The sequence below is a fragment of the Lissotriton helveticus genome, chromosome 1_1 (genome assembly GCF_964261635.1).
Source record: "Lissotriton helveticus chromosome 1_1, aLisHel1.1, whole genome shotgun sequence".
Lineage (NCBI taxonomy): Eukaryota > Metazoa > Chordata > Amphibia > Caudata > Salamandridae > Lissotriton > Lissotriton helveticus.
This window is the reverse complement of record NC_136057.1, coordinates 1,444,157,263-1,444,301,441: the sequence shown is the minus strand read 5'-3', so window position 1 is coordinate 1,444,301,441 and position 144,179 is coordinate 1,444,157,263. Positions and strand designations below refer to the sequence as shown.

Here is a 144,179-nt window from a genome sequence, read left to right as displayed (position 1 = left end):
TAAGCCCTTCTACCTACAACTACTAAGTTCAGTAGAACTTAAATATGCTAAGCTTTGTTTATATGTACCTATGGTACTTAATGTGATCTTTCAATTTGATAAAAAGATTGCAATGGTAAAACAACAGCAAGCTCAAACCCGCACAGCTGCTCACCAATGTGAGGAGTTGGCCTGGTATATGATGTCCACAGTTCTGTGGGCATCTTGTATCAGTCCAAACAATCCCTTATGGTGATGGTTGTAAGTCAACCTTAAAAAGACAAGCTATCCTAGGGGTAGCATGGACTAAGCAGCCTTAAAGGCTTAACTCAAGAGGGCATGTGAAGCCAGCTGTTTTACCATATGCAATCCTGTAATATCAAATGAAAGGACACCACACAAGTTATATATTATAAAAATATATGTATTTATTCTCAGAATAATCCCCACTACTCTTTATGAGCAATGAAGCACAAGCGTTTAAACAAAAGCACAATATAACATATGAAAGTTGCGCAGTTATGGATAGGGCCGGTGCCACGCAAACTATATATCAAAAAAGTGGTATAACAATCACTAATCGATCAGTGGTAAGGCCTGGGGCCTTGGGAATCGCTGGGACTACACTGGACTAACAGCAGTTAGGACGGGAGTAGCCCGCGGGATTCGGGTGCAGTGCAGAAAGCACACGCATGCACCAATGCAAAATCAATGGTGCGTAAAAGTTATCGAGTTACAGTTTTAAGAGTCTTCCGACGGGACTAGAAGGACAAAACTTTAGACTTAGACACTAGAGGTGTAAGCCACTACAGGAGCACCGGCGTTCAAGAGTTACCTCACCCACAGGAAGCGGGTGCACAGGTGCGAAGATGTGTCGGGTTTCGTCACGAAGATCTATGGTGCCTGGAGATGAAGATGCTGCAGGCGTCCAGAAGAGAAGTGTCCGGTGCGATCCAAGGGTGGATCGAAGATGTAGAGTATCTGAAAGCAGAGGGGACAGAGTCTGGGTCACTAGCCAGTGACCAGGAAGGAACCAGGAAGGAACCAGGCGATGTCGGGCGCAATCAGGTTGATGTCGTGAAGCTTGTCTCCGCTGCCACGTTGACTCTGGGGCACCGAGGATGTCCTGGAGTGAATCACGAGCTGTCCCACAAAGGCTCTCGCTGTCGGCGGTGTCGGCTTCAAGATCGGAGTCAACAGGCCTTGGCAAAGCCAACCCACGCAGGATTCAAAGATCGCCTCTTGACCGCACCAGGAAGGTCAGATCGGGTGCTCCTTTTCAGGGGAGCGAGGGCCAGTCGGGAGCAACTAGACTAGCAGAGCAAATTCAAAGGTTCGTCGGTACTGGGGCCGCTAGCCAACGGGCAAGCGACCGGACCAACGCGTCGAGCAGGGAAATGCAAAAGGGCTCCACGCAGCACTCGAGGAGTGTGGAGGGGTGAGCTTCGGTGCAAAAGCTGCTCGGGGCTGGAGCTTCTCAAACGCCAATGCACAGCTTTGAGGGAGCCTCGGGAGCTGCACGGTCAGCGCTTCGTTGTTCCTCCAAGATGGCCGCTCCCACGCTTCAGGTCGCCTCCACGGGTCTCAGCTTTGCAGGGACTGTGGATCGGGCTGTTAGAAGGCAGGCACGCTGGGTCTTGTCGATCTCTGTCGCTCGAGTTCCGGCGGGAACTGCAACAAAGCAAACGTCGAGGTACTGGATGGTGCCTGTTTGCACAGGGTGGTCACTCCTTGACCACAAGGGAGATTCTTCAGTCTTCTACGTCGAGTAGTATGTCGAAGGGTCCAGAGTTTCGTTTCATAAGTTTCAGTCAGGATAATCTGATGTGCATTGGCACTGCTCCCACCTATATTCCAAATCTGGGGGCTGGATTACCTGCTAGGTCCCTCCTATGGGTGGGACCTGGGAAGGGGGTGGTTACACCCCTTTCCCTTTGTCCAGTTTGGCGCCAGGACTGGGGCAGGATGGCCCCAGAACCGGTTTGACTGGAATCTGCCCAGGGACACCTTGTGCGCCCCAGGCAGTGTCTAGTTTCTTTCAACCCTCCCAGCTACAATCCACTATCTCCTGTCTGGGGTGGTGTGACACCTCCCTGTGACAGGAAACCCTTTGTCCAGGCGTCCTCTGCCAAGTTTCGGTCAGCAGCAGGAGGCCAGACATGTGTCTGTGGCAACAGCATCCATTTTGTGATGCTGGGGCTCTGGTTAGGATTAACCGCGTTTTCAGTAAAGTAACATGTCTTCTCCCTCTAGAAGGGTGGAATGCTACCCCCGTCGCCAGAACTGGCGAGGGGGTAGTATTTAAAGTGTATGACACCAAACACGACATGTTTTGATAAAGCCAAACCAAAGTTAGCATTAACCGCGAGGATTATAATGCACTTAAGAGTATATGGTATGGCAGTATCACTGGAACAGCTGCACGGAAATGGTTCCGACCTCTGCAGACAGGCTCAGCTCATGCTAGAGCACCATCTCACATAAAACCAAGCACTCTGCCTCCAGGATTGTTAAGGCCTGCCATAGGAGTGACTTATAGGTATATATGTGTCCAGATACAGGTTTAGATATAGGTATACTATATCCAAGCAAGGGGTGTTTACACCACCTTGCCCCAGCTGAGTGATCAGCCAGTTGTGTCAATTTAAGTACCAGCCAGGGGTGGCAAAAGATATGCTGCAGCCCCTGGTAGGCCTTGGATGCACCTATGCCCTGAGCACCTATAGTGCATGGTACAGGGGCTGACAAGGTGTCCAGTACCAAATTGGTGATGTACCTAGGGTACATGGAGTCCATTTTAAGGGAGAGCAGATAGCCTGGGACCCTGATTAGCAGGATCCCAGGCCAACTAAGTCGAAAACCAGCTAAACACTAGGCAAAAAATCTGGGGTAACCATAGTCAGATATCCATCCTCCTACACTACCTTATCTCTCGGTTGAAAATGTTGACTCAGAGTATATGAATTGATTAATGTCACCAATCCATCCAAATCTAAATCAACGCAAGGACGAAAAATCAGGTCCCATTGTATGTGTCTCTTATTAGAGTTTCACACGCAGTCTTGATCATTAGTCCATGCAACACCCACCAATAAATAATCCGCTTCCACTTCTGTGGTATATGTCACCTCTCCTGTCTGCATTGTCAATGCGGTATATCCAAATGTATATTCTTTTCCTTTAAACTGATGGGAACATCCTCCCTGTAATCATAAAAGTATAAAAAATATTTATATAAATTGGCCTCAATTATGTGCACCACTCCATATACACGTTGGGGCCATCTTCTCAAAATTTCTTCTTACCACTCAATGCAAAGTTGCTTTTTGATGAGTATTCCGAGCGAGTAAACTTCGACACTGGCGTTCAACCCAAGCACCATCTTGATATGATATTTCAATATGAGTGAAAGCAATAATGGACTAAATCTGAGCAAACATCACAGTCGAAGCACCACAATATACTTCAATCCATGGCGCCACCTTAACCTGGACAGCACGGAGGTTTACAACATATTTTTTAAAATGACCTACGCCACATTTACAAAAATATTGTCGTACTCTCATTTCACCCAGAATCAGATCCACGATGTGTACAAATAATAATGACATCCAATCAAGCAACCCGAATTCAGGTGAATAATACATTTAAAGCCTCATCCAAAGAATAAAAATAAAGCATATTAATAACACATCAAAATCGAATGCCTACTGTGTAGCCACAGTCCCAGTCGTGTGCCAACTAACGCCCAACTATCTAAGTCCATCAAAGGATCCCATTAACAATTATGTACACACCAGAAATTGGATGAGTAATACATGTGGGGTCTCATCAAGAGATAACAGAACGGAAAGGTCACGCCCGCTATGTGATCACTCGTTTACATGTATACCTGGCACTGGATAACCTTAGATATGAGGATAGGAACCCTTTAAGAAACAAAAGACTATAGAATAACATTATGATTCATGTGAAAAAAAGAAGCCCCAACGTCAGCGCTGGGTTCCATTGTAATGGTCCCAAAATCCATAAACAATATAGCCTGTAGGTGAATGTGTGTTATGTAGTAAGGTATTACCACCCCCCAAAATGAATCAATAATTATTAAAAAAAAAACAATTTTCATATGCTGGGAAATAAGACTAAAGGTATGAGTATTTGATAATGGGGAGAACTAGATTAATACTACCAATTACATAATGGAGAAATAAACTGTGCCTGTCACACTGTAAGCAAATCAGGTTGACCATTAGTCACCCAAAAAGTACTGAAACTCGTGATCTATATTGAAACCTTCCTCTACCGCTCTCAAGCGCATAATCCACATTGCCCCCCTTCTTCTCAGATTCAACTCTCTGTTTCCCACTCGAAGGTCCCGAAACACTTGATCAATCCCATAAAAGTCCTTGTGCAGTGCAACCCATGGCATGAACTGCTATGGCATATCTCTAATCACCCTGTTTAAGTGTCCTCATGTTTTCCTCCACTCTCTCTTTAAATGCTCTTATAGTGCTCTCTACATAAATGCGATCACACTTGCACATAATAACATAAATCACAAACTTGGTATTACAATTTATATTCAAACGTATCTCATGAGCACTTTTACCGCACTGCCCTTACAGGAGTCCTCAAAATACCTCCACGGATTGTTTTTTGCACAGAAAAATTCCGCTGATACGAGTCTTTATTGACTCATAGACATAAAAGTTAAAAAAAAATTAAATTCAATAGTTGCAGAGGAACCACTCAAGATAAGAATCTCCAGGATTCATTTTAGTCTCCCTGAAGAGTCTTTATGGAGAGATGCAGCATATGACTTACTAGAAAAACAGCATTTTATATTTATCAGTGCTTTTTCAGTCTGGGACAGCAATAGATTGTTGCACCTCCACCCCCTGGTCCCCTGGGGGATCAAGTATTTCTCATGTGAAGGTGTTTGCTAAAAATGTATTATACACTAATTATGCATGAAATGACTTACCAAATATTGTAAAATGCTATACATATTAGATCAAAGTATTTATTGAACGAACTAAGCAAGAGAAAACATACAAAATAATAACATTTCTTTTTTTTACAAAATATGTTAATTTTGTAGTGTCTCCCAGGTCAGAACATATTGCACTATATAGGCACATAAGAAGAAATACAGGTCAAGTGGGATATTGTTTTTTGTTTGTAAGCATCCTGTGACCAGTTTCGGGGTATCACCCCTCATCAGCCAGGCTAGCTTTAATCCAGTGGCACAAGGAGCATGGGACCCACGCCTGGGCATACCCTTCCCACATAGGGTGACAAAAGTAAAAAGAACAGATGATAGGGAATGCTGAACAAATCACACATTCATCCCCAGTCACAGATCTGGGTTGAATCCACCATTTTTTGCTCACCACGGCACCCCTGTTTGGGCCCAGATATATGCAAATCAGTCTTGGCCCTGCTCCCCACGGACCAATCCAGCCCGAACTGCCAGCCAGGTCCTCCTTGTACCGGAAACAAGCATTCTGGTACCGGTTTCTGGGTATCACCCCTCATGAATAGATGATGGACGGAATGTTGAACAAATCACACATTCACCCCGAGTCACAGATCTGGGTTTAATCCATCCTTGTTTTGCTCACCACGCCATTCCAGTTTGGACCCAGCCATATGCAAATCAGTCTTGACTCTGCTCTCCATAGGAACTGTCCAGCCCGAACTGCCAGGCCAGGTCCTCCCTTAATTGGAAACAAGCATCCTGGTACCAGTTTCAGGTTATTGCCCCTCAACAGCTAGGCTAGCTTGAATCCAGTGGCACAGTGAGCACGGGACCCACATCTGTACATACCCTTAGGTCAACAAAAGCAAAAATAACAGATGTTGGATGGAATGCTGAACAAATCACACATTCACCCCCAGTCACAGATCTGGGTTTAATCCATTCTTTTTTTGCTCACTACGCCATTCCAGTTTAGACCCAGCCATATGCAAATCAGTATTGACTCTGCTTCCAATGGGAACAGCACAGCCTGAACTGCCAGGCCAGGTCCTCCCTGGACTGCAAACAAGCACCCTGGGACCAGTTTCGGGGTATCACCCCTCATCAGCCACGCTAGCTTGAATCCAGTGGCACAGTCAGCATGGGACACACACCTGGGCTACCCTTCCAACTAAGGTTAACAAAATCAAAAAGAACAGCTGATGGATGGAATGTTGAACAAATCATGCATTCACCCCAGTCACAGATCTGGGTTTAATCCATCGTTTTTTTGCTCACAACGCCACCCCAGTTTGGACCCATGTCATATGCAAATTAGTCTTGACCCTGCTCCCAATGGTAACCGTCCAGCCTGAACTGCCAGGCCAGGTCCTCCCTGGACCGGAAACAAGCATCCTGGGACCAGTTTCGGGATATCACCCTTCATCAGCCAGGCTAGCTTGAATCGAGTTGCACAATGAGCACGGGACCCATGTCTGGGCATACCCATCCCACTTAGGTCAACAAAACCAAAAAGAACGGATGATGGACGGAATGCTGAACAAATCATGCATTCACCCCAGTCACAGATCTGGGTTTAACCCATCGTTTTTTTTGCTCACCACACCACCCCAGTCATATACAAATCAGCCTTGACCCTACTTTCCATGGGAATAGTCCAGCCTGAACTGCCAGGCCAGGTCCTCCCTGGACTGGAAACAAGCATCCTGGGACCGGTTTCGGGGTATCACCCCTCATCAGCCAGGCTAGCTTGAATCCAGTGGCACAGTGAGAACAGGACCCATGTTAAGCTATCATTTGTTTGCTCACCACACCACCCCAGTTTGGACCCATCCATATGCAAATCAGTCTTGACCCTGCTCCACATGGGAACAGTCCAGCCCTAACTGCCAGGCCAGGTCCTCCATGAACTGGAAACAAGCATACTGGGACCAGTTTCAGGGTATCACCCCTCATCAGCCACTCTAGCTTGAATCCAAGGGCACAGTGAGAGTCAACCAGTAAGGATTGGCAGCGGTAAGTGGATCAGAAAGTTACTTCAACGGCCGGTGGTCCCAGGGAACTCGGTAGTTACCTGTAACTTCATAGAAGGCAGGACTATAGTTTCTGCAGTGCACTAGACCATCTGGAATTGGGAAATCCCTCGGAGGGCCTAATGGCCAGCGATTCTTCAGATCCGGACCGTTGCTTTACCTGCAGTTTGCATAGCACTAGAGCCACTCGTCCAAGGGAGTATTAGGGTGCTTCAGGTTTCCACAGGGATCCTTTTGTCTGGGAGAACTGAGAGATAGCCTAGGACGAGTCTCGATCAGGCAGTTCCAGGAGCGTTGAGACAGTGAAGGGTATCCCTCTTTTGCTTTGTGCAAGTCCTGTTGTCGCAGACAGAGGTCTCTTCTTCTGTCAACTTTGAAGCAGGTTGTTCAGCACTGAGGTTCAGTTGTCAGGGGTGTCCCTTAAAAGCTATATTTAGGCCCCTAGAGCTCCTGGAAAGTGTTTGGCGTCCTATTCGTACCTGCGCTGCTTCTGGCACTCACAGCTACTTGCCTTGTCGCCTGCTGCCTTTGATCCCAGGAGGGTCCGGGAGTCTTGCGGCCATCACCACTGCCATATGCCGCCGCTGCCGGGTAGGGACCACTGTACCCGGCAGCACTCGCGACGGCATGCCGCCACCGCCTTGGGAAAGCGACAGGAGGCGCTTATAAGGAGTGCAGGGCCCCGGTGGAGCGGCTGCCCTGCTTTACAGCTACTTGCTTTGCCGCCTACCGCCTTAGATCCCAGCAGGGTCCGGGAGTCTTAACCTGTTACCACCGCTATTTGCCGCCGCTGCCGGTTCAGGACCACAGTACCCGGCAGCAGTCGCGGCGCACACGCCGCCAGCACCTTGGGAAAGCGCAAGAAGGCACTTATAAGGAGTGCAGGGCACCCGGGGTCCCCGGTGGAGCGGGTGCCCTGCTTTACAGCTACTTGCCTTGCTGCCTGCCGCCTTTGATCCCAGGAGGGTCCGGGAGTCTTGCGCCCGTCACCACCGCCATTTGCCGCCGCTGCCGGGTTAAGACCACAGTACCCGGCAGCACTCGTGGCGCGCACACCGCCAGCGCCTTTGGAAAGCGCCAGGAGGCGCTTATAAGGAGTGCAGGCCCCGCGCGTCGCGGGACCCGCGCCGTGCGAAGCCCGGGCCAAGGGCGGGCCCGTCCTTGCCCGTCACTGACCGGAGGTGGCTGGGCTGGGCCACCCCTCTTGGCTCTTGCTCTTGGGACTAAGGTAAAATTGTTCTTATGATGCCTACAACTAATGCTCCTGCTCATACCCAAAGAAAGCGTGCATGTACTGTTAAAGGGCCTCGCACTAACCCAGACACTTCCTCAGAAACCTTGCCTACAGCAATTGACTTAATGTTACAAAAGGCGATTGGGGTAGTTACTACGGAAATTGATCTTACGGAAAGACGTTTATCTATTACTCCTGACTTCTCCCCCTTGGTAACATCGATTTCAGCTAATGCTCTAAACCCCTCTGAATCATCTGTAATTGAATGTCCCCCTTTGTATGACTCTGTGTTAACGTCCTCATCTAAGGCAGAACCTGCTAGAGAGGCTACTGTCAAAACACTTAAAACATCTAAGAGAAATAGGAAGAGAAAACAGGGCAAAGTAAGGGGGTCTAAGGGGAAAAAGGCAGGGGAGGGCAATGCAGAAGGTACTACAAATGGTCCTAGATCAGAGAATTGCTTGGGCAGTAACGACGTGTCTCTGGCATCCCAACTATATCCATCTTGGGCCCAAGCATTATTATCAGATCTTCTTACTCAATGTAGGATCATTGTGAAGGAAGTGATTGCCCCACTTTATGCCCATGTCCAAAACTTAGTGGCTAGTGTGGGTAAAATTCAGGCTACCAAGCAACAGAGCGCTAATACCAATTCACTACCCAGACATCAAGTAAGGGCTGAGATCCACCAGAATCCTACTGAGACTCAACAAATCCAATTCTGCCCAGTAATTACTCCGGCCCGGCTCCAGCAAACTCTAAAGAGGTAGCTTCTATTACTGAAAGGGTAGATAAGACTATCCCTCAACTGGCTGGGCAAGAGATCCATCCCAAACCAACGAGGGAGGACCCAAAACATAATCAGCGTATAGGGGCAAACCCAACTTACAATGGGGAAATGGGTACTATAACCATGGAGGGTAATAGAGATGGGGCCCCCCCACATAGGGAAACACAAAAACTGTCCTTTCCAACTATCAATCTACCTCCAGCGGTAGCACCTTATGCAGTTATTTTGGCTGGAATTCCCGAACTTAAATACAGCCAAAATGAGTCTCAACTAGATCTTAGAAATAAGATAATGTTCTGGTTGGCTAGACACAAACAATTCCCCTATAATAGGGCTGGTGGGATCTTGATGGTGCGTAGGGTGGCTTGGGTACGTCCCACAAAAAAAACAATCCCGGGGGACTGAATGATTATTAATTTTAAGTATCCTGAAGCCGTTCACAGATTGATAATCTATCTCTCCCGCCCTTTGGGCCAACAAACTGCCATCAGAGCCCTCTCTTTGGACTCTTTTTACCCCTCCTCCCGAAGTGTTGGTGAAGTTTATTCCCCCCCGGACTGTGGTAGCTGGTGTGTGGATTCCTATATGATGCCCACAAACGTCCCGTCCTTATTCAATATTCCGGTGGCAAATAAGTTTGCCCCTTTAGAGGACGTAGACTGACTGAGAGGCCCGGAAGTTTTTAACAATTATAAATCTGGAATGCGGGCGTCTGAGTCTTTGTTTGATCCAACCCAGGCCCAGAGACAGGCTATAGCTCATATGGGGGAGGGTATGGAGCTACAAAAACAGGATACCTCCCTCTGCAAGAGGCCACACGAATCTGGTGGTTCCCACATGTTTACCTATGTTCCCTTAGCCTCTGTCCCTTTGGATTCTCCGGGAGGGGAAATTTCGCAGATGGATAAAATTAAAATACTGTCCTGGAATGTGTCAGGCCTAACTAACAAAACTGCTTGCCCTGATTGGGGGTCTTTTATAGATCAACATGATATATGCCTACTTCAGGAGACGTGGGCAAGGGAGGAGACAGTAAGACTGGGGTTTGCTTCATTTAACCATCTGGCATTGATGGGGGAAAGGGGTAGACCCTATAGGGGGTTATCTATATTGGTAGCATCACACTTGGGCTGCATGGTGACACAACTACCCACTCCAACTATAGATCTTCTATGTGTCACACTTAAGTTTCCATCCAATCTCAGGGTGACTTTTATTAATGTGTATTCTTGTCCTGTTAGTATAGGGAAAGAATCTGTAACACTGGCCCTGCTTGATACTTGTATTCCCACCGTTTCTGGTAATAGCCAACTGATTATTGCTGGTGATTTTAATTGTCAATACGAGCCCTTACCTGCCATTGGAAACTCTATTAATACAGAAGAAGACGAGCAATGGTCTATACCCGAGCTCCAAATTACTCCAATTAAGGCCTGGTCCCAACTGGCTGTCCAACTAAATTCGATAACTATGGCCCATTCTATGAGAGCCTGTAACGGCTGTACCCAGTCCGATTGTGAAGGAAAGGCCACGTTTAATCGCATTGGCCAAACATCCCGGTTAGATTACAAGGTCATGGCCCATGATCACCGATTTTTAGATTTTATCCCGACATGATAGCAACTATAACGCTCTAGTTCTAAATTTGAGACTATCTGACACTGGTATCTCCGATGGGAGTAAACCAAGCCGGAATTGTGAATTGAATCTCTCAAATAATAGGAGAAGGCTTAAATGACCTGCGGCGAAACAATCTTTTGATAAAATGAGTGCCTTATATTCAGTTGTCTGTAAGACCTTTATGGAGATTAGTGGCTGTATTGAGCTTGGACAAGAAGAGGTGGCAAATAAAATTGCTAAATTACATCTGGGGTTGGTGGCAGCATTGGCTGATTTACTCAACCCGGTAGGGATTAGGCATAGGACAAACCAGAAGACTCAATCATGGTTTAACGATAATTGTAAAATGGCGAAGTCTATATTGATTTAGTCAATTAAAGCCCCTTCCAGGAGTTCAGTCAAATTGAGGAAGCAGGGATACAAGCAGGCTATTGCAGAGGTCAAGCAGCAATGGGAAAACAATAGATGGGATAGTATAAAAAATGCCCTGGGTAATAGGAATATGCAGGAGTTTTGGGCAATCGTGAGAACGGGCAGCAGTCATGGATAAGGTGGGCAACCTCCAAGGTAGCCAACTGGGTGTATGCCACATCACCCTAAATTCAAGATTTGTGTCAAGGGAGAGAAGGTATGTTGTTTGAAACCAAACATGACATATTGAGGTGATACCATAACGAAGCTGCCAACCTCAGGTTTGCTAGAGGTGCCAGCCCTTGTATTCTATGGACCATCTATCACTTATAGTATCCTTTAATGGGAAAGGGCACTATAGGGTCATGTAACCTTGCACTTACATGTCCACACCTTTGATATAATGCACCCTGACTGCTGGGCTTTAGGAGGCCTTCCTTAGGGGTGGCTGGCACATATCAAGGATAGTGCAGTGACTTTGCCACACCTGGTGAGAGTAAAGTCGAGTTTGATCAGGTTGCACTGCTCCTGCAGGCTGCAACGGCAGGCCTGCTGTCAGTAGTTTACTTGAGTCACTCAGTGTGGCACGAACAGTACTGCAGGCCCTGTGGACCCATTTACCACCTATGTCCTGGGAAAACCTGGTACCACATACTAGGGACTTATAAGGGGGTGAAGTCCTTGTCAATTGGGTATGCTAATTTACACTAAACAATTTAAAGGAAAGAGCACTAGCACTGGGGTCTGGGCAGCACACTCAAGTGCACTATCAGAGTCATAACCATCAGCATTAGAGCAGGACGTGTGTGGATTGACCATGCAAAAAGGGTACTTTCATACACTTGGAACTTCGTTTGAGAGCTTAGGGCCAGATGTACTTAGCACTTTAATGGATCCCAGCACACCACTTTGGCATTCACAATGGTTAAAATGTTTTTTTCCTATGTACTAATCCCATTTACGAGTCAAATTTCTTTTTCTACTACCACAACTCATTGAAAATGTACCAAAACCTCAAAGGAGGTGGTAATACATTCACAAAACCCTTTTACCTGTGTACATGTAAAAATAAAAATAAATAAGAAGTTTGGTGAAGAGGACCACTGCCACATCTTAAATAAACGTAAAAGAAAACTAAAAACACAGTCTCATTTCCTTTAAAGACAATGGGCTGTATTAAAGAAAAAAAAGTTTGCTTCATTTCAAAAAGCAATCACAGACATAGTGATCTGCTGTCCCCTACAGGCCACCATGTCTGTGATGGCCTCCAATTGTGGTGGGTCATAATTTGTTACATCCCTTATTCATTTTCACGAGGTAGGTTGGATTGCAACCTGTAGGAAAGTAGGCTCTGCTTCTTATGGTTACCCCCACTTTTTGCTTGATGTTACACTGTTTTTGACTATTCTGACTGGGATCCTGCTAATCAGGACCCCAGTCTATCTGCTTTATCCCTGAAAAATGTTATGTAATGTACTTAGGTACACTCCAGATTGGATACTGGGGTACCCTGGCCAGTCCCTAGTATATGGTACACATGTACCCAGGGCACAGTTACCCCAAAAGCCTGCCATGGGCTGAAGCATGTAGTATGCCACTCACAAGAGGCCATGCAAAATGGAACACCAGGCCTGCAATTTCAGCCTGTGTAACATGGTGCATGCACCACTTACTTTAGATATAGGTTTACTATATTTATAGGTCACTACACTTAAAACCTATGTCACCTCTATAGCATGCCTTGACAATCCTGAAGGCAGGATGCTGGGTTTTATGTGGGAGGGTACCCCTGCATGAGCAGAGCACCCCTGCAGCCTTTGGAGACCATTCTCCCTGGTTGACGGTGACGCAGCTAGACATATAGGTAGAGGTGCATTATATGCTCGCGTAAAATACTATCTCGAAAACGGCTGCAACAAACCATGTCGTGTTTGGTATCAAACACCTTGAAATCATACCTTCCCACCGGTAACCAGTGTGGGAGGTATGATTCCACCCTTCAGAAGAAAGCTTTGTCGGGCCCCTGTATTTCCCAGTATCAGCCTTGTAAATGTAAATGTAAATGTCGTAGTACTTGTATAGCGCCCGAATCACCCCAGATGGGGTCTCTCCGGCGCTTGTATGCATACCGCTGTGGAACCCTTCCTGGCTTTTCCCTGTGAAGTGCCCACTCCTGGGCACCCCCAAGGTGAAGCCAGGCATCCTAGCGCTGTTGGGGCCGTTGTGGAGATTAAGCGAGCTATTGCCCAGAGTTGCAGAGTGGGACCCATGATTAGAATAGGCACCGAGGCGAGAATTATCCGGTCCGAGGAGATTGAGCCCAAGACCCGCCGAGACGGGAATTGAACCCTGGTCCCAGGCCAGACCTCTGCATCAGGGTCTGCCGCTCTAACCATTGAGCCACACTTCTCCACTTCTCGACCCGGACAGCACAAAATGGTTGCTGCCGACCAGAGACACATTTCTGCCCTCCTGCTGCTGAACCAAGCTCGAGCAGAGGAAGGCAGCACAATAGGCATCCTGTCACAAGGAGGTATGACCACCTCCCAGACAGGATTTAGTGTATTGGAGCTGGGTGGGTGCACTTCCTAAGTACCTGAAAATCTGCACAAGGGGCACATTTGGTGTCCCTGTGCATAGTCCAGTTCAAACCAGTCCTGGGAGCCGTTGGCTCTTGCTCTGGTGCAAAACTGGATAAAGGGCATGGGAGTAACCTCCCCCCTGTCCTGACCCTCCCCTTGGAGGATCCCCTGAATCTGTCCAACCCTCTCCCATGGGTACAAAAGGGCTTACTTGGCTGGAGGACCCTAGATTCGATGTGGACAAGATTCTGATCAAGAAACCACTGACCTTATGTCGTGTTGCGGCGTTTGCCGTTCCATTGGGGGCCGCTAAACACAGACAGGAGATCGAGAGATTCACTTCCAGTTGAAAGTCGGGTCCCGGTCCAGTCTTCTGCTGCCCTGCTGACCTGGCATCGCTGGAGCACTTCCGCCAAAGCACTTCTGGGGGAAAACGCATAAACGCTGCATTTCCCGCCGGCTCAACGCTTTGGATTCCTTCCGAATCCCGCAACCTGGATTGCAGAGCCGGGGACGTATTCCTGACGTCTTCATCGCGCAGGAGCGCTTGTTCGACTTCTCTTGACTTTGCCGCACCGGAGCACTACTGAGACTACATCAGTAACCCTTGCCGTGCTGAGCGCTGATCTGGGGTTTTTGTGTTCCGCTCAGAAACGCTTGTTAATTTCACTTCTGTTTTCACCGCGCTGGAGCGCTAGCTGTTTATTCCTTTTCCTTGGTGGTGCAGGAGCGCTATTCTGGGTTTTGCTTTTTGTTGTCTTCACCCCAACGCGCAGGAGCGCAGCTTTGGGGCTAAATACCACAGTGCTGGAGCGCTATCTTTGTTTTCACGTTTTGCCACACAGGAACGCCACGTGTTACCAGAGCCTGACACTTGGTTGTGCATCACCACGCAGGAGCGCTTGACTATGGTAACCTCTTCTTCTTGGAGCAGCGCTGTATTCCTGTATTACTGGGTCCAGAGGTCTGCATGAGCACTGGTGAGTTCGGTGGCGAAGAGTCCTTTGCTGTATGTGTTTAGAGGTCTGCATTGGAGGTGGGAGGTGTAGCCTTTCCCTGATTGAGTCTTGTTTTACCTCCCCAGTTGGCACCAAGACCCTACCCAAGCTCCACACACGCCAAGCCTCTTCGTTCCTTTCTGGCTCCCTTCCCTGCCTCCATCTCATCCCTGCTGGGTACTACAGTCCGCACGGGTCAGGTGGGTACAGGGGCGGTGGCTCTTGTCGTCTCTGCAGAATCGCTTCGCAAGCAGAGGTAAGTCTTGTGGGGCACCTGACAACTTCGACCGTCTGGACACTCTGGACCTCGCTGGACTTCGACTGGGCCTGACCTCATCTCCCTCTCTGTCCAAAGCTTTGTCTGTGCCTGTGCACCATACAGGCTCTGTGCAGGACCTGTGGAGTATCAAAGACAACGGAAGTATCTCCCTAGGGGCGAATGGTAATGGTCACCCCGGAGAATCATTAAACTAGGTGTGGGCCAGAGTAAATCCCCATAAGGGTTGTTTGGACTGGTGCAAGGTGCCCACTTTAATTAGTGGACAGCATATACCATGCCAAATTCTCACACAACCCAATATGAATATGTCTGTTAAAAACTGACCTATTAGTTCATAGGTCAGTTCTTAAAAATCTTTACTAGATGCAAAACTACTTATTGCACATCTGACCCTAAATTGTTATACTGTGTTCAAAATGTTAAATAAACATATACAAATCATGTAAGCACCAACCTAGCAATAAATTAGAATTCCTTCTACAAACAAGTTGAATGCGATTATGAAAGATTATTTTCGAAATACATGATTCAGATTTCAAAATTATTTTGTTTAGGCCATTAGTCTGCCAAACATAATAAACATGCTAACAACAAAATTAATTATATTTTATAAATGCATAGTCACATGAAAATAATACATTATAGTGAAAACTTTGTATTTTTCACACGCTTTAAGAACTGTCCTATTGCACATGCCACATCTAAAATGCACATATATCTATTAAAGAATGTTTAGCTACAGCCCATGTTCTGATTATGTACTTAGTTATGACTGGATGTAAAAAAACGACATCTTATATACCATAAAAACATGTAATTAAGCAAAATGTGTGTATTAGAACATTTGCAACCTAAACAACTATGTCCATTATTTTGAAGTTGCATCATTGGTGTTTCTGGTATTGCATATAGTCTTCCCCTACTTACCGGATCATCACAGGAAAACGCTTGTGCAGGCTCTTGTCATCAGCAGGGTGGATTACTGTAATGGTTTGCTCCTTGGAGCTAACGAGGAACAACTTCATAAATTACAGGTGATCCAAAATACAGCAGCGAGGATTGTCCTGAATGTTCCACCGAGGACTCCCTCCTGCCCCCTGCTGATTAGACTCCACTGGCTTCCAGTGAGGAAACGAGTCCAGTTTAAAACCTTATGTACCATCCACAAGTGTATGATAGGGGAAGGCCCAAAATACCTGGCTGAAATCTTCCAGCCTTACATCCCCGAGTGTTCCTTACGCTCTAGTAACCGGCAACTGTTGCAGATACCTAGAGTAAAGAAGACCAGACAGGGTGGCCGTGCGCTGGCCCATGCCGGACCAGTACTCTGGAACTCTCTGCCCCTCGAACTAAGATCACTTAACAGTCACCTGATTTTTCGGAAAACCCTAAAAACCTACCTGTATCCCAGTAACTAATGTATGTCTTGCCTGTATATCACCACTGCAGCACACCTTTCTCAGAACACCCTCCTTGCAGCAACAGCGCGGAGATACCCCTTCGGGGGTCTATTCTGGCGCTTTATAAGAGTATAAAATAAAATAAATAAATATAAGGCATTTAAACCTATCCAACATTTTAAAATCTCATGTCTAAGATCTTGATTTGGTAGATGTACAATGTAATTGAATAATCTTTCCACATCCAAGGATGATCGCAACAGAGTTATTGACTTCTTTGATTCTATATAAATCCGACCATATTGTGTGAATTCCTCTGTGGCCAGAGCTCGCAATTCCAGTTTAGACGATATGGGGGGATATTACCTTGTTGGTGATCTGCAAAAGATGGCCATTCACCACAATTATCTGCTTTCTTAGATCCTGAGCCCACTTTAGCAATCCCACTTTAGCACGCTAATTATTGCTTCTTTGATATAATACCTGACTATTTTGATTTGCATACTGGCAAGAAGCTTATTTAGATATCCCAAGGTTTGACGCATACTATATACTGCCATTATGTTAATTTTAATTCCAGTCATATCACTTGCATCATTGAGGACATCAGGAGGGCCAAGAAATATCTGAGGTAATATCCATCTAATTGATCCCAGAAATGTTTCCTGTAGAGAAAATTAGAAACAACCATTGGCAATGCCAATAGGTCTGGCTTTAATGGAGTGTTATATGATATGTGAAACATTACAAGTAGATAGCATGGGAATGGATATGGAAGCAAAGAACTGTAATATAATCTTAGTGTCAGTTGAAAGATCAGGTGACAGTTGCACTATCAAGCAAGACCTAAACATCCATGTAGGTAGAAAAATAACAAAATTATAACAGCAGTGTGGAGGGCAAGCACTTTTTCTGTGGAAGCACATAACTTCTACCCTATCAAAACATGTACTCCTGGCACCCAAAATGAGGATGGAGACTAAGCCCCAGTCCTGGTGACTCTCATATCATTGTCCGGTGACAGCTGCACTTTCTAGCGATACCAATAAAAGCTCTCCAACAAACTCATTGAGTAAAACAAGCTTTGGTGTTGTCCCTAGTGGAACATACCTAAAAGTATATATAGCAGGGCACTCCATTTATATGTTAAAATTGCTTTTAGTAATATTTATACACGTTCCGTTAGTATTTGTCACGAATCGCCAACCATCGAACAATTGAGTGTTTTTATCAATACGGTTCCCCGAATACAAGGCTGGTTATAGGTGGAGATTTTAACTGCCAATTTGAGCCCCTTGCTGCCTCTACTGATGTACCCCCTAGTGCGGAGGATCAATATTGGCTAATCCCTGATCCCCAAATCGAAATGATAAAGGCTTGGACTCAGTTAGCACTCCAGATTAATGCTGTAATATCAACCAATTCTCTGAGAGCATGCAATGGGCGAACAAAGTCAGATAGACCAGGGAAGTTAACTTTTAACAGAATTGGCCAAGCCTCCTTGTACTACATCTTGGAAGAAACAAGATCATGGCACTGGGTAGTCGATTTTGTTGTCCTTCTAAAAATGGACAGCAACCATAACACTCTGACTATGGAGCTGGAGATCCCTGATATTCATAATCCTACGCTGTACTTCTGTAAATTGCAATCTAAAACTTACCAGCAACAGAAGGAGAATTAGGTGAGACACAGTCAAGCAGTCCCCAGACAAGGTCGCTGCACTATTTTCCCTAACTATTTCCCTTTTAATGGAATTGGAGGAGGCTGTTACAGCATTAGACTTCCCTCAAAATATTGTCAGGATAGCGACACTGCATGAAGTACTAACAACCAGTATGGCCAACATATTTAACCCTTTGACACAATCCAAGGTGAAAAAGGGTGGAAAGCAAATCTGGTTTAATGACACATGCCATAAGGCCAAGGGAGCTCTTTTGTCGGCTATTAAAAATAAGGATAGGCTCTTGGTTGCACAAATGAGGATCCTATATTGTGATAGTACTATGCAAGCAAAGAAGGAGTGGGAGTCACATAGATGGGATGTCATTAAAACAGCCCTACTTAATAGGGACATGAAGGCATTCTGGGCACTAGTTTCCATAGATAATCGTGAAGGGAAGCCTGCCCTTGAGCCTAACATTGCCAAAGATGTTTGGAAACTACATTTCTAAGCCTTATACACCACTCAGGAAGCAACAGTCTTATAAGATGAAATATCACCAATAACTGTTGAGACTTCCCTTGAAGAGGCTCCAGGGTTTACCTTATTAGAAGTCCTAAATGCCATTAGGAAATTCCCCCTTGGTAAAGCCCCCGGCCTAGACAAGATTCCTGGGGATTTCTTTTGGGCAGAACCACAAGTATGGGGTCCTTATCTTTGGGCAATATCTAATGCCATTCTGAGAGGTATTGCAATTCCGGACACTTGGCTAGGGGCTGAAATCTTTCCAGTCTTTAAAATGGGTTCACCTCTCCGGCCGACCAACTATAGGCCAATCAGCCCGATTCATGTCACTCAGAAACTGTTTGCAAGGATTCTCCTTGACCGCCTCCAGGAGTGGATGGAGGAGTGTGCAGTTCTGAGTGCCTATCAGGCTGGTTTTAGAAAGAATATCTCCACTATCGACCAAATCTTTAGGTTCCAATTGTTGTATTGAAAGACGGTGTCAATGGAGGGTGGCAGCCTCTATTTGATATTCGTTGATTTGAAATCCGCCTTTCATTTGGTCCCTAGAGCCTAGCTATGGGTTTTCCTTAAGCAGTTGGGGTTTCCCCACACACCTCTTAACATTGATTATGAGACTACACACTGGCAACTTTGCCCAAGTAAGGTATGGGAAATTTGGGGAACGAAACCCCGCTTATCAGTTAACAGAGGAGCAGGGGTGTGTGCTTGCCCCTACTCTGTTCTGTATATTTATTTACGCTCTGATTGCCCAATTAAATGAGGTAAAGGACAACGATGAGCCAAAGTTGGTGCAAAGTAAGGTACCTGCAATTATGTTTGAAGATGATTCTTTGTTATTATCTAAGTCCCCTATGGGCATTCAGAGGATTTTAGATAGTTTTGTGACATTTTGCAATAATTGGGAGCTTGAAATTAACACACTAAAGACCAAATGTATGGTCTTTAATCCAGTTAAAACATCTCGTCCAAACCCAACCTTAAATGGCACCTCCCTAAAAAGGATAACTGTCTTTGACTGCCTTGGTGTCACACTCACTGAATCATTTGAGTGGGGCCCACAGCTAGCCAAAGCGGGCCTTAAGTTAGCTCAGACAGCCAGGGAAAAAATAGAACTTATAGGAATTCCGCCCATTAATTGGTCACCCTGTGGCAGAGATATACAAAGTACAAGCGAGGAATGCAGCAATGTATGGGGCTGAACTTTGGGGACATTGTTCTTGTGATGGACTGTCCAAAACTGAGAATAATTTTATGAGACAGCTGCTGGGACTTCCATCAAGCACCCCCCTCATCCCTCTACGCATGTACCTAGGTATTAGACTTATTGTCGAGGAGATGGGACTGCGACCGCTAACCTTTTGGCGTAGACTGTGGGTGACCCCAGAACTAGCAGTTTACCAGCTAGAATTAAAGTAGATCTTGAGTTTTCTGGGCGTGGGTACACTACCATGGTTTTCATATATCAAGGAGTTATGTTATAGGATAGGTAACCCATACCTATGGAACAACCCCGAGGAAATTTGCTCGACAATTTTGCGTCCAGATTTAGTTAGATCCAAAAGATCTCTTAAACTAACCGACATTCAGGGGAACACCAAACGTGGACACTTATCTTTTATACTTTTCTACCACACACCTTAGCGAGTGTGTAGGTACAACACTGTTACACATGGCACGCCTTTTTGCCACACACCTAAAACCTTATGGTCCTGAAGAAAGTCCTGTTAAATACCTAGAGGGGACTGAAACATGTAGACCGCCACACCTAAGCCAACACATAGGAGTAGAGTTCCATTTGTAGTTGCATCTCACATAGTTTTAACCAATACCCTGGGCCGCCAGGAATAAAACATTAGGTAAAGATTCCCAGAGGTATTTTTTAGCTCACCTTCACTCACATCACACTGTTGCACGACACCCGCTCCGCTGTAGTCAGGCGTCGAAGCACAACCAGGTGGCACTCGGCCGCCTGGTTGGGACCCCATTACCCTTGGGGACAGGACGCGCCCCAGAAAACCCTTGCTCTCTGATTGATTTTGTGACAGTACCAAAATAACACATGGCCACCTTTTTATTTATGACTGTGGTTGTAAATTGTGTATGTGATCTGGCAGTTGTTGGATGTTGATTAGAAGTTCTATATCTGGTTTTATTTGAAAATTCTTATTCTGCGATGAATTCAAATGTTGGTAATTTTCATGTTCTTTGGTCTTTAATTTTATGAATAGTTTGTGTTTTGTGATTTTATTGTCAAAACTTTTTATGGTCTACTCTGATCGAAATAAAGTTTATTGGATTGGTTAATAGAATTTCCTTCAAAGGAGTCCCAAAGCTGAGCCAGCCCTCTGGCCTGAGCCAGGCTTGAGCCTGATTTGGCTTGCCCTAAAAACCCCTGGCAATGATCATACATGTGCAACTCCCCTGTAGTTCCCTTATACCTTCACCTATCTCTGCTGTACACTAACTTTGTCACTCCAGAGATGGGCAGCATGGACTGACTATGGATTCTGGGGAACTGGGCCAGGTATGCCTTCTGCACTTGGCTCTCAGTGGTAAACGTGGTCAAGCAGTTCAAGGCTCCCTCTGGCGGGGGGTCGAAGGGGGTGCCAGGTGTGGATACAGATTAGTGAACACAGGCTCATAACTCAAAGTGCCTGCACCATCTGCGCCCAATATAATACTACAGTGAGATGTGATTCCCCCTCCCCCATTCCCTTATCCCATTGTTCAACCCTTGCGAATTAACATGTTACTACAAGCAGAAATGCATACATTTTTGTCGAATGGTTATAGACAAAATATTTTGTTGTTATAGCGAATGCTGTACAATGTATTCTTTGATACCGGATACAGGACTTGCAGCAAGATGTTCACCACTGGTGGTAAGTAGAGACTGTAATAATGCAAACATGTAATAACAGTTGTTTGTGCATGCTGTACTACATGGAAATTAGTAAAACCAATAAAGAAATGTAAAAAAAAACCTCAAAAGGCGCTCAGATGCAGCAATAAATGTATGTCCAGCCAAATATTAACTTTTATGAAAAAGAGAAGTATTTTATTTCTATCGCTAACCAAACAAAGTAAGAATACAACATTCACAAGCAATAACACAGTTACCCTTGAGGTTTGGGTTCCAGTGTTTCAATGGCAATTCCCTGTCCCACTCCCACCTCATGTTTGCAGTTATTCCCGATTCACTGCTACAACATCCAGGCAACGCACTACCAGCACTCCGTGTCTCAAGAGTCCACCTTGACACTTAAATAACAAGTCCTACTCGCTCCAGTAGGAGTGAAGCATGTAGAGTCCTGGAGAGCGCCCTGTCCCGGGAGCTTTCATCAGCTCAGGTCCTGATCAGGTGAGTTGTCTGCATGTGGACTCAGTGGTTGGACTCGACAGGTGCAGGCTCTCTCTCCCTCATGGTCATGCTTCGGCGGTGAGCAGAGGTTTCCAGCACTGCTTCTGTTTGGTTTCTCCATGCTTCCAATGGGGGGGGGGGGGCGGGGGGGCCTCCCTTACTCAACATGGTCAGACCAGTTGCAGTCGTCCTTGCTCTCAGTGACCTACGGGTCACCACTGCTTGTGGTCAATGGTCTCTGGCCCGATCAAGACAGCACAAGTATTCCCAGCAGCCCCTCCTGGCATAAGGGGTCTCAGAAACGTTACTGTACAAGTCTTCAGCCCTTACAGCAGGGCAGTCTTTTTCATGGCTATCTTGCTGACCCTATCCTGCACATGGGCAATGACCCGATCGGTGCAGAAGCCGTTTCCTCACACCTCGCACAGGGAGTAACTCGACAGGGCTCCCCACTGTGCCTTGTTCCCTCCAATGCTCTCCTCTTTCTTAAAGGGCACACTGGAATTGGCAAGCAGGCACGCACCGATGCTCCTGGGTAGGTGGTTTTAGATTTCCTGGCTGATATCCCCTCACCCAGGAGGGAAACTACCAGGTCTTGGCCCCCACTCCTAGTCACAAGCAGAAGTTTTGCACATCTTCCCCTCCTCACACAGCATGTATTGCTGCTTGGCAGGTGACAATTTTGGGAGTCTTAAGCTCCCCTGCTTTTAGTCAATTTCCAGAATCCAAAGTGATTTAGGGTGTAGGAAGGTGGATATCTGACTATATGGTTACCCCAACTTTTTGCCTAGTGTTTTGCTGGTTTTTGACTTAGTTGGCCTGGGATCCTGCTATTCAGGGCCCCAGGCTGTCTGCTCTAAAAGTAAAGTCCACATTTGTAAAGCGCACAATCACCCGTAAGGGTCTTTAGGCGCTGGGGGGCTCTCCCTATAAAATGGACTCCATGTACTTTAGGTACATACCAGATTGGGTATTGGGTCACCTCTGTGAGCCCCTGTATAGTGTACCATAGGTACCCAGGGCATAGGTGCATCCAAGGCCTACCAGGGGCTGCAGCATGTATTATGCCACCCCTGGCTGGCCCTCCGAACTGACACCACAGGCTGATCACTCAGCTTGGGTAAGGTGGTGTAATCACCCCTTACTTAGATATAGTATACCTATATCTACCTTATATATAGACACATATGCACCTATAAGTCACTCCTATGGTAGGCCTCGACAATCCTGGAGGCAGGGTGCTTGGTATTATGTGAGAGGGTGCCCTAGCATGAGCTGAGCCCCTCTGCAGCTTTCGGAACCATCTCCTTATAGCTGTTCTATGATATAGCCATAACATATTCTCTTAAGTGCATTATAATCCTCGCGGTTAATGCTAACTTTGGTTTGGCTTTATCAAAACATGTAGTGTAAGGTGTCAAACACTGAGATTTACTACTGCCATGGAATACTACCCCACCCCCCACCAATTCTGGCGGCGGGGGTAGCATTCCACCCTTCTAGAGGGAAATGACATGTATGTTACTGCTTTACCCGGTTAAAGTTAAACAGAGCCTCAGCATCACAAAATGGATGCTGCTGCCACAGACACGAGTCTGACCACCTGGTGCTGGGGGAAACTCCAGCAAGGGCGGCCTGGACGATAGGTTTCCTGTCCTGGGAGGTGCCAGCACTTCCCGAGACAGGGGTTATGTGTATTGGGGCAGGGAGGGCTGCATTCAGTGAATGGATCTAGACATTGCCTGGGGCACACAAGGTGCTCCATGCATAGCCCGGTTCAAACCAGTTGCTGGGGCACTCCAGCCCCAGCGAGAAACTGGACAAAGGGAAAGGGGTGTAACCACCCCCTTCTCAGGTCCACCCATAGGAGGGACCTAGACAGGTAATCCAGCCCCTTAGCTTAGTGTAAGTATAGGAGCTGTGTCCCCAGGACTTTAGATTATCCTGGAAAGTAACTTTGATACAGAACCTTTGGACCTTCGACATTCTATCCTGACTAGAATACGGAAGACATCTCCCTTCTGATCAAGGAGTGACCACCCTGTGCAAACAGGCACCACCAGTAACTTGCCAGTCTGCTTTGTCGACACTCCCGCCGGAACCCGAAGACTCAGCGACACAGGAACTGGACTCTCAGACTTCTCCAACTCCGACCCATATCCACAGCAAAGCTGAGACACGTGGCCGACACGAGAGACGTGGGACCGGACACCCTGGACATCCTGCATTTTGCTAACTGCTCGACTATTGAGGTACCCTCGTAGTTGTCCATTGGGGTATGAGAAGCCCAAGACCCGAGCGCCATTTGCACCGAAGCTCAGCCCTCCACACTCGACGAGTGCCGCGTGGGGCCTGCTCATGCATTTCAGCTCAACGCGTCTTCCCGGTTCCTTGCCCGTTGGCTAGTGAGTCCCCTGAAGACTTTTCTTTTGAACTAAACTGCTTTCCTGATTGCTCCAGGCTTGCTCCAGCTTCCCTTCAAAGGAGAAGCACCACAGACCTTGCTGGTCTGCAACAGAGCCAATCTCGTCATCCTGCGTGGGTTGCAGTTGCCAAGGCTTGTTGGGTCCAATCCGGATACCGACTCCGCAGTCAACTAGATCCATCGTGGGACAGCTCGTATCCAGCTCCTGGTCATCATCGATGCCTCCTGGACCTCGTAGCTGAAGAGACAAACTCACCTTCTTCACCTTCAAGCACGCGACATCGCCTGGTTCCTTCCTGGTCACTGGCTAGTGACCCAGACTCTGTCCCCTCTGCTTTCAGGTTCTTCACATCACGATCCACCCTTGGATCCACCCGGACACTTTTCCTCTGGTCGCCTGCAGCACTTCTTTGCAGATCTCCATAGAAAACGACGACGAAACCCGACACCAAAAGGCACCTATGCACCCGGCTTCCTTGGGTGAGGTAACACGAGTACTCCGGTGCTCCCGTGGGTCTTGACTATAGAAGTGTCCTAGTTTAAAAGGGTTTCATCCTAGTCCATCCGGAAGTGTCCTTAAACAGTAACTTTGTAACTTCTTCGATTCCCATTATAAGTCAATAGTAACTCGCGACTGTGTTTAGACACTGCACGCATCTCCCGTGGGCCTCCTACTTCCTAACCTTTGGTAGTTTAGTGTAGCCCCAGCGATTCTACAGGCCCTAGGCCTGCTGTATAACTCTCACGTGGTTCTTATACCACTTCCTTAGTATATGGTTTGTGAGGCCCCCTAGGGCATAACTGTATTTGTGCAACTTATCGTATACTAATTGAGTGACTTGTGATGTACTTTGACATCTGACCTCATAAAGAGTGTTGAGGGGTTGTGTTAGAAATAAATACATATATATTTGATATATACCTTGTGTGGTGTCCTTTCATTTGGTATTCAAAAGATTATAATTGGTAAAACAGCTTGCTTCACATGCTCTCTGAAGTCTTAGCCTAAGACTGCTGGTCAATGCTACCACTAGGATAGCTTGTCTATAAGGTTGACTTTACAACCACCATCAATAAGGGTCGATTAGACTGGTGCAAGGTGCCCACTAGAATAGTGGACATCATATGCCAGGCTAACTTCTCACATAGGGTGTGAGTCTTTGACGTTTAATGTTGGGGTTCTTCTTTTGAAGTATCTACTTCTCTGTTCCCTCTTCCTCTTGAAAAACAGTCTGTCAAAACTGGAATGTCTTCAAAGCTGATAGTCCCACAACACAGGTTATGGGAATGACTAGAGTTCACACCTGGTTGTCAGCCACAGTGATATGCGCCTCAAAAGTTTAGCCCAAGGCCTCCCTCCAGTGACACAGGTTAAAAAGGTCCTGTTAACTCCTAATGAACACTGCTTCATATTCTGACATCAGTGCACTTATGCTGCTTAGCTCCTAGCAAAGGCAGATACCTTCCACCACTATGAAGGTAGTGCGCTGGGCACCCCTCCTGGTCCAAAGAGCCTGCCTGCAAGACCAACTGTATAACCATGGTAGCGGAATGGATGAGTACCAACTGCTTGTAGCTCAACTCTGGCAAATCGGAAGTATTGGTCTTTGGAAACATGATCTCCCCATGGGACTCCACCTGGTGGTTGACAGAGCTAGTACCAATACCCACCGAGCACACCAGAAATCTTGGGATCATCCTGGACGACAAGCTCAACATGATGGCACAAGTCCACATAGTGAGTGCTGCCTGCTTCCACATCCTGGGTATGCTCAAAATATCTTAAAGTGGCTGCCACAGAGCACCAGATGCACAGTCACACAAGCACTACTCACAAGCAGACTCGACTACAGCAATGAGCTATTCATTGGAATCTCCAAGCAGCTCTTGCACAGATTTCAGACCATCCAGAACACCGTTGCAAGGCTCATACTCTCTTCCCATACCACACCCATGTCTCACCCCATCTCAGAGCTCCACTACCTTTACACCCACAAACGCAGCCAATTTAAACTCCTCACGCACACATACAAACCTTTGCACAACACTGGAGCAGCATACCTGAACAGCCGCATACGCTTTCACCAGCCTGCCAGACACTACACTCAGCCTCACTCTCACTTGCACGCACCCCTCGCATTCACAAAAGCAGAGCTGGAGGTCACTTCTTCTCCTGCATAGCACCCAAAACATGGAACAACCTCCCCCAACGCACCAGAGCTTCCTCGTCACTTATTGAGTTGGAAGCAGCAGACCTGGCTCTTCTAATAACTCTGCAGCGACCACACACCAGCACAACCGGCTCAAGCACCATACCCTCATGGGTGATTAGTGCGTTACATAAATAGACATAACATAACTAGTGCGACCCCTTTTTTCAGATTTATTTAAAAAAAAATGTGCCTCTTAAAATTAGAATGTTTTTTCATTTTGGTAGAGAAGTATAATTTGGCTCATATTTTAAAGCAAAGAATACACATGAGAGCTATGAAAAATGTATATCTGTCTCCTTAAAATAGTGGTTAGTTGAGATGCTTGTCCCTCTCCGCCACTATATCATCCACAACTTCCTCATTAGGTCTCACCTAGGCAGTGCTTGCGCTGTCTCTTCGAGACATGCTGTATTCAGGATATGCCAACATCTTAAACAAGCATTTACAATGCAACGGTCTCGCCTTTGCAAAAGTTAGAGCTATTGGCATTGTAAATGACAAACTTTTTATTTATGTGCTTGTTTTGAAAACAGATAAATAAATGGCATGTCATTTACAATGCCAACAGCTTAATCTCTCGCAAATGCGAGACCTATTGCATTTGCACACACACAGAGAGCCACACACACACACACGCACAGAGACACACACACACACACAGCACAGAGCCACACACACAGAGCCACACAGCCACAGAGCCACACACACACACACACAGCCACACACACACACAGAGCCACACACACATACAGCCACACACACACACACACAGAGACACGCACACACAGAGCCACACACACACAAAGAATGTGCACAACGACTTTCAACCAAAAAAAGCAGAACAAACAAGTGATTTTGTTTCTCAAAAGTAAGGTACAACTACACATAGAAAACACTTTCTCAGAAACGTATGCCGATGAGTTCAGATATGTTCGTTATGTTTCATTCAGAATTATTCTTAGAATTTGAAGATGAAGCGCCAAGTTAAAGAACAACCTCAAAGAAAAGTGAGATTATCCTGGGAGCTTTTAATTTGGAGATGTAAACAATTGTCCTCTTGTGCTTCCCTTATCTAGTGTGGTCGAAGCACACCTGCCCTTGATGTACTCATTTTATTTCCCAAAAAATCTCAAGCAAACATATCTGCCATAGAAATGAAGGCAACACCTGGCACAAAAAGCTGTCAATTTCTGAGCTGTATTGTTCTAATTTGCACTGAGGGGTAGATTGTCTTTTGATCTATCTATACATAAGTGTTTCCTAAATTTACACAAACAACTAATACAATCAAAGGGTCCCATCCTATAAAACTCCCTGGTAAATACGTACTACTACTGTACTGTTAACAGTACCAGGTAGAGATCATGCCTGCTACCTACCCGGGCACTCTTCATAAGGAAGCACGCCTTTCTAACCATGAGAAGCTGCTTTTCACCAGGAAAGGTAAAAACACTGGCATCAGAAGATATCATGACAGTGGTGACAGTTGGAGCAAATAGAACTACTTAAGTTTTTTATGGAAGGGCTTTAACAATTACATTAAAATTGCAATATCCCTCTTAATTTTGTTTGGGGTCTTATTATCGGCAGATACCACCCCAGTCATGTGGAATCCTGGACAGTCCGACCGCTGCTGTCACCGTTCACTTTCAAAGGAAGAGGATCTGCTGCTTGGATTCAACAAGGGGAAGAGGTATACTCCTGAAAGCCATAACCCCAAGAACGCGAAGATCCACAAAACAAATCACAGACATCGTTCATCATCAGATGTTCCCCAACAGTTCGTCCAAACAGATCCCCCCCAACATCAAGCGCGTGTCAATGACACTTACCTGACGACTGAGCCTCCGCCATGCCCGGGCACTTGGCCAGTTCCCGGCGAAAGTCAGCTGCAGCCCCTCTCTCCCCTCCTTGCCTCACGCAGCCCCAGATGGCTTCCGAGTCTCGGCTCAATTTTCCCAGCAGCTAGTCAGTATCAGCAACGTCTAACTCCATGCACACAGCGGCGCTTCCCTGGCCGCAGCCCCCAGCTGACTGAGGGCTTGCAACCTTTCCTGAATCGGTAGAGGATTCCGCCTGGAAGTTCTACTGCGCCGGCGCTCAGTATTGTTCGGCTTGTAAACATTTGACAAACAACTAGAATGCTCACCGAACAAAATGAACATGCGAGCATTGGCCGTCATGCCTTGAAAAATAAACAATCAAAATGGTGGCATTTTTTAAAGCTAAGCCCGGACCGAACAAATTGAACATGCGAGCATTGGCCGTCATGCCTTGAAAAATAAACAAACAATGAAAATGGTGGCATTTTTTAAAGCCAAGCCCCGTCCTTTTCAGACTGGGGGGCGTGTTTTTTGTTGAGTGACTGAAGACGGCACTGAGAGAAAGGACAGCAAAAAACACGCCCCTCAATCTGAAACGGACGGGGCTTAGCTTTAAAAAATGACATCACAGAAGCCTCTTCTCCAATGGCTGGCTGCCGTTTAGGCAGCCAGCCAATGGAGAAGAGGGGCGGGTTCAAGCCTCGCTACTCTGGAGACATAAGATCTCGCCAGCTAGACTGCGCATGCACAGCCTACGCTAGTTGAGACCTAAAAATGGCTGATACTGATGTTTAATTGATAGTCATGCAAATGTGTGAGAGACCTGTGAGAAGGCACCGCAAAGCGACCCTGATCAAAACATCGATCCTACCCCCCACCCCCGTTTATGGATTCCTTACCTACAGGGCCCATGCACCGACCATTTATTTATTTATTTATTTATTTTGAGGGTTTTATATAGCGCGAACAAGACCCTTGTGGGTATCAGAGCACTTTACAAGGTAAATATCGAGAACACATAGGCATAGAGTAAAAAACATAATGTTTCATACAAATCAAGAATCACGTATTCACAATAACCCTAGCAAGGTGAGTATCGAGGACACATAGGCATCAAATAAAAACCATAAAGTTCCATACAAATCAAGAGTCATGTAAACGCAATCACCCTAGCTCAGGTGAATTTCGCCATGAGAAGAGCTTTCACTTCTTTTTTGAAGGATGCAGTAGAGGGATTCAGTCTAGTTTCAGGAGGCAGAGCATTCCAGATCCTGGGAGCCATCCCCAAGAAGGTTTGGTTGTATGTTTTCTTTTCGATTAATCTTTGTAGTTTCAGTAACAGGTTACTGGTACTTCTGGACGCTCTGTTACCACAAGACGGTACCAATTTCTGTGCCAGATAGCTGGGAATGTTGTGATGAATGGCTGTATGGGTCATGCATGGATTTTTTGTTGAATTCTTGCTTCGAAAGGTAGCCAATTAAGGGATCTTAGGTCTGGGGATATGTCGGAGTTTCTTTTGGAGCCAGTAATAAGTCTAGCTGCTGCGTTGATGGTAGCTCTTAGCGGGGCCGTTGAGGACCTGGGAAGGCAGCAGAGAGAGACACTCCTATATTCCACTCTTGGGACGACTAGAGCCTGTACTGCCAATTTGAAGTCCTTTTCGGGCAGGAAAGGCTTTAGTTGTCTCAATGTGTTCATCTGAATGTTTGCTCCTTTTGTTGCCGTGCTGATGTGTTTCTGCATATTTAGGTTTCTGTCCAGAGTCACTCCCAATGATTTCGCTGAATCGACTATAAATGGGTTGGCAGTTGAGTGCTGTTAGGTGTTTGATCCAGTCTTGCATTATGCTTACTTGCGAAGGAGGAGCGATTAGGAGGAATTCTTTTTTGAGGGTATTCAGTTTTAGATGGTTTTCGGCCAGCCATGTTTGAGATTTTTCTAGAGTTGTGTTGAGAGATTTGATGTCTTCCAGAGAGTGGATCTTTAGTTATAGTTGTGTATCGTCTGCATACATATGATACTATACTTTAGAGGTGTTGAGAATTTCTGTGAGTGGTTCCATGATTAAATTGAAAAGCGTCTGAGAGGGATGATCCTTGTGGGACTCCTAAGGTGACTGAGATGGGTTTGGACAGGGCCTGATTGACCTTAAATCGTTGCGATCAGTTTTGGAGAAACAAGGTGAACCAATTTAGAATGGATCCGGACAATCCCATTCTGTATTTCAGAAGGTCAAGTAGGTTGTCGTGTTTGACGGTGTCGAAGGCCGAAGAGAGATCGAGCAAGATCAGTAAGCAGGCTTCATTTTGGTCTAGGATCTGTAGAGCATCGTCAATTATGTGGGTCATGGCTGATTCGGTACTGTGTCCTTCACAGAAGCCGGTTTGGAATTGGTTGAGCAGATTGAAGTGGTCAATATATTTTCCAAGCTGGAGGTGTACACATTTTTTGAGTAGTTTGGCCAGGGTGGGGATGTTGGATATTGGATGGTAATTATTTAAGTTTGCAGGGTCATTCGTTGGTTTCTTTAGGATGGGGGATACCTGACCGGATTTGAGGATTTCCGGGATGGATCCCTGAAGGAGAGAAGTATTTATAATCTTAGTCCAAAGAGGAAGTAGCAATGGGATGAAGTCTTTTAAGCAGTTAGCGGGAATAGGGTCAGTGAAGTGATTGGCAGGATTTACGGCCGTGAGCAATTTGAGAATATCTTCATCACTGTAAGTGTTGAAGGAGGACCAAGATGCATTATTTTTAAGGTCGAACTTCGGTGTGCTCCGGTGTAGGACTCATGGAAAGGATGATGAAGAGTCCGTATGTAAGTCAGTATATGTGATTAAATTGTTAAGTAGTTACTTCTTTATATATTCAGTCTTTAGAGAGAAGAAGGAGGCGAACGCATCACAGATAGGTAGTGAGCCTATGTCAGTTTGGAAGGGATGAGGTGCATCCTTAGATTGTGATAGTCTTTAGAGAGAAGAAGGAGGCGAACGCATCGCAGATAGGTAGTGAGCCTATGTCAGTTTGGAAGGGATGAGGTGCATCCTTAGATTGTGATTTGATTAGCTCTAAAAGTGTTTTGGGGCGATTCTTATATATAAGCAAACAATGGTTCGACAACTGTCCAATAGGATCACATTAAACTAGGAAAAGCGTTTCAGTGAATTCACGCTAGGGAGCAGAACACATAGGGAATTTTTTACAGTATACATTTATTTAAAGTACTAGTAAAAAAGAGAAAGGGTTCCAGGTGCTCACATAAGTGACAGTGTGCAGAACGTGACATAAGTGAACAAAGTGAAATCAGACATCACACAACAACAAGGTAAATCCACATAAATATATACAATAAAACATGGGAATTTTCTTGTGTGGGTCGACGACGTTTCGATCTTATCTAAATCAAGATCATCATCAGGACGAAAAAGGAACTTCCTGAAATGAGGAGGTTTTATCCTATTACATGTTCCTCATAGATAATTTATGGTTTATGGTGACCGTAGGAGTTTTGGGGCAAGTGAATCAAATGCTGCCCTGTTTTCCAATTTATACGTAATGTGCTCGCAGGAAAGTTTCCTCCGTGGTAACTTGACTGGGTTCGGTTAAAGCAGCGGAGCCATAGTCCTCCGGTAGCTCAGCTTCCCTAGGCAGGGGCAACACTGGGGGGTCTCAGTCTCAGTTTCAGCGCGACTCGCGTCCGTAGTCCGCGGCGCCGGGATCCATTACTTCCGCGATTCTTGGCCTGGTCTAGTTGATGACTGAATAAGTCTGCTTTAGATCGTCTGATCTTTCTATAGTAAGTATTTCTCTTCTTACTAACTTGAGGTGGTTGGCAGATGGTGGAGATCTCCATCTTCGCTCCATTAGTCTTAAGGATCGTCTGTCCTCATTGAGGCTTCCGTCGTACCAGGGTTTTGAGTCTTTTATGAAGCTTCTCTTTAGTTGTAGGAGAGCAACCTCGTCTAATACCATGTTCATGGAATTGAAGTAGTGGTTAGTGAGATCTTGAACCTCGTATAACCCTAAAGGGGGAAGGAGGATGTTGGGGCTGGAGGTTGTGATGAGGCCCACGTTGATGTTTTTCAGATCCCTCTTCCATATTTTCTGTCTTGTAGGTTGAGCAGACTTCAGTTTCACTGTTTTGTTGATGAAGAAAGTGATGATGTGATGGTCGGACCAGTCACATGGGTGGATCGTATTGAGTTGAATGGCATTGGCCTTAGCAATGTCTAAGTCAAGTATTGACCCTTTCTCATGTGTGGGGCTGTTACAGATTTGGGTGAGGTCAAGGTCCCAGAGGAAGGTTTTGAAACTATTGACCGCTAAATCAATAGGGTAATTCCAGTGGAGATTGAAGTCTCTGAAAAATATTTGGGTGTTTTGTTGTCCGGCATTAGTAGAAACAATGTCCATGAGATGTTCAATGAAGGTGAGGTTATCACCTGGTGGATGATAAAGAATGTGCAGAGAGCAGACTGGTTTGTTATTGCTAGTGATGTCTAAGCATTGGTATTCGCAGGAGGGGAATTCTGGAGACTGGGATCAGTTCACTGAGAGACTGTTCCGGTGTATGCATGCATGACCATAAACACAAGAAAGAGACCAAGACACTAAAAACGGACTCTCACCCTTCTACACAGCCGGACCTTGAGAGCCCCGAGCTGTGGTGTGAGGATTGGTGGACCCTGGAGGACGCAGATGAGCCACCGCAACTCATGAGATTTACAGCAGAAAGCGGTCAATAGGAAGGGAGGAGTGGAGGGAGGGGAACTGTTTGTGTGTCACCTTGTTACATTCACCTCCTGGAGACACGGTTACAGGGGAAACTGACATCGGTTACGTTTCTCTTTTTGGAGTGGCATCTTATCCAGAGCCACTATCTCTACTGTTTGTTTTCCTTTCTAATTAGCTGCCTTCATGTTCCGTCCCTTTTCATTTTGTTTTTGAAATTCTCACAAGGTGTGGTGAAGGATACCGGCATTTCATTGAGCCTGATACTGACCGCGCAGTCTGTTTGCTTTGGATTTTGAGTACTACCCCGGGACTCTGACCAGACCATGCCAAAACTGGCCGTAGACTCCTACAGTGGTGGATCTCAGTGAGGACATCCAAGAACCAGCCGAGACTGAGCTTATTTTGTGTTTCATTTTGAAAAGACTCACCTATCTCTGATATTTTGGGACAGCATATAATAAAACATATCCCATTATTACTTCCATACGGCCTCCTCGCTTCTGTTTCTGCCCGTCCCTCAGACAGGTGGTGTCAGAAGTGGGATCGGGGGAAATGGAGGCCGTCATCAGCAAGATGGCAGAAGGCCAGGGCAAACTAGAGAAACTTATGGGGAAATTCTTAAAAACCACTGAGGCTGAGAGGGAAGCCCTACAGAGGGCCCTCACCGAACAGGGACAGTCCCGGGAAACCACTTTAGGGAAACTGGCTGAAGTGATGGGCCAACCCAGGGAGCTGACTGCTCCTCCTTCCGTGGTGGTGCAGAAATACGTACAAGGTGAAGATCCCGACTTCTTTCTGTCCAACTTTGAGAGAATGGCATGAGCAGCTCTATGGCCAGAAGAGCGGTGGAACAATATTTTGGACCGCTGTTAACAGGGGAACGTCAAACTGCCTATCAGGCCGCCAATCCCCTTGGTAACCCTCCATACCAGGACATGAAAAGGTGCATACCTGAGTGTATGGGCATAGATGATGAGACCTATCGGATGAGACTACGGCATATCTGCGAAGGACCCCAAGAAAACCCCAAGCCTTATGTTACCGGATAAAAGACATGGCAGATAGATGGCTGAAGCCGTTAATCTCATCCAAAGAAGCTATATTAGAAAAAGTGTATTTAGAACAGTTCCTTACCTCCCTGCACCCTCCCATACAGTGCTGGGTTCGGCAGCACGCCTACCTCACACTAGAAAGGGGAGTTGAGGTTGCTGCAGCTTTCTACGGAGCTCAGGAGCTACACAAAGGCCAAAAAGAAGGGAACTGGAAACCGCCGGGGAACTCACCGATGAGAGCACCCAGACCTCCCCACTACCCTCAGAAGCCAGAAACTGTGACCATTGTACCCAGTTCCATACATCTAACTCCCCGACTTCCTTTTCCACCCGGACCACAGTGTTTTCCCTGTGGCAAATTTGGACACATTGCTTGGGTATGTCCCCAGAAAGTGGAGGTGGGGTACGCAGGGGCATTGTACTTTTCCCCAAGAGGAGGTAACCTTCCTTTCCATCGGAGGGTAGTGGTTAACGGAGAACCGCAAGATGCTCTTGTCGACACTGGATGTCTGCAGAGCGTGATGAGACCACATGTCATCCTGGGAGGGAACCCACCTGCCACTGAGGTAGTTACCATCCAGTGAATACACGGAGACAGCAAGATATACCCCGTAACCAATGTTTCCATACAACACCAAGCGACCGAACACCCAGTTGACCTGAAAGTGGGCCTCATTCCTAACTTGCCCGAACCAGTGGTTCTGGGAACTGACTACCCCCATATTGACAGTTAACTCTATGATACCTGGAGGGAGGAGGTGCCCTTCTCCCATGTAGCAGATCCTGGTTGGACCAGAGCAAAAGATAGAAAAAGTAAACAACAAAGAAAAAAAGAAAAAAAGAAGGGGGCCCCAGTTTTCCTAACAACCAAAGAGGGCGAGCTATGGGATCATGATAGAAATTTTCGTTCAGCCCAGCAAGAGGATCGAACACTTCAAGAAGCCTGGGGACAAGTTACAGAACAGGAGGATCCTCTCCTAGTAGGTCCCCAATTCTTCATACAAAAAGGGTTGTTGTATAGGAAAGGAGGGAGGGTCATGCACATTCAGCTACGAGTACCCCAGACCTTTAGAGACAAGGTACTACCCCAGACCTTTAGAGACAAGGTACTATACCTGGCCGACAGCCACTTATTGGGTGGGGGTCACTTCGGGGGGGGGGGGCGAGAAAGCTATTTTAGAGAGGTTCTATTGGCTAGGAATATACCAGCAGGTTTGGAAGTACTGCAGGGAGTGCTCAGTTTGCCAGAAAAACAAACGCTATCTTCCACCGAGTCCATTTAAGACCCCTGCCTATTATTGATGAACCTTTCTCCTGGGTGGAGATGGATATCCTTGGCCCTCTCCTTCCCTCACGTAATGGCTATTGTTAAGTACTAGTCTTGGTTGACTATGCAACCCGGTTCCCCGAGGCTATAGCCCTCAGACAGCCCAACACCACACAGGTGGCTAAAGCCATGATTAATATTTTCTCCAGAGTAGGTTTTCCAAAAGAGATCATTACAAACCAGGGAACGCCCTTTGCCTCCAAACTCATGCAACAAGTATGTCAACAATTGAATATCAAACAGAACCTCACGGCTGCCTACCACCCGCAAACCGACGGGTAGGTAGAACGCTACAGCACCACCCTGAAAGTAACTTTTCAAAAACTACTGAATCTGGAGGCCCGAAATGGGAGGACATGCTTCCCTTGGCTTTATTCGCCATTCGTTGGAGAAAACAGAAAAGTCTGGGGTACTCTCCCTTCGAACTATTATACCGGAGACAACCCCGTGCCCTCATAGACATGGCTAAAGAGGAATGGGAAGAAGAAAAAGACACAGCGAAACCCCTTTTAGACTATGTAGCCAGGTTGAAAACTCAGCTTAATCAGGTGCGAGCCATCATAAGGACCAACTTAGAACAGCCCCAAACCAGTCAGAAAGCTCACTATGATAAAGCAGCAAAGGAAAGAACCCAGATAATAGGGGACATGGTGCTAATTTTCAAACCCACCTCAGAACATAAATTGTTAAATCAGTGGCAAGGCCCCTTTAAGGTCCTAGAAAAAGTAACCCCAGTCACATATAAACTACACACACAGGAAACCACACACAGATTTACCATATCAAGCTCCTAAAGAAGTGGGAGGGCCCACTTCCTGTTCTGGTTGGAAACCATATAAGATCATTAGCGGAACAAAGTATAGATGAGGAACTGCCAGATCGTTTGAAACAAGACCTAAGGAAAGCTCTACGCCCGGTACAAGAGGTGTTTTCCTTAGTGCCCGGCAGGACTTCCCTTCTTGAGCATGAAATACACTCTCCACCAGGGAAAACGGTCCGACTGCAGCCTTATGGCATCCCAGAAGCTAGAAGAGAAGCAATAGACAAAGCGGTTCACCAGATGATGAAGCTGGGGGTCATAGAGCCCTCCAAAAGTGAGTGGTGTTCCCCTATCGTGATGGTCCCCAAACCCGATGTGTCCTTACGCTTCTGCATCAACTTTAGGGAGGTGAATAAAATATCCCAGTCCGATGCCTATCCCCTCCCAAGGGTCGATGAAATGATAGAAAGGCTAGGAAAAGCCCAATACATCAGCACCTTATATCTCTGTAAGGGGTATTGGCAGGTACCCCTAAAGGAACAGGACAGAGAAAAGACGGCAAAGCAACCCTGATCAAAACATCGATCCTACCCCACCCCCCTTATCGATTCCTTACCCTCAGGGCCCATGCACCGACCATAAACACAGGAAAGAGACCGAGACACTTAAAACGGACTCTCAGCCTTCTACACAGCCCAGAAGAACTACTCAGGACCAGCACGATCCTTGGAGGGGCAGAGCAACATGGACCGTCGTCCAATCAGCTTCACCAAGAGGGCCCGGGGATAGGACAGGAGAACATGAAGCACCCGTAAACAGGAGGGAGGAGCCTACGGGAGAGACAGAAAGAGCCAAGACGGTGTATAGAAGCAGGGGTGGAAGGTGTGGTGACGAACCAGGAAGAGGACGACCTCGAAGACCTTGAGAGCCCTGAGCTGTGGTGTGAGGATTGGTGGACCCCGGAGGACGCGAATCAGGAGGGAGGGGATCTGTTTGTGTGTCACCTCGTTACCTTCACCTGCCGGAGACTCGGTTACAAGGTAAACTGACATTTGTTATGTTTCCTTTTTTGGAGTGGCATCTTATCTATAGCCACTATCTCTACTGTTTGTTTTCTTTTCTAATTAGCTGCCTTCCTGCACCGTCCCTTGTCTTTTTGTTTTTGAAATCCTCACGAGGTATGGTGCAGGATACCGGCATTTCATTGAGCCTGATAACTGAACGCGCCTTCTGTTTTCTTTTGATTTTGAGTACTACCCCGGGGCTCTGACCAGACCATGCCAGAAGTGGCCGAAAACTCCTACAGGGTATGGATCTCAGTGAGCACATCCAAGAACCAGCCGAGACTGAGCTTATTTTGTGTTTAATTTTGAAAAGACTCACCTATCTCTGACATTTTGGGACAGCATATAATAAAACATATCCCATTATTACTTCCATACGGCCTCCTCGCTTGTGTTTCCGCCCGTCCCTCCAACATGACCACTCTATTTAATAATAGTGATCGATATTTATTTCTTTTTAAGGTGATTCAACATCTAATTTAAAAGAATTGTCATACAAAAAAGAAAAACATCTTGAATCAATAATACAAATTGTCCCACCCAACATGCATACAGAACATATACATACAAAATAGACCTAAAACATCAAAGACATTAACTTAATTTACACATAAAAATCTATACAAACATTTTAAAGTTCTGAATTGAACAAGCCAAAACAAAGGATCAATAATTTTTTTGCAAACACTAAATCTTAGTTATTTTGATCCTACAACAATGGGGACCACAACCTAACAATGTCTACTAGTGTAACCAGGCGATTCTATAAAGAAATTTCCTATTAAACCCTGGTTGCATTGTAGTCCAAGGATGCTTGTTAGTTGCGCTAATGTTGATGTGTTTCCAACCCGTGAAACTCTTTCTGGGTTCTCCTCAGGACTCAGAACTGGAAAAGAAACAAAAAACAACAGTCGATATCACTGCATCTTAGTATGCATTGGTGGTCATACACTGTACCACTCCATCACTTCGTTTACAAAAGTAATACCTTAGTTCAAAACAGCATGTCCTTTGAAATGTATAAAGAATGAGAAAAATTGGCCTGAGTCCTCTCTGCTTCATAAGCCTAAAAAGATTGAGACAGAGCAAGGACTACTAGGATGTAGGAAGCTGGCTCTGCATATACTAAACCTAAGTAGGGTATAGAGTGCACAGAGTCCAGTGGCTCCCCAAATGTAGGCAGAGCTAAAAGTAGATAATACCTTACTCTCTATTTGTGGAAGTGTGAGAGAGCAGTGAAGCTTTAGCAGAAGGTAGTGTTAAGCAGTTGTTGTACACACTCAGGCAAGACATGATTTCACACCCTTAAAGACTGAACTCTAACCAATTTGTTTTGTATAAAAATATTATTAAGTTGTATTTTATTTCTAGAACTAAGCCAGGCCTGATAAGTGAAATAATACTTTGTAGGAATAATACAGTTGAATGTAGTTTTATGTAACTGGCTTGAATACAGGTGGGTCAATTATTTAAATACAGTTGACATTTGTTTTCAGTTACTTTGAAGTTACTGTATGATTACTTTTCAGAGTACTTTTTAAATCACTATTTCTACTCAGTGTGATATGCCTAGATATCACACTGGGACATTTCCTAAATATAAGGTGAGTAAATCAGTTTTTGTAATGTACTGTTTCATATGTTTGCATACAATTCCTCAACTCTAGACTTAAAACATTTTTCACAGGAAAGTAGTCAATGCAATCCTATAAGAGGAAATAAAGCTATCGGTTTACAGGTAAATACTTGGTTTTGGGAGTTGGTTTTCTGGGGTTAGAACAAGGATTCCCCCAGGGTCAAGGATGCGCTCTCAAAGCACCCTCAGTGGCACTAGGGCGACCGGGGGCAGAGTGCTGAGGACCAATGTTATCCAACGGGGATAGGGGGCGTCCGGTTGGTGGCTGCTCACGAGCAGGCCACAAAGTTGTGGGAGCAAAACCCCTGGATATAAGCTCAGGGCAAAGGGGGATTCAAATTAGCACACAAAGTGCACCCCCATTGTACAATGGCGCCCAGGTGCAGGGTGCTGTTTTTGCATGGGTGCCCTATTGTTTTCAATGGTGATTCTCCCAGTGCAACAAACATTGCAGGCCCGGGATGAAGATCTTTTGGAAGTGACCACCAGTTGGAGAGTGTAGGAGAGTAGGGTCTGCTTTCCTATGGTCACCCCAATTTTTGCTTTTTGCTTCACTAGTTTTCGACTTAATGTGGCTGTGGGCCTGCTAATCAGACCCACAGCCTGCTGTTCTCTCTCTAAATTAATATCCATGTACTTTAGGTACATCACCAATTTGGTACTGGACACCTTATCAGCCCCTGTACAGTGCACTATAGGTGCCCAGGGCATAGATGCATCCAAGGCCTACCAGGGGCTGCAGCATATCTTTTGCCACCCCTGGCTGGTCATTAAATCAACACAACTGGCTGATCACTCAGCTGGGGCAAGGTGGTGTACTCACCCCTTGCTTAGATATAGTATACCTATGTCTAAACCTATATCTGGACACATATGCACCTATAAGTCACTCCTATGGCAGGCCTTAACAATCCTGGAGGCAGAGTGCTTGGTTTTATGTGAGATGGTGCTCTAGCATGAGCTGAGCCTGTCTGCAGTGTTCGGAACCATTTCCTTACTGCTGTTCCAGGGTATTGCCATACCATATACTCTTAAGTGCATTATAATCCTCGCGGTTATTGCTAACTTTGGTTTGGCTTTATCAAAATATGTCGTGTAAGGTGTCATACACTTTGGATTACTACCCCCTCGCCAGTTCTGGCGACGGGAGTAGCATTCCACCCTTCTAGAGGGAGAAGACATGTTACTTTACTTAAAACGCGGTTAATCCTAACCAGAGCCTCAGCATCACAAAATGGATGCTGCTGCCCCGACACAAGTCTGGCCTCCTGCTGCTGACCGAAACCTGTCAGGGGAGGCTTGGACAAAGAGTTTCCTGTCACAGGGAGGTGCTACACCACCCCAGACAGGAGATAGTGGATTGGAGCAGGGAGGGTTGAAAGAAACTAGACACTGCCTGGGGCACACAAGGTGTCCCATGCAAAATCCAGTCAAACTGGTTCTGGGGCACTCCAGCCCCAGCTCTGGCGCGAAACTGGACAAAGGGAAAGGGGTGTAACCACCCCCTTCCTGGGTCCCACCCATAGGAGGGACCTAGCAGGTAATCCAGCCCCTTGATTTGGAATAAAGGTAGGAGCTGTGCTAGTGCACATCAGATTATCCTGACTGAAACTTATGAAACGAAACTCTGGACCCTTCGCCATCCCACTTGACGTGGAAGACTGAAGAATCTCCCTTGTGGTCAAGGAGTGACCACCCTGTGCAAACAGGCACCATCCAGCGCCCAATGGTTTGCTTTGTTGCAGTTCCCGCCGGAACTCGAGCGAGAGAGATCGACAAGACCAGTTTCACTAGACTTCTAACAGCCCGATCCACAGTCCCAGCAAATCTGAGACCCATGGAGGCGACGTGAAGCGTGGAGCCGGCCATCTTGGAAAAACTAAGATGTGCTGACCGTGCAGCTCCCGAGGCTCCCTCGAAGCTGTGCATTGGGGTTTGAGAAGCCCCAGCCCCGAGCAGCTTTTGCACCGAAGATCTCCCCTCCACACTCACCGAGTGCTGCATGGGGCCCTTTTGCATTTTCCTGCTCGACGTGTTGGTCCGGTCACTTGCCCATTGGCTAGTGGCCCCAATACCGACGATCCTTTGAATTTACACTGCCGGTCTGGTTGCTCCAGACTGGCCCTCGCTCCCCTAAAAAGGACCAATCTATCTGACCTTGCTGGTCCGAACAAGAAGCGATCTTCCAATCCTGCGTGGGTTGCACTTGCCAAGGCTTGTTAACTCCAATCCGGAAGCCGACACCGCCGACAGCGAGAGCCTTCGTGGGACAGCTCGTGATTAACTCCAGGTCATCCTCGGTGCCTCAGAGTCCACGTGGCAGCGGAGACAAGCTTCTCGACATCCACCTGATTGCGCCCGACATCGCCTGGTTCCTTCCTGGTCACTGGCTAGTGACCCAGACTCTGTACCCTCTGCTTTCAGGTACTCTACATCTTCGATCCACCCTTGGATCCAACCGGACTCTTCTCTCCTGGCCGCCTGCAGCATCTTCATCTCCAGGCTCCATAGATCTACACGACGAAACCCGACACGCTTTGGCACCTATGCACCCGCTTCCTGTGGGTGAGGTAACTCATGAACGCCGGTGCTCCTGTAGTGGTTTACACCTCTAGTGTCTAAGTTTAAAGTGTGGTAATTCTATTCCAGTCGGAAGACTTCTAAAACTGTAACTCGATAACTTTTACGCACCATTGACTTTGCTTTGGTGCATGCGTGTGCTTTTAGCGCTGCACCCGATTCCCGCGGGCTACTCCCGTCCTAACTGCTGTTAGTCCAGTGTAGTCCCAGCGATTCCCAAGGCCCCAGGCCTCACCACAGTTCAAAAGGTGATACTTATACCACTTTTTTGATATATGGTTTGAGTGGCCACCGGCCTCATCCATAATTGTGCAACTTTCATATGTTATACTGTGCTTTTGTTTAAACGCTTGTGCTTCTATACTCAAAAAGAGTACAGGAGATTATTCTAGTAATAAATACATATATTTTTATAATATATAACTTGTGTGGTGTCCTTTCATTTGATATTACAGGATTGTATATGGTAAAACAGCTGGCTTCACATGCCCTATTGAGTTAAGCCTGAAGGCTGCTTAGTCCATGCTACCATTAGAATAGCTTGTCTTTTAAGGTTGACTTACAACCACCACCATAAGGGATTGTTTGGACTGATACAAGGTGCCCCCAGAATTGGAGACATCATACATCAGGCCAACTTCTCACAGAGAGGTAAGTTGGAATGTCGAGGGATTCCAAGACACCGTCAGCTGGGCCACCCAAGGCCACGGGCGTCAGGGGCAGGGTTTTTCTTACCGGCTCCAGTCGCGGTCGGAGGGATCCTCCAGAAAGGGGCGGCAGACATCGGCTGGAGACTTGAGGTAGGTCAGGGTCACCATATCCCAGGTCAGGTTCGCTGGGGAGGCCTCCTTGTTGTGTTGGGCCACTCAAACTCGGGCTGTTGGCATCAGCTGAAGAGTGGTGCAGACTCACGGATTTGGCCGGAGTCAGAGTCTGTTGGTGAGCAAATCCGGTGCTCACGGGAGACAAAGTCTGGTTGGGGAAGGCTGGACACGTATTCTGGGTTCTGAGGGGGGCTGCTGGCCGCAGGACATACCAGGATTTCGATGAAGCAGGTCTAGGTCGGGACAGGCCAGGAGGGCTGGGGCCAAGTCAGTTGGTGCCCTCCTTTTCTTCCTTCCACACGGCTCTTTGGTTCTTCTTCTTCTTATATCTTCTTGTCTAAGGAGGCAAGGTTCAGGGTTGCTCCTAAATACTAAATTTAGGGGTGTTTTAGGTAGGTAAAGGTTGGGACCAATGGGTCCCATCCTTGGGGTGGGTACACCCGCTATTATGCCACCCTCCAGTGGGAGGGAGGCATAAGCCTCACTCTGGTTGGCTTGGTCCGCCCATCTTGAAGATGGCAGGAACTGAGAGTTGTGCTTCGCCTCACCTCCCCAACCTGAGGCGTGGGGTGTGCAGAGGTGGGCACAGCTCTCCTAGCTTGGTTTTCCTGACAGTTCTCGCCCCCCCCCCCAAAGTGGGGGTTAGAACCGGTTGGGGCCAGTTGCAGGGAGCAGCAAATGCCTGGGGCAGCTCACAAAGGTGGCACGCCTTCGAAGCTTCCTATTCGTGGACCCTGCCCATCCTCGGGGAGGAGGCTTGGCACCTCGTCCCCAGATATGGTTTGTTTCAGGACCCAAAGAGCAGCAGGCTCTCGACCCAGGGGTCCAGAAACATGTCTGGAGACGGCAGCTGGCGAGCAGCCACTCAGCCAGGAAATTAGAGTCAGAGCGTTTTTCAGGGGGCTTCTCTAAGATGCCCTCTGGGTGCATCTCTAAGATGCCCTCTGGGTGCATTTTTCATTAAATATCACAATGGTATCAGTGTGGGTTTAATGTGCTGAGAAGTTTGATATCAAACTTCCCAGATTTCAGTAAAGCCATTATGGTGCTGTGGAGTTCATAATGACAAACCCCAGACCATATACTCTTTATGGTATTACTGCCCTTACAATGTCTAAGAATGGGATTATACACTGTAGGGGTACAAAGTAAAGTAAAGTCCACATTTGTAAAGCGCACAATCACCCGTAAGGGTCTCTAGGCGCTGGGGGGCCGTCGGGAAGATTAAGCGAGCTATTGCCCAGAGTCACATGGTGCTGGGCTGACCTGCCGCCGGAGCCGGGGATCGAACCGTGGTCCCCAGATTCCAGCGTCAGTCGCCCTGGCCGCGGCGCCACACCTCTTCCACTGTACAGGGATCATGCCCCTCACCAGTGGTATAGTGCACCCAGCTAGAGGGGTGGCTTGCCTATGTCATGGCAGTGGATTAAAGGCATGGCGCACAGGGATGTGTGCCATGTCGACTCTTCACTTTGCTCTGAACCAAAACACTCAGCCTGCAATGGCAGTGTGTGTGTATAACGGTAGAGGGCCTCTAAGGGTGGCACAATAAGTTCTGCAGCCCTTAGAGGCCTTCCATGGTGACAGTGCCATAGGTACCCATTGTACCTTTTACAAGGGACTTACATGTGACCAGAGAGTTGCCAATTGGGTGTGCAACAGTACAGATTTAGGAAAAGAGCATAGGCCCTGGGTACCTAGTTGGCAGGAGGCCAGGGCACACTTAGTCAAAGAGCATCAACATCAGACCGTGCTCACTAATGTTTTGGGCTGATTAAAACGTTACTGAATTTGAACTTCAACTCAGGCACCTGCTTTATTTATATCTGTAAGTGCTTCCTGTTGAGGTTTAATTTTTGTGACAGGAGCCTCGTGCCAGAATGAATCCTGCCCTGCATAGTTACCCACGAAGATGCCACCGTTTTGTGCAATACCTCTACTCAACTGGAGTAATTTCTACTGGCTAATCAGTAAGTGAAATCACTATACATTTACCCAACGAGCTAGCACTTACTGATTAGCCAGTGGAAACAGTAGTCTAGTATATTTGGGCAAATCCGCGAGTTCGCGAATTGCTTTCAGTTTCCAAGCAGCTCCGGACAATGGTGGTCGCTTCTTTCAAATGAAAACGGTCACGCATTTGCAAGAGTTTGAGCTATTGTCATTGTTAATGACAATGCCTTTTATTTATGTGTTGCTTATCAAAACAGATAAAGGCATTGTCATATACAATGCCAATAGCTTAAACTCTCACACATGCAAAACCTATTGCATTGCAAATGCTTGTTGTAATTATCTACTGCCCAGATAACAATAGCACCACCTTTGTCTGCCTGCTTGATTACGATTGTTTTATCCTTTTGCAGCTGAGCCAAAGCCACTATCTGTTCCTTTATGATGTTGTTTTAAATATGTTCTCTTTTAGCTCCCATCTGGTCAATAGCAGATAACACATATGCTCAAAAAGGAGAATTTCTTTTGGAATCTGATTGGGGTATGGGCAAAAAGGGGGTTTATTTCTTAATCCAGATACTTCATTTGGCTGTGAGGATTCATGATTAAGGAAGAAGCCCTTGAGCAGACTTTTTTGACAAAACTCCAAGGCTTCAGTTTTGAGCCTAACCAAATTAGTGTGTTTCACAGGCGCACAGGACAGCCCTTTTTCCAAAATGCTGTCCTCAATTTTTGTCAAAGACAAATTAAGAGCGGGAGATTTTATTGATTCTTGTAAAACTGTCAAAGGATTGTCATTTCCCTTGGTTGACCCTGGAACTTGTTTCTGGTTCTGCCACTTTGTTGGCCTCTCCCTAAAAAGTGCTGTTGTTGATTTTTTGTTTGTGTGTTTAAATTAGATGGTCTTTCACCAGAGTCCGAATCCCCTGTAGAAGATGATGAAGTATCCAAAAAGGAAACAAACTTTCTTTTTGATCTAGCTTGAAATTCCGATAAAAATATCTGCGACTCTGGGCGTGAATAAAAATCGTTTTTTTGATTTGAGTAAACTGTTCCCACCTTGAATATTTTTGTTTTTCAGGATATGGGCATGAAGCGCCGCTTACTTTCCGCCCATCTTTTTAATTGGCTCCTGTCACTGTCCTTTGTAAATAGTGGATTTTCATTTGGTCAATAGGCTTAGTAGTCCCTCATTAGTACCGCCTTTTCTCTTTTTGTAACCTCCCATGAGGATACCCCGTGGTACATGTATTGCTACTCTGTACGTTTTAATTATAGCCTCGGAGCACCACTTTCTTAACTGCCTTTATCCTGCCTGCTGTTTCAGGCAGGAGATGCTCTCCCACAGTGCTTTTTTTAAATTTAACCAGCACAGCACGCCTAAGCTGATATAATGGCAGCCACGCCTTTCTGTTTTTGTTAATAGCAATCACCGAAGCCATTGCATGCCTTTTTTTCCCCTATATTTTTACTTTTCTTACAATGGCGGCATCCATGCTTTAGCTTTAAACATCTTAAGGTAAAGCATGAGTTCCGCGATTACTTCAAAAGTATAGAAATAGAAAACAAAAATCACTTTTTTTCTATTTATTTACTTTTGAAGCAATTTGGGCCTAAATTGAGAGTGCCATGATCCATTTGCAGTGCAGTAGCTCTCGCATTACTGAAAGTTTGAGCTATTGGCATTGGATTATTATTAACGCCAATCTCTGAAACTTTCAGTAATGCAAGATCTATTGATTTGCAAAAACGTATATTCATTTATAACTTGGCGACCATCTCTGGCGCTGTACATGTCCCACAGACAGGAAATAGGAAGGTGAGGAATGAAAATCAGTATTTGTGACTGAAGGGGAATACATCGAATGGGAGTGTTATTATGAATATGATATAAGTGTCCAGTTGTACCGTTGAATGTCTTTTGCTCAATGGTTACTTTATCTATTTTTATTGGTGCCCGTCCCCAAACACTGCATCCTCTGATGTATTTCTTTGTTTTTGTTCCTGCGTACTTTCAATCAAAGAGCAGTTCTTGGGGTGCTCAAACTCTCCCTGCTACTTTGATTTGCGGACAGTGCCTCTCCCCTGTGTAGCCTTTAAATAGAGAATGTGCAGTAACCATTAACATGTGTGGCCGCCTTCTTGCCGCTGTGGATGGAGTTATCGGTCTGTCCCAGTTGTGACCGTCGCACTGTGTAATCTCAGACCACGAGAGTTGCGTCTGGTAAAGTATTCTGGGTTTATGAATTGCAGCTATAAAAGTTTCAAAAATGAAAAGTCGCGGGCAGCTAAGAAACGCAGGGTGTAGCTATGATCTTGAGACAGTGCTTTCAGCTGTGGCTCCTTTGCGTTTGACTGTAACATATTAAGTATTTGCATTACCGAGAGCCTGCACACATTGGAGAAACAGCGCCCTGCTTCTCATCTCTCAAACGGGTGCCCTAGTGAGGGTAGGCAAGCTGAACTGCAAACATACTGCCAGAGGGACACGTGCGATATTCATCAGATTACCTTACATAAGGTAAGAAGCATCAGAAGATGTGTGAATGAACGCAAGCACCACAAATCCGAGTGAGGAAAGATTGGCAGAAAGGCCACACCCACCTAGCCTCCCTGCTGTACCCGGGACAACAACACGTCACCCTGTGCACTATAAGATCAGGGTGATCACAGGAGGTCAGTAACCTGAGTATATCGAAGAGTATGTATACACAAGAAGGTGATTGGAGAGATCCCAATACCTAGAGGGTTTGAGAGGGTTGTTACCGAAGTTTATCCTCCCTAAGTAGTATATAAATCACAAAAAATACTCCAATTAACCACGTAGTGGTCAGAGGGGCTAGTGAACTAGCTGTGCCCGAAGTGAGGGAACAAAGACAAGGGGGGGGGGGAACTCTCTAGTGAAAGGTTGTACCTAATCCAACCATGAATGTGGGGAAAAAAACTATTTTTGTTTTAATTACCCTCACACACCCTAGTGGTGTCATGCTTCATCATTGGGTCACCCTGACCCCTAAAAGTCAGGGTGGGCTCAACCACAGTGTTCGGAGCTCTTTGAATAAATGAAAGACAAGGGGGTTTAAAGATAAAATACCTCAGGCAGATCCCCGGTTTCCGTTTATTCTTGGGTCTGCCTGGGTAATCAAAAATATATTAAAAAGTGGGTCTTTGTTGGAGTGTTATGGTCCTAAGACCCTAGTGCCGACATGTTTCAGTCTGAAGCGGCCATAAAGGTCCTGGACTTTCTTCAGGGCAAGGCTGACCCCCTATGTGAGGGAACTAAAAGGATGGGAGGTCCCTATCCTATCAGTAAAGTGAGGGCAGAGTAGCTGCTCCTTGTGGTATGTTAAAAGTGTGTGTATGTCATCTGCCAGACTCCATCTGAAAAGAAACATAGGGACAGACACCATATAACATAAGCATTACAAACAAAATTGCCGTTGTGTTTATGCCCCAGTAGGGTGTCGTGGATACCGCCTAGGTGAGCATGCCTGCAATCTTGTGCATGCTTCTCTGTGGAGGTATCACCCCTTCACTGTACCACTCAAACCATTCCACTGAAACATATTGGTTTTATATGTGACAGGCTTTCTTTGTAAGTGGCAAGTTTAATCGCATACTAGCGTTATCAGCGTTAAAGTCTGATTAAGTAAAAACAACATGTACCATGTGAAAGAAATCTCGATTGCACTAGCTAGCGTATAGACTTCAAATGATTAAAAAAAACATTTGTGATCAAAATACACGGACACTCACATTTTCATGCACACTCCCTCTCATTTCAGTAATATTTTACCCGATTTGGGGAAGTTGACTTCATCACACAGGACCGGATTAACTATGTGGGTGGTCCTGGGGTAGATGTTAAAAAATGGTTGGACAAAATGATTTCTAATTAGTGAGCCAAATGTGCCCGGGCCATCGTTGAGGTGACCCAAGATAGATTGATAGCGCCGCTGTCTAAAACAGGGGAGCGCGCCGAGCGCCAGCGCGGAATGATAGCACTTACTTCGATTGAGCAGTCACCCAGCAGTCTACCTATTTAGGTCCCGGTCCTCTGCTTGTGCTGCCAGAGTCTCCAGTCCCGGGCTCAAATGTTGTTTTAGCGTGGTAATCCGAAACGATCATAGAGTCCTGCCCCCGATCTCCGACCTGCGGAGGAAGTGACGTACAACGTCACTGTGTGAGCATAGTCAATGGGAAATGTGCCTCGGGATTGTAGTTTGTGTAGATTGTATGGGAGTTCGCATGCGGGAGGATAATAAATAGGTTGCGCTCTGGCTGGCTGTAACCTGTATGTGTGTATCTCAGGGTCACTCTCCTGAGGCTTGCCCAATGCTGATTGTCTGTGGCCGCTCTCCGATCAGGTATCTCAGGCGCTAGCTTAATGCCCTACCATATCTGGTGTTAGGCAACTTTTTAAGATCTTCTTTCTGATAATTTCTGATAATTATATGTTTCTCTCGTCGTCATTCCTTGATTTTACTCATGAGAAAGTGTTGCTCACAAGGCTTTAAGTTGGATGAAAAAACTGGGGGGTCTCTGAAAGGGGCGTGGTCAATGTAATTGAGGGCGTGGCTTAAAAACACGTCAGCTAAGAATCTGTGTTTAGCGCCGTGTGCCGCCCGACTTGTATTTTGCTGTTCCTTTCATTGCGTCTGATATATGATACAAGTCACATCATACCGACAAGTCATGACTATTGGCTTTGTCAATGGTTGTTAGTTGCATAAGATAAATAAGCAGCAAGTATGGCTAGTATAATATTGAAAAAACTTCCACTTACAGCCCTGCTGACACCACGACGATGTTGCTGCTCCTGAGTTTCAAAAAGAGAAGGGAAATCCAGAGAAGGATTTCCCTTCCTCTACAACGCTCATCATGCGCACATCCATGAGCCTGCTGTCACTGCAGTGAACGGACCACCTGTGCCAGGGCACTAAACAGAGCCCGATAAAGACCCGTTTCGAGGCCCCCTGAAAAAACTGCCGTGAGACCCGGCCCACTTAAAGCCCTGGTTGCTCATAGTTGTTTAAATCACTCATAATTACACTGAAATTATGAAAATGTCACACATAGCAAACTGAAACCTTAGAATCTATGCGACTATAAGTAAAAAGTGTGTGTTTACGCACAGCTTGCAGGTTTTCAAAACATATAAATAAAAGCCATTGTCATTTACATGGCCAATAGCTCAAACTCTCGCTAATGCGGGACCCATTGCATTGCAAATGCTTGTTTTAATAGGTGTGCAGATGATACTAGAACATACAAGCCAATAGACCCGATTCAGGCAGAAGACTGCCGATTTTTCAAGCCAAAAAGGGCTTTATTGTAGCTGTCTCCCGCCTGAATTTGCATTTTCTACAACAGAAGTCAATGGGGAATTTTATTCTCCCGTTTTTTTTTTTTTTTTTAAATCTCCCACGTCCCTGTCCTACAATGTTGGCATGTCTGCTAGAATCTCATACGTTTTTTCAACGCTATTCACTCCCTCCAAGAGAACGCTTTTGCAACAGGAACAAACATTATATTTGCCCTTTAAGCGATATTGGAAAAGGCGAGATTTTACGCGGAAGAAGGCGAGATAGGAACATGTTTGCCTACAAAAGTTTCTTCAGCTACTTCCTGGAGATACTATTGCCATGTGTGTGTACGTGCGCGTGCTGTCCCTTGTCCCGGCAGGCTCCGCGCTGTTCGAAGATGGCGGCGCCCATGGCCGGTACTTTGGCGTTTCGAGTTCGGCTGTGCCGCACCTCCGTGATGAGGCCGGGTCTCCGAGGCCATCTGAAATACTGTACGAACTCTTCCGTCCCGCTAGCGCCTTCCTGCCCCGCTATACTCCCCCTACTCCTCCCCGGGGGTGTACAGCTGTTCCGAGACTTCCTGAGCCCTGAGGAGGAGGGGTCCCTGCTGGCGGAGCTTGAGCGCCCCCTGTCAAAGGGGCGATACCAGGACGGCCACTGGGATCAGGTGAGGGAGTTAAGATGCCGAGGGGGCGTGGCGGTGTAATTGTGTAATGTTTATGAAGCCGGTCGGGGCACTGGGGCATGGTATGAGGAAAGTACTGGGTATCATGTATCACTGGGGGTATCAAGTATAATGTTATGAGGAAAGTTGGGGCACTGGGGTTGGGTTGTGCGGAAAATACTAGCAGATGACGCCATCATCAGGGGCTTACTTATTTAGTGCCCGAGCACACAAGGAGAGTCGAGCCAGTGGTTTAACTAGGCTCGAAGAGCCCGTGCACGAGCGTATTACTTGCTATGGTTTGTTAATAAGACGCAGCTTTATGATTTACAGTTAGGGTTATTAACCATAGCTGCCAAGGTTTCAGATTACTATGTGTGACATTTACATAATTTCAGAGTAATTTTGAGTGACATTTCAACGACTACGAGCATAGCTGCCAAGGTTTCAGATTGCTGTGTGTGACATTTTCATAATTTCAGTGAAATTATGAGTGACATTTCAACAACTATGAGTGTCACTTTATCGCGGGCAATATCACACGATGAAGATGAGGGAAACGTTTGAATATCAAAAATATTGCACCCATTTGAGCAACAAGAATCTAATAAGTAATTTAAGTAAAGTGCGCTAACAGCAGGCAACTGAAAAGCAGGCAGAGTCAGAATATGTGACTCCACAATTCTCAGGCTCAGTACACTACAGACCAGGGATGCAGGTAGGTTAGAATAATTGAAGCATTCGTTTTACTTATTAACAGCCATAGCAAGTTAGCTGAGCTACTAAAACACAGATGCCTTTGCCTACACTGGCCCCCCTAGATTCTCCTTGCTGCCAGCAGTCAATCAAGGAGATCAGGATGCAGAGCATCAGTGTAAACTCTAGGGCCTCTCTGTCACACGTAGGATCCAGCCCACAACAGAAAGATGTAAGAATGTGAGAAAAAAAAAAAATTGAGTCTCCACTGGAACAAACGTAAATTTTCTTAATATCTATTGTCTGCATTTGAGGTGAAGTTTGATTTAAAAAAAACCTAGGTAAAAAAAGAGCGGTACTGCTCATGCACTGAAAGTTTGATTACCTTAACTCAGCCCTTACATGTCTTAGCCGGCACCATTTGAAAGTCAATCAAATTACAAAGCTCAGTCAGCACACAGTATAATGTATGTCTCACACTCATCCAAGGGTCACAGAAACCAGCCCGCCATCACTAATTCTGGAAATGTCCAAGTTTGGACTATGCGCAAGCATGATCAGTGTTTTTAGGCGCGGTGGAAACAGTTCAGAAATCCGTGCCTTCAGATCATTGCACTCGCATCACGCAACTGATATTCCAAAAACACCTAAATAAATTCTGCCTCTGAATTTTTCTAAAAAATAATAATTTCGATCACTGCCTCTATTATCTCCTTTAAGAATCCGCTCCCCTGTCCATGTTTATATTTACTGGTGTGTTTTTTTTGTTCTCTTTTGTTTTGATACGTATCTCTTCTTTTCCACCGAAATGCAGCCTGTTGCTCCCAGGTCTGCAGCATTATATGAACAAAGTAAAGATACTTCCCAGCAGAGTCGTGGGTGTTTCAAACTATTTATTGGTGCCAATGCAGTTTTACTGTCTCGAGCAAAGGTGGTGACTAGTCTAAAATGTATTTCACTCCTACACAGTGTCGAAACATTAAGAGGGGGCATTTCGTGTTTCACAACTCCCCTCCTCCTATCCCACCTCCTCCAGTAATGCAATCACTGCCTCTATAGCTAACTGTTCCCCTCCCCGGGCACGGTGCGGATGGCTGGGCCCTAAAGTAGTGCAGCAAGGGAAAGCTGAGAGCCTGGAGGCCTGATTTACTAGTAATGCCCTAACACTTACTTGAGTGAGCTCCCGCCGTTACATCCGGTCTGCAGCAGTCCAGGACTGTAAACTCCACTAATGATGCACCATGACTGGCAGCGGCCGCACGGGTTCACTCGCCGAATCTAATATCCAGCCCTACACATTCCTAAACATAGATTTTGCTACCTCACCATCTGAGTGTTACCGCGCTAAAACCACAGGGTTACTTCCACATTAGTTTTTGCCACACTTTTATCTTGCAAAAATTTTGCATGCATGCAGGTGCTAACCTGTCCGTATACTGTGTCACCGAGTAAATCACTTACTTCGAGTTCAGAGACTGCAGCGGTCCGTGACTGCACTGCTGCCCATCGATGGTGCACTCTCTGCAGCCTACCTGTTCTCAGGCTGCCTGGCCACTCATCCCGGGGCCCCGGCATTGCTCGATCATGGCCAACCTCACTGTGAGCTTGCTGCAGTCGTTTTTTGCGCCGCCTGCCGCGATGCTATCGTCATGCCTCTAGCACGACGGGCAGCCATGAGAGAGACTCAGGACGTGACGACACTCTACCTGCACATCCGGATTAATCCAGGCGGCCCCCCATGGTGTGCCATGACTGACAGCACTCTGTAAGCAGCCGCGCGCCGCCAGATATTGCGCATTATAACATTGTTGGCAACAGCAGGCAGCTGTAGTAGAGTGAGTTGATACAATGTGGCGCTCTCAGCCACCCCAGAGCTGAACGCAAATGGTGATTTAACTATTTAGGAACTAGCCCAGCAACCGCAGCACGTCTCTCGGGAGAAGTGAACCACAGAGAGCTGGTGAGGCGCCGCTGGTGGCGCGTGCTGGTAGGTGGTGGCTAATGCGTGACAATGCATTTCAGTGCGGTGATGCGGAACACCGCACTGAAATGCGTGACTGTCACACCTGACGCGTGATACTTGACGGGACTGTACGAGTGACACTTTCGCGCGGGCAAAATCAAGCAATGAAGATGAGGGAATCATATAGATATCAGAAATTACACTAATTTAAGCAACGAGAAATTCTAGGAAGATTTTAAAACATATCTGCAAAGCACCAGAAACGGAAGGAAGGGCACTAACCAGAGACAGACTGCGTGTCTGCAGTGCTCAGTAACTCAGGGCAGGCAGGCACTGCTGATGAACTCATTGATGTGATCATTCATGACATGAGCTAACCCAAAAAGGATTTTTTTTTACCGTAAGCAAGTGCGACTAGAAGATAATGCCGTCACTCAGTCACAGGCATAATTGGTTGCTAATGTAATAAGGTAAAAAAGAATGGTGGGAAACACCAGCGTAAAACTTGGCAGTGTTTTATTCTGAACACATGATAGTGCAAAGAAATACAAATTGCACTGACAGTCTTTTATTAGTTTTAAAAACAAGCTTTTGCAATCATGTCACTATTTTATCAGATCACTAATGATGAAGAAACAACGCAACCCACAATGGTATTATTCAGGGTCTGCTGGCAGGAAGTCTTTATTCTGTGTTAACATTTTATCACTCAGAAAACAAACGCTGACAAGTGGTGCAGTACTATTCATGCAATATTATCACCATGGCCTGGATAAAAGTAAATGTTGAATATGAATTTTATGAATAGATTTTTCACTGACTCACGTACCGTAACTAAGAGATGTGACTCCTAGTCCAGGCTGTCCAGTGCGTTACGGGCCGGGGACCCGCCCAATAACAAACTGTCTGGTGGCTGCTTTAACCCGGGTCACTGACTCCACTGTCTCCCTCCGCTGCGTTATGAAATTAAATATTCGGCACCAGGGTGCTGTAGCACAGCACACTGCGGCCCGGGCCGGTGCAAGATGCAGCAGGACACTGCAAGCGCCATGATTGGTTTGCAGGGGCGCTAATTCAGCCTCCCGCCTCCTACACCAGCACGCAGGATGTGACGTCCCCACGCACGGCATGTAACGCACAACCTGACTGGGCCCGGTCATGACGTCAGGCTGAAAAGTGAGAGAGCCATGCCCTGGTAAACATTAATAAGGAAACTCAGTTCTCCCAAGTCAAACGTGTCTTAGCAGGGAATGTGAACGACGGAAGCAGGCGCACTCGGAGCAGCAGAGAGAGCCCGGGCACAGAGATGACAGGCGGCGCTGGTGGCTCGCTTGACAGCAAGTAGCAAAATGCATGACAATGCATTTCAGTGCGGTGATGCGGATCACCGCACTGAAATGCGTGAGCGTCACACCTGTTGCGTGGCGCTTGGCAGGACTGGGTTATATGTTTAAGGTGTTGTGATTTACTGTGGCACCGAATGATCTTTGTCATAGCACTCTGGAATTCTTCAGCATCAAAGATTCCAGTCAAAGGCTCCCTTTGGCAATTGCTTTGGGACTCTCATACGGGTGGTTGCGCTCCAATCGGCTCCTTATTTATGTACGAATAAACCCATTTTAAGTACTACTTGGTCGTGGACATATTGTTTCATAAAAGAGCAAAACCATGAACATGTTTGGTATGTAATTTTGCAACAAACATCATGTAAAAATTCATGACATCGTTTAAAAATTCTCCCAAAAGGTTTTTTGTATTATTCTGAAGCGTTTTACATCAGATGATATCACTGTTGTTTACATGACATCTTTGGCGTGTTTTCCCCTGTCTGTTTGCGTCTGACATCCTGTTTAGGTCGAGCCTAGCAGCGTACGCTGCTCTGTAAGGCATGTTGGATTCAGTATATGAACTTCAAGCCGGTCCAACGCTTGTCATTGGTTTCTCCGGGTGCCTTTCTAAACTCCTCACTTTGGAATAGTAAATCATGCCAATTTGTCTCTCCTGTTGGTATGTCGTTCCCGCCCATAGCTACTGGCCCTTTTACAGGGCTCATTTCACTTCTATTTCAGTTTGTTTCATGCACTATTTTTCCAATTGCCTGCCTCGTGTTCTGGAAATATTGAAAACTCGAGCAGCTGACCATTGTTACTTCTTTCCCCTCCCACCCACCGTTTCTGTGTGTTCGCCCCTTCACACCTTGGCTTTCATTTATGATCTACAGAGTCTGAGTCATTGAAGATCGAGTTGAGCAGTCACAAAGTTATGATTGGAAATTTGACTTTACTCGCTCGCTCCCTTTCACCCAATCTTTTGTTTTTAGCTTTAATTATCTTTCACTCACTTGGGCGTTGCTACTGTTCTGTAAAGAGGGATGTAAATCTTGTCCTTTATCTATTCTCAAATGTGGCAGCTGTGTCTCTGTTCCTAGTGGTAATTCCCCATTCTTAGGCATAGATTCATCAAGCGAAATAGCGATCGCAATCGCTGCGAAACAGCGATTGCGATTGCAATTTCTGTTCCCGCAATTCATCAACTACAAAAGCAGCAAATAGCGAATTCGCAAAACAAAGAATCGCAAAACCATTTGGTAACCCCCATTGTGATTTCTTAACAGCGATTTCCCACATTTTCTGTGAAATATATTGCGAATTCGCAAATATATTGCGAAATAGCAAATATATTGTGAATTCGCAAAAAAAAATCGTTATTCAAATTCATCATAAATCGCAATTTGCGAAAATACCCAAATTTGCTAAAAATGAGTCTCAATTTAAGGAGAAGCTAAACCAGGTGGTAACCATGAAGTCCAATTGTAAAAAAAAAAAAAAAAAAATTGCAAACAAGAAACAGGTGTAGGGTAAATCAAACACACTTAAGGAGACTCGGTAGGAGCATGAGGAAAGTCACAATGCCAGGTCTCTACATCGTGGCAAGGCGGCTGAGGCTCCAGGCTGCAGCCCAGAACCGACGCAGGATCCAGGAGCGCATCTTTCGGCTGCGGATTACACTCCTGGGACAGACTGAAGAGGAGATCTACTCAAAATACAGGCTCAATGGGGCATTGATAAAGAAGCTCATCAGAGACCGTGACCCCCTGATGCAGCACCCAACATGGAGGACCAATGCCGTACCCACCCATGTCCAGGTCCTGTGCTGCCTGCACCTCCTGGCCTCCGGAAGCTTCCAGGGGATAGTCGAATATGCAGGGGGTATATCACAGAGTACACTGTCATGCTGCCTACAGAGTTTCCTGGACGCCATGCTGAGCTGGATCCACCACTACATCACCTTCCCAACAGGACTTAACGCAAACTAAACTGGACTTCTATCACATCACCCATTTCCCCCATGTAATTGGCTGCATTGACTGCCACTGTAACAAACAGAACCCCATGACGCTGTTATCGGAAGAGCAGGGAGGCCGACTATTTTAATCAAGATATCGTGAGGACCATCTCACAAACAGAACTAGCTGACGAAGCACATCTAGCACGCGGCTGCAGCGATTAATCAAGTCCTTATATTTGCAAAAGGAGATCAAGAAAAAGCCAATCGGTGGCCCCTCCGACACAGTGCACAATTAAAATATTTGAAAACAAGATACTATCAATTACAAATACACCCAGTCCGAATAAGTGGGGTATTTGGTTGTCTTGATGGTGTACCCATACTAGGACACCCTTTTTTGACTCATTACCTCAGAAGGAAAACCTGAGAGAGATATACATACACATTTTATTTGAGAACTGTCCTGAAGAAGGTTTTTAACCGAAACGCCGCGTCGACTGTTGTTCACATGAACAATTTTTAATCTATTGTCTTACACTGTATTTCTTACAGTTATGCTTTATGTATTGTTTAATAATTGTATGTCAAAAACGTTTTAAATGCTTATGAAGTATAATAAATTCATGTTTTATTTTATACATTAGTTTTGTCATAAATTTCTGACCCCAACATTTTTTAAGACTGTCACTTGTCCAAACAGTTATAACCATTTAGTAGGTGATGAAATTGCATATTGTTATTCAGTTGAGGTCTCTTACATATGTGCAGGTGGTGGTTTTGCCATTAATAAATTGCAACGGGTATTAATTCCCTTTTGATCATTTCCATGACAGGATTAGACTTTTGGGACATTTTTAATCTTTCTTATCTGCATTGACTGCACCCACATTCACATCTGTCCACCGGCTGAGACCGAATACATGTACCGGAACCGCAAGTCATACCACTCATTCAAAATTCAGATGGTCTGCAATGCGAAGACTATCATCCCAGACATTGTGGCCCAATACCCGGGGAGCACGCATGATTCGTTCATCTTCCGGCACAGCGGCATACACACCCGCTTGGCCAGGGGTGAATTTGGCGAAGGACATCTCCTAGGTAAGTACACATGCCCACATACAGTATGTCAAGACCATGTTGCTGCGCATAACAGGCACTGACCCTCTGCTCCTATCCTTCAGGTGACAGCACCTACGGCCTCCGTGAATACCCCCTCACCCCATACCTCAACCCTGCTACACCACAGGAACGGCGTTACAATGCTGCGCACATACACACCAGAAATGTTATTGAGCGGACATTTGGCATGTTAAAGACGATTCCGCATCCTCCACAAGACTGGCGGGGCCCTGAAATACCAGCCTGAGGTCTGCTGCCGCATCGTGGCCGTGTGTGCCATACTCCACAATATTGCCACCAAGCGGAGGATATCTGTGGAGGTGTCTGGTAGTGAGTCGGAGGGGGACAACCTGCCACCTGCACATGTGCATCATGCACGCGTGGAGAATCCTGCTGAAGGACACAGGCGCCGCAACAACATAACACTGAACTATTTCTAGTGCACCCATACCCCTCACACAACACTGCACTCATGCATGCCACATGAATTAATGACATGAGGAAGATTTGTGTTCAAAATAAATTCTTATTTTTTTGGTCAACAAGCTCTAGATGTGCTGTAAATCAGCAAAAATGTTGCAACTGTATTGAGTCATACAGGCTCTTGTATCCAGAGCAGGTGTGCGTGGTTACCTCACCATGGCACTGCCGGTAAAGTATAGTCAGTCACTGGCGCCTCCTGCCGGACGCACTCTGTCGCCTCTCCAACTCCACGTTGGGAGTGTCCGGCCGTGATGCAGTATTGGGCCTGGAACTGCGGCGCCTTTCAGGTAGCACCGGCACAGACAGGCTGCTCAGGCTCGATGTACCCTCACTTGCATCATCACACCCCCCCCCCTTGCATGGCCATGGCCGTACACCTGTTGGTTCTCCACAGCGGTGGTGACCTGCTCCAGGGCCCTTGCTACATCTTGGCAGCATTGTACCATCTGTAGCTGCATGGCCCGTGACCTGCGCGACAACTGTGAAGTGGCGTTCCCAATGAGGTGGTTTGACCGGGTATAGGCCGGCAGCCGTGTCAGCAGCTGGCGGATGATGTCCTGCTGTGCCACCATCAGTTGGTTGCTCTCTTTCACAGCAGCGGTTAGCTCCTGCACACATTCAGTCAGTTGGTTTATATTGCGTGCAGTTTTGTACAGCTGCAGCTGCATGGCTGCCATGTGCTGTGCCTGCTTGCGGTGCACAGCAAGCATCCGAGCTTCAATTCCTAGCTCTAGATTTTGTGCCTGTTGCTCCATGTCTGGTGGTGTGGCCACAGAGCGTTGCTGCCTCAACCTGCCGCTTGCCTGGGACCGCACAGTGGCTGTGCGGCGTGTCTGCCTCCTGGGTGGTGGTGGGGTCTGCTCCACTGTCATGCGTAATGCCTGGGGCGGTTGAGCTCCTCCTATGGCTGCAGGGGTGGCCCTGTGAATTTGGGAAGGTGCTTGTCCAGGTGCTGGTGCAGGTGCATGTGATGGTCCAGGTGCTGGTGCTGTTTGGTTCTCTCCCTCCGTCGCATCGGGAGTCTCCACGATATGGAGTGTCTCGCTATCAGACGTCTCAGCATCTGCAGCACCTGTGATGTGAATGAGTGCATGATTAATTATATGATTCAGGCACCTGGGATGTAGCAACATGCATACACGCTTGCATTCCCTGACTGGCTTTAGGGGTATGTTTCACTTGCCTGTTCTGGCTGTGTGTGGCTATCAGGGCACATTGTCACACTACAGGTCCCACAATGCAATTGGGCGTTTGGGATGGGCAGGGACTGCATTACTGGGGTTACCAATATGGCTTGCTCTGGAGGCATGCGCAGTGTTAGGGGAGGGGGTCGCTGTTGCATGGCTCTTACCTTGTGATTGGTGTGTGGCACAGGAGGTGTCCAGCTGAGTGACCCCCACGCAGGCTGCAGGGTTGATGGTGTCCTCCACCAAGTCCTCCAGTGGTGTGTTTGCAGGAACTGTGGAGTTTCCTCCTCCTGTGGCCAGTCTCTCCCCAGTCTCTCCGCAATGCGCTCCTTGGCACGACCTCTGAGGTCGTACCACCTCTTCTTGAGATCATCGATTGACCGCTCTGACTTAGACAAAGCTATCCCGGACGCCCCCTGGTCACAGATAATTAAAAGAGCATGGAAGAGTACCAGGAACGTTAGGTTCCAGTTAATCAAATTCTTCGTACTACATAGGGCATATCTCACGCCAGCTAAAATGAATCAGTATTTTCGGATCGATACTGCGACCTGCCCCCGATGCCGGCTGCAGGGCGCGGATCTGATCCATATGCTGTGGGACTGTCCTCAGCTAGGAATATATTGGGAGGAGGTAACCAAGTCGCTCTGTAGGGTAACTGAGCGACAGGTTGATATGGATAAAGGAGCGTGCCTGTTACACTGGTTCCAGCACACTAGCAAAAACAAGACAACTAGCACGTTTATGGACTGGGACTCATTCTGGCCAAAAGAGAAATTACATCACACTGGAAGGCAGGGGCTGGTCCTAGCTATGCTAGATGGAAAGCAGAATTACTTATGTGGGCTGAGAGCAAGAGTTCTGTTCGATTGCAGCAGGCCCATAGATCCCATAGCGATAGGGCACTGGAAGCGGCGCGGGCGTGGGAGGCTTTGGTGATGGAGCTCAGGATGCTGGACGTGGATACTGTCTCGGACTCCGGCACATCGCTGGAGGAGGAGCAGGCACGGGTGGCTTCCTCTGGACTTGGGGAGATTAGCGCAGAGGGAGGTCCTCGACTACCGTGTGGTTACGGTGATTCTTAGTATAATGGATGAGATGGTCTGTATACACTTCACACACTAGGGTAGTATCTCGATGACACTCCTTACTTAAATAACAGCGCCGGTGGCAGGGGTGGGGGGTTCAGGAGTTGATAAATATTGAGGGTGGCCATGCATGGGGTACTAAATAATGACCTAGAATCCTGGGTTCAGATATGATACTACGCTGATTGAGGGGGCTTGACATTACGGTGATTCTTAGTATAATGGATGAGATGGTCTGTATACACTTCACACACTAGGGTAGTATCTCGATGACACTCCTTACTTAAATAACAGCGCCGGTGGCAGGGGTGGGGGGTTCAGGAGTTGATAAATATTGAGGGTGGCCATGCATGGGGTACTAAATAATGACCTAGAATCCTGGGTTCAGATATGATACTACGCTGATTGAGGGGGCTTGACATTGTAGCGCTAGACCTGGAATAGGGGCTATGTGCCTTGTTAAATTGTTGAATTACTGTCGAATCCTCTCTCAATACGAAATGTCGGACTCTTTGTATTTATGATGGTCCCTCCTCATGTTTTGTTTGTATTTTGAAACAATAAAAAGATTTTTTTTATTTTTATCGATTGACCGCTCTGTCACTCCAACGGCGTTGACCTTTGCCCTGATGCGCAGCCAGATGTGCCTTTTGTCAGCCTCGGGCACCTTCCGGGAAAGCTTTCCAAACAGCTTGTCATGGTCCCTGCTGACTCCCTCTATCAAGTACTAAAGCTCTTGTTCAGAGAACTTGATTATCGCTTCCTACCTGTTTCACTGGATCCTGCTGCATCCTGGGACATTCTGGTATCAATGTGTGTCCTGTCTTGGGACTGCAGGGTGTGTCTCCTGGAGCTCAGTGCTGTGCCTCCTCCTCCTGTGTTCCAAATGAGGCATGGAGCTGCCTACTTCCTGGTTGTGATGTCATCATTGTGCTCAAAATGCGACTTCCCGTTTTTGCGATCTCGCAATCTGCGAGATGGCTATTTGCGATTTCGGTATTTGCGAAATCGCAATTTGGGGTTGGGAAACAGCCGATTCTGCGATTTAATAGCGATTTTGGGTATTTCGCATACGGCGATTGCGGGCGATTGTGAATCGCAGTTGATTAGCGATTTTGATGATGCATCCCATTCTGCGAATTCTAGATAGCGATTCGGTATTTTTCGCTCTTTAGAATTCGCAGAGTGGGTGTTTGATGCATCTGGGGGTTAGTCCTCTAGGCAGTGCTGCAGCTGCGTCTCTGTTCCCAAAGGTAATTCCTCATTCTTATTGTTCTAGACAGTGCTGTAGCTGCTTCTCTGGTCCCAGTGGTAGTTCCTCATTCAAAGTTCTCTAGACAATGCTGCTAGCTGCTTCTCTGGTCTCATCGGAAATTCCTCATTCTAAGTCCTCTACACAGTGCTGCAGATGCTTGTTTGGTCCTGTCAGTAATGTACCATTCTAAGTCCTGTAGACCGTGCAGCAGCTCTCTCTGTTCCCAGTGGTAATTCCTCATTCTTAGTCCTCTAGCCTGTGCTGCTAGCTGCTTCTCTGGTCCCAGTGGTAATTCCTCATTCTTAGTCCTCTAGACTGTGCTGCAGCTGATTCTCTTGTCCCAGTAATAATTTATCATTCTTAGTCCTCTAGGCAGTGCTGCTAGCTGCTTTTCTGGTCCCAGTGAGAATTCCCTATTTTACGTCCTCTAGGCAGTACCACTAGCTGCTACTCTGGTTCTGGCTGTAATATCACATTTTAAGTCCTCTAGGCAGAGCTGCTAGCTGCTTCTCTGGTACCATCTGTAAAACCTCACACTAAGTCCTTACAGCAGTGCTGCTAATGTCTTCTCTGGTCCCAGTGGTAAGTCCTCCTTCTAAGTCTCCCAGACAGTGCTGCTAGCTACTACTCTGGTCCTGTTGGAAATTCCTACATTTTAAGTCCTCTAGGCAGTGCTACAGCTGTGTCTCTGTTCCCAGTGGTAATTCCTCATTCTTAGACCTCTAATCAGTGCTGCTGGCTGCTTCCCTGGTCCCGTTAGTAATTCATCATTCTAAGCCCTCTAGACAGTGCTGCTACCAAATTCTCTAGTTTCTTCGGTAATTCCTCATTCGTAGTCTTCTAGACAGTGCTGCAGTTGATCATCTGGACCCGGTGGTAATTCCTCATTCTAAGTCCTCTAGGCAGTGCTGCAGCTGTCTCTCTATTCATACATCCACTACACTCCTAACCAAAACTCATAGATAAAAGACATTGTCATTTACAACACCAGTAGCTCTAACTCTGACAAATGCGAGACCTATTGCATTGCAAATGCTTGTTGGACTGTGTGCTGAACTTCGTTTTTGCTGGTTTTACGGCTCTAGGCACTTTACCGCTGCTGACTAGTGGTAAAGTGCATGTGCTCTGTGACTAAAACGTAATTACATATGTTTCTCCATGATTGGCGTATCTGATTTACTAGTAAGTCCCTAGTACAGTGCACTAGGTGTGCCCAGAGCCTGTATATCAAATGCTGCTAGTGCGCTGCAACACACATTGTGCCACCCACCTGAGTAGCCCTTCAAACATGTCCCAGGCCTGCCACCGCAGCGCCTGTCTGTGAAGTCTTAGGCTGCCCTGTCGACTTTGAAAGTCCACCTACTTGCCAGGCCCAAACCTTCACTTTTATTACATGTAAGGCACCCTAGGTAGCCCCATGGGCCGGGTGTAGTGTATTTAAAAGGTAAGATATGTATGCATGGGTTTTTCATGTCCTGGTAGTGAATATCTGCTAAACTCGTTTTCACTACGGCCAGACCCATCTCTCCCATAGGCTAGCATTGGAGCTGCCTGTAACAACTTACCAGCGTATTTACCAATTGGGAGCAGATAGAAAATTGGGGTTTTGGTGTCACAATTTAGGTCTGAAAATGCCACTTTAAAAAAAGTTGGCATTTTCTTTCTTAACCATTTGGTGCCTCTGCCTGTCCCTAGAATACACAGCTGGGTTGGATGACAGTTGGGCTTTGTGAATTCACTCTAGATAGTTACACACCGGGAGCTGAGGTGTGCCCTCCATATCTTGATGGCCCATCACCAGGCTGATGAGCCTTCCTTAGCTAGAGTGGTGGGATGGGCTGACACTTGCACCTGAATAGGGCTATGCCTATCCTCGCACAAGTTGCCACTACATGTAGTGTGTACGGAGCCAGGGCAAGGAACAGCAGGGTCTTGTGCACTACAAAGACCGTTATTTGAAGTCTCCATAAGTACTGGCCCTCTGACACCATATACTCGGAACACTTCTGGACTGAGGACATTCTGCCAGGAAGAAGAGCTGTTGAGCTGCCAGGAGGACTGGCACTTTGCTGCTTGTTTTGCTGTAATGGCCTGCTTCCTGCTGCTTCTGTCCTGGGAGGCACAGGACTGGGCTTTGCTCTCTACGTTCTGCTTTCTAAAGGTTCTCCAAGGGCGTGAGTTGAGCTTGCCTGCTGTTGGAAGTCTCAGGGCCATCAAAGTCTTCACCCGTAGCAACTGGGCTCCTGTGCTGGGATTCCTACTTGCCAAGTGGGGCCAAATCTAGTTCCTGGGCCCTTGGAGGTGAGTTTCCGTGCTACAAGAGGAAACCGACATTGAGTGACTTCGGAACTAGTGCCTGTATGTAACTTTGACGCCGTGCAGCTGCCTACACCGAAGCTGTGGTCCCTGCATGACGCACAACCGCAACTTACTATGCAGGTTCAGACGAAACCGCAGCACCTCCATAGGACCGCAACTGCGGGAGTCTCGCGCACCGCGCCACTGACGTCCATGATACACAGCTCCGACTCCAGCGCCGTAACTGTGGCCCAGTGGTTTGACTTTGATGCTGTATACCCGAAACCTTGCGGCTTGACCTCTGGTTGCATCATGGCTCCCATGCAGAAGTAAGGAACCAAGGGTCATCTCGATACCCGCCACATCAACTTCCCGTGCCCCTCATCGTCCCCGGGCGTCAGTGACTCCCCGATCTACAGTGTTACCAGGAACCAACGCCTCACTTTCTTCAGTGAGGCGTCCCCTCCTTCATGCAACGCACTCTCCTTGTGTGCCAATGACCAGCATAGCAGTAAGGAACCTATACTGCACTTGCCTCTCCGACGCATCACCTCCCCTGCGTCTTGCACAGTCCTTGATATCTTGCAACAGCAAGATATAGTACCGGGGCCTGCGTGTCACCCCCCCCCCCCCCCCCCCCACGATGACAGGCCTCACTCCCCGAGGTTAGGCTGACTTATTGGAGTAGTCAATGTCAACCGCGACCAGATAGCCTCCTTGGAGCTATTATGTTTTTAAAAGTCATACTTGATCTAATTTTGGAAAACTCGTATTCTGATATGTGTATGTTGAATTCTTTTTTTGTTGTTTTTTGGTCTTGTTTTACTCAGATAAATATTAGCTATTTTTCTAAACTGGTGTGGAGTACTTTTGTGGCGTTTTCACTGTATAACTGTGTACATGCGCAAATACTTTACATATTACCTCTGAGGAGAAGCCTGACTGCTCTTGCCAAGCTACAAAGGGGGGTGAGCATGGATTATTCTTAGCGTGTACCTTACCTACCCTCCCCTGAGTAAGCGCCCCTACTTGGACAGGGTGCAAACCCCTGCCAACTAGAGACTCCCATCTCTAACCACTGCATTAACAGTAATTTATTAAAAGGGATAGCTTTTAAACATGAATTTAAGAAGTATTCTCCCTAACTCCTCCTCATGCTGATTGCAATGTTAATAGTAAATTAAGAGGCAGGTCATTTGCACTCTTAATTATTATGTGAGGAACAACGTTATAGACTATTAAAACAACTCAAGGGATATTTTTCTATCACCCACATCCTGAAATAGCATGTTTGAAGATGTTGTCATCTAGAATATTGCAGAAAAAAGAGACATGGTCAAACAAAATATTTGCTCAATAGAACAAAGTTTAGTCAAGTAGGGAAGCTGGGATTGATCACAGTTTTTCTAGTTTCACACTGTGTAGTTCAGCCTCTAGATGGGTTTCCTAATACACTCTTATGTTTTACATGAAGGTTAATGTTTGTGTTTAATTCTTGTTGCATGTGGTTAGATTGTGTCGTTGGAATATGCGATGTTACATCGCATACAGTACAGCGCGGTTGTTACAACGCATACCATTACATCGTAAGTCGTTTCTACGACTTGCTGTAGGGGGCGCACTGGACTAAGGAATAGAAAAATTTACTATTCCAACTCCAGCGTGCGCAACAGTAGGAAAGGTGTTTTAATAGTAAATTATACTATTCCTTAGTTTAGAGCGCCCCTACAGCAAGTCGTAGAAAAGACTTGATTTGTAATGGTTAGCGTTTAATCGCATGCGTTGTACCGCATGCGATGTAAACACTGCTTCCTGTGTCGTTGAGGTAGCAGGAAGAAGCCTCATGAAAGATTGTCTCATTTTAGGCTGAGCCAGAGCCAGGCACCTTGCTCAAGTGTGGCTCTCATACCTCTATTATCTAGTCTTGGATTTTGTTAGCACAACTGCTTTTTGGAGTTGCACTACTGAGTTGAAGTTGTGTTTTTTATGCACTTCTACTCTTGAAGAGCGGATGCAGAGTTCTCAGGCATTCAAAATTCTGAAGTTTGAGAACCAATCCCTTATTGGACATTGGCTGCCTAGAGTTTCCAAAGACTAGCTGAAAAGCCGCTTTCTTCAGTAGGTTCCAACTAGTTTTCTCTTCCACGTGTGATTTCAGCTCTTCACTGTGAGAAGGGAGCCAACATCGTGTGACAAACGGTGGCACCGTGTGAGTTAGCAGGTCTGGATGTGTCCAATGCCGGACTTCCCGTCAAACTAGGAGTTCTGTTGAAGTGCTGCCACTCTGGTAGGATGCCCTCTGCAGCTCTAAAAGGCTGTACTTCACAAACAGCCCGGTACTAACCCTTCTGCTTTTGTGTGACATTTAGCTTCCTGTGAGCTAAAGTTCAACCTAACCTCCAAATGTGTGGGTCGCTCTTGCAGTGAGGGAAACTTGAGCTCTTAGCATTTCTGGATGGGTATCTCATTACTTTGAGTGAGTATGTGAATGGAAGTGTGTATTTGTTATGTGGCCTAAATTGGTAACATTTTCTGTATCATATGTGAGGACTGGAGTTGTGTTTTGTCGCAGCACCTAGGCGTTAGGCATTGGCAAGACAATACTACTCGCCTGTTAGAACTGTCGTCTTTGCAAATCTTTTTTAACCATGCTGTATAACACCAAGGCTGCTATGCAGCATGGCAATTGGAAACAAAAGTGCGATGACTTGGTTGCCTCATCATTTTGTAAAGTCATGCATGTATTCAACATGCATGCATGTGTCTACAAAAATGTTGTGAGGTGTTTTTCTTTTTATTTACCTATCCAAGATGGATCTGTATGTAAAAAATAAAAAAGGGGGGGTGCAACACAAGTGAAGTGAGGGAGATAAGCACACGGGCGAGGGAGAGTAATGTGGATGGGGAGATAGCTGGGATACACGTGTGCTAATGAGGAAATGGCCACAATCATCTGGCAATTTCACACCTGTGGACCAACGCTACAGAGAACTCTGTGTGTATTTTAGTTGACAAAACTGTGATTTAATAATTTCTCATCTTTCTTCTATAAATATCTTGGTTGTCTTCTGTCACTATGCACTTGAATTCCTTTATTGGGGCTCACATTGACTTGATCTTGTAAATGTGTACATATTTTAATGGCATATAATACATTTCTCATTCATTTATTCATGCACTCTCAAGCGTGCTTAAAGAAAAAGAAAACAAGTAGTTCCCTAAAAGCTATTAGTAGAAGCTTAGAAGCCAGTCATTCAAGCAAATAATACTGGACGTCCTGCAAGAGATCAGAAAAAAAATAAAAAATATATATATATATATACACACACACACATACATACATACATAGGCTCAGGTAGCCCGAAACGCGTAATGCACTCTTTCACAAACTTGAGCAAATAAATAGAGAAATCTAACATCTGGTCCTGTGGTCTGTCTCCTGCGTTTCTGATGACAAGAGGAGTTCTTTGTGGATATATATATATATATATATATATACACACACACACCGTCCTTAGAATGGACTCTTCAGTGCCTGTTTCAGTTTGTTCTCCTTTGAGGGGCTCTTTGCTGTAAAGTTTTATCTTGCTGTTACCACTCCCAGTCACGTGATTACGCCCCTTCTGTGCCTCACAGGTGTGTGAATCTCCTTGTGCTGTGCCTACTCCTCTGTTGCATGCTGGATACTGTAGTTCGCCGCAGGGACCCACCAAACACCAAGTGATGCCTCCAACGAGCCGTCGGTCAGCGCTCCACAGCCCGCAGCAGTCGAAGGGCAGGTAACAAAGAAACTCCTCAGTCCCAAAGTAACCTTCCCAAAGAAAAGGCAGAGGCCAGCAGTAGGAGACACCATGGAGGAGATTTATTCAAGACACATCTTAAACGAGCGAATGCATTTCGGCATCTAGCCTTCATCAGCGCCCTTGATGTTGTCAGCAGCAGTCACAGTGGTTGTAGCCTCACTATCCGTGTCCTGCTTCGCACGGATTGGATGAGTATCCGCCCCGCCCCCTGTGATGGTTCAACACACCTGTGGCAATCCTCGAAGCCTCGAGGAACTACATGTCCCAGCATCCCATGTTCGGAGCCAGGTAAGGAGTGCTGGGGGAAATTGCCGAAGTAAGTGTTCGTGTGACCAGGATAGTGTGAGGCGCTGCCAAGGAATGTTCCATTTGACCTCTGACTTGCAAATTCCTCCTCGGGTCTCCCAAACCGCATACCATCCCGGGCTGGTGTAGTTTTAGCGGGGGCAGGAGACAGTGCTACCCGCCCGGCGTGGAGTTGGATAACTCCCTCACCGCCATCTCCATCTTCCAGTCGGGACAGGGGCCTTGGCAAACCAATATATATATATATATATTCTTCACACACCAACTTTCGTATTTCAAAGAAGGAAACTCGAGCCTCCGATTCATAAGGGTGATGATTTTAATTAAGCAAAATGGTCAAAAAAACGCCCGACGCGTTTCGGGGCAGCCGCACCTTGGTCAACAGTTTGTTCATTTGTGCTTTATAAAGTGATTTAAGATTTGAAAACATAAAAGTAGGACTACCCATCCTTCACAAGTAAGTTTGGGACCAGAAATGGCGGCCATCTTTGAGTGTCTATCAACATCCACCAGTGTCACTTTCGTAATTTTACATTGTACCTTAGTGGTGTTTAGCTGAACAACGAATACATAATTGTAAGTATAACATCATGACAAAATATTAACAATGAGCATATGTGTCGCTTCTTATGTATTCAATACAATTTCATTTTCATATCGAATTCATATTAAGTTCATGTTGGGTTTGCTTTGCCCTAGTGGGCATATTCAACATTCATAATACCCATAATTAATCATAGTTAGTTTACATAACTATTTAATTGTGAAGTCTTGCCCTAGTGGGCATTGTCCGACACCCTGCACAGTATTTTAGTCCCGTTATTGCATTTGAGGTATTCAAAGTTGTTGGATAGTGCCCCAGTGGGCTATTTCTGCGTCCATGTAATATCAACACCGAATATAACAACAGTATACGATTGACACCTTATTAGATTCCATTTCATTTGGCGGCCACTAGGTCCACTTTCCAACTGTGTATGGACAACTTGTCTCCTACAAACATAAACATAAAAAAAGGATACAATCACTAAAAATTAAATGCAGATAAAAACTGATAAAAAACTGATAAAAAAACTTCGGTTATTACAGTGTTCAGAACATTAAACATGGGGTGGGTTGAGACGGTGCACTAATTATTTCTAACCAAGATGAACAGATAACTCCTCATCCTTGTTTCAACCCAACGGTTGTACCGTATCATATTTAATTATCATTCTGGACTCGAGTTGACGGAACTGTTTGAGTTTATTACCTCCCCTCTCAGAGGTGGGGATCCTGTCAAGGGCACAGAATTGTAACAATTTTACATTTTTCTGGTGAAAGTCTTTAAAGTGTTTGGCAATAGAATAGTTCTTGTCCTCATTGGTGATGGCCCTGGTATGCTCCAAGACTCTTTTCTTCACTTGATGTATCGTGCTACCAATGTACACCAAAGGACATGGGCAGCATAATGCGTAAACACAATAGTCGGACTTGCATGACAAGTGCTTCTCTATTGTGAAAGCTTTGTGGTTTTTTGGTAGATCGATTTCTTTTCTGTTCACACTATTTTTGCAAGCCTTGCATGATTGACAAGTAAAATAGCCTTTAATGGCTATCTTGTCTTTCTTTTCTTTTATAACATTACTGCAAAGCACGTCCTTCAATGCTGTACATTTCCTGAAAGTGATCTGTGGTTGATTTCCAACCACCTTCTTTAGTACAGGATCAAGATTTAAAACATGCCAATACTTTTTTAGACTTTTTCTCACCTGCCAAGACTGGTCAGAATAGGCAGTAATAAACCTAATAGGTCCCTCCGTGTCAGTTTCAACAGCTAAAGGTTTTAAACTCAAGAGATCACTCCTAGCTACATTTTTGATTTTAGGACAAGCTTGTTCTATCACTTTGGTTGAGTAGCCTCTCTCCTGAAATCTTTGTTTCATATTAATCATCTCATTTGCAAATTCAGTGGGTGTACCACAGTTGCGTTTGGCTCGCAACAGTTCACCAAATGGTATACTGCAAATTAGATTCTTTGGGTGGCAACTCGACGCATAGAGCAAACTGTTGCCCGCAGTTGGTTTTCGGAACAGTTGGCTACTGAGTTTATCATTATCTACAAATACCACCACATCCAAAAATTCAATCGACTGTTTATCAATAGAACAGGTGAATTTTAAATTGCAGTCATTTACATTTAGGTCACTGACAAATTGCATTGCGGCCTCCTTAGTACCTTTCCAGAGACAAAACACGTCGTCTATGTACCTGGCCCAGAGGACCACGTTCTGGGTAAAGGCCAAGATGTTACTGGCCACCTGCTCCTCCCACCAGCCCAGGAACAATCCTGCGTAGCTGGGGGCGAAGCAGGTTCCCATTGCGGTCCCCCGGGCCTGGCAGTAGACCACGTGGTTGAACAGGAAGTAGTTATTAGACAATCAAAAGTGCATCATGTCAATGAGCATGCTGGTATGTAATAGGTACTTTACATCACGTTGTTTGAGGAAGTGTTGGTTTGCAGTTAATCCCAAATTGTGTTGTATGCATGTATATAGACTGTTGACGTCCAACGTCATCAGCCACATACTGTCATCCCACTCAATTGGTTCGATTACTCTCAAAAAATCTCTGGTGTCCTGCAAGTACGAAGGTACATTTTGTAAATATGGACGCAGGAAGTGATCAATGTACTTTGACGTGTTCTCGTATGTACTCCCCATGGAGGACACAATAGGGCGTCCAGGGGAATTCTCTTGGTTTTTGTGTAATTTGGGTAATAAATATAATACCGCTAATTTCGGGTGATCACAATGTAAAAATTTGAATTCATCTTCTGACAGTAGACCTTCATGTTTCCATTTAGACAATTGTGTTTGGTAATCTTGATTACTTTTCTCATAGCAATTTCTATTGCTGACTGTATAACTTTCTTTATCGTCCAACTGTCTTTTGCCTTCCATCAGATACATTTCGACAGGCCACACAACGACATTGCCACCTTTATCTGACATTTTTATTACAACATCCGAGTTGTTTTGTAATTCCAACAGTGCTTGTCGTTGCTTGGCTGTCAAATTGTCATATTTCGGTTTGCTGATTTTGTCTAGCTTCTTAAATTCACTGATCACCCCTGTTTCAAAAACATCAATCATCTCACTATGAATTTGAGGTAAAAATCTTGATTTGGGTTTGAAGCCACTCCCACTTGAACAGTCAAAGCTGAGTTTCTCCTGAATCAGACATTCCATAGTACTAGGAACCACGTCAGTGTCACTATTCAGACCTGCCATTGTTTGCAGAAGATTCACATCACCAATAGTTATACCAGTGCCTTCAACCGGGGTTGCCCCCACATTTTGCTTCTTATTGCAAAACCATTTTTTTAATTTTAATTTACGCACAAAGTGAAATAAGTCAATTCTACCCTCAGTGTAATTAAAATGGCTAGATGGACAAAATAATTCCTAATGATAGTACTTCAATCTGATCTACTGATAAAATCAAATTTGAAAGATTTACCACCGTGTGGGTGTTCTTCATTGTTTGGCCGTCTTGCCTCTTGTTGTTACTCCCACATAGGCGTCCAATACTCCTTGCTTTTTGGTGGTTCTTCTGTTGCCGCCTCTGGCGCCTCTTCTGCGACCTCGATTTGGCGAATCTTGTGGTCTTGGGCTGGTTAATCCTTGCCTGCCTTGTGCCATCAAGGAGAACTCCATTAAAATATTGGCTTTTACTCCACTTATGTCCTTGTTTGCAGCACCAGCTGTATTGGTTACCTCAGTTGTTGTACTGGTTCCTGGTGAAGCAACTGTTTCAGTATTCAGGCTCGTCGACTGTTCTTGGCCCAACTGTTGTTGTTTTTCTGGAGTTTTTTATATTTTTTGGTTTAGTTCCCTTAAATCAAATTTTTTACCAAAAGTAAAAATTTGTCCTCTTTCATAATCGAGCTGGTCGCGGTAAAACTTGCTTTGTTTTTTTAATTTGATTTCCTCCTCAGCTTTTTGAAGTCTTGTTGTTAATTTCTTCATTTCTGTGTCAAACTCACTTTCAGAATTCTGTTCTTTAAGTAATTGCGTGATGCGTGTAATCTCTTCGGATAGTCTCTCAGTATCCTTTAGTGCGAATTTGATTAATAATTTTAGCATAACCGTCGAGCAGTCGTGATTGTTCTGAACCCATAGTTCAATTAACTCAGGGTCCGGGTCGGCAAATGTGGGGGTGATGAAAATGCGCAAGCCACGTGGAACTCGTTCATAATCCACGTATTTCTGCAAAGTGGTGGCCTCCCACCACTTTACTTGCTCCATTTTAGCACATTTCCAGAGTTTGTCCCAGAGTTCTTTTTTATTTGCTGCTTTGTCTTGAACCGATGTTACCCCCACTCCATTCAGAGCTGTGTCACTGTTTAACGGTATGAACAGCGCTTCCGCCGCCTCCCGTCTCGAAGCTTCTCTGTTTAACAGATCCATTTTGCGATGTTGTTTCCAATTCGTAGAAACCTTCTCGTTCGAGGGTTTCCCAGCACGTATGCTTGTGCTGAATCACGCTTTTCCTCAGCTGCAGCTTTTACCGTGGCCGCGCTGGTTCCGCCTTCCTACAGTGGATGTCGGCGTTTCACCGCGCTTGGTTAGCGGTTCACAGATCCGAGTGCAGCGTCTGAAACTTGCCGAGCCCGGCGTCTCCAGGTCCCAGAATACACCGGAATCCAACACTGCACAATGGGAACTGCTCCAACGACGCGTGTTTCGTTTAGTCGACTCACCGCAAGTAGGTGGGCCAGGGGATTTTTTCAAAAGAAAATAATTCAAGGAACAATGTTCGCCAATCCCACAGCCTTCTTGGTGGCGGCGGGCTCGAGTGAGGAGGCGATTCTCAATAATTCTTCACACCAACTTTCGTATTTCAAAGAAGGAAACTCGAGCCTCAGATTCATAAGCGTGATGATTTTAATTAAGCAAAATGGTCAAAAAACGCCCGACGCGTTTCGGTGCAGTCGCACCTTGGTCAGGGGTAACAACAGTTTGTTCATTTGTGCTTTATAAAGTGATTTAAGATTTGAAAACATAAAAGTAGGACTACCCATCCTTCACAAGTAAGTTTGGGACCAGAAATGGCGGCCATCTTTGAGTGTCTATCAATATCCACCAGTGTCACTTTCGTAATTTTACATTGTACCTTAGTGGTGTTTAGCTGAACAACGAATACATAATTGTAAGTATAACATCATGACAAAATATTAACAACGAGCATAGGTGTCGCTTCTTATGTATTCAATACAATTTCATTTTCATATCGAATTCATATTAGGTTCATGCTCGTTGTTAATATTTTGTATGATGTTATACTTACAATTATGTTTTCAAATCTTAAATCACTTTATAAAGCACAAATGAACAAACTGTTGTTACCCGTGACCAAGGTGCGGCTGCACCGAAACGCGTCGGGCGTTTTTTGACCATTTTGCTTAATTAAAATCATCACGCTTATGAATCTGAGGCTCGAGTTTCCTTCTTTGAAATACGAAAGTTGGTGTGAAGAATTATTGAGGATCGCCTCCTCACTCGAGCCCGCCGCCACCAAGAAGGCTGTGGGATTGGCGAACATTGTTATATATATATATATATATATATATATATATATATATATATATATATATATATATATATATATATATATATATATATATAATATATATATATATAATATATATATATACTAAATGCATCAAAATATTACTTTGGATGTGCACTCTCACTTTCTCACACATCACAAAGAAAACACCTCAAATGACCACAGCCACTGGCTACACATCACAATGGCAATAATCAAAAACAAATCACCTCACCCGAATGTTCACTCGACATCCTTGCCAACTCAAGCTGGAGGAGCACATTAACAGTCATGCAATGGACTCTCGACTGGGACTCAGGTTACGTTATTTTTGTGGCGGCACGTCTGTCCCACAAATGAGCTTCTAAGCTCTGTGCCAGGACTCCATGGCTTTATAGTCTCAATACACACTACAAGGTTCGAGAGTCTTGCCCTCTGCCCCAAGGAAACTTACTGGAACTGGCCAGTTTCCAGGCAAGCATTCCACGGCAAGAAGGAGTTCTCACTACGTTCTCACATGTTCCAGCCTTTATCTTGACAAAGCTTACGAAAGCCTACCAGGGTACATTAAACAATCTCTCACAAAACAAACCTCGAACATGATTAACCCAAGCGACTTGCAAACATTCTGGGCGGGTTGTTTGTGCGCGCAGAAAAGCTATAGTAAGGCAGAGTCAGAATTCAGGATTACAAGAGGCCATGTCAAAGCCAATAGTAAGAACTTCATAATGCTTCCCAATGTACAACCCAATGCATATTAGTGCACCACTGCCTATAGCATCACATACTTCATCTCTCCATGTACAACACAGTGCACATTTGTGCACCACTGCTCATAACATTGCACTTCGAGTCCAAAAAGTACATTGCACCTCTCTTTCTCTCTCTCTTTTTCTCTCTCTCTTTCTCTCTCCACATCCCACAGATTCTGTTCTTGGCAAGGCTGTTCTACTGTGACAGCTCCCACTTCAAAACTACGAAGTGAAATCTTCAAGAGAAACAAGGCATATGCAGGACGTCGTACAATCAGGCTAGTATAGAATAACACACCAAAGTCAATTAAAATGGTGGTAGTCAAAGGTCATCACGTGGTGTGAGACCACAATAGTGCCTCTAGTACTACAGGGGGTGACTATCTAACGAGGGACATTTTCTCACAGTTTGATTGTAGGGTAAAAACAATAGTCTGAATACCAGTTTCCCAGCCAGTGGAGCACTCACACAGTAGTAAGTGCCTGTTTGCTATGCAAGAAACATTCCTATCCCAACAATGGTACTAATCAGTTGTACAATTTAACTATAGTATAAACTCTGAGGAGGCCAGCTACGAGCGAAAAGGAGGTAGCGGGACAGTCTTGGTACCCACGGGTACGGGTGTGTAACGGTGATAGCTCACAATCCTCGAGCTCGGTGTTCGGATGGGTCAGACCGCGGCAGCGCCGGCAGGTCCCGAAGAGGTCGTAGGTGGCACGGGCCGCGGCAGCGCCAGCAGGTCCCAACGAGGATGAAGGTTACAACGGGCCGCGGCAGCGCCAGCAGGTCCCACGAGAATGCAGGTTGCAACGGGCCGCGGCAGCGCCAGCAGGTCCCACGAGGATGAAGGTTACAACGGGCCGCGGCAGCGCCAGCAGGTCCCACGAGAATGCAGGTTGCAGAGGGCCGCGGCAGCGCCAGCAGGTCCCACGAGGATGAAGGTTGCAGAGGGCCGCGGCAGCGCCAGCAGGTCCCACGAGGATGAAGGTTGCAGAGGGCCGCGGCAGCGCCAGCAGGCAGGACAATAGTTCACAAGGCAGGGCTGTGGCAGCGCCAACAGTCCGTCAAGGATGAGTTCGTCGCGGTGTCTCTCGACTCCAGGATACAACTGCCTTCCTGTCCTGGGGCTGCCTCAGTTATAGGTCTGGCACCCTTTGATGTCCGGACCCTCGCTCTTGGAGGTCGGGAGGTCTGGGATGAGGGAGTCCAGACACCCAGCAGGGGGGTGGAGCCAGCGCCCGAGGAGGCTGGGGGTGCTCGGCACCTGGCGGGGGAGAGCCATCGACACTTCGTACTCCCATTGACCTGCCAAGTGGGCCGTTCACCTCCTGGGTGGAGGGTGGTGCCGGGATGTCGGGGCCTGGCCAGGCCCAGGGTTGGGGTCGGGCTGAGGCCGCACGGCCGCGTGGTGCCGTGTCCAAGATGGCGGCTGGGCCGGGCAATGGTGCTGACGGTGGCCCGGGCCCTGTCCTGCGGGGAGGGAGCGAGCCCTTCATGTGGCCTGTCCAACAGTTGGGCTCTGTGTGTGTGTGTGTGTTGGGCTCTGTGTGTGTGTGTGTGTGTTGGGCTCTGTGTGTGTGTGTGTGTTGGGCTCTGTGTGTTGGGCTCTGTGTGTGTGTGTTGGGCTCTGTGTGTGTCTGTTGGGCTCTGTGTGTGTGTGTTGGGCTCTGCGTGTGTGTGTTGGGCTCTGCGTGTGTGTGTTGGGCTCTGCGTGTGTGTGTTGGGCTCTGCGTGTGTGTGTTGGGCTCTGTGTGTGTGTTGGGCTCTGTGTGTGTGTGTTGGGCTCTGTGTGTGTGTGTTGGGCTCTGTGTGTGTGTGTTGGGCTCTGTGTGTGTGTGTTGGGCTCTGTGTGTGTGTGTTGGGCTCTGTGTGTGTGTGTTGGGCTCTGTGTGTGTGTGTTGGGCTCTGTGTGTGTGTGTTGGGCTCTGTGTGTGTGTTGGGCTCTGTGTGTGTGTGTGTTGGGCTCTGTGTGTGTGTGTTGGGCTCTGTGTGTGTGTGTTGGGCTCTGTGTGTGTGTGTTGGGCTCTGTGTGTGTGTGTTGGGCTCTGTGTGTGTGTGTGTTGGGCTCTGTGTGTGTGTGTGTTGGGCTCTGTGTGTGTGTGTGTGTTGGGCTCTGTGTGTGTGTGTTGGGCTCTGTGTGTGTGTGTTGGGCTGTGGGTGTGTGTTGGGCTCTGTGTGTGTGTGTTGGGCTCTGTGTGTGTGTGATGGGCTCTGTGTGTGTGTGTTGGGCTCTGTGTGTGTGTGTTGGGCTCTGTGTGTTGGGCTCTGTGTGTGTGTGTTGGGCTCTGTGTGTGTGTGTTGGGCTCTGTGTGTGTGTGTTGGGCTCTGTGTGTGTGATGGGCTCTGTGTGTGTGTGTTGGGCTCTGTGTGTGTGTGTGTTGGGCTCTCTCTGTGTGTGTTGGGCTCTCTCTGTGTGTGTTGGGCTCTCTCTCTGTGTGTGTTGGGCTCTCTCTCTGTGTGTGTTGGGCTCTCTCTGTGTGTGTTGGGCTCTCTCTGTGTGTGTTGGGCTCTCTCTGTGTGTGTTGGGCTCTCTCTGTGTGTGTTGGGCTCTCTCTGTGTGTGTTGGGCTCTGTGTGCGTGTGTGTGGCTCTGTCTGTGTGTGTTGGGCTCTGTCTGTGTGTGTGTGTGGCTCTGTCTGTGTGTGTGTGTGTGGCTCTGTCTGTGTGTGTGTGTGGCTCTGTCTGTGTGTGTGTGTGGCTCTGTCTGTCTGTGTTGGGCTCTGTCTGTCTGTGTGTGTGTGTTGGGCTCTGTCTGTCTGTGTGTGTGTGTTGGGCTCTGTCTGTCTGTGTGTGTGTGTTGGGCTCTGTCTGTCTGTCTGTGTGTGTTGGGCTCTGTCTGTCTGTGTGTGGCTCTGTGTCTGTGTGGCTCTGTCTGTGTGTGGCTCTGTCTCTCTGTGTGTGTGTGTGTGTGTGGCTCTGTCTGTGTGTGTGGCTCTGTCTGTGTGTGTGGCTCTGTCTGTGTGTGTGGCTCTGTCTGTGTGTGTGTGGCTCTGTCTGTGTGTGTGTGTGGCTCTGTCTGTGTGTGTGTGTGGCTCTGTCTGTGTGTGTTTGTGTGGCTCTGTCTGTGTGTGGCTCTGTCTGTGTGTGTGTGTGGCTCTGTCTGTGTGTGTGTGGCTCTGTCTGTCTGTGTGTGTTGGGCTCTGTCTGTCTGTCTGTGTGTGGCTCTGTCTGTCTGTGTGTGGCTCTGTCTGTCTGTGTGGCTCTGTCTGTGTGTGGCTCTGTCTGTGTGTGTGTGTGTGTGTGTGGCTCTGTCTGTGTCTCTGTATGTGTGTGTGGCTCTGTCTGTGTGTGTGTGGCTCTGTCTGTGTGTGTGTGTGTGGCTCTGTGTGTGTGTGTGTGGCTCTGTGTGTGTTTGTGACTCTGTGTGTGTGTGGCTCTGTCTGTGTGTGTGTGTGTGGCTCTGTCTGTGTGTGTGTGTGGCTCTGTCTGTGTGTGTGTGTGGCTCTGTCTGTGTGTGTGTGTGGCTCTGTCTGTGTGTGTGTGTGTGGCTCTGTCTGTGTGTGTGTGTGGCTCTGTGTGTGTGTGGCTCTGTCTGTGTGTGTGTGTGGCTCTGTCTATGTGTGTGTGTGGCTCTGTCTGTGGGTGTGTGTGGCTCTGTGGGTGTGTGTGGCTCTGTGGGTGTGTGTGGCTCTGTGGGTGTGTGTGGCTCTGTGTGTGTGTGTGGCTCTGTGTGTGTGTGGCTCTGTGTGTGTGTGTGGCTCTGTGTGTCTGTGGCTCTGTCTGTGTGTGTGTGTGTGTGGCTCTGTGTGTGTGTGTGTGGGGGGCTCTGTGTGTGTGTGTTGGGCTCTGTGTGGGTAGCTTTTTTTGTAGGTGGGTCTGTGTGAGGGTGGCTCTGTGTGTGTGTAGGTGGGTCTGTGTGAGGGTAGCTGTGTGTGTAGGTGGCTCTGTGTGGGTGGCTCTGTATGTGTGTGTGGGTGGCTTTGTGTGGGTGGCTCTGTGTGGGTGCAAATGCAATAGGTCTCGCATTTGCAGGAGATTAAGCTATTGGCATTGTAAATGACAATGCCATTTATTTATATGTTTTAAAAACAAAAACATAAATAAAAATAATGTAATGAGCAATGCCAATAGCTCTAACTTTAACAATGCCAAGACCATTGCATTGTAAATGCTTGTTAACAAATGTAAATAATACTAAAATTAATAAAAAATATAGAAGCAAAATTGAAAATGTGAAAACCTTTTCTAAATTCCATTGTGAATTAAATACAATATTTCAATATTTGAACATTTGTTTGGTGTATACTTGTTTTTGTATTTTTGTGTATTGTTCTGAGGTTCAAATCAGAAATTGCTTATGCCGGAGTTCCCAAGCTTCTAATAATGACTCTGTGGGGGTCCCCGGATTCCAGTAATGCTTCAGTGGGGGTCCACAGATGTTAGACGGTTAAGTGCCTGGGTGCTGACATTTTTACTTTTAAAGTGTGCATACACCCCTCCTGTTGGTCCTTAGCCATGCCTCACTGGCCTTGCAGCAAATATTCCTCTTAAAACATGTTATAGGCAGTTTTGCCATTGCCTTTAGTCAGTGTGCTACATCAGCAGAAGTGAGGATGCATGTGCATGCTCTAAAATGTCTGAGGCAGGGGCATGTTTACTTCTGCTAAGTCAGTCCTGAGTGAGACATTCAGGGCCTTTAATGGCGCACCTAAACGCTAATATGTCGTCTAATCCTGAACCCCTATAGAGGCGGGCTGTGGCCTTCAGTGAGATGAGTGTTGTTCTTTATTTGCCCAAATTATTCTACCTTTGCCTGGATTTCCAAGACTCTCTTCTCTTCTCAGGCGATCCACGGCTTCCGAGAAATTGAGAAAGCCCACTGGACGGAGCAGAACACACAGATCTTACAGCGAGTGCGCGATGTGGCTTTCTCATCAAGCGTCCCACAGCTGTCCTTGGTGCATGTCCTGGACTTGAAGGCAGATGGTTACATCAAACCACACATCGACAGCGTAAAGGTATCTGGTAAAGAGAATACCTATAGGAGTAAGAGTCTAAAAGAGAGGCTACTTGCCGGCCCTAGAGGGTGGAGAGGTCCTTTCAAACCTAAGAAAGGAGAGAGGGGATACTCCTCCCGAAGTTAAACTAACAACACCTATAGAGTATCCCTCCTGACTTTATAACGCTGGGTGCAATGAGAGGAAGTGCTCGCCACACCTAGACTCCACTCAACTTGAAGTGGGAAAGGAAAGAATTCCATTTTTTTATATAACCCTCACACACCCTTTTAGTGTTAAGCTTCATCATTGGGTTTACCCTGACTCCTAAAGGTCAAGGTGGGCTCAGCCGTGTTTTGGGGAGCTCTTAGGAGAAAAGGAGACCAGGGGGCATAAATACTAGCTAAAAATCGCTCATCCACTCCAAGGTATTCCTTTATTAGCGGGGCGGATGGAGACAGTTAAAAATGAAATATGGGCGGGGACTGTAGGATTCAATGGTATTGAATAAGGGTCCTATGACCCTTATTCAACCAGCATGTTCAAGCCCTACTCTGACAGGTCTGAAAAGGGCCAGGGCTTTCAGCAGGATGGATTCAGTGGTGGAACACTCCCCCAGTGATGCAGCTATTTGCATGGTTAGAAGCTCGTGTGTAGCATGCAATTACAAATGCGTTCCCTGGCAGGTAAATACTTGCTGCTCTTATTACAACCTGAAAAAGTCAACATTGCATGTATATTTCTTATCTGTGAAGTTCAAGCTCTACATTTAACATATGCCAGCTCGTGGCTACTTAGAGTGCGCCATACCTAACTTCTCACGCATGGTCTCTTATAAGCGATCGTGTCTTTGTTTTATCATGCAAATTCACTGTGGGCCATCATTTCACTGGACGCAGTGCATACCCAACTGGTGCATGGCCACTCACCTCATCAAATTCAAGAGATAGATTCATACATGATTGCATACTGTGCTACATCTCATTTAATTACATTTAGTGCTACAGGTGTATATTGTTCAAAATATCAGTCAGTCATGCAAGAGGTAGGGTTCTTAATTGCATACATAGAATACAGGCATACACGCAGGTTGCGTTTAGTCTTATTGTCCTAAACGCAACCACCATTTGATCTCATCATTCATGTTGACTCTCCCGCAATCTGGTATTTTCTCATACTCACTTATGAATCTACCTCTTGAATTTGACGAGGTGAGTGACCATTACCCAGTTGGACACACTGCGTCCAGTAAAATGATTGCCCACAGTGAATTTCCATAGAAAAACAGAGGCCCGATCTCTTAATCACAATAAGATACGGTGCATGAGAAGGTGGGCATGCCAAACTCTTAAGCAGCCATAAATTGGCAAATGATAAATATACAGCATGAACTACACAGCTAAGAAATAAATATACATGTGATCTTGTCTTTTTCAGGTTGTATTAATACCGACAAGTATTCACTTGCTGGGAAATCCTTATGTAATTGCATGCTACCCCTGAGTTTTGTAACCGCGCAAATAGCTACATCACTAGGGCAGTGTTCCACAACTGAGTCCAATCTGATGAAAGCCTCGGGCCTTGTTTAGCCTGTCAGAGTAGGGCTGAAACATGTTGGTTGAGGAAGGGTCATAGTACCATTTGAATACTACAGTTCCCTTCCATATTTCATTTTTCACTGTCCCCATCCGCTCCACTAATAAAGGGTTACCTTGGAGTGGATGAGGGATTTGTATCTGATAATTACACCCTCTAGTCTCCTTTTTATCTTAAGAGCTCCCTGAAACACGGTTGAGCGCACCCTAACCACGATGAACCCGATGATGAAGCATGACACTAATAGAGTGTGTGGGGGTTATATTAAAAAAAAGTAATTCTTTCCTTTTTCCTTTCAAGTTGAGTGGAGTGGAGTCTAGGTGTTGTGAGCACTTCCTTTCATTGCGCCCAGTGTTGTAAAGTTAGGAGGGATACTCTATAGATATTATTAGAGGAGTAAGGGACCAGGAAAGAGACAGAATGAAATTAATTCTGGAATTTCTGCAGCCATATTCTATCTCTCTGGCTGTCTTTGCTGCACTGCTTTGTAGTCATGAGGCTCACCCCATGACTCTTTGTCCCCAAGTACCTATGTCGAACTACAATTTGAAGCACTAAGGTTGGCTTTTACAATCCAAGGATTCTGCTTTCTTTTTTTTCTCTGACACTAAGTCTCCTTCATGTTGCTGGATACGTTGTTCTAATGCTGGACTTATATTAAGCAGTAAGTGGTATGTAGCAAAGTTGTTGCTGTTTCGGCTTGTAGCAAGCCTTTGTGTTGTCCATGATCTAAATGGGCTTTCCCAGTTTTATGGAAGCAGCATCTTTGTCACTCAAGCTTGCAATTTTCTGAAGTCTTGCGAGAGAGAAGAGGATGGATGTTGAGTCAGTCACACCCCTACCTGTCCATTGAGTTATGTGGAAACACCACTGCTGTTAGCCATTGTCCCCCAAGGTGACTAGTGTGCATGGGTAATTATGTGTTGTATGGTCGACCTCCGTTGTTGAGTTGCCAATGACTTGATTTACACCTAACCCACCCATGCAGTTTCATGGAGCTGTGCTGTAGAGAATGTGTTGCAGTGTTGTTGACCCATGTTTACTAAAGACCTTCTTCCCCCCAGTTTTGTGGGAGCACCATTGCAGGGCTGAGCCTTCTGTCCTCCAGCATAATGCGACTCATGAGTGAGCAGAACAAGGACCACTGGGCTGACCTCTTGCTCGAGAGACGCTCCCTCTACATTCTCAGGTAAGAGCCCGGCTGTGAAACGGGCTGTCCTAGTACAAGCTTTGGTGAAGAGGTGGGCGTAGTCCACTCCTGTGCATCATCCCTCTCACACTCCACATCAAACACCAGGGCTGTGGATACAGCCTGTACCTGTGGAGCTGACCAGACGTTACAAGCAGATCCTCCAGTGTAGTGCCAGGGGTAATACTCTCCTGTACATCAGCCCTCCACCACATCTTCCTTCCTCCTTGCTATGGCTGTGGGTACAAGAACCGGTAAGAGTGGGGCTAGAGATGACAGACTTATCATATTCCAGTGAAGAGCCAGACGCCGTCCCCTAGTGTAAATCGCCCCTCCTGTGCTCTCCCGCCTGTCTCCATTAGTTCATCTACCCATGGCTGTGGCAGTGAGTGTGTCTTTTATGTACTCTGGCAAGAGATGGACTGTGCAGTGATGTGTACCTCCTCATACCCTGGGGTCGCTCTCCTGCCGTCTGGTCTCAACCCATGGAGCCCCAGACACGGATTTTGGTGGCGGAGAGAGTTCCCTGGCCTGGATCTGATGAACTATGATGGCGCGTTCGGCCCTCCTGGGAGCGAGCCGCAGGGTGAGGCGGGCGGCGCTTCCCGGTAACACCCGGACTGATGCTACTGATGGAACTATGACGATGCCCCCCCGGGCGGAAACTTTAAATGTTGTACTTACCGCGGAGCCTGAGCAACATGGCCGATGCCCGGCGGAGCTGTTTAGGCAGCTATAGAGGAGTTTGGCTCTGGTTCACCCCCTCAGCCGTCACCTACCCAGCCATTGGACATAGTTCTTCATCGTCTCCCCGTTGTGTTTTTTTCTTCCCCCCCCCACCTCGTCCCTCCGTGATGCTTTGGCTGCCTCCCTTTCCCAGCCCTGCGTGGAGCCATTGAGTCCGATACTTATATGTTTTTTTTTATTATTGATTTTTGCATATCCCACCATTTTGTGATTTATGCTATCGGTTCCAGAGGGCCTCCATCTTGGCAGTTTTGTCCGATCCTCATTGATGCTGGACTCCTCATTTCCCTGAATGACCTTTTCCTGTAGTCTAACCCCCCCTTTTTAGGTCTCCCACACACCTCTCTTCATTTACTTTCACCTATACTCAGGATGTTTTGGATCGTTGGTGCCCAGACGGTTTGTCTGTCTCTCACTTGACTGCTTTGTCCCCCTGAAGTTCTTTCCCCTTGCCGGTGTGCCTGACAAGTTCTTCATTCCTTTCCCCCTCTACCTTCCATTCCCCATTAGACGTGTGTCCTGGCTATGCCATGCGCTAATAACTCATGTCATTCTGCTATCACTGTTTTTCTCCTATGTTTATACTTGGCTCTGTGTAACTGATGTAATTTTGTGACATGTAACTCGCTGATCCTCGTGTAAAGAGCTCTCATACCTCCGGGTCTAGCCAGATTGTATAAAACTCTGCTAATAAATAAATGAAAATAAATAGAGCAGTCTACTGGCACATCATCCAGTGAGAAACCAGGCATAGTACCTCCCTGTACATCACTAATCGGTCCCCCACTTCATCTTACCATGGCTGTGGCAAGAGAGTGTTCCTGTACATACTCTGGTAAGACCTGGGCTGTGGCACAGACTGTAACTCCACATCCCCCTGAAGCTCTTTCCCCTTGCCGGTGGGCCTGACTCTTTCTTCATTCCTTTCCCCGATTTATCGTTCCCCCTCTACCTTCCATTCCCCATTAGATGTGTGTCCTGGCTATGCCGAGCGCGAATAACTCACATCATTCTGTTATCACTGTTTATACTTGGCTCTGTGTAACCCATGTAATTTTGTAACATGTAACTCGCTGATCCTCGTGTAAAGCGCTCTGATACCTCCGGGTCTGGCCAGCGCTATATAAAACTCTGCAAATAAATAAATAGAGAGCAATGATTGGCCCATATGTGTATCATTCTTAGTTCCGTTCTAAGTGAGAGAGGACCATGAATGGACGCAGCAAAGGAGGGAAGGGTTTCGGCAAAGGGGGCCTCAAGAGGCACAGAAAAGTGCTGCGAGCAACATACAGGGCATCACCAAACCTGCCATTTGCCACTTGGTGTGCTGTAGAGGAGTCAAGCCCTTCTCCTGCCTCCTCTTTGAGGAAACCTGCTGTGTACTGAAGGTTTTTCTGGAGCACACCCAGAGGAAGACTGTCACCACCATGGATGTGGTGTGCGCCCTTAAGCACCAGCACACAATCTCTATGGATTTGGCTGCTAAATGTGTCTACATTCACCTACTTTATTTAATGTCCTGAGTGTTGGCAGAAAGTACCTGCACATCCACCTGTGAAGAGCCAGTTGAGGCTGTCGTCCTGAATATTAATCTACTGCTGGGCCTTGACGAAGAGCCCAGACTGAATCATGCTGAATGCTGCAAAATGTTGGGCAACGTGTGAGTAACAGTTGGATCTCACCCGGTGTATATGGGAAGTATACAATATATAGTACACTCTGTTGATGATTAGAAGACAGACTGTGAGCTTTTCCAGTGCTTTTTCTAAGAATAGAGCACCTGAGCCTCTGTGCCCTCTACCTTATAGACATTTGAATGGGCATTTTCATCTACTGTACCCACACCACTCCTGCGCTTCAAGCCATATGCATCTCACCGGTCCTTCCCTCCAATGCTTTCAATGGAAATACAGAAGTGCAGGTACTCTCACTTTTCAAAGTACTTATTTGCTCCTGAGAAGTGCCAGTTCTCTCCCATTAAATATATTGCAGCAAAACCGAAAAGTGGAAGTACTCTCCCTCTCAAATTAAAAAAGTGCAAGTACTCACACTGGCCAGTACCGGCAGTGGCGGCATGTATTTGAAGGCGGTGGGGTAATGAAATAAAAAATTACAGACTTACCTGTCTGCCGCCCTCTGTTGCCGCCTCCTCTTGGTCCTCTTCCCTGCTTCCAGGGCAGGAAGCAGGATGTACTCCGCTCCCAGCCTCCTGATAGCTAATCACAAAGCTGCAATGCAGCGTTGTGATTGGTCTGAGCGCCATGGATCAGCGCTCAGAGAATGGGAGGCTGGGCATGTTCTCCATGCAGGCTGTAATGCAGCCTGAATGGAGAACATGAAAAGTGAGGTCGGCCGAACATTCATGCGCACTTTAGGAAGTGCAAACCACTCCTCTCCTCCCCTGCTCTGTCAGCAGCGCGCACTGTCTCACCCGCAAAGCTGCCGCAACAAGGGAAAAATTAAATAATAATAACTTTGAGTTATTATCATTTTATTTTTCCTTTAGTGAAACTGCTTAAAAGCAGTGAGGCGACGCTCCTCTGCCTTTGCAGAGGAGCCGCCACTGAGTACCGGCCTTTTTACCTTTTTTGAGTACCGGCCTATTTAAAGCACTGTGTTGCGGTCTTCAGAATCATATTTTTTATTTGTGTGCCTTCCACCAGTAGACGAGGTAAATACTTTACTGTTCTCCATTGTTATAGGATGTTCATCAGGGTAGAGGGATGATTGAGACTGTCTGACTGGCTTGACGTTATCGTCACAGAGTCACAACTTTGTACCATTCTGCAAACCAGCAATCAAGGAGGCCACCCCTATAAAAGTCTGTTCAGAGCGGGAGTCACCAGTTCCCTCCAGGAAACCCAAAAGTGCCTCCGGAGGACCAAACTCAATGCGGTGACCTAGTACCTCCAAAATCTAATTGCTCTCAGCACTCCAAGAGGGTGTCAATGCTGTACAGGACCAGACCATGTGTTAAAAGTCAGTAGTGGGAGCTGAGCAGCGCGGACATATGGTTTGGTCCATATGACCCATCTGCTGTAACTGCTGAGGGGATAGGTATGTTGCATGAAGATAATTAACCTGGACCATCCGTAGGCGCAAGGAAATTGCTAGTTCGCCTAGGGCCAGGCATGCACCTACCCTGTCCTCCCGCCTACGCCGGAGTGGAAGGAAAAGATCCGGTGCATTAATTATTAGCAAACGATAAATCGCCGAGATTGCACCTCTACCCATTCCCCCTATCATGAGTTTCGCCTCAAGGGGGCTGCATTCAGGAATCTGCTCAGATGTCGGGAGGTGGGCTTACAGCGCATGGCGCAGCTGAAGATGGTGAAAAAATTGTGTGCGGGACAGACCATATTGGTCCTGCTTCTCCTGGAAGACCATCTAATATTTCGGGCGAACTTCCCCTGATAAGTGATAACTATGTAGTGCTTGTAGGAGAAGCCCTCCATACCCATCACCTGTCTGAGCAAAGTACCGCGCCACAGTGGCATCATGTACATGAGGCGACGAGTCCAGTGGATAAGGTGCAAGGCTGCTCTCCAACGGAGCAGAGACACTCTGTGCAGGAGGATGTCCTAGAGGGTAAGGGACGTCCATAAAGTAGTTCAAGGAGCCCATCAAAGCCCAAAAGATGTATTTCAAGTCTATATGCTGAATCATCCTAGCCACCAGTAAACCATTCGTTTACCAGGACCAGGTGCGATGCAAGGTAATAGCCATATAAATCTTGCGAGCTGAGGTGAACGCCACAAGATGGTGCCCAACCACCCAGACAAAATCGGTAAATTTCAAGGTAAAGGACCGAAACCACGCTTGTGGAATAGGATGAGAGTAATTCGCTAAGACGTATAGATACCGAGGGAGGCACATCTTTTAAAAGACTGCAGTTCGTCTCATCAGATTAAACTGTAGACTAGACCATTTGCGTAAATCACAATCCAGTATTGAGGCAAGGGGGTGGACGTTTATGGACCATGCCAGGTCTGGAAGGCTGGATACGTGAATCCCTAAGTACATAAAGGAGTTGCGTCACCAACGACCTCCACCAGCATGGACTTAATGGCGTTCACACGCAGACCAGATGCCTCCAATTAAAGTTGGAGGATCTTGAGACATCCAAGACCCTGTGTCCACAGTTCAATGAGGAAAAGCAGGACATTGTTCGTGTAGTGGGCAATCAGGACATCCACTTCACCCTCAATCTCCCCCCCCCAATCGCCAGCCCCAACTTGCGCATCACACCGAAACAGGCATGCCAATGGTTCTATGCCGCGTGCAAAAAGCAGCTGGAACAACCCTGCTGCGTCTCTCTGCGGATTGGGATTGGTGGGGATAGAATTCCATTTACTTGAACCGTCGCTGAAGGGGTTCAGTATAGCAGCCTCACTAGTTTACAAAAGGCGGGCCTGAAGCCTGCCCTGTGCAGCACAGTCTCAAGAAATGACCAGAAGACTGTGTCGAACGCCTTTTGAAAATCAATAAAAGGGAGGGCCAGACAGCCCTCCAGTCGGGACCACTTGAGAGAGGGTCAGCTGCACTCTTCGGATACAGTGATGAGTGCTCCTACCGAGCATGAAGCTGCACTGGTCTGGGTGTATGAAGTAGGCCAAGTCTGTCTGATCGCCAAGACCTTTGCAGAGATCTTAATATTGCCTTTGATGTAGATCGGTGATATGAGTAGCCGTCCACCAGTTGCCCTGCCTTTGGTATGAACACAATGGTGGCAGGCAATATCTAGGTCTGAAGGAAATTAGACCCCCTTTGACGCCTCCATATAGAAGGCCAACAGATGAGGTGTCAATATATCGCAATACCAGTTAAGAAACTTGATGGGCAACCCATTGGGTCCAGCGGTCTTGCAAGACTGAAGATCAGTTATGGCTTGTCTAATCTCTCTTGGGCCAAGGAGGAACGGATAGACGGCAGAGGCACATCTCTAAGAAGGGGATGCGCAAGCTCACTGGGCGGGGTCGGGCATGCCGTATACAGATCTTGGTAAAAGGTTGCAACTGTTTGGGGGAATCACAGGCAGCTCCTCGTGAAGGGCACCGGAAGAGTCTCTAATAGCTGAGACCACTCTAAAGCAAAGATCTGTGCCTGCCTGCCGCTGCTGCTCCTCCCCACGCCGCACGTAGCTGTTAATATGACCGTACGAGGCAGGTTTACTCGCCACCCATAATATAACTTTTGAGGATTCTGAGCCTGTATCGTTCTGGAAGAAGAAATGAAGGTCCTCCTCCACAAAAGCTGTGCAATCATGGTTAGTTAAGTACCACGCTTTAAACCTCCACATCCTGCGGAGGGCGCTATTGGGGATATCCCACTCAAGCAGGAGAGGAGCATGATCAGAGATTCCTCTTCGTAAAGTCCAGATGCACTGCAATCACAGCAAGTCATAAATCGGAAGCTTGAGATGGTCAATTCTAGATTCAGTTTCATGAGCTGCGGACAAGTGAGCGTAGGACCACTGTGTGGGGTTCCAGTAACACCGATCATCACAGAGGCCCATAGAATCTGCCCAGGCTGTAAGGATCACAGAAAAAGCCAACCTGCCCTGTCGCAGGGTGTCCGACAATCAAGATCGGAGTCTGTGGGGCCAGTCTTTACTACCACCTACCTCCCATCTGGTTTCTAAACTGCTCCCTAAAACGCCGGCCCAGCTGGTGTGCTTTCTGCCACCATAGTGTGCAATGCGTATAGAAGAGGTGCATCTGACACAACCCCTTCCCTCACAGATTGAAATGCACTTTACTGCAGCCAGATCTATGGATCTATTCACCCCTCCTCTTACAAGCATACACACACTTCCCTCTGCTGAACATCTCCTATTTCAAGTTCCAGGAGTTCTTTGTATTGTTTGGTGGGAGTGTAGTTATGCCTGGTCTGTTGAGAATAAACGTAGCTACTTATAATGTGAAATGTTAGTGGAAGGGAGGCTTGATAGGAGAGGTGATGTCTGATACTCTTTAAAACAAGCATTGGAAATGCAATAGGTCTCGCATTAGAAAAGTTGGAGCTATTGGTTTTGTAAATGACAATTTCTTTTTATGTGTTGGTCTTGAAAATAGCAAAATTAATATCTTTGTCATTTACAATGCCAATACTTTTAACTTTTTCAAATGGGACACCTATAGCATTTGTAATGCAACATGTTTTGTATGTATGTGACTTACATATATTCATATAACAAATACAAATGGCTTTTAATTTTTTTAAATAATTAATACTTAAATAAAAGTTCTTGTAATTTATAATAGCAATAGCTTAAACTATTGTAAATAACTTTTGTGAAGAATATGTTCAGTGTATTTTATTATGACGAAAATGCAAGAACAGAGGTGAAATATTAATTGATTTTACAAATAACAATGGCTTTTACATTTTTTTCAAATAATTAATACTTAAATGAAAGTTATTGTAATTTATAAAGGCACTAGCTTAAAGTAAATCCAAAAAAAACAAGTTATGGGTGAGGCGGTTTGCTGCCAGTTGCTGCTGTCACTCTCTGATAGCAGCTGCAATTTTCTTTATTAATTTCTCCATCGGACCATGAACTGTATGTAAAGGGGTAGAAATAGAGTTGGAGTCGCTACGATTGGGAGGTGCACTGTAGTGGAGTATTCCTTAAATACTGGAGCTGACGAAGTGTGCTCAGTGTACGAAGATAGATACCCCTTTTGAAAGCTGCTGTAACGCCTGCAATACTACTGCTGGTCCCTAGATGGAGTGTTAGGTGGAAAATAGCAGCCACAATAAAAACAAGGTTAATTAACGTGAATAAATTACAACCAATACACTTGAAGACGGAGGTCAAGGAAGGGAGGACGAGGGGGCAAACAAAGGCAAGAGCGAGGGAGAGGAAATAAGAAACCCCACCCCTCTGAAATAGAACAATATACAATTGCTTGAAATAAATAAATAAATACCCGATTGTTTCTAAGAAGTGCCGGTACTGTCCAATTAAAAGTATCAGAAGGGGAGCTTCTTACATAACCGAGGGCAGGACAAGAGAGGTGGTGGGGGGGGGGGGGGAGACGGACAGAAGAAGAGAGACCGACATATGAGGAGAGAAGGGGGTATCTTGAGGGAGAGAAAAAAGAAGGGACAGAGTGGGGGAAGAATCAGAGGAGCGAGCAAGTTGTATAAATAAGAGAGCGAGAAAGAACGAGGGTGAACTATAGAAAGAAAGAGGGCTGACAGACAGATATAGACGGAAAACGAGAGTATGAGTGAAAGGGAGAGAGAGATAATGAGTGAATGGGAGAGAAGGGAAAATATATAGAAAAAAAGAAAAGAAGACACGGCCGGCCGGCCGTGAAACTGAAAGCACGGCCGGCCGGGAAAAAGCCTTTGATGCAGCAGGGGGTAATTAGGGGAGGAGAATGGCTGAGCTGAGGCAGAGCGCAAAGCCTTTGATGCAGCAGGGGGCGGAGCGGGAAGAGCTGCTGGCGGCACCAAGCTGACGATTTGATGCTGTGCACGCGCATTTTAACTAATTGCGCTTGCGCATTGAGTTAAAAGTACACATGCACTGCATCAAATCGCCAGTGTAGGTAAGCTCTGTTTAAGCCCCTATAGTCTCGCTCTGCTCAATGCGCATGCGCATTGACAGGCGAGACCTAAAAATGTATTGGGTCATATCTTGTTTAGGGGTGTTGGGACGAAGTACATACTCACTGTCCCTTCTCTGCAGATGTGTTACTTACACGTGAACATGTTTTTATTGTAGTCCGATGGCATAGGTGATGTTTGGGAAGATACAAGTCTAACTCGTGTGTGTGTGCGTGCGTGCACGTTTGTGTGTGCACACAAGTAGCAGCTGTAGCTGTTGTCAAAGTCGGGTTCAGGGGCCTTCCTGGGCTAATCGCGTCTCTTCTTCTTTTCCCCACAGTGGCAGAGCCCGCTACGAATTCACACATGAAATCCTGCCGGACGAGCAGTCGGTTTTCAAAGGGCAGCGGGTCCCCCGTGAGCGCCGGATCGCGGTGATCTGCCGGAACCTTCCTGAGGCGGAGCTGGGGGACGGTGTAATTCCAGCACCATGACCGTGACAGCACAGATACTCATCTCAGTGACCTGTGCCCACAGGTGTGAGGCCTTGAACAGACTCAGAGATTGCCATAGGACCCAGAGGTGGCAGGCCTTGGATAAACCGAACCATGCCAGTGGTGCCATTGGGTGTCTGGTCTTGTAAGAACACAGTTTCGTTTTACTCTCAATATAGCAAAGTCAACACTCATCTGAGTGGGCAAGAAAACAGCTAACTTTGCCTACTGTTGACCATGTACTCCCCTGGCCCCCACAGGGATATGTAATGAAAGGATATGTCTGTCTACCTCTGAAGATGACCCTTCACCACCTCACCCTCGTGTGGTATGGACAAGTTTCTCTGTTTTCACAGAAGTTTTATTTTTGGACAACTTTCGTTTTTCTGATAACAGAAGAGGCACTGACAACAGACTGTATAAATAAAATCAGACAGGAGGGAGCACTTTAATAAATAAATAAGTTATAAAACATAAATAGCTTTTATCGTACTGTACAAGACTGAGGTTTTTATCATAATGTATAAAATGGGGACACTTGAAGACAAAGCCAGTGAGGGAAGCACGTATCCTAGACTGGAATGACACTCTTTACAGCCATATTCCAAGGTAGGGTGACATTGGAGCTATGGGTGGAAGCAGGGACATTTTGTTGATACACCTCCAAAGGGGTTAATGCGGGTCTCAAATCTAGCATCATGCAGGTGTCCGGGGAACCAGAAACCTTACTTGGGTAAGAATGTATCCTTCGAGTATGTGTAGTTTTAGTACTACTTGGCGGAGGTGCTCCGAGTGTCTCCCATGTCATCAGTCTACAGACTTCTGAAGCTGTAACCGAGGTTTAGTTACGCACAGTGTTCAAGCAAGCTTGCATTAGTGACTCTTCATAGACAGAAAGCAGTGTCAGACTCTTTTGGGGTTACAAACTTTATAGACCTTGTGGGGTGTTGCTTTTTTGGGAGCAGCCCCCATTGTCGTTTTAGAGTTCTTTAGAAGCATTTGTCATTGTTTTGGAGATCACAAAGCAGTCTGGCTTTTTGAGGTCTGTAGCAGTTTGACCTTTACTGGTCTAGAATGCTGTGACCTCTTGTGGTCCCACCTAGGTAAGGAGTATCTTGGCCTTTTGGGGTCCATAGCAGTTTGTGGATCCTGAACCATCATACACTTCAAGATCTGGAGCAGACAAAGGCATCTCGTAAAAGAGAGACCCTTTACTGGTCTGGTGTCTCTTCAGCCCACGCAGCCGCACGCTGAGGCGGAGAGCTTCTCCACGGTGCGCCACTGGTGGCTGTCATCGAGGAAGACCACGTCCTCGTAGTGCAAGGGCCGGCAGCAGGGGTCACTAAAGATCTTGTCCTCGATGATGGCTGGGATGTCGCTCTTCTGCAGCAGTACGGACAGCGTCAGGTCATGGTTGGTGCGAGCCCGAGGGCAGGTGCCCCCGCAGAACTTAAAGAGGATGCTCTCTTCGGACTCGTAGCCCAAACCCAGGTCCTTCACTGGCAGCAGGAGGCTCTTCAGACGGCACTCGCGGTCCTGGCGACTCCCATTCACTCTGCGTTTCTGGCGGTTTCTGGCCTCCAATGTGGTCACTTCAGCCGCAGAGGAAGGCTGGGGGACCTTCCTCAGCATGTGTTGGTCTAAAAAACAGAGCAAGAGAAATACAATGAGTTGAATCTCCAAAAAGCACTATCCTCAAGGAGGGTTGAAAGTGTCGCATTTTAGAAACACATCGATGAATCTAAGCTCTAGCGATTGGCACACTGACATTGGTTTGGACTTTTAATACTGGCAAAGTACTTTGTGCAAACATTACAATCCCACCTTCCACCAATCCTCCTGCAAATGCTTCAGTTTGTTTATGCCTACATAGGAGATCCCCAGCTAGGGCCCGGGTCAGAAGGCGTGTTTCACTGACTAATACCATTCTGAATTCATGTCGGAAGCAGATACTCTTCGCTAACTAACGGAATTCAGGTGGAAGACAGCCAAACACTGCGGAAGTTTGCTCTAGTTCAATATTTAACAGCAGTTAATTCTCCAACATTTGCTAATGTGAAAGAGTTGTTGGTTCGAGTTCTTCCAGTCTTAATACTACATTTTTAAGTGGAGGACTGGCAACCGTCCCTATGGCCAGAGTTCTTCTAGCCAACTTCTGTATCACTGTCTTTAAGAAATTTAAAGTGGCAGAGATCCGGTCTCTGGTGTTTTGAGGGTGATATTTTAACCTGCATACCCTTGCTACTTAATGTGGCAAGTAAGTTGAATGTAGCCTTTTAGAGTGGTGGGACTACACCAGGCTAGGACACCCTGCTTTTGATCTCAGCCAAGGTGAAGTTGCTATAATCCGGGTGTCTCCCAGACTGGAGATCTAGAGGAGGCCATAGTAAAGCCCCATAGCTGGTGATCTGGGTACCAGAATTATGAGGATGGTCTGTTCCTGTGTGTGCCAAGTGTCCAGCTGCTCTGGGACAGTGCCCATACGAGGAGCAGTGTCCCAGTACAAACAGGGTACAACCTCTGTGCTATTGGCTGAAGTCCACATTAGTGGCTAATATGGACTTGTCTATGTATCTGAAGACCTTCTCACTCTAGTCCATTGTCACCGTGGCATTTTTACAGACAGTCCATAAAGCAAGATTGAGGTAATTAGGTCAGGGGAGGAGATGTGACTTGGTACTCCATTCATTAATAACTGGCCCTAACATTGTGCACACTTGGCACCGTACTTATTTACATGTGTTCTTATGTAACTGTCCGCATCAGCACACGTCACAGTTAACCAACCATTGAGCAAGAAAATTCACCCGCTACAAGTAATTTCGAATATCACAATACAGATGAACAAGGGCAATTACTCCAAAAGTTAAAAAATGCAAAATAAGAACTCAAATTAATAAAGATTCAAGCTAACAATTTATGCAGGGGAACATGATAAAAAAGAGTTCCAGTTATGCATAAAAGCGTTGGCAAAGCCAATAGGTCTCGACTTTATATTTGATTGAAGAGCTGTTGGTTCAGCCAACATTGGGAAAAAGATATAAGGAGGCCCCCTTTCTTGGTTTGTTTGAGACCAGGGGGAATACGTAGAAAAACAGTGTCCCGTAATGCAAATAATGCGCTATCCTATATAACCAAAAAATATCATTCTAATAATTACGGGAGAGGCAGGTGGTATTGATGTTGCTAAAGGACAAGGTCAAATATAAATCCCAACACAATGTTTATAATACGAACAAAAAGGGCTATTATCAAGAGTTTAAAAAATCACATGTATATTTTATTACATATATTTGAATAGACAGTTTGGTAAAATTAATGCATTAAAAACATGGACACAAAACATGAATGTATACAAATTGCAAAATTTGACAATCAATACAAAATAAAACAAGAATCAAGGCACAAATATCATTTAATAAAATATACATGTGATTTTTTAAACTCTTGATAATAGCCCTTTTTGTTCGTATTATAAACATTGTGTTGGGATTTATATTTGACCTTGTCCTTTAGCAACATCAATACCACCTGCCTCTCCCGTAATTATTAGAATTATATTTTTGGGTTATATAGGATAGCGCATTATTTGCATTACGGGACATTCTGTTTTTCTCAGCCAACATTGGTAAAGTATTGTTTTAAAAAAGTAAAAGAAAATAATGGAATAAAAACACCCAGATATATTATGGTAGTTCAAAAATTGTACATCAAATTAAATGGTTTAAATCTTTATAAATTGCATGGTTTATTTTTCAAATACTTTTCACTCAGATAACTCAGACAGAATTAAAAAAGAATAAGGAAGTGTCAAAATGTAAAGGGAAACTCTTATCAAGGCCTAATTTGCTTTCCAGACGATTTAGTCATTTGGTCCTCTGCAGTAGCTTAGGGAACCCATTTATGGGCCTCCAGAAGAAGTGTCATGATACATACACATTCTGTGCCAGATGCTTGCTGTTGAGTGCAGCAGATGGCCCTCCCCGCGCCATAAAGGCCTTTGTGTGCCAGCTTGTGCTTTCATGCAGTCTATGAAATGCAGGAGATACAACAAAATCAACCCTTAAAATCTGCCAGCCAAAATATCTGTTGCTGTGCTGGGACGGTGGGGAGTGCATTGAGGGAAGGTGTGGAATGAGCACACGAGGAAGAGAACTAGAAAGCACATGCACTCTCATAGAGTCCTGAATGAAAAAGCAAAAAGTTGTTTCCTAAAGGTAAGCAGTGGAAGTATATTAGTAGCCAATCAAAAGGATTGTAAAGAGGCTATGCTTCAGGGGAGGGACAAACACAAGAAAAGGAAGGAAAGCCATTGAATAAGAAGCAAACAAATGAGTGACAAAGCCATGGATAAGCAGTGGCTGCTGCTTGGCAGGCGAGACCTGAAGCCTTTCAAAAGGGGAGATAATAACGGTTAAGGGATACTAGCGTTGAAGAGCAGAAAGGCGTGGTGGGAGGGATAGAAAGGATGCATCACCAGGACCGTAGAGAACAGAAGTCTCAGAGTACAGAGACCCAGTGGGAGGAGATTTAAGTGATACCTGAAGAGTAAGAGTCAGGGAGGTGAGAGGAATAGGAAGTCACGGAATGCCTGGGGTCAAATGGTGTCGTAAATTGCATGCATCGCGGTAAACCTGAGCTATGGGAAAGCAGATAAAAGACTAGAGGAATACGAAGATAATATCGATTTACAATGTTAAAAGTTTTTTATGGGGGTTAGAAAGGAGCCTTAACGTTAACATTTTGGCAAATGAGGAGGAGCAAAAGGGATATATTTATGCATTTCGATGGTCCTTATATACTCAAGTAGTGGAAAGAGGATGGTGTGGGTAAACAGAACACAGGTTGTCCTGGGATTCTATGCTTTGTGCCCTCTGGGCTAAGGGGGTATTTAGAGTTTGGTGGGTTTCACATCTGCCCTATTTAGAGAGTTATATACACAAATGCACACACTTTTAACTGAGTGGTTGTAACATTTGCCAATTTTGGTGGATGTCCCGTAACTCCCAAAATCGAAATAATCCTGTAAGTTTGACTTGTTTTCCAAACTGCTCAGAGCAGATCCGAGAGGTTTAGTCAGGCTAGTTAGTACAGAAACACCATCTCAGACCAGTGGCGGCTGCTCCCGGGAAGCAGTAGTGGGGGGTTAAAAAAAATGACTTACCTACCGGCTGGCTGGCCGGCCACTGCATCTCCTACGCCCTCTCCGTCCTCTCCGTCTTCTGCCTTTTGTGGAAGCAGGAAGCACCCAGGTTCCCCAAGCATATCACAGCGCTACAATGCAGTGTTGTGATTGGCCTGAGCACCGTGGTTCGGCGCTCAGACAGGGACTGGGAGTCTGGGCATGCCTCGCCAGGCTGTACAGTACAGCCGGTGGAGAACATGCAAAGTGCACATGACAATTTGGCCATCCCAAGACGGCCACCCAAACAGTCATGCGCACTTAGAGAGTGCCACCACGCCTCTCCCTGCTCTGCCAGCCCAGCCCGCAAAACTGCCTCAGTACAGAAAAATAAAACGATAAAATTGCGTTATCATTTTCTTTTTTCTTTTTTGAAGTGCTGAAAGGCAGTGGGTCGACTCTCCTACGCCTTAGCGCTAAAGCAGACCCTGTATCAGACTAGTAATGACAGACCGATGTAAGAGACCGCTGTACAGAGAGACTAGAACGGAAGGCCGGAGAGGTTAACAAAACAGTAGTGGCCAGCAGAGACAGGCCTTGAGGATCAGAGAGATGAGGACTGGCAAACTTAGCGGCTTAGACTGAGACTGAGTAGCTTGCGGAGACACACTTAGAGCTCTAGAGACATGAATATGGGCCGACGGAGTGGCTGAGTACAGTAGGGACCGACTGAACTGCTCAGGCAGAGCAGTAGAGACTGAGCGTGTCACAGACTAGTACAGGCTGACCTAAAGTCTCAGGCAGACTGTCACAGACTGAACAATTCTGACAGGATAACTGATATCCCAGATAGGACAGACCAGTGGCGTAGCGGGGGTGGGGGAGGGCGTCTGCCCTGGGCGAAACTTTTTTGGGGTTGCGGCGAGCGCCAGATACGTTTTCTCTCCCTCCACTCGTCATCATCCTCACCCACCCGCTTGTTCTAGGGTGACCAACTGCCCGTAAATTTCACGGACTGTCCGTAATTGGGACCTCACGTCCGTTGTCCGTGAGGATCCCTTTTACGGACGCCTTTTGTCCGTAATTTTGGCCATCACAGGGAGCAGCACTGCTCCCCTGTGAGAGGCACCATCACCCTGATGGAGCCGCCTCGCACTCCTCCAGGAGCACAAGAGCAGCCCCACCCCGCCCATTGTCATTCTGTGTGCCGGCTGATTGCCACATACAGAATGACAATGGGACAGTCTGGGGGTGCTGAAGCATGTGGCGGCCTCCTCCTACCTTAGTGTACAGCAGGGCAATCTGATAGAAAAAAGGTAAAACGCCCATGCTGCAACGGAAAAACTGTTTATTTAAAGAAGCCTGAAAAACAAGTTAAACAGAAGGGTTTATCGTTCTTGTACAGTCCCATCATTTTAGAGTGAGGTATTTTCAATATTATATTCAACAAAGCCCTGGTTACTGCTTTTTTTTTTATTTTAAGCAACTAACACCCATTGACAAAGCCAATAGTCCTGGCTTCTTGTTGGTGTAATGATACTTGCTGTATTATACATCTGGATGCAATGACCGAAACAGCATAATACCAGTCGGGCGGAACACTATGCTAAGCACAGATTTTGCCTAGGTGTTTTAAACCACGCCCTTAATTACATCGAACACACACTTTGAAGAGACCCCCAAGTTTTTTTACACTACTTAAAGCCGTGGAAACAACCCCATGTAACAGTCACCTCATGGCCTGGCGCTGTGCATCATGCATGACTCATGACTTCTACGTTTTCAGATTGCCTATGTGCAGGGGCATAGTGAACCCTTCCCTGCCCCTTGCTTTAGGAACTACAGCGAGGTGAAGTTCTTGATGGGCCTCTTCTGCCTTTGACTCTGCAGACAAAGGCTCAGGTCATAATGTGAAAAGGTGTGAAAGTAAATAAGTAAATGAATGTGTGAATGGCTGGATGGATTACTGAAAGGATGAATGGATGAATGAAAGGGTGAATGGATAGATAATGAAAGGATGGATGGATGAGTGAATGAGTGGAAGTATGGATGAGAGAAAAGGTAAATAGATGGATGTATGGTGGAAGGGTAGATGATGGGCAAGTGAATGGGTGTATGGATGAGTAAGTGTATGGATGGCTGGATGGGTGAAAGGGTAAATGGCTGGATGGGTAAGTGAATAGATGGATGGGTGGAAGAGTGGATGGATGACTGTACAGATGGATGGGGTGAAAGGATGGGTAGATGAATGATGGAAGAGTGAAAGGGTGGATGAAGGGATGGATAAATGATGGATGGAAGGATATATGGTGGATAGGTTTGCAAATGGTTGAATATGTTTGGATATAGATGGGCACACAGATGGAAGGACAGAATGAATGGTGAAAGACTGAATGATGGATGAAAGAATGATTACACCTTGTAGCACCCATTATCTTGAGTAACATTTCCTATAAATTGACTTTCATGTTAATACGAGTCATTGTCTCTATATAATGTGAGTGTGATGTAACGCACTCCGACACCCTGCCCTACATACTTGGGATGAGCAACACTATAAAAGAAATTAAATACACATGAGAGACGGTCTAAGTGAAGATGAGGGGCACCAATAAAGGGTGGTAGCAGGCCGGACTGGCCGGACCGGGCATTGGGTGTTTAACTGGGAGGCAGAAAGGGAGGGAGCGGTTTTGTTACTGGGGGCTGGCACTGCAAAGCTCCTTGTATATCCAGTAGTTTTCAATCAATAATAAAAAAAAAGCCCTACTTGTATTCAGGTGTGGTTCACCATTGTCTGGTGACAAATACCTGCTGGAGCTAGATGCAAATTTTGAATCGTCTAAGGTAGCAAGCTGCGGCCATGCTGAAAAACCGTGACGTGCACGGTTGTCTCACCCTAATATAAACTTATTTTGACTTGTACTTAGGTGGTTGTCTATTTACTTACTTATATACTATTGCGCGACCACCTCTGACGTGTCTGTAAAACTTAACTTTTGTCCCGAAGTTTTGTCCTGAATTTTGACCCTTTGTCCTGAATTTTGACCCTTTGTCCTGAATTTTTACACTCACCGTCCTGAATTTGCACCTATGCCAGTTGGTCACCCTATTGTCGTCTGTCTCCCCCCCCCCCCCCCCCCCCCCCCCCGCCCAACTTGTCCTATGCCAGCCCGCCCATGACCTCCACGAGCCATCCCTAGGCGAAAAACTGTAGGATTGCTTCGGGAGGCAAAAGCGCTAGCTACGCCACTGGAACAGACTGAGCAGTTGAGGCAGCCTGAACATCTCAGATGGAGCATTGCAGACATGGACGTAATCGGTGCGACCCCTATCTTGCACCTGGCGATCCCTGGCCCTGCATTTGTGACCCTTGGTTTCAGAGGTGGCAAAATCAGTGACCGGAACACAGGGGCAGCTGTACTTATGGACGTTAGATGGGGCGCCATTTTCCTTGTTTTCTGTCAAATTGTTTTATTACACTCATTGTGAATAATATTATATGCTCTTAAATGTATGTTGTGTGCGTGCTTGTGGGTGTGTTTATGTGATAGACCCTGTATGTATGAATGTATGTGGAAGCATGTATGTGTGAGTGAGAGTAAACGTCAAATGGCGCCTGGTGTCGCTTCCACTTCCTCTGACATTTTGCTAATAACAGACAGACCAGCACAAACAGACTAAACGATTCAGGCAGAAGAACGGACAGCCCAACTAGGACAGACGGAGCAATTCAAGCAGCAGCACCCCCCTGCGAATGGCTAAAGATTGCAGTTCAGACAGACAAGTTGGACAGTCCAGGTGGGTCTGGATGAAATATCCAAATGCAGAGTTGGATACTGGTGGACATGGGAGACAGCATTTACAATGCTGTGACTACCACACGCGTTGGTAACAACGCGGACGTTACATCGTCCGCGTTGTTACCACGCATGACATTACAACGCAAGTCGTTTCTAGGACTTGTGGTAGATGGCGCGCAACACCAGGGAATGTGTTGGATTTGAAGTCCACCATATTCCCTGCTGATGCGCTAACTGGTAGTAGGAATAGTAATTTATACTATTCCTAAGTCCAGCGCGCCATCTAGTGCAAGTCGTAGAAACGACTTGCGTTGTAATGCCATGCGTGGTAACAACGCGGACGATGTTACCTCTGCATTGTTACCTACCGCGATGAAATATGTGGCGTTGTAACGTCATGTTTTCGGTGGACATACCACCATATACACTACTGGTGTCCGCGGGCACAGGCTTTCTCTGTGGAGTGCACAGGACGACGTGGTATTGTGTGTACATCGGATTCTAAAGATACCCAGGTCTGCTGGTACCCTCGCTGACAGAAGGAAAGCACTACTTTGACATTTTAAGGGCCATTTTTTATAATTAACTACCTTTTTAAACGTCCTAATAAAATTCCATAGCTGTCTATAGGCCATTGCATAATAAATGTAATTATTACTCATACAGTGGCGAACTTTTATCGACCTCAGAAGGATGAAAGTCTAAATCTGTATTTTTCGGATCCAACCTGAGAGAAAAAATCTTTTTGCAATAAGCTGTCAAACCATCTGTCAATAAACAGCAGCTGAAAATAGGGACATCTTATTTGCTATGTCCAGCCAGACAACTTTTCAGGTTTGAGCTCTGAAGAATTCCACATTCTTAACAATGCAGACCAAGAGAGTCAACCCAAAATACCTATTTTTAAGCATCAGTGAATTTAGAATAGACAGACTGCTTTAAGAAACTGATAGAGGCCTCGCATTTCATTGGAGGGTACATAGAAGCTTTGGGTGTAGCCACACAACGTCTAACAAGACGAATATGGGAGTGCAAAGAAGAAGTAGGATTACTTTATTCAGGTTCAATTTACAAGTAGTTTGAGAGTACCTGGGAGCAGTAGCCTAACTCAATAAGCTATCTAGGCCTATAACTTTGGAGTGCACGGACCAGGGTCGTGTCACCATCATGTACTGTATGGCGTGTGTCCCCACTATAATTTAGAAGTGATGTCCTACTGACAACACGGTTCAATATAACTAACTTTGAGCATCTTCAAAGCTGACTTGTGTCTTCGCAGAGTGATATACAGCTAATATGGGAGTGCGAATAAGGTGGTTTCTTCCTGCATAAGCAGCTAAATTACTTTAATAGGAGAGCGCCCAAGAAAAGTTCGTACCTCACGAGATGCTGTATTCTTGAGATGGGGGAATGTTCCTATATGAGGTGCTGTATACCTGTAATTTGGGAGTGCCTACACAGGTTCTTTTTTTATGAGGAGCCGTATACATGTAATCTGGGAGTGCCTATACAGGTTCTTTCTGTATGAGTAGACGTATACCTGTAATTTGGGAGTGCCTATACAGGTTCTTTCTGTATGAGGAGCCGTATACCTGAAATTTGGGAGTGCCTAAGCAGGTTCTTTTTGTATGAGGTGCCGTATACCTGTAATTTGGGAGTGCCTATACAGTTTCTTTTTGTATGAGGTGCCCTATACGTGTAATTTGGGAGTGCCTATACAGGTTCTTTTTGTATGTCGTGCCATGTACGTGTAATTTGGGAGTGCCTATACGGGTTCTTTCTGTATGAGGAGCCGTATACCTGTAATTTGGGAGTGCGTATACTGGTTCCTTCTGTATGAGGAGCTGTATACCTGTAATTTGGGAGTGCCTATGCAGGTTCTTTTTGTATGAGGTGACCTATACGTGTCATTTGGGAGTTCCTATACAGGGTCTTTCTGTATGAGGAGCCGTATACCTGTAATCTGGGAGTAGCTAGACCTGTTCTTCTTGCATGAGGTCCTGTATACCTATAATTTGGGAGTGCCTAGACAGGTTCTTCCTGTATGATGTGCTGTATACATGTATTTTTAGAGCGCCTACATCGTAATTTGGGAATGTCTATACCGGTTATTCCTATTTATGATCCTGTATACATGTAATTTGGGAGTGCCTACACCGGTTCTTCCTGTAATTTGGTAATGTCTATACCGCTTATTCCTATGTAAGGTCCTGTATACATGTAATTTGGGAGTGCCTACACAGGTTCTTCCTGTACGATGTGCTGTATACATGCAGTTTGGGAGAGCCTAAGCAGGTTTTACCTTCACTTGGTTAACATATTTCGAAGTTGGTGGTGGATAGAATGATTCTACTTGCAGGATGTTCTGTATATCTGTAACTAGTGAGCGCCTAGAAAGGTTGTACCTCCATCAGGTATTACATACCTGTAATTTGAGAATATGCAGGTACAGGGTTCTTCTTCTTTTTGGGAGTATGCTATGGTGGCAGGGTTTTTTGATGGGTTTCGAGGGATTAAGTGTATCGACTCTGTTAACTTTGATCCCCTTTTTCTTTGATGAATTGACTTTGATGATGATATTAACAATTTCCCAAGACCAAGTTACTTGATGTACTATCCATCCCTCTGCATCCCCAGGTGTTTTCTGAGGACGCATCAGATCATGAAAATTCTCTAGCTCGTTTTTTCGTTTTTAGTTCTGCCACCTCACCTACACAAATGCATACAGACGTATGGCTTTGTTTCTATTGATTTGAAAGGCTTGTCGCGTTACGTTGCCAATTGTATTTCACCGAAACCTTCAAGTCTGGCATTTTTTAAAACTGAAGCAGGTTCCCCTCCAAGAGGAAGTGACCGATTTTAGCACCCTGTGCAGCGCTACGCACCCCAAGCCTCGTGGAAAATGTGCTGCAAATTTAATTGGACAGTTGAAGTACACCAGCAAAGACAGTGAAATCAGAAAATCATGGTAAAGCCGTGACTTTAGGCCAAACATGGCACTTAGTGACTCTTTTGAAACCTTCTAAGGCGGTGCTTATTTCACGACATACCCGCCTACAGAAACTTTGCAAGTTGTGCTCCCCAGATTTGTTTTAGCGAATTTATTTTGAGTGCATGGGCAGGCCAGCATTTTTTATTGCAAGACCATAGAGCAATATTTATCAATGTTGACTAAGTCCTTTGGGACTGATTGCAAGTGGTCTGTGTCTGATGCGATACTTATCTCATCTAATAAAATGCAATACTGAAGTGTTAAGAATGTATCAAATGCGATCATTATCGCCTGGATTACTTTTTCGGGAATAACATAGATTTCAATCCTTAATGCACCAAAAATATGCATGTCCCTGTAAATACTGGACCTTTTTTCCTTGTTAAATTGTAGCAGGTTTGAACTGCCGAAATTTAACAAGGGTGCCATTTTAATCACACCTGCTGAGTACGGGGTGGGATAAATATCGAACCACTTTTAATTGGGGGCCGCAAATTAACAGGTCAGTTGTCATCGGACCAATAGATTTAACATTTTCAAAATCGTTATAAAACTCACTTCACTAGTAAGAGACTAAGAGAAAGGTGTAAGGACAATAATAAGGAATTTTTTATCGTGGATTTGGAAACCTGCATTTTGTAGAACTGTGTCATGTGTAGAGCATCTTCCTAAAAAGTATTACCATGAATTGGGCATTTTCTGCCACTGGTGAAATCTGCCTTTCTTGAATTCTAGAAGCTCTTTAGGAAAATGGCATTGTATTACTTTTAAATTCATGTGTTTGAAAAACATACTTAGCTCGATAGGATATGTTTCTGGACCGGCATATATTGTATATTTTTGTACAATAATTTTCTTTGCACTGTGAGGGGCTTCTGCATGCACACTAAAGGTTCACCTGCAATTGAAGACTCTGTTCTCATCACCATGGTACCTCCAGCTACAATGGATCATCTCCTGTTTTTTTTTGTGTTTTTTTTTCCCACACGCACACCTGTTTACTGTGTTATCCTCCATTTTTGGTTGCTCTTTCCCAATTTATGTTTATACTGCCCCCTTGTTCCTTCTTTCTGCCTATTGTAAAGCGCTCTGATATCCTTCGGGATCTTGTTCGCACTATATAAAACTTTATAAATAAATAAATTGATGTCATGAAAGATTTAAGCGCACTGATGGAGGTCATCAAACAAAGGGTCATTTTGGAATTCAAAGATGAATTAGTTACATTAAAACAAGCGTTTTTTATTCCAAAATAACCTTAACCAGACATCAATAAAATACGTTTTAGAATCTATAAATACCGAACAGATGGCGTCAAATGACACACATTCTTGAATACAAATCTTGCTGACCTTGTCAAAGAGAGACACGTTATTGGCACATCTTGAGATACAACTCTTAATCAGACACCAACAAGCAAACTCGCATTGAATCCAGTGCCCAACAAGAAGGCAAACAAAGGACGGTCTGGAGTGCAAAGCACCAACAAATGACTTTCTGGGCCACCATGACCAAAGGCACATCTTGAAAATAAACCTCAACCAGATCAAACCAGATGTCATTCTGGAACCAATCCCAACCAAAAGCCCCTCAAAGAATTGGCATTTTGGAACACAAAACGCAACCAGAAATCATTAGCGGCACACTCTGGAAACCTTGTTAATATTAGTAAAAGTGCTAATACATGGCTCGGTAAAGAGTACTCCATTTGTTTCTCTTGTGCTGGATGGCCCCTTTATTACCGTCCTCGCGGCACTAACTTCTGTTATGTTGGGTTTCTTTGTAGCGCTTTATGACACCTACTTGCCACTTCAGAAATTTTTGGAAGGGAACAAAATGTTGAGGAGGAAATGGAATAAAAACCTTGCGAATGCAATGAACTTCCCTGACACGCCTGTATCTCACTGAATGGATTGATGGTGTGTTATTGGGAGTCATGTTTAAGTGTTTGATTGGCCGACCTCTAAGGTGGGAACAGGAGATTGAAGTGTTTTTGTCTTGGATGGCTGACACTTAAGCGTATAATAACCGAATGAAGTGTTTGGATGCTGAGCGAAATCAGTTTTGTGGTACTTCCATGTGGGTTGATTGCTTGTTTTTGTTCAGCGACATGTGTACGTGATTCTTCTGATAACCTCCCATTCTCCCGCAACCAGTTCTTATACCCTCCAGATTCCTAATCCAGCTCTACCCCACGAATGAGCGAATGAATGGATGAATGCATTGCGTCATACTGCTGTAGGCAGCTTCTTGAGACACAGTGAAGCTGCAAGGGCAGGTGTAAGTCTGGAGACTGTGTAGCATCTGTGTGGGGATATGAGACAGGGCGTGCGCCGACCAGTACATGTGGTGGACAATCTCTGCCGTCACTTTCTGTTTTAAATGTTTGGCTCCTGCGCCTGATCGTCTGCTTGGGCAGGATGTTTTCATTTGATGGATGGCCAAGACAGTTTGGGAAACGATGACCAGATGTTGCCAGAAAGCATTTAAGCCTCAGCGAGTCGGTTTCGATAATTTATTACATCCCTGAGTATCCGTGCATTACTCCTGTTTGATTAAGACTTTCCGCTAATTGGGGTTGCTGGGTACTCGGCCAAGTGTCAGGTGCTTGACTGCAGCCTAATGATCTTGCATTTACTTGTTCAAAGCCGCCTAATCAAAGCTGATAGATATGAATAAATATTAATCGCTCGAGATCACAAAACTACATTTTCAAAATTGAAAATAAACGGATTTTGGGGGAAATGTGTTTTCTGCCTTTGATTACACACATTGGGTTGATTACATAAAAGGGATTCATAGTGCGTTTTTTTATATGCAAAATTACATTTTTTGTCTACCAATCTGCTAGACCAACTATGGGGTTTAAAGAAGCGTGGTAAAATCTGCTACTCACTAAAACCCTGATTACATACTAGACTAGTCACTTGCAGCTCCACAACAGTTTGTAGAATTCAACGAACCCTGCAGGAAGTCCCTATGGCGGATCTCTTTCTCAATGGACAGTCCACATAGATAACAACATGACTCAAATAAAGGATATTTCAAAATGAGCATTGATTAGCACCAACAGCCAGCTAACTGGGCCCTGATGTTCCTGGGGAGGGCAGGAAATGCCTTACCTGACAGTGAGCGCAGTAGATCCAAGAAGCTCCCGGGCGACTCCCTTGATGTCGCACTGACATTGACCAGGCTGGCCAGGATCACGACAGCAAGGCTAAATAGCACTTCGGGGCCCATGGTTGCTGCCTGGTTTTATCTGGTCTGTGAGTGAAGAGGAAGCGGTCTGGGCTCCCAGAATTTATATCCTTCCCTGGAGGCGGTGGTTAACCCCCACAGCACCGAAGCATCTTTTGGGTTGTATCCCTCATTGTCCGACAGGAGAGGGTGGATGGCGCGATGGACCACCAAACTCAATCCAGCTGATGACCTCCAAGCTGCTTCTCTGGGATGGTCATTTTTGGGCACACACAGGTCTGGAATCGAGTGTTGAAGACTTAACCTCTGACCCACCCAGCCTTATTACAAAAGAAATGGAGAGTCCCCAAGCCCACATTAAACACAGCATGCAGTGGAGCCAGTATGAACCCCTTCTTGAGGCAGAGCTTGTGTGGCGTGTCTGCATGGTGACCAGAGGGGATTTACAGATAGGGTTTCTGAGTCGGGGTTTCTCTGCAGGTCTAAAAGGGTTAAACATCCAGGAAGGCTTTGGATGTTTGAATGGAATTCCAGAGCTGATCACAGGCAGGTCTGGGATGCCTTTGGAAAAAAAGCTTGACAGGTCGAGTTATTGCATAAATTTGGAGAATTGCAGAAATCCACTTTTTTTTTTTTTTTAGCTGTTTCATTTTGGAAGGAACTGTGTTGTGTTGCCATTTGTTGCGGGGATGAGATGCAGACAGTCTACAGGCGGTGCAATAAAATCTACCATCTTCACGTACCTTGTCATGAGGCTTGGGTACAGAGACGTCCTCTTGCACTGGGAGAACCAAAATACTGTCCACTAGGCCACAATAAACTGATTGGCTCCCGGAGCAGCAAAAAAATAATGTGGTGCAGTAAACATACTGTCCTCGGGGGTACAAGCTGGTAGGCTCCCGGGGCACAAAACAAGCCTGCACTCATGTAGGATAATAAATGCACAGCCCTCAGGAGGGCAAAATAAAACGGCACCAATGTGGCAGTGCCCAAGGGGTAAAAGTAACCGAATGTCCACTAAACCATAACAGAATGGCTGGCCCTTTAGGGCAAAGTGATTAGACTGCCTCTAGGATGGTACACTGGAACTATACAGAATATTTCTGTGTAGTTCTGGATTAGCCAAATCATCCATCAACTGCCAAATAACTTGCAGATTTCACTAAAGAAGGCTTCTACCTCAATCAGATAAAAAGTTACTAATTGAAAAGTGCCACTTGTGGTTCCGTGCAGGAGCAGACCCTTTTCAAATGTTATCTTGTCACCTTTCAGTTGCTTATTGCTGTATTCAGGAGTTAAACCGAAACGAATAAGTGTGCCTTTCGCCAGACAGTGTTAATAGTTGTTATAATGACGAAAAACCCAATAATGCTGCTGCAGGTTGTGCCACATTATTTCCCTTTTATCATTGCATACAGTGGTCAAACCTGCTGTATAATTTAGTCCTCCCCTGCTGCATGACCCTAGGTCAGAAAATGACATTGCCCCTTGTATACAATAATGAAAGATTGATAAGCTAATATACAATAATGAAAGATTTATAAGCTAATGTAAAGGAAAGTTTCAATTCTATTAGGGACCTGGAGGCAAAGCTTATGCAATAATTTCTTCTTCATTTTCTTGAGCAGCATGTTAAACTTAGTATACACAAACTACGTATCCCAAGAAACAATGAGTACAACCAACAGATTCTTAACCAGTCAGTGCCCTCCTATTCCTTGAATAGGATCTCGAATCCCCCCTCTTTTTCGCACAACAGGCACCCATGAATCCACAACACCCAGACCCCATGGCATTCGAGTGTTGCGTACACCAACTGAGCCATATTTGCCAGGCTGAACGATATCGTTTAACCATGTTCTCTGTACGGGTTTCTCAGCTTGTACAGGTCGATGTGGAATCTTCCAGTGTCCCTGGTAATACACTATGCCATCAATCACAGTCTGCCCTCCGCGACTAGGTGGTGGGGAAGAACCACCGGATTCTGAAGCATATGAAGACGTAGGGGAAAGACAGATTGGTGAATCTCAGGAAAGTTCGAGTACAACCTGCATACCACACTTGAGATTTCAAATCGGAGTGACAATCACACTCTCTGCCCCTGGCATGGGCTATGACCCTTGAGATCATGGCGAAGGAAGGAAACGCATATCCCTTGTCCTGGCTCCAATGTTGCTGGAAACCATCCGTCGCTGTTGCTCTTTGATCTAGTCTCCAGCTGAAGGGTTTGATGATCTGATGGTCCAGCAATGATGCAAACCGTTCAACCATGACAGGACCCAGGTGCGGTCCAATTTGTGGAAAACTTTTGTGTCCAGCTTTGAGATGATTAAATCTTTTAGGTGTTTAGAATGCCTGTCTACTACTTTTGTTCTTTGTACCAAGAAGGTAATCCACCATCATCGCCACCTGATTGCCAGGCAAAAGTGTTAGAAATCCTTGGCTATCTCTGTCAGGGTTTGATTTTTTAGCCCTCGAGGTGGTTTATTTAGCTTACTGTCAAAATGTTGTCCATTTTGTTATGTTATGTTATGTTATTGTCATTTTTATTGCGCACAGATGCTCCAGCTAAGGAGCGTCCTGGCGCAGGGAAAGGTGGACACAACACAACACTAAAACAGGAAAAAGAGAAGGAAGTAGAGAATTAAAACAAATGGGTTTTTAGGGCCCTACGAAATGCTAATAAGTCGTCTAACAGGCGGATTTCTAGAGGAAGAGCGTTCCAGAGAATCGCAGCTCTCACGCGAAAGGAACGACCGCCCATGCGGCTGAGTCTGAAGCGTGGGACAACCACAAGGGATTGACCAAGAGATCTGAGAGGGCGAGTCGGGACATAGGGAGATACAAGATTATTAAGTATCTCTGGTGCCGACCTTTTTAAAATTTTAAAGGCCAAGCTGAGAGCTTTAAAATGGATTCTGCTTTTGATCGGTAGCCAATGCAGGGACCGTAAGGTGTTAGAAGTAGGACAGGTCCGAGGCAAACCGACCACCGCCCTCGCCGCAGCATTCTGTACCCGTTGTAAGCGAAGGATCTCCGCTTGGTTTGCTCCAAATAGGAGCGAACTGGCGTAGTCCAACCGGGAATTAATCATCGCTTGGATGACCAGCTGTCTTGTCGGGGCATCAAAAAATTTGAGCACCGGTCTTAACCCGCGTAGGACACCAAAACAACCTGCCGCCACTCTCTTAGTGTGGGTCCTAAAACAGAGAGTGTGATCAAGCCACACTCCCAGGTTTCTAAGTTCCACCACTGGTAAAGGGGCCGGCCCCAGCTCAGGCGGCCACCAACTGTCACCCCAGCGGTCCGCATCTCTTCCCACGATCATCACCTCAGTTTTTTTCGCGTTAAGCTGGAGACAGTTGTTATTCATCCAGCTGGCCACCTCTCTCAGCCCATTTCGGAACCTGGGGGCGTACTGCTCGGCATCCCCGCTGATCGTAACCGCTAGCTGCGTGTCGGCATAAGAGACCATGGTTAGGCCCCACTGCCTGGCGACCTCAGCCAGCGGTTGCACGTACAGGTTGAAAAGCGTGGGACTCAGCGAGGAGCCCTGGGGGACCCCCAGGTCCAATGGATGGTACTTGGACTGAAAGGGAGGGGTGGCAACGCAGAAGGAGCGATCACTAAGGAAGGAGCGGAACCACTGCAGAGCAGAGCCACAGATGCCAATGTCCTCCAGGCGGTGTAGAAGGATGCGATGAGACACAGTGTCAAAGGCAGCGCTAAGATCTAATAGAATAAGCGCTGCCGTTTGACCTGCATCCAACACAATCCGCAGATGTTCTACCATTGCCAGAAGGGCTGTCTCCATTCTGCATGGGATCGAGGACATTGGCCCGGGTCATATGCTCAGCGAGGGCCAGATTAACGTGGGCCTCCATGACTTTGGCCGGCCAGGGAAGCAAAGAAATAGGGCGGTAGTTTTCTGGTTTTAAAGGATCCAAAGATGTTTTTTTCAGGATCGGGGAAACCACCGCTTGCTTCCACTTGGCGGGAACGATGCCTGAGGTCAGAGAGAGATTGATCAATGAACACACTATCGTGCGCCCCTGAAAGGAGGGGTCCCTGAAAAGGGCAGATCTTAAAGGGTCCGCAGGCGAACCGGATTTGACTCGCTGTGCCCACTTGGCAAACTCATCCCCAGAAAGAATGGGGAGAGAGTGCAGCGACGGACAGCTACGAGAGCCATTCAGTGGGATCGAGGACGGCGTCGTACAAGGGAACGACTGGTAGATGTTTTTAACTTTGTCCAGGAAAAAAGAGGCTAAAGTTTCACAGTGGGAAATGGAACTGTCCACTTGCGGAGCAGCCCTCTTAGCCATCAGATCTTTGATAGTTTTAAAGATGGTCTTAGATGGATTGAGGCTGCTACGAAATTCTGTCGCGTAAAACGCCGCACGGGTTCTGCATATAGCTCGATGGTAGAGCTTGACAGAAGCCAAATACACCGTTTTTTTAACGGCATCATACGTCTTTCGCCACTCCCTTTCTGCCCGTCTACAAGAGCGCGGAGAGCACTGTCATACCAAGGGCTCGCCTGCCGGGAACTGGATCTACTAGAGATGATGGGTACCAGAGCGTCAAGCGCCTTAGTAATCCAGTTACAGAACAGGTCATAGCCCAAGGTAGCATTAAGCAGAGGGCCTAATGGCTCTTCAGCCATGATGTGATGAAGGTCCTCTAGCCTAAGCTTGTTCCAGTGGCGCCCCGAGGAATCCACTTGGGAGGTGGAATAGAAGGGGTTACTGGAAGGGGTAGCCAGACGGACACCAAAAAGTGGTCAGTCCATGCCACAGGAGAAACAGCCGAAACGTGGGCATCCGTTAGGTTGGTAAAAAACGGATCCAGAATGTGACCGGCCACATGTGTGGGTTGGGAAACAAGTTGGCTCAACTGGAGGGCCTCCAAGTCCGCCAGAAAACCACTGATAGCCACAGTCTCTTGCCTGTCAAAGTGGAGGTTAAGGTCACCTAAGATAGAAAAATTTGCGCAACCACTCGCCCAGCGTGCTCACCGCCTCCGGGAAAGCACCCCTGAAAGCAACATCGCTGCCTGGGGGGCGATAAACGACCATCCCTGACAACGAGAACTGGGGGCTAATGATGATCTTAAAGAGGGCGCTTTCGCACCCAGCAATCTGCAGACCCGTCCAGGTGCACGCAAAAGTAGATTTAATAACTAAGGCGATGCCTCCACCTCTAGACAAGCGGTTACATGTAAAAAGTGAATAACCGGGAGGACAGGCCAGATTGACTATGGCAACATCAGTGTCCTGAAGCCAGGTTTCTGTGATGACAAACCGGTTTGGCAGCTCATCCGCAATGAGATCTGCAATGGACAGATGGTGTTTTACCAGAGATCTGGTGTTGAGATTTAGGATCCGTAGACCATGAACCAAATCCCTAGTCAGCGGGGGCGCGCAAATGCGTGCTCGTGGAACAGAGGGGGTGTCATAGTCTCGAATACCTACTGGCAGGTCCAGCGACCACCTCTTACAGGCACACTGATACGGGCCACACAGCGGGTGGTATGGAGCAAAAGTGCACCGTGGGAGAGACTTCCCAATTGCCCGGAGCGAGACACTGGAATATACGATCATCCTGCCACCCAAAGAAGTATTGCCAAGAAAGACCTGCGACGCCCCGTGCGACCTCAGCGCGGACGGGCGCAGACGGGCAGACTCTGGCTCGACTCAGGCGCGAGTCAGGCGCTGCCGCTGGGCGAGAGGTGTGAGCTTTAAGTACCAGCTCACCTGGACTCCTGAGAAGCGCTAGAGCGCTCAGGCAAATGGCACGTTGAACAGTAACCACCCCCAAGATGGCGGCCAGGCGCCACGAGCAGGCAACTAAGAGGACAACAAACTCCGCTCTAAACGCGGTGAGGGCACGATTATAGTGCAAGAGTGTGGGCACAGCGGTTCTGTTTAAAAACAGGGGGATACAAAATTAAAAAACCAAAATGGAGAAAACAATAGTTTTTCAAATAGTAATAAGCGCTGCACGCTTAAATTCACTGCAGCATAGCACGCATAGTAGCACCTTTCCCAAGACCGAGCAACTAAAGTGCTGGCCTTAAGTACCAGCTCACCTGGACTCCTGAGAAGCGCTAGAGCGCTCAGGCAAATGGCACGTTGAACAGTAACCACCCCCAAGATGGCGGCCAGGCGCCACGAGCAGGCAACAAAGAGGACAACAAACTCCGCTCTAAACGCGGTGAGGGCACGATTATAGTGCAAGAGTGTGGGCACAGCGGTTCATTTTGAGCAGTATAAAGCATTATGTCCTTTCCATGGTCTAGCACTTGACCACAAAGGACCCCACTAGGAATATCAAACAGTTGATGTGAAGGTTCAGCTCCTGCCTGGGTCTACTGCCTCCTTTAGCTAACTCCCCACGTGGTGTACCATCTTATGACCGCTTATTTGGTTACCACATAAGAGTCTGATCCGAAGATGGCTTGTCCAATCCATGCATCTATGTGGGCCAGCCACCAATGGATTTCTTCTTTGGCATGCTATAGAAGTGGAACTACTAAGTAGGTGAGGCCTCGTCTTTGGTGAGAGACCTTGAGCCTCTGCAGAGCCCTGTAGTGGACCAGTCTTGGGAAGAGTGTTTATATTGAAGAGGAGAGCAGCCCCGCAATCCTTGCGATATGATGGATACAAGTCTGGGTTTGGAGTGTGTCCTCCTTAACTCTTGTTGAGTCCGAACTTCTTTTTTTCAAGGCAATGCTCAGTATAGTTCTTGCTGAGTCTATTATGAATCCCATAAAGCCTATTGCCTGGGAAGGGCTCAGCAGGGATTTTTCCTTGTTGATGACAAACCATTTATTTAATGCGATTTTATAGAGCGCGAACTTTACCCGAAGGTGTCAGAGCGCTTTACATAAGAACCAGTTGCAAAACATGAGGACTAAGGATTACATGTGTTATATAAAAGATGCAAACAGAAAAAATTGCAAATGTACAAGATGTAAAGTCACCCAAGGAAGAGATACAAACAGAAAGAAAAATTGCAAATGTACAAATAGTAAAGTCACTCAAGGAAGAGATACGAATGGATATACTCTAAGAGTCACATAGGAATGGTAGAGAGTACAAAGGTCCACTGCATATACCAGTGAATAAAGTTATCTTTATATACATAGGGAAGGGATACGAATGGATATACTCTAAGAGTCACATAGGAATGGTAGAGAGTACAAAGGTCTAATACATATACTAGTGATTAGAGTTATCTCTATATACATAAGGAAGGTCCCCAGGATGGGAACGGTCCTCATGAGGTGGACCATTTGTTTCTTTGGGCACTAATCCATCAGAAGGCTGATGTCCGGATAGAGGATGAGGCTGATACCCAGGGATGGGCTCGGAGTGCTTCCATCACCAGCTTCAAGGCCTTGGTGAAACACCATGGTGCCGAGGATAGGCTGAAGTGAAGAGTTTTGAATTTAGATGTGTTTTTTCTTAATAAACCTGATGAACCTGCAGTGTGATTTGAAGATTGGGATTGCCCAGCACATGCTTGAGGGAGGTCCAGACAAACCATCTAGTCCCTTTGATGAAGAATGGCCCAAGAGAAGTAGATGCCCTCTATTTTGAAGTGGTGGAACAGTAACCACTCGTTTAACTGCCATAGGCGTGACAGGGTAGAGGCCTTTGTTTTTCTTTTGTAGCAGCAAAAGTTTACTTATAAATCCTCATGGATGGAGATGAGACCTGAAGATGGCACCTTTCTCCTCTAGATCCACCACCTCTCTGTCTATCAGGAGCAAGTCCAGCCCCTATATGACAGTGGGTGTGGCCATGATTTCAGACTTTGTGTGTCATTGAACTCTCTGTGAAAACTGTTGACTGTCTATAAGACTGAAGCATTGCTTGTTAACTGTCTCTAATTGAGGATGAACTTTACCAACCTCCCCCTACTCTTACACATGAAGAAAGGAGAAGACTTACTGGATCAGTGTCCTGTGTTAGAGGTGCCTCTTTGTGCTCCCCTGAGGCTCTTGGTTTTGCCACTCTCCTTCCGGGATAAAAACGCTGAACCTGGTTTGCTTTTGCCAGTTGCCCTTCTTGACCTATTGTCCAGGTTGGGGAGCATTGTTGTAGAAGTGACCAGCCAAGTGCCCCTTCCTTGCCTCTCTCCAGAGAAAACCGTGGGGCAGTGACTTCCTTAATAGAAGCCTAGGCTTTGTCCAGGGAGGTGAAAATAGAGACCACTTCCCCAGCTCTTTAATGAAAGGATTGCCAAAGAAGCACATCCAGGGTTACTGCACCTGCCTCCGAAGAGGCTAGGTCACCCAGCTTTGCATCTACTTTTATGAGGAGACAAATATGCTGCCCCATAGATATGGCCCAGTTAGCATTCCCAAGAAATATGATGACACTTTGTTCCCAACACAAGGGGGTCTTGGGGGAAATGAAGGAACAGGATTTATTTGGCCTTCTTTGCCAAATCTAGAACTTTGCTGAGAGATCCTCTCAAGTCTAAAAACTTATCCTGGCAGGATCACCAGGAATGATCAGTGCACTTACTTTTTCGGATCTTAACATACTTGGTTAGAAAGGTAGCAATTCTGGAATCAATATCTGGCATTAAAGCCACCTTACCCTTCAGAGTGGCCGTGGGCACTGGGCTCTGAGCCAGTTCTAGGTCTCCTTATTGAAATGCTTTCGGAAGCGCCTGCCACACAGGAAGCCACTTTGTGCGATGGGACCCCCTCTGTGGATCGAGGGTGATAGCTTTCGTCAGGGAGGCGGAACAGTGGTAGAAATATTTTGAGCGGAAGGGCACTGCTGTTTAGGGTTTTTATTGGGACACCAAGGTCCACGCATATCCTGATAACCCTCTGACTCCCCTGGGGAATCCTTGGTCCGGTTGTATGTCTTGGAATATGCCCCATCACCAATAGAAGTAAAGGGATTGGCTGGATTTTTCTTCTGAACAACTTTGAGAGGCAGGGATTCCCTGGATAAGGATTTATTTAATCTATCAAAGGTTCCCCCCAAATACCTGGGGCGTTTGTGAGTGACCTCCCTGGAGCGGCCCACATAGAAACCTCAGAGGTTTGAGGATCCAAAAGGGTCTCCCTGTTCTTTTCTCCCGTTTGGGGGGGGGGGTCCGGTTCGCCCCCAGACAGTTTTTTAAGTCTGCTCTCCAGCGATGCTAGTGCATTGAGGAAGCCTTTTCTACAGAAGGGTCAACTGCTTCTGATCTGCTTGGCAGAATTAGAAGTGTCTTGAGTAGGCGTAAGATGGCGATAAATGATCTATCCCAATGGAGGGTATACGGAGCACTGACAAATTCAGTATTTTACGGGCAAGCCCAATGGTGGTAAGGGACAGTACGCAACAATGTTATGGGCCGGGCCTGGACTGTGTCCCAAGTGGCATAAAAATTATGAGGCTTGGGAAGCCTAATACTGACCCCGCGAGGGAGAAGTCCAGCTCGAAGCCCTCTGGGGAAGAAGCATTCACTTGTGTTGAGAGAGAACCATAACGTTTGGTCAACAGCCTGCCCAGTTAGCGTGGACCTGAGTGTTCTACTTTTAAGTACCACACCGACCTACAGAGAAGACAAAAGCATTTGCTCCCCTTTCGGGCCTCCGGAGCTCTAGTGCCCTCTAGTGTCATAGGACCAACATGGAGCGAATCCAGGCGCGCGAAATGGGAGATTTTCTTCAAGCGCCCCTTGGTGGCCAGAGGAGCAATCCACATGTATGTCAGCTCCACAATTGCTGAACCATGGGTGAACAGAAAGTCAGGTCCTTGGTCTCTGGTGCTGGTGCTGGTGTAGGATAAGAATCATCCCCCAAATCGTAATAGCAAATAACACAGTCTATAAAAACCCTGAGATGAGAACCGAGGTGAAATAGTACTTGTCTTTCTCTGGAGCAACGAAGAAAGGGGGCACAGGAAGTTGGGGATCCGCTTTGAGAGAGCAGAAACCACTGAGTGCCTAGAATGCTCATGTTTATTCCCAGGGTATCTTGGGATATGTAGTTTGTATATGTTGATATTTAATTTTCTGCTGGAGAAAATAAAGAAGAATGCATTGCAAAATCCTCCACTGTGGTCCCAACATGGAAACTGTTCCTTTGGGCTTAATAAATGGACTACCACGGGCAATAGGAAATAGATTATGCCGTTGAGTAAACTCATCAGATTTGTTCTCTTATCAAAATAAAGTGTGCCCGGAAGCTTAATATTCTGACTAGCTCCTGACTGATGCACATCACAAGTAGTCGCTTTGGGATCACAAGAAACACACTTCCTTTTGCACATAATAAGCAAACTAACACTGCACTTGGGTACAATAGTAAAACTACCGTCTCTCGGATACCATAAACATAGTTTGACCAGGAGCACCACACCCTGGAAGTCCTAGGGATAAAGAAAGGCGCAGAAAGGATGTACAATAAACAGTGGGTTCACGAGAATAATAAACAAAGTGAACAATACATTGATTTTCCTTTGAGGCACATGAAACAGCATGTTCCTGAGGTTCAATAAAGTTCGGTTGGAGGCATGGGAGTAAATAGTTTGAATTGGGACACAGAAGACTGTTTCCCAAAGGCATGAAAGACTTCTGGTAGGGACATTTAACTGAATGTGGCAGGCAACGTTTTACTGATGGCGGAAGTAAAAAGAGAGGAAGTAAAGGAAACCTCTGTCAGGAGGACTCCGCAGCATTCAATTAATCGACATAGCACCTCCTGGAAAGTGGCCACTCTGGGGGTCTGCAGTATTCTCCCAGACAGGGACCCAAAGCTGCCAGGTAATGCCTGCTGGTGCCACTGAATTTATGGAGATCTTTCCAACTTGAGACCATTGCTAACGTGGGACCCACACCTGCACTCTGTGCTACCAGTGATGGCATCGCTGACATACTGTCTTCTGATTTGTTCGTTCACCATTATGAGCCCTTGCAGCACAATGTATTAATTTACTTACAGAACTTTTAAAAGCATTAAAGTTCTACCCTGTACTGATTCTCGAGTGCTGAAACATTATCACATAGAGGAGAACAGCTTAATAGGTGTTTGACGGGGCAATTTGAATGTGCGCCAATGTAACGCAAGCCTTTTCCAGTTTTCTGGATATCCTATTTTCAATTCACACATGGAAAGCTACATTTTCAGAAGTTTTGTTTATGTAAGTAGTTGCATTCTACCCTAAACGCAGAATTTTGTTCGGGTGTGATTTGGAAAAGGAGTAATCTGGTGGTCTCTAGTTCTCAGATAGGTGTGCTCTTTTATCCTGTAGATGTGTGATATCTCAGACCTGAAAGTGAGTGTGGTGGTTGAGTACAGGTTATGGACTGAAGCAGGACTGTCTGCATTGGCAGTTGTCTAAGCTGCATAGGTGTTTACCTCCATTTAAATCTAGTTCACACCCATTCCTTATCTAACACCCCCTTGTGTCTTTCCTTAGGTGTAAGCATTGTATTTACTTATGCTTGCTTTAGACCTTTTTTGAACCTTGTGATATTGAACGCTGCTATTTCTTCGTGTTGGCTCTGCTTTTAGCTTTCCTGGGTTTCTGCTCATATGCTCCGCAGAAGATCCCGCAGGATTCTTACCTGCTTCTCCACTGAGACCTGCTGATGAGCTTGTGCAAGATAACATGCACCAAACATCAGGTACCTTATTTCTCAACAGTCATCCCCATATATCTTCAGGCCTCTCTTGGTATTCCACTGACATGTTTCTGGATTGGCAACATGGTTAAGCAGAATGTAGAGTTGCTTCGAGGCTCTTCAGCTCCAAACTAAGCGACAATTACCTGACAGTCGCATATGCTGTTTGAGACTGACCATGAGTGGGAGGGCGTGGATATGTTAGTCTGGTGGCGTTCAGTAATGTGTGAGATGATATTCCCTCTTAGGGATAAATGAGTCAGTGGTTAGATTGGCCTTCAGGGTCATTTGTTATTTGAAAACAGTGAAATATGAGGCCTTGTATATTAACTTCAAATTCCTGTCAATTATGAGATAATAAGAGTAAGTAGACTTCCCCTTTTATTGTCTTCTTCACTTAATTTCTCCTCATAGGGCCTTTCTAGAGAACTTTCTTCTGTTGTAAATAGGATAAAAAGAGTGACCATCAGTGTCCAACCTACCACTCCAGAGAGGTTTCCTGAAGGCGGCCCTCTCTATTTATTTTAATATTATAGGCGGGGCTCGGAGCCCTTTAATAGCCACCTCCTGTTGTGATTGAGCCAAAACTAAGAGAATCACAACTCATTTGGATAGCCTTTCTCTGTAATTGGAATTCCCTTTGGGGTTGTCTATTTCACCTCTGTCCCTTTTAGACGGTAAATCCCTACAGACCTTTTCCCTGAGTAATTGACCATGGTCTCTTTGGCATTCTCTGAATCCGTCTGTTGGGTTGTCTGCCTCCCATACGGAAATAAAATCCTGCTGCACCTCCTTGGGAGCCAACCTCAACCTGACCGGTCTGCTTCGTTGCAGCACAGGCCACACAACACACTAGAAGTGGTCTGTGGCTTGTATCCTTACCTACTCCATCCATTTCAAATAGGTGCTTTGTAGAGATGTCAGTACTTCTCTTTAGCAGTAGCATGTGTTTTTTTTTCTTCAATCTTGGGGTGTGTGTGTTGTGGGTGGATTTATGGTGCAACCAATCTCCCAGCTGTCAAGGACTGTGGGTCAACCCCTCCCCCCGCATCTATACATTTTGTTGAACGTCCTGAGACTTCCCAGTACATTTTTCACACCCAGTTTGCTCACTTACATGTAATGCCAATGAAGCTGGTGCCGGTTTTGGTGGGGGGGGGGGGTTTGGAGGGGGGAGGAGCGGTGGGCAAAGAGCATGCATAGCCCACTGATATCTGCATTGCTTGGACTTGTGTTTACTTGAGGGCTTGTCAGTTTTATGGGCTCTCTCCTGCATAATGTGCTCTCTCGCATCTTCCAGGTTCTCTGTTATGCCTGGTGTGGTCCCATAGTGAAATCTCTAACAGCCATTCTGCGGTATGCAGCCCTATCATGAGGTTCTCTCAGAGATTTGACTCTAGTCAATCCTTGGGTCTCTGCCACCCGCTGGTGTCTGTACATCTCAAGGTCATGTCCATCAGAAGGTCCTTTCTTCTTCTAATCGGGGTATCTCTCCTGTCCATCAACCACCCTCTGTTCTCAATGAGGACCATTTCCATTGTCTGGAGAATTGATCTCAGTAGTTTGAGAGGTAAATCTTCGTATAGTGCGAGGGTTGGTGTGCATTTTTCATTTACGGCCCTCTACCGTAACTCTGGGATCTCAATCACCCACATGGTTCGGACTTGTAATTAGAGGGTTCTTATTGTCATTTGGGGCTTAGGGGTGACGTAGGTCACCTTAGTCTTTTATGGTCTCTACTACATCTGGGGGGATTAAAAAAAGGTATGCCTATCTCAAACTTGAGTCATTCGAGGATCATTATTATCAGTCACCAGGACCTGGATTCCCTTGTGGGATATTTAGGCAATTAGGTGTTTTCCACCCATCAGGTCGTCATTTAAACAGCCTTTATCATATACCACTTTTTACATGTTTCGCTTGTGTCAATTAAAGGGCATTTATTGTCAGTCACATGGTCTCTGTCATCGGCTTCATTCTATTTCATCGGCTGTGGTGTCTCGATCATCCATGGAGGCCTGCATGTCTCATACTTGTGTCCATCAGTTGGTCCTTATTGCCTGAGTCATGGTTTATATAGATAGAGGATCTCCTTTGTCTGTCAGTCTTTGCATGTTTACCTTTTTTCAATCAAAGGAACCCGCTAGTCAATCGTGTGGATCTCATTTGCCAAACTATGCATTTCTCAAACTCCGCTTATCAGTGGGTTCTGGCTATCGGGGTCTAAGCTGCATGTCTAAAGTATCTGTTGTTTGCGGGTAGGTCTCAATCCTTCTTTGGGGGGGGTGGCTCTATTATCTGACCGTGTGTGCCAGTCTCAGACTTGGGTCCTGTAATCCACATTATAAGTCACTGGCCATGGGTGCCCCTGTCGCACATTATAGGATAGCAATCATTCGCTGATGGATTGGGGGGGGGGGGGGTCAGGGGTCATCATTGCCCTTCTCAGAGTCTATTATCCATCAGGAGAAGTCTCTTGTTCTTCAGCAACTGCATGTCTCGGGCATCCTCAAAGCACTGCAGCGAATGTATTTCTTATTGCTTCCAGACACCTGTCTCTGTAATTTAATTTACTGGAAATGTGCTGTTTTTTGGGATTATTGTAAATCAGAAAGTACTTGACAGATTTTTCTCAATCCTGGAAACAAAAAAAAACATCTTTTTGAAGGAATCCGGCAATCTGGCTTCTTGCTCCGAAAGAAATCTCAAAATAGCATTAATATCAAAACCCGTGACAGGAGGACAAAACTATGTGGAAATGAGGATGAAAACAGCACATCAAGTGTTCTTAATGTTTTTGTTCAAGGAAGACTTTCAAAGTCTTAAGGGCAGAGGAAGAGCAGTCCGGCCTAATTACCTGGTGCTGTAGGTATATTACAAATTTCACTCAGATACCAACTTTACCCTAGATGGCAACAGGGCCATCCACTAGCAGAAGCAATGTGCCCTACTGGATAATTCCACATTAGTTTATCTAACAATTAGGAGTTGCAATGAATGGACTCCTTAAAGTATGTCACTCCTGTAGGTTAGCAGGCCAGGCATGACAAATTAGCACACACCTCAAGCAAGCTCAGCAATGATGTTAAGAGAGGAAGGCGAATCCTCCCCCCCACACACACACCCTCCAATGTGGTTGGGCGGAAGGGGCACTCGTGTATGAAAGCTACTCTAGTTTTTGAGCAATAGTTTTTCTTTGACTACTCTCACAGGATTTCTCCCTATGCAGTAAAGGCCTTCTTGGCACTGATCTCAACCCTGGGATTGTGTGTGTCCTCAGAACCTAAGGCACAAAGACAGCCATGACTTGCACACGCTTCCATACAGTAGTACCTAGTCAGATGGAAAACGTAACACCACCTCCCACACGCATAAGTTGCAGCTTGTTAATGCTATTACCCAAACTACTTTTGCATGCAAATTCACCTAGTTACACTCTGACCGCTATCAGTGGACTGTCTAGGGCCTCCCGTGTTTTGTTTTTTTAGTTCCTTACACAGGATTGATTTTCAATAGTTATGCCACTGCTCACACCACATCATGATTTATTCTGATGTTCCCAGCAACCATTACTGCAGGTAATAACAAAAACGTATACTCCACAGTTGGAAAGACTATACATATTCATTCCAAGGAAGAGCTAGTTTAAAGCAAGATAGAGCTAGCCGGGCCCCTTAGTTATGTATTTAAAGGCGAATTGAATTAGAGAGGTCTGGCACTTCACAGCTGTATTAGGCTTTTCATGTGATCTGTGGAAGGCATCACCTCGACAGGCATTTCCCCATGCACCATCCTTTTGGATAACAACTGGTCCAACAACAGGTAGACGACCAAGAGTCGATCTGGATTAATACCGTGAATACTTACTGGCAATCTTCCTTCACCGAGTACATGTCTTTCATGCCACATTAGTGGCACAATGTTAAATATCTAGGCTCACATAGTTTTCCTTAACTAGCTAGAACAAAAAAAATAATAATACACCTTTCCAATATGGCGTCCTCTTTGTTATACCCCAACTCCTCCTGGGATACAAAAGGAGGATACAGTCACCAGAACTTCATGAAATTATATATATTTATAATGCAAAGGAAGGAAGGACTGCGATGAGGAAGACCTGGACTTCGAGTAATGAGGATTACATGTAGGCCCCTTGATCGTTACCTACTCGTAACAGACCTTATGCTATGAGCCAGTTCCTAATCCGGTATGATATGACCCAATTTTCCTTTTTCCTTTAAACATAGATAACAAAGCAAAATCATACAAACCTAAATTATGATACACTGAAAGTAGCACATGTGAACCAAACTCTGCAGACGGAAACCCCCAACAGAAGACTATAACGGGTCATGAAAGTGTGGAGGATGTCCAAATTGTTGCATTGCAAACGTCCTTGATTGATGCCCGCCTGTAGACAGCCCAAGAAGTTGATACTCATCTTTGTTTACCTTCCCTGAAAAGGACAAGGAGGCTCAGCTCCTTCAGAGGGATAAGCTGGGGAAATAGCTAACTTTAGCCATGAATGAGCAGAGGAGGAAGGATGAAAACCCTTACCAGAAATACTAATAGTAATAAAAAAGAGAATTTACTTTTCTAAAGATTGATGTATTGGGTCAGATAGATTGAAGAGCTCCGCGAAATGCAAGAGTACGTAAGCTCAACTCCTTTTCATCTGTAGTGAATGAATATAGGTCTGGTAATTTCAGATTCTCCAATCGATAGAAACCGGATGGAACTTTTGGCAAAAGAATGGATCACGACATAATACAACTTTGTGTGGAAAACAATGTTAAGATGGCTCTGACACCAGAACCGCTCCAAATTCTTAAATGCGACTGCCTGAACAGGTGGCCCGCTAAATAAAATATGTTGGCCAATAGGACCACCTTAAGTTCAGAAAATTCCAAGAACTCAAAAAGGACATTCTGCATGCCCCAGAGAACTGAGGCAAAATAAACCTTATCTCTGAGCCTCTACTTGACTGTATGTCTACCTGTTGACTGTGCAGAGAACCCCACAGGCCCAATGAAAAAAACACGTCTGATGGATGCTTCCAACTTCAAATTTCTCACCTGTAGAACAATCCCCCGCCGGCAGACTGGAGCCGGAAAACTTCAAAGACACAACAATGCCAGTCTGGATCTGGAAAACGTCAAAGACACAATGATGCTGGTAGAGGGCACTAGACTCAGTCGGCACCGGAAGTGACATCAGGCAGTGCCTCTGAGGCCATAAAGCACCCGCCCTGGCACATCAGAATCACTTCCCTTTTTTCTGTGCCTTCGACGCGGATCTGGAACTTTGATCTCTGAAGAATTTTTTTACACCAAACACTTACACTAGCAGTAACAAAATGTCTCCTCCCCCCAAAAAAATTGGGCTTTAAACCCTGTCAGGATTGTGAGGAACAGATGACCAACACGGACTCCCACTCATTTTGTTTGTGGTGTCTGACCATGACTCCAAGGCCTGTTTCTCAGCTTGGACCCAAAGGCTATCATGGAGCGGGAGGACAACATCTTTATAGGCCAGGGCGACGGATGACCACCGGTGTCTGAAGCATTCTCGATGTCATTCTCGCTTCCCGTCTTCCTCATCCACTAAACTGCAGAAGCATCACAAGAAGTCAAAGAAGAACGTGCAGGGTAAGTTGCCCAGATGTTCTCCAACTCCCACAGGACCTTTATCCTCGGAGTCGAAGTTAGTTGAAATTCTGCAGCCCTACTCCTCCTTCGAGCCTGACTCTGGATCGACCTCCGCATCAGCCTGTGTCCTCCGCATCAGCCATACATAATCCTTCAGTGCCGCAATGCCCCAAATTCCAGACTCCGGGATCGAATTTGGCTGCATTCCTCAACAGCATGTATAGTAGCTTTGCCAAGGCATTGACACCTTATGGAGTCCCTTTTGGGCCATCTGCTCTGTCTCGGTTTCCAATGTTTTTGCCCTGCCACCGACTCAGGGTGGCGCCTACTTTCATATTCGACACCTATGGTTCCTGCTTTGATCCATAGCTTTGTTTTTCAGTGCCACGACCGACACTGTGGACAGCGCCACCACCTTCAAGAATTTCAAGGTTTGTCATGGACAAGTGGCATGGATAACTCACCATGGAGTTCCCGACTGGACCTCAAATACTGCAGGTGGTGTCCCTCCATAAAACTATGCTAAAGGCAGCAAAGGCCTTTGATTTGCAGCCCCTTTCAGCGGACACGAAACCCAATGTTCTTACTGAAGTCCTTTTACCGTAATTAGCAACAGTAGAACCAGTACTGCCCTTTAATGAGGCTTTACTAACCTAGCACCGGTCCTGGTAGCTTGGGAGAAGCTATCATCTTCACCAGCAGACTTGCGGACTCCCGCTTCTGCTCATAGCCAGGTGATCCACCATTCCTTTCCACGCACCCGTCACCAGTGATCTTGGTTATTCAAGCCTCTCTCCCAAGTACTCAGCTGGCTGGTGCGTTTCCTGCTGTGCCTTCGGACAGGGAGTCTAAAAGGCTGAAGGCTTGGGGAAAGTAAGCTTTCTCAACAGGGAGGATGTCATTACAACCCTTTATTTAAATGCTTACTGCCTTTTTGCTCATTATACCCATGCCGTATGGGACATGGCCTAGATGCTCCTGCCGACATGAAGGAGCATTTTCAGGAGGGCATTGCTAAAAGCCAAAATGCTTCTCATCACATCATTAATTCCAGGCTCGACAGAGCTGATTTTTTCACCCTTGCTATTGGGATTTCCTGGCTACAGATGTCCAACTTCTCCTCTGATCCCCAATCCAATCTGATGGACCCTCCCTTTGAAGGGTGCATCTCTTCGGTGACAAGGTAGATTGGGAGATTTAAGACATTGAAAGTCATGGCAAGTTTGCTTGGTCTTCAACTTCCGCCATCATCCAGGGACTTGCGATCCTTTTGTCATTTTTGTGGACCTTTGACCCTGTCCTCCGGCAGGTCGCCCCCCAGCCGCCACACGGTCCTCCTGTGACGCCTGCCCCCGCTGATTCTGTCGCTTCGCTCCTGCTGCTGCCTGTGACTCTTGCGTGAGTCCTTGCCTCCTCTGGTTTATTTTCCCTGTTTGCACTTGTTTGCCCGTTTTTTGTACAGTTTTTACCCCCACTGTTGTGCCCTCTGTGCCCCCTTGCCCCGTTTTGCATTCTGTGTCCCTTCCCGCCAGTGCGTCCCTGCGGCCCCGCTGTTCCATTCGCCGCCCCGCTCCCGCCTCGCAGCTGCTCCTCCCTCCCACAGGCCCTCATATGGAGGCCGCGCGGCAGTGAAGGGAGCGACCTTTGACACTGTCCTCAGGTAGGTCGCCCCACCAGCTGCCACACGGTCCTCCTGTGACGCCTGCCCCTGCTGATTCTGTCGCCTCGCTCCTGCCGCTGCCTGTGACTCTTGCATGAGTCCTTGCCTCCTCTGGTTTCTTTTCCCTGTTTGCACTTGTTTGCCCGTTTTTTTGTACTGTTTTTACCCCCACTGTTGTGCCCTCTGTGCCCCCTTGCCCCGTTTTGCATTCTGTGTCCCTTCCCGCCGCTGCGTCCCTGCGGCCCCGACCCGCTGTCCCATTCGCCGCCCTGCTCCCACCTCCCAGCTGCTGCTCCCTCCCACCGGCCCTTATATGGAGGCCGCGCAGCGGACGTGCGCCGAAGGCGCGCCAAAGGCAAGCCCGTCTGCGCCTGGACCGCGCCCAGCGCCAGAACCCCTGGCCCACGCCGGAGACAGGGCGCCCGACTGAGATACGACACCACCACCCTCCATGCACTCAACACCGGATGACCACCCGCTTGCTACCGAGCCACCCCAAAGCGAACCCACGGACCCTTCACCTGCCAAGCCTGCAAATTTACCTGACTCCCGTCGAACCCAGCAACAACCTCAAGTGCATCCTCCTCAACACCCGCTCCGTCCACAAACACACCATCGAACTCTGGGACTCCTCGACACAACAGCACCGGACGTCGCTTTCCTCACGGAAACCTGGATGAACGCCTCCTCGGCCCCAGACATCGCCATAGCTATCCCGGACGGCTACAAGATCACCCGGAAGGACCGCGTCAACCAAACCGGAGGAGGAATCGCCATCGTCTACAGGAACACCATCAGCGTCACGACCAACGCCGAAGACACACTCTCCACCGCTGAACACCTACATTTCCATTTCCGCACCGACCCCAAAACCACACTCAGAGGAACCCTCATCTACAGACCCCCGGGCCAGCGCACACAATTCAGCGAAACCATCGCCGACTTCGTCAGCCCGCACGCACTAACCTCACCAGAATATATCCTCCTAGGGGACCTGAACTTCCACCTGGAGAACAACGACAACAATACCACCACCCTGCTCGACAACCTCGCCAACCTCGGACTCAAGCAACTGGTGAACACCCCCACCCACTACGCCAACCACACGCTGGACCCCATCTTCTCCGCCAGCAACCACTTCTCCTTCAGCCACTCCACCGGACTACACTGGACCGACCACAGCTGCATCCACTTCACCTACAAGAAGACTACACCACACCACCGCACGCTACAGATCCCCCGCAGATGCTGGAGCAAAGTCACCACAAACCAGCTTACCACATCACTGAGCCAGAACCCACCAGCCTACACCTCCGACAACAACGACGCAGCTCACAATCTCACACAGTGGATCACTAACTGCGCCGACAACCTCGCTCCACTGAAGAACCCCCCAGGCAAGACCAGCAACAGGAAAACTACATGGTTCACCGACGCCCTCAAGACTCAAAGAAATCATGCCGCGCTCTCGAATAAACCTGGCACCACGACCGGACGACAGAAAACATCTCAGCCCTCAAAAACGCCATTCGCGAACACCACCAACTGATCCGCACCACCAAAAGGACATCGTTCAAAGAGCGGCTGGACAACAACACCCACAACAGCAAGGAACTCTTCAGCATCGTAAAGGAGCTCTCCAACCCCAACGCCAGCAACAACGACATCACACCATCACAAGACCTCTGCAACTCCCTCGCCACGTTCTTCTACCGCAAGTTCGCATATATACACAACAGCTTTGACGCCCAGACTCCTCCTCCAGTCACCAAACCAACAACCCCCACCACCACCCTAAGCGACTGGACCCCCATCAGCACAGAAGACACCACCCACGTCATGAACACCATCCACTGCGGCTCTCCCTCTGACCCATGCCCCCACCACATTTACAACAAAGCAGACGCCATCATCGCACCCCACCTCTGGAACGTCATAAACAACTCCTTCGCATCAGCCACCTTCCCAGAGAGCTGTAAGCACGCAGGGATCAACGCCCTTCTGAAAAAACCCACCGCTGACCCTAAAGACCTCAAGAACTTCCGCCCCATCTCTCTTCTTCCCTTCCCAGCCAAAGTCATCGAGAAGACCGTCAATAAACAGCTGACTGCATTCCTAGAGGCAAACGACTCGCTCGACCCATCCCAATCTGGATTTAGAGCCAACCACAGCACCGAGACAGCCCTCATCGCAGCCACCGACGACATCAGGACCCTGATGGACAACAGAGAGACAACCGCCCTCATCCTCCTAGACCTCTCAGCCGCCTTTGATACCGTCTGCCACCGCATCCTAATAACCCGCCTCTACAATACTGGGATCCAAGGAAAAGCGCTGGACTGGATCACCTCGTTCCTCACCAACAGAACCCAGAGAGTCCGCCTCCCGCAATTCCGCTCAACGGCCACCAAAATCATCTGCGGCGCACCCCAAGGCTCCTGGCTCAGCCCAACCCTCTTCAATATCTACATGAGCCCCCTCGCCGCCATCGCACGCAAACACAACCTCAACATCATCTCCTACGCCGATGACACCCAGCTGATACTCTCTCTCACCGAAGGCCCAACCACCGCCAAAACCAACCTCCAGGAAGGAATGAAAGACGTAGCGGAATAGATGAAGCTCAGTCGGTTGAAACTGAACTCAGACAAAACGGAGGTCCTCATCCTCGGACAATCCCCATTCGCCTAGGACGACTCCTGGTGGCCCACAGCGCTGGGCACCGCACCGTCACCCACGGACCACGCACGCAACCTGGGATTCATCCTGGACTCCTCGCTCACGATGACCAAACAAGTCAACGCCATCTCATCCTCCTGCTTCAACACCCTGCGCATGCTCCGAAAGATCTTCCGGTGGATCCCCACAGAAACCAGAAAGATGGTCACGCAGGCCCTCGTCACCAGCTGACTGGACTACGAGAACGCCCTCTACGCAGGAACCACAGCCAAACTTCAGAAACGGCTTCAGCGCATACAAAACGCCTCCGCACGACTCATCCTCGACATTCCTCGCCACAGCCACATATCGGCCCACCTGAGAAACCTGCACTGGCTCCCCGTCAGCAAGAGGACCACGTTCAGGCTCCTCACCCACGCACACAAAGCGCTCCACGACATGGGCCCCGAATTCCTCAACAACCGCCTCTCATTCTACTCTCTTACCCGCCAGCTCCGCTCCGCCAGCCTCGCCCTTGCAACCGTCCCACGGATCCGCCGAGCCACCACCGGAGGAAGATCGTTCTCCTACCTGGCCGCCAAGACTTTGAACTCCCTCCCCGCACACCTACGACTAACTCAGGACCATCTCACCTTCAGGAAACACCTCAAGACCTGGCTATTCGAGCAGTAGCCCCCCCTCCCCCCTCCCCACTTCTCCCTTCAGCTCCTTGAGACCCTCGCGGGTGAGTAGTGCTCTCTATAAATGGACTGATTGATTGATTGATTCGGTAGAGGCGCCTCCCTTCATTCCAGACCATACCAGGCACTTCAACAGCAGCCTAACCCCTTAATCCACCAGTAGAGGGGTCACTCGGGCCGTGAATCATCATCCTCCTCCTCCTCTCCTTCCCTCTCCTCCCCCTCATCCTCCCCTCCTCCCTCTCCCTCTCATCCTCCTTCTGCTCCCTTGTATCTCTCCCTCTCCTCCTTCCTTCCCTCCCTCACCCCCCTCTCCTCCTCCTCGCCTCCCTCTTATCCTTCTCTCTCTCTCCTCCTCCCCCTCCCTTTCCTCTCTCTTCCTGCCACTTCTCCCTCCCAACACTCCCTTTCCTCCCTCCCTCCCTTGTATACTCCCTGCTCCTCCTCCCTCTCCCTCCTAGCCCTCTCTCCTCTTACTTCTCCCTATCTGCCTCTCCTCCCTCTTCTCCCTTACTCTCCTGCTCCCTCCTCTCCTCTTCCCTCCTCCCTCCCTCTCCTCTTCCCTCCTCCCTCCCTCTTCTCCTCCTTGCCTCCTCTGTCTCCTCCTTCTTGCCTCCTCTGTCTCCTCCTCCTTGCCACCTCTGTCTCCTCCTCCCTCCCCCTTCCTTTCCTCTGTCCCTCACACTCCTCTCCCTCCTCCTCCTTCTTATTCCTCCTCTACTTCTCCTTCTTCCTCTCCTCCTCCTTCCCCTCCTCCTTCCCTCTCCCCCGTTCTTCCCTCTCCTCCTTCCTTCCCCCTCCTCCTTCCTTCCCCCTCCTCACTCCCTTCTCCCTCTCCTCCCTCCCTCTTCTCACTCACTCCCTCTCCTCCTCCTCCTCCTCCCTCTTACCCGTCCTTCTCCTCCTCCTGACTCTCCTCCCTCCGCCCCTCTCCCTCCTCCCTCCCTCCCCCTCCTCCCTCCCTCCCCTCCTCCTCTCACCCTTCCCTCCTCCTCTCACCCTCCCCATCTCCTCTCACCCTTCCTTCTTCCTCTTTTCCTCTTCCTCCTCCTCCCTCTACTCCTACTACTCTTCCTCCTCCCTCCTTCTTATCCTCCCTCTTATCCCTCCCTCTTCCTCTCCCCTCACTCCTTATCTCTCCCCCCTCCACCTCGTCCCCTCCTCCCTTCTCTCCTCCTTCCCCCTCATCCCTCCCTCCTCCTCCTCCCTCCTCCTCCTCCCTCCCTCTCCTCCTCCATCTCCTCCTCTTCCTTCCCCTCCCTCTTTCTCCTCCCTTTCTCCCTACTCTCCTCTTCACTTCCCCCCTCTACTCCTCCATTTATCCCTCCCTCACTCTCCTCTCTCCCTACCTCCCTTTCATTCCTCCTTGTCCTTCCTCTCTTCCCCCTTTCTTCCCTGTAGGAGGGCGGTGTCCATTTTCTTCTGGACTGGAAGGCCATTACTTTGGACCATAGAAAAAGGTCATACCCTTCCGTTTCTCCTGGTTGCACCCCCTCACCTCCATTTACCCCTCCCCCTTTAAATCGTTTGACCATCTGAAAGCGGGAGCTGGCAGCTCTCCTCCTGAAAAGGGGGGTGTAGTTGGTGCCAGACAAGGAAAAAGGCAAAGGATGCTACACACTTCACTTCGTAGTGCCTGTGTCCCATTCTAGACCTCAGAAGATGCTGACCCTAGCTCAAGTTCTACCAGCATTGGAGCTAGGAGGTTGGATGGTGTCACTAGACCTGCAGGATGACTCTTTTTATATTCCTATCCTGCTGTCCCATCACCAGTACTTGCGTTTTGTGGTAGGGTCTACTTGCTAGCAATTTGCAGTACTACTCTTTGAATTGACATATGTGCCTCGAGTCTTCACAAAGGTGATGGCAGTGGTAGCAGCCCATCTCCGCAGGCCAGGTGCATCTTTTTACCATACCTGGAAGACTGGCTCATCAAAGCCAGCTTGCAGGGAATGGTGCTGCATCATCTGTAGTTGATGGCATCTCTGCTCTTTGACCAGGGCTTTTTGATCAACAAGCCCAAATCTCATCTGCGGCCTTCCCAATAACTCCAGTTCATAGGGTCGGTACTGGACACCACCCTACTCCACACCTTTCCTCCTCCACAGAGAATTGCAGACATCCAGGAGATGGTTCCTTTGTTTCAACCTGTATCGAGAGCTCCAGTACTGAGAGTCTTATGATTCTTGGGACGGCTAGCTTCCTGTACTCTCCTGGTCACACGCATGTTGGCAAATGAAGGCCCTGTAGTGGTGCCTCTGTGGGCAGTGGCTCCAGTACAATGAAGATCTGTTGGTCTCCATTTCTTTGCACAAAGGGGATGTGCCATTGGCACTGTGAATGGTTATTGGCACTGTGAAGGGCCATATAGCTGCCTTGTCCGCTTTCCTCTGTCTGCCAGATCAGCCAACCCAGTTTAAGTCATCTGTTGTCATGTGTTTTCTTAAGGGCCTGACTAATCTCTCCTCTTACTCTCTTCGTAGTGCTTTAATGGGAATTGAATCTGCTTCTTACTTATTTGATAGAGAACTCCATTTGAGCCGCTGCACAGTTGTAACCTTTATATGCTCAATACAGTCTTGCCATCACGTCTATCAGGTTCAGTGAGTTGCAAGCTCTTAGATGTCACCCTTCTTCCCAGACAAGTGTATGCTGAGAATCAGGGCTGTTTCACTTCCTAAGTGTGTCACTTCCTTCCACCTAGCCCAATACATCCGCCTTCTCACCTTTTACCCCCCACTTCATCCAACTAAGGAGGAGGAATGGTTGCATTGTCTGGATCCTACGTGGACTGCACTGCACCAAGGAATACAGTTAGACGATCAGCTGTTCATATGCTATTGAGGAGCCAAGAAGGGGAAGGCAGACCAAAAGATGACCCTATCCCATTGGATCATCCTCTGCAGTTAGACCTTAGGCTGTATCCAAGAAGACGCCACCTGAAGGGATCAGGGCCCATTCCACCAGAGTCAAGTCCACGACTTATGCTGTAGATTGGGGTGTCCCTTTTACTGAGATTTATAAGGCGGCAATGTAGTCTTTCTTGCATATCTTAACTAAGCACAGGTGTGCAGGGACGGATACTTTGCTAGAGACGCCTTGCAGGATTTTTTGGTCTAAAATTATCCATTAACCCTCCTCCTGGGCAGGGTGTTGCTGAGAAATATGTTCTACAGGTGAGGAACCTGCAGGTAGAAGTATCCAACAGAAGAAAAAGTTACTTATCTGTGGTAACGATCTTTCTGGTGGATACATTTGATGAATGTTTATAGGTAAATATTTATAGGTAAAGGTCATAAGAACCCAGTTACAGTTTTATTGGTACTGCAATTTCTCATGATTTCAATCTCCCTCTCGTCGGCTTGGAAAAAATGGAAGGAAACTGACTTTGATGCGCCAGGCGGGCGCTTAATGTCCTGGAAGGCGTTGCCTGATCTCACCAGCACCGACCAAGCACAGCACCCTCTACCAGCCTCACCGTATCTTTTAAGTTTTCCAGATCCTGTCTGGGGACTGTTCTACAGGTGAAGAATCTGCAAGTAGATAGAGTATCAACCAGGCCGATTGTTACCGCTGGTAAGTAACTTTTTCATCTTCCAGAAAGTCTAAAACCGTTGGTGTATCACAGCAGAAAGGACTGTTAATCTTTTGAGGCGCACCAACCTTTACAATGAAGGCAATGACTGGCTTACACCCTCATTGTGTACGTTATACATTGGGTGCTACAGGACTCAGTTACACCTTTTAACTCCTGATACTTTACTACATTTGTAAAATGGCTACTGATAAAAGATGGATGTAAACAGCGCCTGTCTGAAATGTATGCACTTGAGCACTAAGAAACCCCTTTGGGGGATGTTTGCTCTAATCTTAATTCCAACCAAGCAAGCAACCAGTTTGAGGGTATGCACAGATGTTCAGTTGCAGAACCGTGCCCTCAAATACTCTCGGATCTAGAGGCCAGCCCCCACAGTGTCTGAATGTCAGCATTGGGTGGTCACCTGAAAAGAGGAAGCATTCACGTTTGATCTTTTATTATACAAGATATGAGCCTAGCGCGGCTCACAGGAACATTTCATACAACTTTACACAATCGCACATTTATAATACACAGATCTCAATATTTAAATAAAAAAACGTATAATTTTGTTTTTTAAGTCTAAAATATAGGCATTCAGGGCCTAGCAACGTTTTCCCTTTTCATGTGTGGATGGATAAGTACTATCCTCAAAAGGGTTAATCCCAGATTAGGGCCTACATTTGTGGGGAAACCGCTGTGTGTCTATTCTGGGGGCTTCTGAAGTCACTTTAACAAAGGTAACTAATGCTCCAACAGACTCCACATACATCCTTGGCCATGGAAAGATATCCATGATGTCAAACTCAAGGTCCTCTCGACCAGAACACTTACCATTCATTGCATTACACATTACTTATAACATGTGAACTCGCAAAACTATCAGTGCTCTTAATAAAATGTAACGTTTGTCAGAGCAGAATAAATTAAAGAGGAGCACCTGCTCAAAATTACGGTAGTGGAGTCTGCACTTCAGCTACATTCAGTACCCCAGCTTTCAAGTGATGAGACCCAATCTGGAAAACAGTCCTCATCGCCTTCTTTTCTTCTCCCCCCCTCCCTCTATAGCAGTCAGTTTGTTATTCTGTACTTGAGGTGACCAAGTGGTAGGCACATTGCTCCGGTTTCGCAACCGAAAATCTGACCCTACTACAATAACTCCCTTTGCTGAAATTTACAGAAACCTTCTTTTGTTTGCAGTGGCGCAGCACGCATTGTCAACAAGTGGTGCAGATCTGGGTCCAACAGTACGGTCAGCTTTAAAGGCCAGTAGGTGCTTCAGTTTCTGGTTATTTCCAACAGTTTTAACATCATTTTAGAGAGTCTTGTTGCTCAAATGGGTGCAATTGCTGATATTTATATGTTTGCCCCGTCTTCAATGCTTGATTTTGCTTGCGAGAAAGTGTCACTCGAAGTGGCAAACGAAAGAAAAAAAAACTGCTGCGCAGCTTACCCTGCCGCGCTCTCCGAGAGTTACGGATATAGTGTTTGTTGCAATCACGTGACCTCACCATGTCACGTGATTGCCGCGAGTACCCCGGCCGGCCGTAGCGGCTGGGCTAATTATAAATTCTCATTGCTGCAGCCAGAGCAGCAATGAGCCACCAGTTTGGCGTGATGCTCCTGACCTGCCATTAATGAGTAGACTTTGCACACTACAGTCTCTACTACAATCACACACACTGCCAGAGCAGCATGCGGTCCGCACTGCGTGCTCACCGGGAGTGCACTGTTTGCCAGGGCATTGACTTACTTTACACCAGCGGTGGTGTCAAGGAGGCAATACAAATTTGTGACTTTGCATTTTCGTGCGGTGATGCGGATCACTGCACAAACATGCGTTAGTATCACGCCTGATCCGTGATACTTGGCAGGGCTGAGCCTGGTTATTGCTGAGCGCTGCCCTGTTCCTGGGCTTTGCGGTTGATTGCGGTCTTCGCCAATCGTTATTTCGGCATTGGTGTGTGGTGCGTTATTGTTTTAAAAATGTGGGGGGCGCGGCCAACTGCCGGGCATGGAGGACGTGAGCTGAAAGGGCTCCGTTCCATACCCGGACACTTCGCAAAATATCCTGCAATTGCCTGGACCAACACACCTGAGTCACATATTCCCAAGCAGCAAAATGCTTCTGGAGCCACCGGCTGTGATTTGAGCTCCATAACCTCAGTGAATCCTGTCCTTTTCAACGATGATCTTTGAGCGGCGTGGAAGCTGCAGAGAGACGGTGGGTGGAGCCGCGTCTGGTGAAAGGGGTTCTCCGCTGGAGCTCGCGGATCCTGCTGTGCTTGTAGCGAACAGAGGCGATCTTGGTGGGAGAGGAGGAGATGCTGTTCCCGGCTGGTATCGACGAGGGGAGCGCCCGCAGTGGACGGCTTACTGCCCAATTTACTGCGCCATAAAGACTGCTGAGAAGACATGGTGGCGGATGCCGGCGGCTGGGGCTCGACCTACTCTTATAATGGCGGATGCATGTTGTGGTGCAGTGAGTGCCCGGGCGCTAAGTGGGATCATTGGCCCTGCGGAGCGTGGGTGCTGAGAGTGACCCTCCCTAATAAGGATACAACCCAGACGATCGCACCACACGACTGATGGCGGAGGTTTGATCCGGGCCTTCATACGGGGACTCCTATGCTCGTGAGTCCGACGCTGCTGCAATCCCTGCTGTGTGTAGAGCAAGACTGACTGCTTAGGAGCCCGTCGGGGATGGTGGGCTGTGGTTGCTGCTACCGCCTGTGTGCGTGGGTTAGAGGGCTGCTGCTGGGACCGGGGAACTGCATTGTTGCCACAGCCGCCGCTGCACCTTGGCGACCCCTGACTGCCTACTCTGTGAACAAACACTCTGACTATGGTGGTGGTCCCCGCATGAGCACTGCCCTGGCTGTGGAACATGCCCAGGAGCGAGCTGGGGGTGCACTTGCAATGCCGCCGATGTTACCGGCCCATTGACCAACATTTGCGAGGGGGCCGGAGTTGCTGACAGTGCGCTCTAAGAGACTGTGCCCGGTGCATTGCTAGATGTTGTGGCCCAGGGGACACCACTGCAGGCATAACTTGGCTGAGCCTATTTGTGGGACTATAGTTGCGGCGTGAAGTGCCCTGGTGGCCCCACAAGTGAACATCCTGGAGCAAAAACATACTTACGGATGCCGTGGCACAATGGGACACACTAAAAACAAACAAGCTGACACAGACGCCACCGTGTAGTGTAGTTCCTATTATCCCAATAGGCTCTGCGCATTGGAATAATACCTTCAATAGTATAGGCCTAGACAGACGTTAACTAGGTCTACTACTGTCGATATTAGACTTAAAGTTTTGGGTTTGCCAGCTAGCTCAGAGTTCACTAGAAACTTTCTCGAATGTTCAGGAAGGAATTAACTTCCCTGATTAGACAAGAAGGGATTTAGTTTCTGACAACCATAGAACATGACAACTTTGCTCTCCCCTAATCAAGAGTGTATCTCGAGAGTCGTGTGAACAAAAGGCAATTTATTTTACTCAGTCAGTACGTGCATTCTTAGTCTCATCAGTTTGTAGAGAAAAGGAAGAGACGGGCGTGTTCAATAAAAAGGTGTTATTTATTGATCAGTCTCTTTTCTCGTACAAGAGAAATGGATCGATATTATTGCAATACTTATGGTTAAGTAAAGTGCATACATTAGAAGCAGAAGTATAAAATAATACTGTAAAAACATTGATATGGTTTCTAAGCCATATGAAGGTTTAAAATGAATAAAATATATTACATACACATATACATTTGACTAAACATACTCAACTGGTGTTTCTAAATAAGCCTACCCCGTGTACCTGACCTAAGTCTAATACGTGGGCGGGAATAGAAAGTTACAGTTTAAGTTAAGTTTGTTTTTGCCAAGTGACTGACTAAAGAATTCTCTGTGAGGGGTTATTCAGTTCTGTACCTGGAAGTTAGGATGAATGAGGGATGGTATCTCTCTTCTCTGCTCTCGATATTCCAGGCTGCCTGCGAGGGCTACCCGGAAACGCCGGTGCTGGATTTCTCGGCAGGAGAAAGCAGCGCGTCTCGTTCTCAGCGCGTCAGGAAGGCGGGGCTGCGCCAGCGGGGTCTGCTCTGCTCTGGGCTTCGGCAAGTATGGCTGCTCCGTCTCGTCACCACCGCGTATGTTTGCATAGGGCAATATCGGTAATATTTATACCTTTAAGGTGCCGAGATTGACGTAAGGATGGACATAGATACGTCAATAAGGATGTCATACGACCAGGTCGTTAGCACATTCTTTTGCTGAAGTTCTCGGTGAAATCAAAACAATGGCCGCAGGGTTTTTCCCAGGTTGTCATAGGTTTGATTTGTTATGAGAACTCCGTATGCCTTATCAGGGGCTGGAGGAATATCGCTTGTCTAATTAGATCGCAAGCGTTATGACCTAATCAGATAACACGTTCCTGTGCCGTAGTGTGGCTTCGTCAGATAACGGTATCTGCATCATGGGGGTTTGCTGCCTCATGGGCCGACTGCTAGTTAACTTGTTGGTTTGTTAACCAGAATAGGGTCAGGAATAGGGGGATCGATTCAGAACCTATAGGAATACATCACACCCACTCCACGCTAACTATGGACATATTTACTAATCTATGCATAGTAAAACATAGTACACTATATTTATAAAGTATTGTGTATACCTTACCACCCCAAAATACATAAATGCATTTTGAAATTTCCATATATACGGAAGAAATGCAGTCATATGTATAGTATGCACTCAAGCTGTAGAATAATGCTAAAGTAATAACGCATTTGTATACATTAATGCTATTTGGTATATGAGATTTACACATGAAATGGCTCTTAATACAGAAAAAAGGTTCGAGACCACTTCATCACAGAATATAATACAATGAACATACCAGCGGGCAGCTAATGTCTATAAGCTATAAGTCTATAAGCTATCTAAGTTTAGAAATATTAGTTCTCCAAGAATAGTTCTTACTTTAAGCAGAAGATAGTGTCCCGAAAAATATGCAAAAATATTTAGGGGCTGCTAAAAAATATGCTGTCCGTGAACTGGAGGGAAAAGTGCTCATGTGCTTTTAGTATTAAAGTTGAAGGCCAAATTCAGGGAACGCCGTGTACGAGTTTGTTCAAAAGTCTCTATTTCTGTTCTGGTGAGAACATCATATCATTTAGGCTTTCGAAAAAGTTGTCAACAGCTTCCTGGGAGAGTTACACTAACTCGGAAATAGGTGTAACCATGCATTCATGCGCATGATTGTCTCCATTGACATTCTGATTTGAATTGCTGACAGAAGGTCGTACCTGATCGATGCTGCTTTCATCATGAACTTCACCACCCCTTAATCGTAGTGGTGAAGCTTCCACGAATGCCGTCATCAGGATTGGTAGCCGTTGAGGGCAGCACAAAGCATGAACCTTGATTGGGCTCAACAATGTTTCTGCATCCATTGGCGCATCCGATTGTAGCGTCAGACAGGTGTCTAACACGCATTCTTCTCCGCATAGCAGGCACCTTAATACAGGTAAAACACATCGTTGCCACATAGGTCGAAATGATAGAAACCAAGTCATGTTCAGGTCTCTAAGCCGGGATAGTCCCAGGATTCTTGATATCCGGTCCCGGTATCCAATGGCTAGGATTGTTTCTTCCCTTGTCGCAGGTGTTTTGTCTGTGACATGGTTTGCCATAACGAAAAATAAGGACTAGGAATAGGATTCCTGCAATCAGTCCTAGAATGAGGGGAAGTCCGCCAAAAATCGAATGGACGAAGTCTGGAAAGATACCCAGTATGGCTTTGAATGGTGTTAATGCCATCGAAAATACTGTCTTAAATACTTGTGAGACCCCACTGGTATCAGAAATATTTAAGATTTCATTCAGGATTTCTGCGAAATGTATGGGGCAATTAGTTGATAACAATGAATGTATCTCTGCAGTCGTCCTTGCGACTTGGAGATCATACGTTTCTTTTGATGACGTGAGCCTAGTAGGCGTCTGAAGAAGCACTATTTTCATTCTGCTTAAAGTATCTATTCGAATAGAAGTAATTTTCAAGTTGGGCCATGCCCTTGCCTCCCTGTCTGGAAAGGAGCTGGGGAACAATGAGTGTCCACAGCACTTGACCTTCGCAGTCGTAGTTACGAGATAAGGAGTCCCGGGCATAAGACTACAGCATCTGCGGTCTACAATTAGAATGTAACTCCCATTATAGAGTCTTTGAAAGAATGGTTCTATCTCTGTTGCAGGTGCGCCTTGCTGGTGACATGAAAGGTTATTTGAGTTCCCTTCACAGGCTCCGTGCAAACTAATTCCGTTACACAGAAGTGTACCGCTTAGTGACATTGCACAATTATTGCCACTAAGAAACACTTTCTGTCCTTTATTACTGACACATGCATGTGAATAGGGCAGGTTCCATGTTGTTTTTATGTACCCTTTTCCCAATTTCTCGTACATGCCAGCCTGTATATATTTTTGGCAGTATTGAAACCTGAAGGTTGAAATTGGAATATTTATTATCCCATGTATTATCCATTCACTGACAGGTCGTTCTGACATTGTCACTGGTAATCTCTCAAGTTTCTCAATGCTCAGGATTGTATAATCAGCTCCCTTTTGGGCCATACTGATTTGTCTATCAGTAAGGTTAAAGATATAGAATAGTGACGTTGTGTTGATTAAACGCCAAGGCACATAGCCTGAACGCAGATTTTGTAACGTCCAGCCAAGCTGTACAATAGAACGCAATTGGGACTGACCGTGTTGTAATAACAGTAAGTCTTGCGATAATATGTCGATTGCTGAAGACACAATGCTGTCCAAAGAAAAAATTCTGGAGGACAGAGTCATTAACCCATTGTCCACTACAGAAAGTGATTTTTCCAAATTAATACGGTCAATTTCCCGTATTCTCTCTGCTGTTTCAATTTGAGTAACCTTCCAGGCCTCATTGTATGCTGCATATACAGAGGCTGCTATGAATCGCTTGTGACGCTGTTTGCGTGGTCCCATAGTGAAATCACGCAAGTCAGCACCATCAGTAAGTAAAGTTAGGTGTTGCTTAATTTCTGCCAGTGTGGAAGTTTGTAGCCATTGAAGGCATAATTTGCCCACACTGTAGGTGGTTATTATCCCTGGGTGATGTCTTTGAGGATATCTAGGGTCTGGCCTGGTCATTTTGAACCCCTGTGTTTTGTTCAGGAATCTGTCTTGACAGTTATTAGTATCTGTGGGCCAGATCAACCACTGTTTCCAATCAGGATGTGTTCTGTTTTGGTTTAATACATAATTTACGTCTATCTCCTCATCTGTAGAGGTATTGCTGTACATTGTTGGTTTTGGAATAGACGGTTTATTTAAGTCTTTAATTTTGGCTAGGCCAAGACAGGTAGTTTGTTGAACAGTGTCATTTAAAAATATAATTTGTTCTGGGATCATGCAGGCTCTAAACAAAGATTCTATACCCTGTACTTGCCATTCTTTTGTGCCCCAAACACTTTTCAATTCAACATTTTTGTCCCAATAATCAAAACCAAAAGTATTCATTTGTTCAAAGAATGAGTCCGAATATATCAATTTTGTGTTTGTTATCATGGTCTTTGTCCCTGTCTTATTTGACAATTTGAAATAAAATGTTTCAGCATTACTTATGTTAAAACCTGAAAAGTATGAATATTTGTCGTAAACGGTTCTTGAGCTCCCTTTTGGAGGTGTTGCACAATGTTCCCATTGATTATAATTTAAAACATTTCTAGGTTGTGCAGATCTATGTAGAAAATGGTTACCATAATGGTTATAACAGTACATACTATCATAATTTGTAGAACCCTGCAAATAATCATGTTTGGTAAATTTAGCAGACATTACTAAGTCAGACATCATATTATTAATGCTTTCAAAGTCCCAATCATCAGCAAATGAGCTTGGTTTTACAAAGTCACTCAATGAGATCTTAATTTGGTGTGGATATTTCAGGATTTCGACCGGACCATAAATTTCATAGTCTGTGTTGTCCCATGCTACCCCACCCGGTATAGGATTGGCTGTGAAGTTGGCTGAAGAAAGTTCTCTTTTCTCGACGTGTGAAGATGTGTGTGGTTTGAGGATCAAGTTGATTTTCTGACTTGCTGTGTCCATTTTAGCATATTTTCCCTCAATGAAGCGTCCCAAAGTTAGTATCATGATGAGCCAAAGTATGAGGATAAATGCACCAAAACCCACCCAAAATTCGAGCCATGGAGAAACCAGATATGTTTCTTTCAGTTGTTTCAAAAGTTCTTTAGCTTTATCTTTAAAGGTTTTTGATGATGGCTGTGTCTTTGATTCACTGAAGCCTTCGGAGGAATCATCGAAGTTTATGAAGTAGCCGGATGCAGTTCTGTCAATTGTTCCAATTGGTTCAGGATCACTGTTTCTTGCATTTGCACTTGGTACTTCATTATAGATTGGTGTGTCTCTGCTAAATGTTTTTATTTGGGTTTTCAGAGGTCTAAGTTCCATTGCATTGTTGCATAGTCCTTGTTGTTCTTTTGTAGGTGTTTCGAAAGTGATTAACCTCTTTGTTAGAACCTCTGTACTGGTAGCAAACCTTGGTGTTCTGCTACTTATTGGGAGTCCACTTGGCCTACTATTTGTTATCGGCCACATGATTGTGGTTTTACCAGGTCGATGGATACAACTCGGTTCTCCTTTTTACCAGCAAGTGGCGGTAGTACAACTGATCTTGTCCCGTTGACAGACAAGACAGGAACTGCTTTTCTGTAAGAAGGCCCAAATTCCTTCTTTACCGCGATCTTTTCTCTGACTAGATCCCCGACTTTTGGAATCCAGACAGGTCTTGCTGGGACAGGTGGTGGTTCTTCAGTGGTTGTTGGCTGTTGTTTCAACTTTATGTTGCTCAGGTCTTTTCTTGTTTAAGTCCTGCAAAATAGCCAAACGGTCTTTGATATCAAAGCTTTTTTCTTTCACCACTGAAGTCTGACTACCAAGTTCAGAGATCAACATCCTAGTTCCAAATAATAATTCGGACGGACTGAATCCCTTCAGAGAATTTCTTGGCAAGTTATTTAGACTACGTTGGACACTTATTAAATGTTTGACCCACCCAGCTCCCGAACCTAATATCCTTTCCGTTATAGATTGCTTTATGCCTTGGTTTTTTCTTTACACCATCCCGTATCCCTCAGGAAGGAAGTGAGAAGATTCCCGCTGTGCTATGCTCATTTGGCCATGTTTCCACTCAGGCTGGAGGGCTAGAGTGAAAACAATGGTCAGACGTAGCATGCTCTTAGCGTATATGCCATTTAGACTCGCAAATCTTTGTATAACAGTCCAGACGTCAGCCGAGTGCTGGTGATCTACACTATAAGTGGAAACTAGCCTGTATATGTTAATCGCAAGCCTTGCTTTTTACTCTTGATTTTTTCTGGAGTAAAACTACGAGGTATTAAACTGTTTCTCTCCCCACTGCGATCTCTGTTGCAGTTTGGGCAGTTTTTTACAAACATGGTGTGACGCAGGCTCATTCTTGGCCACCAGTACCGTGATTGTAATTCTTCCAGAGAAGCTTTCAGTTTGAGGTGTCTGAGACCCTCGCCCATATGTGCGTCTGCGATTAACAAGTTTCTCCTGTCCATGTTTGGAATCACTCTATCCCCCACTCCAGGGATTCGAGCAAAAGGGACGGAGTTTGCATCGATTATGTATGTATAATTGAGTGGATAGTTGATCGGTAGCGCTGAGCAGTCGCCTTTTGATGACGTTTTCACCGCCAGCACTGTTTCACCGTCAATGTATTATAATGTACGCTTTTTTCGAACTACGGGAGCCGATTTAGTGGCTGCCGCTGTGGCTGTTACAGCCAATGAATTCCCTGCAACGTGAACGCCATCACGCTGATGACTCAGTGAGTGTGTCACGTGAGTCTTTGGTAGTTCTTTTTGTAAAAGAGCTATTTGTTCCCAAAGCAGCTTCTGCTTTATTGTTGCATCTGTGTCATCTTTGTAACCGTTTTGAATCCATGTCTGCAAATCCTTGTTATATGATTTGACGCAGTAATATGAATCTGACACTATAAGTGTCGGGAATTCGCGATCCGCATTATCTAGCGCCATTTTCAATGCTAATATTTCAGTCTGTTGTTCTGAATTAGTTTCTACTGAGTGTGTTTTTGTTAATAGAGGTTTTAGTTTACCTCCGCGCCACACTTCTTTTGTAATCCCACATGTGGGATTGTATGCCTGTTCTCCCCAAACGGGGGGTTGAGCATGTCCGTCTGCATAGATTACACAGGCGTAATGTCGTAAAGGCAGAATGTCGATTGGCAGAGGGAATGTTCTTTCATATTCTAAATTTTCCATTTCTCCTAGTTCTGGATCAAAGTAATAGTATACTTTGTCCGTTGTGATTGAATTCACCCATTGTATCCATTCCGGATTCAATGTTGTTGTTGGTAAATTACACGGTGTTGTTAGTGCCTCAAAGGCTGATTCAGCTGTTCTGACTGTGATATGTCTACCGTCAGCTTGATCTTTTTCTCTAGCTATTGCGGTTTGAACTGCATGAACAATTTTTTCTTTGTTGCCGAATTTCTGTTCAGCTTCTGTGTACAAGTGTGATTTGAATGCAATCGGTACCTTTTCTCCCTCATTAGAGGTCAGGTATGTGAATCCGCATCTCCCTGGGATGACTCGAATCACAAGATTGCGTGTGTTATCACGTGTTTCTAATTTTGTTTTAACTAGCATGTCTGTTTGTAAGGATCTCAGAATTTCTGAGTGTATTTGAGTCCAATTGGATCTTTTAAAATCTGGTTTTATCAGATCATAAAGGGGTTTGACCCTTTCTGCGTAATTTGCAATATATGTTCTTCCGAAATTTAGGAAGCCTAGAATTGACTGTAGGTTTTTTAGTGTTCTAGGTGCTTGGAGGACGGCACATTTTTCTAGAAAATTGTCAGCCAGGCTTTTACCTTCACTTGATAATTCATATCCTAAGAACAGGACTGTCAGATGGGCAATTCTGGATTTTTAAAGTTGAATTTGTAACCCTCTGCTGCGAACCCAAGTATTATGGTGTTCACTCTCTTCAAGTGAGTCTCCAAGTCATCATCTGTTAAGTATATGTCGTCGACATCCGATAATGCTTCGTCGTCATATATTTGTAGTAATTCTGTTACTCTCGCTGAGAATACCCCCGGGCTGTTTTTGTACCCCTGGGCTAACCGACAGAATTGTTTTTGAGTGCCATTTATTGAGAACGCAGACAAATATCTGCTCTCTGGTGCTATGTTTTGACAAAAGAATCCATTAGAAATGTCTAATGTTGTTTTGTATTTTTTGCGCACTATGTTATTCATTAGTGCAGCACTATGCGAATTTTGCACTGCAAAAGTTTTGCAACATGAGTTAAGGTGTCGGTAATCCAAAACTAGACGATATGAATTGTCTGGTTTGGAGACCGGAAACAAAGGGTTGTTCATTTGTGAGGTGCAAGTTTCAATCACCCCCTGGTATTCTAGCTGATCTAGGATTTCTTTTACCTGTTTTTTAGCTTCTTGCTTAATTGGGTACTGCCTTTGTGCAGTAGGTTGTGATTTTAACTGGATTTTGTGAGGAGGAGAGTCCTCATCCCATCCTACGTGATTTTTATATAAAGCAGGAGCTTGACCTACTGCCCACTTTCTGGCAAGTGTGTATTTTTTATGAATTGGGATGTGATTTGAGAAGGCAGGCATAATTATTTCTTCGCCATGAGGGCACTCCCTGACAAACTCTGGTGGCCAGTCTTTTTCAGCTAGAAGGATGTCATAGCCCTTGGAGAGATTATCCCAAAATAGTCCCCTTATTTTTCTAGTCTTATCTCCCTCTATACGTAATGTTATTTCGTATATTTTGTGAGGTTTGCTAACTCTGGTGTCTGCAGTTTCCACTTGAAGATATTCATTCGTGTCCACTGTCTCCAGATGATTCATAAGGACTTTGCGAGCTATGCTCACTTCTGCTGCGCTGTCTAGCATTGTCTGAGCCCATTCTCCGTTTTTCAGTTGTGTCCTCAGTATTCTCGGCATTGTTAACTACCTTGATACTGGCTACCTTCTTTTTTGGAAATTGTAATTTCTTTTTTAGCTGAGCCGGTTCCTTGTCTTTGGACTTGGCGTGCTCTTCTCTTTGTTCTGATCGTCCTCTTCTTTCCGATTTCTGCGAGGAAGTCTGAAAAGATTGAGAGGGACATGTATCAATGTCTTGATATCTATCAGGCTTTTTTATATTATCCCTATTTCTAAGGTTATATCTTTTCCCAGAGGGGTCACTCTGCGGTGACCTGTGTCTTTGGTTCGGAGATTTTTCTCTTCGCCTTGGAGACCTGCCTCTGGACTGGAATTTCTTTTCTTTAGGATTGGATTGTTTGTTTCCATCCCAGCTCTTTTTCTGTGATGTTGAATTATTATTAAAAAATATTTTTTCAGGACTTTCAATCAGTTGTGGTTTTACTGGTATTCCACCTAAACTATCTCTACCTAGTTCCTCATAGGATTTTTCTATGATTCTGGCAATTTCAGCTGGTTGGTCTGCTATATCTGTCTCCTTTAACCTCTGGCGGATCGCCACGTT

At 46.3% G+C, this 144,179-nt stretch overlaps 2 protein-coding genes across 2 annotated transcripts; one reads left to right on the top strand and one right to left on the bottom strand.

Annotated features, from left to right (window-relative positions):
* Positions 1 to 49,891: 49,891 nt before the first annotated feature.
* Positions 49,892 to 93,616, top strand: ALKBH7 (alkB homolog 7, RNA demethylase). The gene is made up of 4 exons (XM_078685712.1): positions 49,892 to 50,227; positions 78,842 to 79,015; positions 81,655 to 81,779; positions 90,424 to 93,616. The coding sequence occupies exons 1-4, from the start codon at positions 49,958 to 49,960 to the stop codon at positions 90,575 to 90,577; spliced, it is 723 nt and encodes a 240-aa protein (XP_078541838.1). The 5' UTR covers positions 49,892 to 49,957; the 3' UTR covers positions 90,578 to 93,616.
* PSPN (persephin) lies at positions 91,808 to 105,745 on the bottom strand. The gene is made up of 2 exons (XM_078685720.1): positions 105,614 to 105,745; positions 91,808 to 92,217 (listed from the first exon to the last, which is right to left on the bottom strand). The coding sequence occupies exons 1-2, from the start codon at positions 105,729 to 105,731 to the stop codon at positions 91,808 to 91,810; spliced, it is 528 nt and encodes a 175-aa protein (XP_078541846.1). The 5' UTR covers positions 105,732 to 105,745.
* Between the last annotated feature and the right edge of the window lie 38,434 nt (positions 105,746 to 144,179).

Bases quoted from the DNA above. Each gene is read 5' to 3' on its own strand.
- PSPN (XM_078685720.1), bottom strand. From the start codon at position 105,731: ATGGGCCCCGAAGTGCTATTTAGCCTTGCTGTCGTGATCCTGGCCAGC. The intron at 92,218-105,613 runs GTAAGGCATTTC...TCTGTTTTTTAG, and splicing joins TCTACTGCGCTCACTGTCAG to ACCAACACATGCTGAGGAAG.
- ALKBH7 (XM_078685712.1), top strand. From the start codon at position 49,958: ATGGCGGCGCCCATGGCCGGTACTTTGGCGTTTCGAGTTCGGCTGTGC. The intron at 79,016-81,654 runs GTATCTGGTAAA...TCTTCCCCCCAG, and splicing joins CACACATCGACAGCGTAAAG to TTTTGTGGGAGCACCATTGC. The intron at 81,780-90,423 runs GTAAGAGCCCGG...TTTTCCCCACAG, and splicing joins CGCTCCCTCTACATTCTCAG to TGGCAGAGCCCGCTACGAAT.